This window comes from Mastigoproctus giganteus, chromosome 7 (assembly GCF_048544385.1).
Source record: "Mastigoproctus giganteus isolate SK-2022 chromosome 7, ASM4854438v1, whole genome shotgun sequence".
Lineage (NCBI taxonomy): Eukaryota > Metazoa > Arthropoda > Arachnida > Uropygi > Thelyphonidae > Mastigoproctus > Mastigoproctus giganteus.
The window spans coordinates 232574823-232719001 of record NC_143581.1 but is presented as its reverse complement, the minus strand read 5'-3'; the positions used below and the strand labels follow the sequence as shown (position 1 = coordinate 232719001).

The 144179-nt window shown below is 41.2% G+C and overlaps 1 protein-coding gene across 2 annotated transcripts; it reads right to left on the bottom strand.

The window, feature by feature from the left end:
* Positions 1–37784: 37784 nt before the first annotated feature.
* On the bottom strand, positions 37785–120755 carry LOC150083772 (chondroitin sulfate N-acetylgalactosaminyltransferase 2-like). 2 transcript variants are annotated; one of them, XM_090378212.1, is made up of 3 exons: positions 120386–120755; positions 63001–63262; positions 37785–39507 (listed from the first exon to the last, which is right to left on the bottom strand). In XM_090378212.1, the coding sequence occupies exons 2-3, from the start codon at positions 63235–63237 to the stop codon at positions 38140–38142; spliced, it is 1605 nt and encodes a 534-aa protein (XP_090234338.1). In that variant the 5' UTR covers positions 63238–63262; positions 120386–120755; the 3' UTR covers positions 37785–38139. The 2 variants fall into 2 exon arrangements, with proteins under 2 accessions (XP_090234338.1, XP_090234337.1); XM_090378211.1 differs by lacking the exon at positions 120386–120755 and adding an exon at positions 84747–84917.
* Between the last annotated feature and the right edge of the window lie 23424 nt (positions 120756–144179).

The window sequence follows — 144179 nt, the reverse complement described above, 5'->3', positions numbered from 1 at the left end:
ACTGGATCTACTCTCATCAGTAAAGAGTACCTTAAGTAAAGATTTTGTGGTTGTAACCTTTAGAAATACTTCTGGTCCTTAAGTTTTGCATACCAGTGTGTATGTGTGTGTATATTATGTATATTATATAGTACGTGTGTGTGTGTGTGTGTGTGTGTGTGTGTGTGTGTGTGTGTGTGTGTGTGTGTGTGTCTTATACCCTCTGGAATTCGATTAATAAGCACAGTATTCTCTATGTATACGTAACATTCACAGAGTATACACCCTCTGGTAATTTTACGACTACAGCACTGGTTACACCCCCACCTCTCCTAAGCCTTTCGAATTTACTAGAACGTCATGCTGAACAGGTTGGGCGATAATATCCAGCTGGTACCATTCAGGGACCCATGTTTCCGTAATGCAAATAAGATCGAACTAACTTAAGTGTAAGAGACACTGTAATGTGCTAAGTTTGTTAACAAGGCTTGTGACCTTTTTCATTAACCATTCTAATTGATGTACCACCACCGGCTGTGCTGCCCAGCACCTCTCGTTGTCTAACCACAACACATTCTGTTGTGGAAGCTTGAGGTCTAACACAACATTGTTTGTCAGGGGCGCTTGAAATGATGAGCGAGTTAAGTTGGGTGTCAAATCTTCAAAGCTCTCACTTCCACTTGTACCCCATATTTCAAAGCAAACAGAATTCTATATCCGACCCCTTTGTTGACGAATTGAGTCGGGATGTTGGGTATGGGTGGATTGCAATCTAATCTGAAACTGTTGTGCCGCATCCTTCTCTTCTCAACTTAATGCCGTCAGGGTGAAACTGAACTTTGTCGGTGCCAGGGACAGAAGTTTAGTTTGACCACATTTCCTGATTTCGATTGCTGCTGTGTTCTGAGTCCAGCAACAACTGTTGGCATTACTTTCAGAGAGGTATGGGGGGCAATTTCATTGCTAATTCTTTTTCCAGTTTGGAAACTAGTAGTTTCCACGAGAGGTATTTCATTGTGGTGTAGCAGATGGCAGTGTACTCGTCCACACACTCAGACAGCACAACTGAGCACACACCATACACGTAATAAGATTGCGGTGGTGCCCTCTGGCGGGGAAAAAACTTTCACTTCGTAAATCTGACGGTCGTAATTTAATTAGCTTCTCGCGACACTGCGACACTGGCACGCACACGATGCGCGAGACTGCTAATTAATATTATTAAAAGATTAATATCTGGCAGTTTTAGCGGTGACTTCTGAATCCCCGCTGTTGCCACAGACACGCGCTTCTGGATAACATCCTGCACTCTTAATTACCCGCAACACATCTCCGCATCAGCGCGCCTTTGTGTGTATGCACGAGCCTCGGGCTCTCTCTCTCTCTCACTCACACACACACACACACACACACACACACACACACACACACACACGGTCTAGTTGTTGTTGTAGTTAGATTTTAGGAGCATCAACGACCAAAGCCATTTGTTCCGTGTATACTGTCTAGAAATTGCACGTGTTCTGTGGTCGATTTTCTATTTTACTGCACGAAAAACTTTAGTTTCCTGGAGAAAAAACCATGCTACCCTAGCCTGAGACCGACTAACTCAGCCACGTTGTTAAAAAGGTCCGTAAAAATTCCTCACTTCATCAACTCAGCTCAGGTCTTTTCGACCCCGGTGTGAGACGGACGGCGAGTCTACCAACTGCGCTAACCACGAGGCCCCCCCCACAACCAACCAACTAACCAACCACGATTTCGTAGCTTCTTACTCCGAAAAACAATTTCACTGCTGCTCTGAAGATGTGAGGGACTTGTTTTCAGATAAACAGGAAGTTCATTTATGTGATGTTCCAGTACGACTGACTGCGCGGTATCAGTGCAATTACCAATCGATGTATTTGGGTTTAGTATTTCACAGTAATGTTTTACATAAAGAGAATGGCAATTTCTCTTGAAAGCAAGAAGTGTATTTGGGTTTAGTATTTCACAGTAATGTTTTACATAAAGAGAATGGCAATTTCTCTTGAAAGCAAGAAGTACTGTGGCGAAATCGGATCAAGAGATTGTAGCGGCCATAAAAGTCTTCTGAGATCGCACCTTTTCCAAACACTGAGGCAGTTTTCTCTCCATTGCATCACGGGAATTGCACCATACCGTTGGAAGTAACCCTCCTAACGCGCGAGTTCTCCGAGCTCCTACCTGTTCAATGAATTCGTGAAGAAATCCCTTTTCTGCCCCACTCTAGGTTCACTCGCAATATCACGACTTCGGGGAATTGAAATTGTGCATCCGAAACGCCGAGTTTGAATCATAAACGTAGAACTGTTGAAGGAACTGATTTCGCACCATGTCAGAAACACTGAGAATCATTGCAATGTGAACTATGTCCTTTAAATATAAATTCACTTATAATCGGGAGGGATTTTGGCAGCAGAGGGACCAGCATTCAGTTGTAAATTCGCAGTGATACTAACTTCGTATTTTATGTACAAAGATGTACCTGCATAAATCAAATTAACTTTAGTATTTGACTAATAAATAATTCACATAATAAATAGAGGGCATTGCACCACATGCAGGCCGTATTTTTTGGATCTGAACACAACGAAAAAGATTTGCATAAACATGCCCCGCGTGAATTAAAAAAAGAAAAAAAAAACTGTGCAGTTTACAGGGGTTAAAAATAAAGACAGCCTGATAAAATGTTGATGCATACTAGATACATGTTTGCTTATTTCTTTCTATTTATTATTTTTTGGCCATTGAAAACGCCATGAACTTCTTATTTAAGAGACGATATCACTGAAGAATATCACTGAAGAATGCGTGGTAGAACTTCAGTCAAACTTTTTGTAGAGTGCGTTGGTAGAAAAATATGATATCAGCGTTCTCCTCCTGTCAGTGTTCGCGTGATCACCATGGAAACCAGCCGCTGACATTACATTTAACAATGGCAGAAGAAGTCCATGTCATCTAACGAACATCTTCAGTTTGAAGAGAGGATCGAAGTCGGACACTCGCGAGTTCTTTCTTGCGAGGAAAGCGGTCGCTTCTGGAGTATGCGAACTCCTATATATACGCCTCACGGCCTCGGTTGCCTAGCGCTGATTCGAACAACCCAACCTAAAATAAATTCTCGTCTGGGAGCGAATGAAGTTTGCCGAATGGGCCACTCCAAAACAGACACTTCTTTATCTTCGCAGCCTCTCCTTTAACCATTCTGAAATCAGGGAAGAGGAAGTGAAGCCGTAATTCTCTTTCCCGCTGGAAGATCCCCACTCCAAGGGAACTTCATTGTAGATTATGGTCCCGCCACTCTCAGTGATAGAGGCAATTTCCCCGCCAGCCGCGATGTGGTCGCCAATTACCTTCCAATCAGTCCACTCAATCAAGCCCTTTGCACCCCGCTTTTTCTTATCGCACCCGTCCACAGTCGCTCCTCCCTATGATTTGTCTCCTCTTCCATCCCTCTTTCTTTCGAGCGTTTGTTGTTATGACCGGAAGCAAAGGAAACAAGAAATAACGTGTAGGATTCGGAAAAGGGACTGGTTGCCACGGCAAGTATAATGGACTTTACTTTGGGGAAGTTAGTGGGGGGGGGTGTAAACTTAATAACTGGATTTCGTCATTTTTTTTCGGTATACGGCTTTTTCTGTCGGTGTGGCGGGACGTATGCTTCATTGAAACGTGTGTGGCGTCACAACCTGCTCACTCGCAGTCTATTCATAATAATGACTCAATTTATTACTAATTAGTGTCTGTGCTGTAGCACGGTGATATCGTCATTATTCTCTCCACACCGGGTGGAATAGGTCCGGGTTCGAATCCAGTCGATGACGCGAGGAACTTTAGTGGCCTATTTTCTTTCCGTGGCTGAGTTAGTCGGTCTCAGGTACAGATAGCTTGATTTTTCTTCCCCCAGAAACTGGGGTTTTTTCATCCAGCAAAACAGCCAAATCGACCATAGAGCACACGCGATTTACAGACACAATACACATGGATAGTTGAAAGTTACTTTCCAGGTGACCCTAATGTAATAGTTTTTTTATTATTTTTTTTATTGCTAGAAAGTAGTTATGCCTAGAACAACCAACTGGGATGGTGACTAGCGAAGGGAGTGCTCATTGATTTGTATTTACAGGTAAAGCTGGAGAGAATACAACTACTAATTTGCTATATTACACGTTGAATAAAATGTGTCAGTTCTGAGTGATGTAATTCCACCAGTTCTTGTCGGAACGGTTCGCATAGCTGCTAAAGATTGCTTTTCATCCCACTGAATGATCCTGAAAACTGAGGCCGTCATCCCACCGGAGGCCAAGCCCTTGTGTGGTCTAACATTTTGCATCAATACTTCGACTTCATTTGAAACCCAGAAAACTATCTGGGATCCAGATGCTTTTCATGTAGTTTTCTGGGTTTGGCATTTGCCCTTGCAGTTGTATTCTCAGTTATCACGGGTCATCTGAAAATGCACAATTTCAAGTCATCCGCATATAGAAAATTGGGGCGATTTGATAGAGCGGACTCCTCTTCCTTGGGAGCCATCCCTAGAGACAGATGTGTGCCATTGAAGAATCTGGACATTACGCCTGTCATATGCGGATGTAATGTCGAGCAACACGATGTCTCTAATTGGGACTTGATTCATTATTTTGGCCTGAAGCTGATGTCTAGGAGGTTTAAGATTAACCTCTTTGGAACGACTGTACAGTACTTAGATATTGCCGCCTGCGACTGAGGTAGTGCAAGGCTATAGTCCTCTCAAATATCTTAAGTAGTGCATCCTGTAGATATCGGGCCGAAGTCCTTTGGACATTTGGGATTGCTGCTCTTGGGTATCAGCCTAATCAAGTATTCACTCCAGGATTCCCGTTGCGAGAATCTAATTAAGGATGTACTGTCCACGGTATAAACACTATAAATTTTGACATGAATTGTGGGGAACCGTCCGATCCTATTACAGGTTTGTTCGGTAAGTTGTTAATCAGTTTTATTAAATTCTCTCTTATTATCTTTCTTTGGTTGAGGAGGGAATGCCATGGAAGCAGAGGTATTTTCCGGTTTCTGGAAGAAGAAATTGTTCTCAAAAAATTGAAGGAGTTTATTTTTTACCCTAAATCCGAGCTGTGGAATGAACAATTTTTCGTGCTGTGGAATGAACGAGTGGCTTTCTTCCTTAAACAGAATTCTGAATTATAGAGGAGGGGGGGGGGGAAGCGAAAGAAATGAAAAAAAAAAAAAATCGTTTTCTTTCAACAAGTTAAATGCTGTTTCGTTATTCATTCGCAACATCAGAAGTTTACCTTAAGCTTAGATAGGGAGTTAATAACGAAGCCTATAGATTTGTAATTTGCCGCAATCGACTTCGGAATTAATATTTTGACGTCTACAACCTCCAAATAAAAAAAAAAAAAAAACCCTATTGCCACAAGCGTAATAGAAATATTAATTAATTAATCTTTATTGCATTGGAATAATATGACCCTTCAGGCCAGTAACTACGGGTTTGAGTCTTGTTTCTTGTGTAAATTTGTCAAATATATTAGAGAGAGAGAGAGAGACAATTACGAAATTTTAAAAAAGGTAAAGTTGTTGACACTTCAACTGGACGTTCGGTGATATAAATCCTCTACTATACAATGTTATGCTTCAATGACATGTTTTCTATACTTTTACAGATAAATTGATGAAGATTCCAAGCATCCAAGTTCTGGACATGAATATAATAAATGTCGTATGTTTTATTGTAACTTACAAAATTTAGGATGCAGCAGTGGTACAGAAGTCGCATGCAAAATATTAGAACTTTTAAATGAAGACCCAAGCGTAGAACTTATGCAAAAATTTGACGACGTCCTCAATCGCCTATGCATATATCTTTTATTATTATTTATTTTTTTATTAATAACTGGGGATAATTTGGCATTGTGGAATATTTTCAAGCTTCGATGAATATCTGCTTGATGTACCGTTAGTTTAATCGAGTTCTCCAGTATCTGCACTTGCTTATATATTTAAAAAAAAAGTAACATAAATGGGAAAGTTAAAAAAAAAAAATTAAATTAAAAAAAAAATGGGAAATCGTATTTACGCAAGATAACAACGAAGAAAGAAGTTGTACAGATGAGGTGCAATGAAGATAATTTCGAAAAGGTGCTTTGAATAATGAGGTGATGGCGTCACGTTAGTATGGGAAAAATCGGACATGCGCTGAAAAAAGCAGTGAAAAGTGAAAATGAGGAGGGTTAGGAAATGAATGCTAATGCGCGGGCAAATCCTCTCTTCTGGGTATTCAGCACGAAGCACCACCTGGTGTACGCTGGACTTGGCATCCCCATTCGGCACTTTCGAAATTCAAGCCCGCTCGTATTAAAATCCTAATTTGTGAAAATGCGAGCGGTAGAGGACTCGCGCCGTGTTTACACGCCTTTCGGAAGGGTTTCTTGCGATGACGTAGGACTTCTGCGGAGCCGGAAGCTGTAACGCAATCTTCTTGCGGACCCAGCTGGATTGCCTTCATCTCGGGCTCATCAAATCCGCCGCATAGCAATTACAGGTGAGGCAGCGTAGATGCCCGACTGGGATTTTTCTTTTCCGGCGATGCCTTCTTTGCCCAAATCGCAGCTGTCGGAGGCGCTCTTTGTCCACGCAACAAAGAAGCCGCCCGAATACGTGCGCAAATGGCACGCTTTCGCGTCGGGATACATCTAAGTACGCTCTCTTCCGTTCACTCTTACATGACTTGGACGACCCAAATCCGCCCAACGGGAATTTAGAAATACAGAAGGAAGTAATAAGCCAGAAACACGATTGGAAAACGGATGCCGAAAGTTTATTTTTTCATCTGAATTCTCCGCATTTCTTTTCTGTCGAATGATTCGGAGTACTGTACGCTACGATTTTTTTTTTTTTTATTTCGTCAATACGATGCCCATGTAATGGGGGAAGGGAAGAAGCTGAAGCCCTAGCAGTAGAGACACGGAAGTAAAACGTTTGATGTCAAACGGCACTGGAGATTCCCCTAACTCCGCGTTTGTGTAACACAGAACTCTGTGCAGGCCAGAGAGGTAAAAAGTATTATTTGTGTGTTTGCGTAGTGTAGTGTTGTAACCCTGGCCATTTAGCCGTTGGGCCCCTAGTGGGATCTCCTGTTGCCCATCCACCGCCCCGAGGAGGCAGGCCAGGCATAGGGATCGCAAGAACTCTGGCATGACCTGACACCTAATCGCATAAGCTTTATGTCAGATCCAGTAAAGGGTCCACAATTGAAGAGAGGGAGGGACAAGGTAGAAAAATGGGGACGAAAGAGAGGACATCCCCAGGGTGCAACGGAGAGTGGTGATGAAAGTGTCAGTGCTAGAGCGCATTGCCATGTCGGCAGTCTTGGAAAGTATTAGTCCATTTGTTCCATGTCATGGGATCACGGCAGTGGTTCATGACCGATGAAAAGTCCAATTAGGTAGTCAGTGTCAATCTGGTTGTCAAGTCCAGGAAAGGGTTTCAATTGACCCTTTGGGCAATTGTTTTCTTCATCATATATGTCAAGAAGGCAGATTTTTTCGTCAAATTTGAGAAGTGAGTCACTGGTGAAGATTTGTTATTATGAGATTGTATCCACTTGATATTACGGAGGTAGATATGTTCTGCGCCTCGTAAAGAGATCTCTCGTCCTCCAGGAGATGGTGTTCCTGGTTCTGCGGTGAGTACAGTATGTGCGTGATGAGTTGGCAGCGAAGATCCTTGTAAAGTGCGCATTCAAACAATAGGATGATCCCAAGTTTCGGAGAGTCCACAGTAGCAATGAGGATTGTCTGTAATTGCAAAGAAGGATAATTTTGCATTGGTTGTCCTGTGTCCTGTCAGTAGGTACACATGTGTAAAGGCGGCACCTAGAACGTTTGTTCAACTCCACCTCGTATCTCTGTGAAGAACAGTATCACTACAAATGGGCCAGATATGTGTGTGACGTACGTTTGTGTGTGTGTTCTCTTGTTGTGTCTGGCCGCTTGGCTACTCAGAAGCATCAGTCACCTGGACAGATGATTCTGGGTACTCGTCCACACCACGGGAAGGTGGGCCAGTCCCAGTAAAACACGTACTGTCTCAAAAAAGACGCTGATCCACCTAGTGTTGCCAGAAGGTGGGTCAGGATCCTCTGGGGAGCCCATTCCAGAGGGAGGGAAAGGGGGGGGAGAAAAAAAGGAAAAGTCACCCGTGGTGCAGGTTATGAAAAAAATAAATAAATAAAAACTAAAATAATAATAAAATTAAATAAAGAGAAAAAAATAATAAATAAATAAATAAGAAAAAAAAGTAATTAATAAAAATAAGTAGACAATAAATTTCAATAAGGCCATATCTAAATGGCAAATTAAGCAGGGGAAAAAAAAAAAATAATTTGGTGCGTTTGAGGGAAAAAAAAAAAAAAACAGCTGCACCGGATTAACTAACTCCAGGCAGAACGCGACGAAAAAAAAAATAATAATAATAATTATTATTATTATTTATTATTTATCTATTTATTTCTTTATTATAATAATTATTATTATTATAATAAAGAAATAAATAGATAAATAATAAAAAATAAATAAAAAAAAAGTTTTTCACTGTGGACTTTCAGTTCGTTGCACGAGTATTTATAATGCCTCTTGCTTCAGCATGGGTTTGCCTTTTACGCTCGAAGACTTGTGCAGCATAAGTCTGCAGCACTGAGAGGTTTTCTGGTGTTCGGAGTAGGAGATCCGTTTGATGCTCAGTGATGTTTGGTACTGCCTGTGTAAGAGTTCTTCTGATGTTGTTCATATAGCGGACATTAAAATAGCAGATGCTTCCAGTTCTCCTTTTCTCCACAGAAACAGCCATGTGTTGTAGACAGTCCTAGCTGAAAAAGCTTCTCGTTGAGGGAGCCATGTCCAGTGAATTAAGAAGGAGGATTCCAAGGTCAGCGACAGCCAGGACTTAACAGTTTTCGTTGCAGTAAATGAGACCTCTGGTAGGAATTTTCTAGTGACGGCGCCTGTTACAGAGGTATCCCATCTGGTCTGCCAAATGTTTATTAGTTCATTGTAGCACCTGAGTCTTTCGGCTTTGGGGTTGCTGTTTAGATCCAGTTCAATTTCAAGGATTTTAGTTGGAATTTTCTTCTTGATCCTGAAGTTTAGACCTCGATAGATGACGTACAATTCCAGTGGTAATGTTCCGGCGATCACTTGAATGGCAGCTGTGGACACTGTCCGGCAAATTCTATGAGTAGACAAAAGCATTCTTCGCTGGATGGAGTTAAGTTTGTCTCTCATTTTGACTAGCTTCACTCTGTGAAACCATGCTCCAGCCGCATATGTCACAATAGGCAAAAAGACCGCTCCGTAGTGTAAGGACAGAGTTTTATTTAAGATTCCCCAGTCACATCTGGAAAATCTAATGATGGCCGCTGAAAATCTTTTAGCCTTGGTCCCTAAGTGCATAAGATGTTGGTGGAAGCTCAGCTTGCGATCAATAATCATCCCCAGGACTTTCGTCTGTGTTACGACCGGGAGTTGCTTTCCAGAGATCTTAATTTGTGGTGGGCGTCTGAGATCTAGCTTGGATTTGAAGAGTATCATTTTTGTTTTATCCGAATTGATTCGTAGTTTGTTGAGTACCGTCCAGGAGTTGAGATCGGACAGGATACGATTTGTTTTACGCTCCAGGTCAAAGCGGGATTTTCCAGGAACAACGATAGTGAGATCATCTGCGAAAGCCACTATTTTACATTCATCCAAGGGTTTTGTGAGCCAGCTGTGGAGGACCATATTCCAGACAAGGGGCCCTAGGACAGAACCTTGTGGGCACCTTCGAGAGGTCGGTCTGGTTACCTGCAGGTAGTTGGATTTGACTACTATCTCGCGCTCTGTGGAATAATTTCGAAAGAGCTGATAAAGCTGGAGGGAGCACTGAGTCTTGCTGAGGTGGGCCAATGCACTGTCAAAGGCGCCCTCGAAATCAACGAAGATAGCCAGTTCATATTTGGATGTAGAATTTTCTATGTGGAGGACCAGGTCTAACAGAGCCTCCTCAGAAGAGCGCCCTGGCATAAAGCCATACTGTGCTGCGGTGAAGAGGTTTTGTTCACAGAGTAACTGCATAATTCTTATTGCCATGAGTCTTTCCAGTATTTTCCCGAGATTTGCCAGAAGGGCAATAGGTCTGAGGGAGCGGGGGTCGTCAGGAAGTTTACCAGGTTTCCTGATGAGCCGAAGGAGAGCTACTTTCCAAATTTTGGGGAATACTCCGTCTTGCTGGCATTTATTATACAGTAATTGTAGGTACAGCGGTCTAAGCTTGAAGAAGCGCAGAATAAAAACATTCTATTAGATCTATCCCAGTGCATTTTTTAAGATTGATCCTATTAATCAATGCCGACAGTTCAACAATGGTAAAGGGGTTGGTAGTTGCCTTTTTGTCATAGGTTTTGTTGGCCATTCGTATAGCTGAATGCTCTGGTAGATCCCCTGCGGAATCATCCTCCGGAAACAATTTGTCTATAGTATTTGATTAATTGTGTTAGTCCAGTTCGAGGTCTCTGATGTTTCGGTTGTAACTGTGCCAAAGATATCAGGCATGTATGCTTTCTGCCTCGCTATCTTATAATGAAGGCACCATGGATTGGAATTTCCCGAGTCATTAACAAATGTAGTCCAGGTTTCTCTCTTCTTGGCTGCAATGGCTTTTGTGTATTCATTCTTTTTGGCAATGTAGCTACTGTGTAATCTTGCCCCTTCAGAGGGGGGAACAGTTGCGATGGCGCTGATAAAACCGTCGCGCCCTGTGGGCTTCCTTATGCATCGTTGCTAGCTCATTACACCACCCACCGTCCCACATTACATCCGTCCCACTGTTTGCTCATTACATGAGCAAACAGTAGGACGGATGGACTTTTTCCTTGCCGACTTATACGAGGCCTTCAATAGTGCTTGCTGAAGTATGTTGACCAATTCATTAGCAGCAGATGAGTTAAGGTGGTTAGGATTGCGTGAGGGAAAATCTCTGGTAATCGAGTCATCAAACGTCGGCCAATCCACATCCTTGATTGAGAACCTCAGAAGGGCGAGCTGTCTGGGGGGGGGAGGCCTGGGGGAGCGGCTGAGTGTGTTGCCATGTAGAAGGTAATCACTCAATGATCACTGAGCGTCCAGTCTGGGATTGTTTTCCAGTCAGAGATCCGGGTACTGAGGTCATTAGTCGTTACTGTGACATCGACGTTGGACTCTCCTATAGAGCTACTATATGTGAAATATTTTTGTGGTAGATTATGAACTATGAGGTTATGGGAGACAATGAAGTCCTACAACAAGTGGCCTCGAGCATCAGAGATGGGGCTCTGCCAGATTGATGACTTGGAATTTACATCGGAGACAATGAGAACAGATTTCCCGTTCAGAAAGTTGAGAGCAAACTCCAGATAATTCAGTGAATCATTGAAATCGGTAGGTAGGTTGCTAGCAGGCCAGGGGAGCACCATGTCGGTGATTTAGGGTAGATGCGCTGAATCTGTGAGATGAAGCGGGGGATGATCTCGCCCTTAGTTGAATTGGATCATCGTTGCTGCCAGGCCTGCTGCAGGTAGATGGAAAGTCGCTTCTTCTCTATGCTCCGATTGTTAGCTGGATCTGTTGTAAAGTCCTGGAATGAGGCTGATCTTTCTCTGGATAGTTGGTAAAGAATCCCACGTCGCACCACTTCTAGGTCGAGTAGAAGAACTCCAGCTATGACTTGCAGGGCGTGAGTACTAACGGTGCAGCTGGCTCTTGTGATGGTTAGTAATATTGATTGCTGGATAGTTTCGAGTTTTCTTTGATTTAATGCTGTTGTCGCCTTATGATGCCAGACTGCTGATGCATAAGTAATGGCCGGAATAAACACCGCTTTGTAGAAGAGAGCAAGGGTCCTTTCTTCAGGCCCCAGCTCTTCTTGTGACTCTTGTTACCAGGGCAGAATAATTATTTTATCTTCTGTTGGATATAGCAGAGATGGGGATGGAAGGACAGATTTTATCCCGGCTGATTCCCAGTTATTTAAAAAAAAAAAAAAAAAAAAAAAAAAACCCTTTTTCACCCCAAAAATTATGATCGGACTAATCTCCCTACCTAATCTCTGTATTTATTGAACCGTTCCTGCTCAACGATTGCTAAACAGATTACAGAGCACTGGTGGTGACCAACAAAAAAACTACAGAAGCACCCTACCCAACTCTTCACCCGTGAGAATGTACGAAACAACCGTAGCAAGGGTTGTTTCGTACATTTTAAAGCGAGGCGGAATTTCTCTGCTTCAAAACAGGAGCAGTGTTCCAGTCAGAGATGAGGCAGCAGCTAGTAAATTTACAGCTCGGTTTACTAAAATAACTAAGCATGTTATTTCTAAATTCTTGAGGCACTGTCAGAATGGTGGACTCAGGCCCGGTTCTATGTGCCTGGGGACGGCCATCGGAGGGGATGTCCGGGTACCGGCTGCTCCCCGGTGGCGCAGAGGCCTCTTCCATACAGGTCTTTGCAGAAGTTCTGCGTAAATTCAGCTCTTCAGTGGAGATAGACGGAAGTCTAGGTGCCACCATAGACATGATGATAATAATATACCTATGGGATATTGTGCTAAAGTTTATTTTTATTCATATTGAAGAAATGGGGGTTGTATTGATAAAAGAAATGTACTCAAAGACCTCTATGAAAGAAATGACTATGCCTGTCATCAAACTTCATCATTAATTTTATTTTTATTTATTTTTTTATTTATTTACTATCAGTTTATTAACACAAGGTTCACCCCCTGTACAGCAAGTGGGCTAGAAGGGTATACAGAAATTATAAAATATACATTATACACTTTTGTACAAATTTTCAGCTCTTTACAATATAATTATTGTATAATAAAAACTATTAAATAGATATATACATTTACTAAATGTATTCCCTTTGAATTAACATAGATCTTGACAATTGAAGAGTTAAATACATAGGTTGACTTCTTTATCAGTAACTAACATAACAGATTTATTTATTCATTACATTATTGCATTTTATTTGGTCATATCATCAAATTTCTAATAAAAACTGCTCAATTTTCACAGCAATCCTGGTGATTTAGTCCAGATTTGGTCTATAATTTGGCTTCTGTAGGTTTTGTTGACTTCAAACTTTACCGGATCAATGGAGAAGGTGTTGAAGTGTTCAATGGTGTTACATGGGAACATTCCTTTTAGGGAGCCCAAGTTTGATAGCTTCATCCTAAGTGGGGGATGGCTTCTATTTCTTCCTCTTGTTGGTGCGATGATATCTTTTATTGATGGGGCATCAATATGGCGAGTTAGCAGCTTGGTAAGCGTTGACAGATTTTTTTTTGAGGACAATGAGCTTCCAGGAGGTCATGCCTAGGTTGACTAGGAGAATGGATTTCGAGATTGTGAAGGGGTTCCCTCCCAGACGGTTCAGCCACCGCAGAATCCAATATTCCATTGATAGAAATTTATTACATCGAGAGGTAGATGCAGAGGACCAGATTTCTGAGGCATATAGTGGTATGGGTGTGAGACATCTATTAATGTATTGTCCAATCAGTCTGGTGTTGTGACAGCCTGCGAGCTCTTGGCGGATAGGCCAGAAAGCAGCATAGGTCTTCTTCTTTGCCTTTAGGAAGTGTTTCTCGAAATTTAAGTCTTCATTATTGTTAGGTGTTGATACCGCTTTGACGAAATTGAAACCCGCGCTAGTTTAACATTCCAATACGATCAAGGGTGTTCCAGGATTGCCCTTCCGGTGAAGAAGTCTAATAGGATTGTACGAATATCTTGAATTCTTCGTTGTACAGCGAGGAGGGTTTATTCAGAGGTTTCAGGCATAGTGTTCGAGGAGTGGTTCCATGATTATTTTATGTCTAATGTGAAAAAAATATATTGCATTTAAAGCGTTTCTGGGCAAGCAACACGGCATTCCGTGTATGAACTATTTGAATCACAGTTTTAAAGTGGCGTTTCTTTTCCCGATTTCAAGGCAATGTTCCAGCCACCGGTTCAGTAAGTAATTGAGTTATTCATCTTAAGCAAACTCGTCCGTTTCTTTGATACCCAAGCCATCAGGGAAATCGAGAAGCAAGAAAGTCCAATTCTGAAATAATTTTTCAGGGACTTCAACAGTTTCTATGTAGTGTTTAGATCGGTAAGGATTGGAATGACTTCAAGGAATCAAACCTGGATGGTTTGTGGCGGTGTATATGCCGTGAATTTGCGCTTGATTTTCAAGGCTTCTTAGAGATACTTGAAAAGACCACAGCTGTTGCTGAGATGGCATCGCACTGACTGTTTGGAACCAAGATGTATTACAGACTCCTTTTTTTACTGCTGTAGGAGCTCAAGGATGATCTCTGGGCCCACTTATTTTCCATCTTTTTGAATGACATCTCCCAAGTTGATATGGTTTCTGTCACGCAGCATATGCCCTCAACTTAAAAATTGATGGATCGTTCGGTAAACTCTCTTGCAGATTGTTCATCATCTGTTATAAAACCACTGATATAATATCCATCTCGCTTAATAACTGGCTTAAAGATAAGTACAAAACTTTCATTCTCTGGAAAACAAGCTGCAAGTAAATACTGTATCAATCCTATGACTAGACTCTGAATGCACGGGCATGTCGTTTAGTCATTCTGACTGTTAGTGTTCAGATTGAATCCATTTACAAAAGGGCATGCAGACAATTTGGGCTTGTGTGCTGCCCATGTTGAAAGAATCTGCAGAGTTCTCTGAGCTGGAGTAAATTGATAGAATTTATAAAATGACTGTTCTGCGTTTTAAATTCATTTATAAAATGACTTGTGCTCAAAATTTCAGAACAAACCCAAAAGCGCAAAATCGTTTTATTACATTGTGACAAAACTTGGACATACGTTTTAATGTCTTAATAATGCACAAAGACGTGAGAGATTTCGATTTGAAATTACACTTATGCAAGTTAGTTCATGAGAGACTAAAAATAATGCGTGGGCAATCCACGGAAGCGTACTTTAATAAGGCACGTGATCACAGTGGATAGCAGTACAGGTTAAGTCCCCATAGTGAGTGTTAAACTATTAATTAGTGCTGAAGATGTTGAGTTCCCATTGTATTATAGTTGATTTAAGCACAGCGAAATTTTTGGGAAGGGACCTCGAGACACACCCTTCCCTACCTCTATACCCTACTATGCTATGTCAGTGCATCAGTGAAGATCATTTTTCTACACCGGGTTGCTGTGTGTAGAAAAGACCTCGGTTCGAATTTCGACATGACAAATTTTACAGCTATTTTCACAACGTGGCCGAGTTATTCGGTTTCGGTCTTGGACGATTTCTCCAACAGATTGAGCAAACTCTAAGCAAGTGGCCGAGCTGTGAAGTCTGATACACCTCGCATTTAGGGCTATATAACGGTCATCTTGTATGGAGGTGATACGAGATTGTTTTTAAAGGCCTCTGAGAAACAGTTTGCTTGTTTTGGAATTGGTACCATAGTCTGCTTGCAGTGCTGCGAGTCAGAGCTCTGAATACAGACTTTTACCTGGTTACCTGAATTGCATGCTGGAACCAGGTTTCACATGATTTTGTTTACGGGGTCAGACAGATGTAATTTCGTTTCATGACGAATATTGGATTCCATTTTTATTTGCTCTCAGAAATGTATTCTCTTGTTTCTGTTTGTTCCTTAGCATTTGAACACCAAGCAATCTGGATTACGTCACTAGTGTGGAGTTCCTCAAATAAGTCTTCTAGAGAAAATGCAAAAAAATATAACTAAACTGATATGCTGCAAAAATCCAACCTTAATTACTCTTCAGTTGAGAACGAACAGAGGCGTGAGAGGTTCAAACCAACTGTAATATCAATTAGACGTAAAATCTTGGATTTTGGTTTCCTTCAAAATTCTGAACTCCATATTTATGTGTCCTAACCATCTTGCAAGTGTTGATTTGTACCGATCTGGAAAGCAACTTAAAAACTGATGCCTTTGAAAGTTCACAGGTCATTTCAAAGTGGTCTTTGTTGCAGCAACAAGGTTATTGGTCTCAATGAGCCTCTTGTCCCTTGTTGGAGAAACTGGACTTGACTCAGTTCGTTTGACTCCTTTTGCCTAACTTTCAAAACGACTGAGAACTTTAATATAGATTGAATCTCAAAAATATCTCATTTACAAGTTTACATCATTTTAATTTTCCCCCTTTTTATTTATTTAATTTACTTTTACTAATTAAGTTAGTCGGACTCTTTGACAGTAACAGATCCATCTTTTTCTCCATTCCTTAGGTGTCAGAGACTGTGAAAACTAATTATGGCCTTCAGCGTATTCATAGCCTTAAAGGCGTCAGACCTGTAGGGTGCAACCCCAGCCATAAACTCCAGGTGAGTGTATTAAGCCAGAGCTTTTGATTGACCAATTACTGTACAAATTTCATCTTCAGTTTCAGCATTAGCTTCGCTTCCCCCATTTGTTTTTCAGGTACCTTATCACATATGCATGATATGACTACTGTCTTCACCATTTCTGTCCGCATGTAACAACTCTACTCCGTGTTGTGATATTTTCATGAAATTTTATATTTGGGCCTTTCAGAAAGATTTGCTGACCCATTTCAAATTTCATTAAAATTGAACTAATAAAAATTCGGCAGTTATTTATATATTATTATATATATATATATTTTTTTTTTCATACATATCACATTCTTATATTGTATAATGCAGTGTATTGTAGCTGAAGTACTGAACATTTATTGCCATGCGCTAGTCCAAGGCACATGGAGCCGGGCATAATCTACTATCTGCGCATCAATACTGCGCTAAAATCCCGCATACACTGAAGGTAGTGCAATACCAGTGGATTCCTTCAATCCCGTACTCAGGATGCCCAGTCCTGAGTACTAGCAGAAAGAAAAATAAAAAATAAAGTAATAATAAATAAATAAAAAAAAAAAACACCAGTGGTTGACATCTCTGAACAACCTCAGAGATCAAAAGAATTCAAGTCCAGGATGACGGGTAGGTGACACAGGGAACAGCTCAGCAAAAGCTTGTTGAATTATCCAGTGTGGTGAAATATCTGCATTCTTCTGCTGAAGATATCGTTGGTGAAGACTTCAAGGGCTTGATAGTTAGCCTCATTTAAAATTAAGGTTTTAAGATTGACTTCTGTGATGTTTTGAACCTTATTTTTAAGTGTTGTCCGTTGTTCTTCGTAGTTGAGGCAGGATATAGTTCTAGGATTCCTCTTCCCCACAGGTGCAATGACATTTTGTCGCCAGTCCGAATTGGAACAGTTTCGCTTTAAGATCTTCATGTCCTATTAAGATGTAGGACGTGCTCATGGATGGGTAGAACCAATTACAATGCGGCTTATTCATGGCAAAGGTGACATCCGGGATAAAAAGTCCGGTGACCTCTCCAGCGGGACTTTCATCCCATCTAACCTGCCGGAGGAAGAGGAGTTTATTCTATAGGTTAACGTTTTCCTGTTTGATATTTGTAGCAGGATTGCAGTCTATTCCAAGGAGTGAGGTTTGTAGGCCTTTTTTGTGCTGCTTGTAGATGCAGCCTCTATAAGCTATATATAGGTCCAGGATGGACCTATATATAGCTTATAGAGGCTTAACCTCAACTATTGCACTGCAGGTTCTATCAGGGGAAATGCCCCTGATAGAACCTGCAGTGCAATAGTTGAGGTTGTTCTTGGTACTCGGTGTGTTGCAAGCAGCATGGTTCTTTGCATGGAAAGGAGTTTTCCCCGAATTTTACTTTTAGTGACTCTATGGAACCAGACCACAGCAGCATATGAGGCAATTGGCGAGAACACAGCTTTATAGTAGAGATAGGATTCTTTTGGTGAGTCCCCAGTCCGAACGGGAGATCCTGATGACGGCTGCAGTTGAAAGCTTTGGTTTTTTTGCTAAACTGTTCACGTGTGGCTGGAAACAGCCTGTCGTCCAATATGATGCCAAGGTGTTTAGTTTGTGCCACATATGAAATTTGCTTTCCGTGAATAAGCACTTTAGGGGGTCTGCGGTAATCCAACCTGTTTTTGAAGATTTTTGTTTTGTTTTTGAGCTTTGTTTTTGTGTTTGATATTTTTAATTTATTTGTGAGGGTCCAGCTTACCAGGTCATCCAGGACAATCTTTGCTCGGTCCTCAAGGGTTCTCCTGGATCTTCCTGCAGTGTAAATAACCACGTCATTTGTATAGGCGAAATTGACACAGTTGTAAAAGCTTCTGGTGAGCCACTGATCAAGTACGGAGTTCCAAAGGGGTGGTCTTAGCAGTGACCTCTGTGGGCAGCCTCTGTTTATAAATTTTGAATATGACAGGTGTTGGGCAGTGACTTGAATTGATCTGTTACTGAAGTAAGATATTGATTTCAGTTTGCTAGTCTAAGGGACCTGGGGGAACTCTTCCACCAAAGGGTATCAAAGGCACCCTCAAAATCCACAAAGATGGTCATCTCATAGATTGCTGTGGAATGTGTATACAGTGTTTTTCAAGGGCTGAAATGGAATCTTCCGCGGAAGATTCTTTCTTGAAGCCATACTGCGAGTTGGATGAAAGGTTTTGTGAGTTTAGGATAGTTTGGATTCTGAGACCAATCATTCTTTCAAACAGCTTTCCCAGGTTGGCTAACAGAGAGATTGGGTGGTACGCTCTTGGGTTGGTATTAGGTTTTCCCGGTTTTTGAATAATTTTAAGCAGTGCCTGTTTCCAGAAATTGGGGAATATGCCTTCCAAGAGGCACTTGTAAAGATTTAACAAAATATTAGGGTAGAGCTCATGAAATCTGGTGATGACTATTTTCTACCAGATCAAGGCCTAGACACTTTTTAGGATTCAACTTGGCCACCGCAGAACCAAGTTCAACAGCAGTGAAAAGATCAACGTCCAGGGTACTTTCGTAAGTGGCATTCTCTGTTCGAATCTGAATTTGGTGCATGTTGTCAAGATTGGGATCATCTTCGGGAAAGATGTGTTCAATGATTTTCTGTTGAGTGCCAGTCATATGTTTGACTGTTTTGATATTGCACTGTGTTGTATATATTTGGGCAGATACTCTTGTTCATAAAGATCTTGTATATGAGTCTAGGGATCAGTGTTTCCTGCTTGGGAACCAATTGTCTCCCAAGACCTTAATTTGCTCTCCGCGACGGCTTTATGGGAGATTTTTCGCTTCTCCTAGTACTCTTGCTTGAGAGCATTAACTTCAGGATCAGGCCAGTGCCTGTGTCGTTAAAAACTCGCTTAAGTCCACTGCCTTTCCCATCTGAAGAACAAGAGTAACACTGATTAACGGAGCTCAGTATCAGGTGTTTTTATACAGTGTCCCGACCCGCGCACGCGCCGTAGTTCACCTGCAGTTGCTTCGATTTGCATAACGGCTCGCTGGTCATAATGTTTTGGCTCATCGCTGTAAATGTTTTATATTTATTTTCTTAATTTTCGTATTATACTTTTTTACTATTTTTCTGAGCTGCTTCTTTATTCTAATATATATATATATATATATACACACACACACAGGGTGTCTCAAAAATATTGGTACAAACGTTTAGGGGAGGTAGGTAGCATCTAAAGGAATGTGAATCGCATAGGAACCCATAACCGGAAACGTCACCGTAAGTCGGTAGACGGCGCTGTTCATCAGTTTGCGAGAGGGAAAATTTCTGGTTTCCTCATTCAAGCAGTAGTCTCCGCACGAAGAGCATGCATCGATATACGAATTGTGAGCTGGCAGACATGCACCTAGTGTATGGATTAGCAGAAGGCAATGGACGAGCCGCTCAACGAATTTATGGAGAACGCTTCCGAGACAGACATGTACCGGACCACCGTTTGTTTGCGCGTGTGCATCAAAATTTGCGCGATTATGGGTCATTTAGAGGTAACAGGAATAGTGCGGGCAGACCACGTTCGACGCGAACTCCCGCCATGGAAGAAAGTGTGTTGAATGTCGTCCAGAATAATCCTACTACCAGCACACGTGCCGTTGCCTCTGCCTTAGGAGTGTCTTGTTGCAGTGTACAGCGTGTCTGGCACGACGATTCCATACACCCCTTTCATCTCCAAAGGGTTCAGTTACTGCTCCCCCAAGATCATCCTGCACGTGTGGCTTTTGCGCAGTGGTTTCTCCAAGAAAGTGTTCAAGACTTGAATTTTCCAGCCTATGTTTTGTTTACGGATGAGGCTTATTTCACTCGGGAAGGCTTATTCAATCAGCACAATGCTCATGTGTGGGCTCACGACAACCCACCCCGTGAGCGCCCCCATGCGGCACAACATCGCTTCGCATATGTGTGGGTAAGTATGGTCGGTGACTACTTAGTCGGTCCATACCTGTTACCATCCCGCATGACCTCCGCTAAATATCGGATCTTTCTTGAACAAGTTCTACCAGGATTACTTGACGATGTTCCAGCAAATGTGAGACGCAACAACACGGGGCGCCTGCCCATTATGGAAGGTGTGTTCTTGACCATTTGAACAGGTGTTTTGGGCGTCGATGGATTGGCCGTGGTGGACCCGTTGCCTGGCCTGGTCCCCACGCTCACCTGATTTACCGAGCCTTGATTTCTCTCTGTTGGGGGGGGGCCCTCAAATATATCGTGTATGAATCGCCTGTGAAGACGGAAATGGATCTCGTGGCGAGACTCATCTGCGCTGGTGCTACTGTCAAAGAAACTCCAGGTGTGTCCGACCGTGTCCGCCAATCCATGCTGCGTCGGTGTCACACATGCATCGCGTCTCATGGTGTAACCTTCGAGCATCTGTTGTAACATCATGAAATGCATCCATCTCGTACTCCATTGTTAATATTATGTCAAATAAATGTTTGCCACTAATTACTGTCTTGTGTCATTTCTGCTTCTTGTGCCTCTGCTACTACTTTCCCGTGACGTTTCCGGTTATGGGTCCCTATGCGATAGATGTTACCTACCTCCCCTAAACGTTTGTACCAATATTTTTGAGACACCCTGTATATGCAGTTCCTTATGAGAATTGGCAAGACAAAAGATATAAGTGATACGATAATGGACGGCAGATGCGCTTGCATGATTATGTCGGAAACTGCAACTGTCTCGGGGTTTTCACATTCGACTGTCTCTAATAGATCAAGACTGTTCTAAAACCAAATAGCATTCAGCCAACAGCGATCAAGTGGTTGTAAACAGATAGTTGACGCAAGAGGCCGATGGAAGTTGATAAGATTATAGATGAACATAAAGGTTACAGTCGGCCAAATAACCCAGTTGAATAGTGGTAACCGAACCAAAGAGACATTTCGAAACGCACAAGTTGTCGTATTCCGTGACCAATGGAGTGTCACAGCCAACGACCGAAAGGGTTTCGCTCCTGTCTGTAAAAAAAAAACACCAACGTACAGTTACAGAGGGCTCAAGAATACCGATAAAATTGTCCAGTGTTGTCCACCAATACTAGACAGTATTCTCAATTGTCTAGTACTGTCTAAGCCTGCTGTAACGACACAGACGTCGTTGACAGTGGAATACTAGAAAACGTTTGACTGCTCTAACGAATCCCGGTCCTTGCTATTTCATGCTGAAGGGAGGATAAGAATATGGGGAAAACGGCATGAGTCCATAGACTCATCTTGACAGATGTCAGCAATATAGGCTTCTGGTGACAGCGTAATGGTGGGGGGTATTTTCATGGTGCATATTGTTCCCCTGATAGCAGTACAGCAACATCTTGATACCACATGTTATCTGGCAACTGTTTCCGACCCGGCGCATTACTTCATGGCGAGTGTATCAATCCGCGAATGGGTTCTTCTGACAGGATTATGCGCAGTATTACAGTCGTACAGAAAAGGTTTCAGGAACACGAGAGTGAATTTAGCGTATTGTAGTGGCCTCCTCAGTAATATAGTGGCCATCTCATTCGGCTGAACTATAGAGCACCTGTGTGATCAGGTAGAATGAGCTCTTCGGAGTGTAGACCTGTAAACTGACGTAGCCGAGTGGCCAGGAACGCGAGTGCTACTGCACTCGCGTTCCTGACCACCCATGCTCTTGAGTAGACCGGGGTTCAAGCCCGTGACTACTAAATACGATTAACATTTGTATTCCTTCATTGATTTATTGTAAACTGCACTGACCTGGTGGTCGTGTCGGAGTATAAACAAGAACCATCTAGTTTACAACTGTGAGAAGCAGTTAAGTCAACGTGGACCAGCCTCTCTGTGGTATGCTTTGACACATCGTTGAGGCTATGCACAACGAATCCGTACTATTCTGAGGGGTAAATGGTAAATTACTGACTATTAGGTATGTTTACATAAAACTTTCCTTAATGTGGCTTCCGAGTGTATTAGCAACCTATATTTGATAAGAAATGAGTAATTTAACTGTATTTTAAGTACGAAATAAAATTAAGATAGTGGCAGCCCATTTACACCTCCTACTTGTGGTTAGGGATGGAACCAGATAATGCCTAGGCTAAGCGGCCTGAGTGATAATATTTGAAATTACATTACATTGTTTGCAATTATCATTCAGATGTATATACTTTAATCCACCTCTCTTGTTTATATTTTGTTTGATGTAACTATTACTTTTCTGTTGTCTATATTAATTATATTTATATTATTATTTATATCAAACAAAAAAATTTGTCTATACAAGAAATACTCTGATGATACTCTTCTCATTGCCGAAATGTGCTGATCCAATTACTTCTTAACCTTCGTTAAGGAGCAATTGGACGTCAACCTGACGACATTATACGAGGTACGATGGTTATTGATCGCGTCGTTAACCGTCCTGTTATTTTCTTTATATCAGCAATATCGTTTAAGTAAATTAGATACAACAGTGGTGGGATCTCTCAAGACTGAACCTTGAGGGACTCCGCTTATAACACTGGCCCACCCTGAAAGATGACGATATATAATAGCCCTCTGCTTCCTGTCTTTCAGCCATCCCTCAGTTCATCTCAAGTAATGCGCCAATAAAACCAAAACCAAACCAAACCAAACCAGTTCATCTCAAGATCTTGCCAGCTACTTCAAAAGACTCCAGCTTGTATGGCAGCTTCCTCTTTATGGCCTTGGCCGATGCTTTGTTAAATCCAACTAAATAATGTCAAAATTGTTTCTGTCATTCAACTTCTGTGCAGCTTTTCCTGCAAGCAAGCTTCACGGTACGGTCCCGTTCAGTGATTCTGACCCAATTCCACGTAGTAAAATTATCTGAGTGGTTTCTAATATTTTGGCATCAACGTGTGGGTGCCTTCATGTTCAGGCAAAAATGCATTCTTGTTGGACTCTTTCAGGAACTGGCATACACAATCAAGTTAACATTAATTCTTCAAAGAACTTCCTAACTACACAGATGTTAGAGAACTTTTTATTTATTCATAAAAAATATGTACCTCCTGGTCTGTGCTGTTTATAACTTCTCTGATTTAAAACGTTTACTTAAGTTAGGTGTTACTTGAATGTGCTGGCTCGTAAATTCATTTGCTAACACCAGATGGTGCATTTTTTTTTTTTTTTTTTTTTTTTTTTGTTTTGTTTATACTCCGGGACTGCCACATAAGGTCAGAGGAGCTGTTTGTATTTCAGCTTACGTTTGCGAGTTTTCCAATCTTTTGCAGGTGCATCTCAGGTGACCAGTTTCTGGATTTTATTTTTGGTCCCACTCCTTGTATTTTCTAATGGAGAGATTGAAGAGCTTGTTTTCATTGGAAAAAGTTGCCCCACTCGGCGAATTACACAGTCCAGGGGTTAGAAAAGGGAAGGACGGAGTGACCTTTGTCCTTACCTACTTGATTGCATGTTTCTCTCCCCCCCCCACACACTTCAGAGGGATCTCTCTCTCTCTCTACAGCACACGTGATGTTAATACAGTAAACGGATACTACTTCTGCTAATACATGGAGTGCACAGATTATTCGGAACGCGAACCAGTTTGTGCTAAATTTCTAGGGGTGAAAAGGACACTTAATCTGTGGAGGTGGTACTTTTGATCCAAGAAAGGGTAATTATTCCTCTTATGATTATTCAAAAAACAAAGCGTAGCCGGATGGTCAATTTAAAATTATAGTTACCTAATGTCGCGTGTATTCAAATTCATATGATATTCTTGTAATGTCTATTTTGTAAACTGACTGTTAATAAACTGAAAATTTATTTTGGTTCTGTGTTATCTTCAAATAGTACATGAAATTTTTTCTGTCTCCAAACATGAAGGCTGGAACTGCCCTTGTTTTGACCTCATTCCTCAAACACTTATCGAAAATGCCGATCAGAAAGTAGCAACACCGGTAGTAACCTGTAGAAAGTAGCAGAAAGTGTCTGGAAGGACTGCCTAACGACAAGCCTGATTGCTAGACTCGTTAACCTGCTGAAAGTAGACATTACCGAAAGGCAGAAGAAGAATGCGCTTGGAAAGAAATGCATCATAATAGGATCTACCTGGTGTGGTATGTGGTCCAGAATCCTTCCCTCCTAACAAAATATCCTCCACATCATAACGCTTCTTCCGCGGAGTTGCAATGCCTCCACAAACCAAGATAAACACATCATGCAAATAGCACTTGAACAGAAATGGCATTTCTTGGACTAGAATATCCGTTCGAATTCTGTTATTTCAGTTTTTTTTCCCTCCCCTCTTACTAGGTTCAGCAGTGATGTGAAGTAGAGGTCTTCGCTACCATTATTTCGAATTCAATGTTTTATGCATTGCGCTTTGGGATAACTGTCGTCGGTCCACGCTTGTACGTTTGGATCGATGTGTGGACCATACGTTTTTGACTAGTCCTCATTCGCCCTTGCTAGTGAGGGCTGGTCAAAAACGTATGGTTCATAATTAATACTACTGGGCGTGAACATATCACCGCAACACTATCGCTGTTGTCTGGTGAAATCACACGTGGCGCATCACCCTAACCCTATGATAGGGGCTCCCAGAATTCCTTCTCTGCGATACTTTAAATTATTGAACACATCTCACGACTGTCTACGCGTACCTTCAAGACTTTATTTTAGTATCGGAGAATGCTTTGCACGTGGTGACACATCCAGTCCCTCTGACTTCCCCATAACTGCAAGGCACCACCAATAATATTCAGCTGCGCACATCATAGTGATGGTACACAGTACTGCTATAAATACTGTCACGTGTTACTGCATGTTGCCACAAAATAAAAAGACACAGGAACCCAAAACTCTGTGGGTTTATTTTTGAACACCCAACAAATGAAGCAACACAACACCCATTCAAAATGCCCCCTTTCCTTGTTTTTTTTTTTTTTTTTCATAACACCTGAAACATTCCGGCCATTCATCGATAGAAGTACGCACAACATCCAGGAGGAAATTGGCCACAGCATGCTCCGGTGATCTCTTTCGGCTCTCCAAGTGACATGCCTTTTACCACAGACCATCCCTTCCGAAATAGCCCACAAACGATAATCAAATGGATTAACATCTGGGCTGGCAGGAGGCCATTCGTCATGATTGATGAACTGTGGCACATTCTCAGTCAGCCATGTTTGGATGACCTTTGCCTTGTGGGCAGGCGCTGAGTTCTGTTGGAAGATACAGTGCTGACCACTGAAGAGAATCTGATCGAGGGGTCTCACATGCGGCTCCATAATATCATTCAGGTACACCCTTGCATAGGTTTTCATCCCCTGACGACAAAAATACATCTTTGTTACACCTTCGTAGAAGACTCCCCACCAAACCATCACTGATGCTGGCTGATGACCCCCCCCCCCTAAACTCCTTTAATGGCCTGACATGCCTCTGCAGAGCTATGGGCATACACTTTGACGGTCCTAACTCTCCTCAGTAGTAAAAATCTTTTCATCTGTGAGGAGTATCTGTCGATGCTTACCATTCGCGTACCGACGCTGCAGTGCCTCCGATCTTTTGTGCTTCTTTTCCATCAGAGCTGGAGTTAGGAACTGTCCTATTCTCCTGCGGTAGGCACTCATCCCTAGATCACTTTTGATTAGGCGTGACATCCATCTTGGTGATATTCCCATTTCTCTGGACATGATTTTCTGTTTTCGTAGGGGTTGCTATGAATTTTGTTCTCCACCGCTTTGATAGCTGCAGGGGGTCCTCACAGTTCTTGGGCGATCGGACCAAGGACTATCATCAATTCTGTGTTGTTCATTGTGCCGATCAATTGCCCTGTAGACAAATCTTCGGCTTATTCCAAGTGGTTTCAGAAGTTTGAAAATCGTAGGTGCATCATGTTCCTGCCTTAAGAAGACCTTTTCCAGTAGTCCCGTTTTCTTCATCTCTCCATTCCATTTTCACTGGCTTCCTTTACTAGTTGATGATAGCTGTTAAAGAAAAGCGTACATTTGTACTACACATGATGCAAAACCCACAGCTATCATTTTCTATTTTTACCGGAGTGTTACTTTTGTGACAATATTTATGGCAGTACTGTGTAATTGCAATACCATTGAAATAGCAGGTCATAACCTACCTATCATCACGCAGTTTCTTGCAGGAAAGAATATCTTCACCAGATATCTCGGATGTAGTAGCCACGGCCCATCATGGGAGAAGAATAGCGGAAGTGATCTTCTGCCATTGAGGAGCCAAACGAGCCTAGACTGGATGTTGCCCAGCAGTGTTTTGAAGATCGTTAATGTACTAAAATGTAATGAAGACAAACTCTGTGCAGGCAAAAAGTATTCCAAGCAAATCTTGATGTGGACTTTCGCTTTAGAGATTTGTTCCCTGGAAAGAACTTGTTTGCTAATAACTTTCGTTCAATGTTTTTTTTTTTTTTTTTTTTTTCGTTCACACACTAGCAAGTTCTTTTGCGGATTTATTGGATGATTGTTTTCTACATCAGCATGACTCTTGATCTGATTATCAGTAGTGATTCTTCATGCATTAAGAATCTGGAGATAAAGGAAACACTAGGTGGCAGTGATCACAGTGTGCTGAAGTGGGATTTACTCAAAGAGGTAACTACCATCAGGGGTAAAAAGGCGACTACGATGGTCTGAGACAGTATTTAAATTCTATACAGTGGGACCAACTGATGATGTTACCAACAGCAAATTCAAAATGGGAAGGATTCAAATAACTTATCTTGGAAGCTATTAGGTTTTACATACCAACTAAGAAATATTGTTCAAGGTTTAGGCCTAAATGGATGTCAGATGAACTAATGAGACATATGGCAGAGAAGAAAAATGCATGGGATACATATAAATTAACATGTGACACAGAAGCCTGTGATAGATATAAGCTGTTCTGTAACCAAGTTACAAAGGAGGTTAGGCAGGCGAAGGTAGATTATGAGAAATCTTTGGCAAGGGATGCAAAGAAAAACAGCAAAGAGTTCTTTACTGATGTAAACTCTAGAAGGAAGGGGAGGAATCAGATTGGTCCACTTGATATCGATGGCTCAACTGTTGATGATCCTGCTCAGGTAGCTAACAAACTAAATGAATATTTTGCATTGACATTCACACATGAGGAGGTATTCAGCGAGGGGAATGCCAGAGGTGTATTCAACTCTGGCAGTAAGCTAGAGAATCTTGTAATAACTGAGAGTAAAGTGGAGGAGAAATTGTTGAAGATAAACACAAGAAAGGCACCTGAGGTGGATGGGATCTATCCAGTTATATTAAAGGCGGCAGCAAAGGAAGTAAGCAAACCCTTAGCCATAATTATGAGAGCTTCCTTGAACTCAGAGGAGGTACCCATAGACTGGAGATGTGCAAATGTGACCCCAATTCACAATGGAGGATCAAAGTCTGACGCAAGTAATTATAGACCTGTGAGTTTAACTTCTGTTCCAGGAAAATTAATGGAGGCCCTGGTTAAAGAAGCACTGCAGGATCATCTAGACAAGACTTCAGTTATAGCTCGGACACAGCATGGTTTTGTTAAGGGAAAGTCTTGCCTGACCAATTTGATTGGATACTATGATGCAGTCACAAAAGAACTGGATTCAGGGAATAACTTTGATATTATATATTTGGGTCTTAGAAAGTCTTTTGATACTGTTGCACATGGAAGACTGCTGCACAGATTGGAGCAGTGTGGCATTGGAGGCAAATTGTTGCTATGGATAATGGGATAGTTGAGTGGGAGAAGACAGATTGGTAATCAATGGACACTGCTCATCGTGGACTAATGTTGTTAGTGGAGTCCCTCAGGGTTCAGTGTTGGGTCCATTATTGTTTTCTGTATTTATAAATGATATTAATGATGGTATATCAAGCTTAATGTCCAAGTTTGCAGACGTTAGAAAGGTTGGCAGGGTTGTTAAGGACACTACTGACGCTATGCTGCTGCAACAGGATCTGGAAAGGCTGAGAGGTGGCAAATGAAGTTCAACATTGACAAATGTAAAGTACTACATATGGGGAAACAGCAACCCCAGAGCAACGTATCAACTCTGTGGTACTACGCTGACAGTGGTAGAGAATGAAAGGGACCTGGGGGTGGTTGTGCAGGCAGATATGAAGTTCTCTGAGCAGTGCAGACGGGCTGCAAGAGTAGCTCATGGTGTATTGTCAATGATATATAGGAATTTTTCTAGCAGGGATAAGGAGGTGATTATTCCCTTGTATAAGGCAATGGTCAGGCCACATCTAGAGTACTGTATACAGGTCTGGAGGCCTCATTTCAAGAAGGATGTAGAGCTGCTGGAACGAGTACAGAGAAGGGCAACAAGATTAGTGAATGGAACAAAGGGGTGCTCTTACGAAGAAAGGCTTAAGTTTTGCAAATTACAGTGTCTGGAGACTAGGCACAGGCGAGATGATCTCATAGAGGTCTATAAAGCCTTGAATGGTTTGAGCATGCTGAATGCCAGTGGGATTCTTCCTCTTGCTCAGAATAATCACCTGAGAGGGCATAAATTCAAATTGAGGAAAGACAGATGTAGGATAGATGTGCGGAAATTTGCCTTTAGCCAGCGGGTAGTTGGTTGGTGGAACTGACTTCCATCCCTTGTTGTGAAAGTTGATAGCCTAAATAAATTTAAGACCCAGCTGGACAAGTATTTCGAACGAACGGAGGGGTGAAATGAAAGTGTTTTTTTTTTTTTTTTTTTTTTTGGCTGATGCTGCATAAGCCTGCTTTCTTGCATCATATGCCTCTACTAATGCTAATGATTCTTTTTTTGAATGTACCCTGGTGTTCAAAGTGCATCACCTAGTAATTTCACATTTCTAACTCTTTTTCGCGATGGTATGTTACATTAATGACCAGCATCACAAATAGAAATATAAATAAAAGATATTTTTTAACAGTTAAGGCAAAGCCAAGTAATATTTGACAGGTGCTCTCAAAATATTCCAAAATGCAACCTTTTTACAATAGTTTTGGTAAACATGTCAATTATGGCTGAAATGTTATCAGAAACCTTCAATTTGCTTCAGTTTATCATTTTAAATGGAAAAAAAAATGAAAAGTTCACCAGGTGCAAACTAATATTTAGTTGAACCACCTCTGGTCCTGATGACATCAGCACACCGTCCGTCGAGGCATTGACAATGCCTCGACGGACGGTGTGCTGCTGACAATCCAATGACAATCAACTGATAGTTCATGATTCCAAACACGAATTATGCCTTCCTGAAGTTCACGAAGGGTTTCGGTTTCCTTCTGGCAACTGCAGATTCCACACAATGCCAACAGTTCTCCATAGGATTCAGATCCGGGCTGTTTAACAGTTGTAATGGACCGTTCTTCCAGCCATTTTTTCACCTGTAACAAATGTAAACAAACACATTACTGTCGAATCTCTAATGCAGAAATGAAACTAAAGTAACTACAAAAGTGCCTACTTTCACTTTTCGCCCGATGACAAGGAGCAGTTGTCCTGAAAGATGCAGTTACTTGGCAGGGTTGAAATGGTCGCTAATGGTTGGCAGCAATTTGCCTTCCAATATAGCCAGGCCAGGTATCCATTGGCATTTACGGAACCTTTTATAAACTGCAGGCGACCTACTACGCGATACGAAATGCTCCCCCATATCATTTGGCTGGTAGGGAATGTCACTATAGACACCATACAGTCTGAATGGTATTCTTCGCCACGTCTACGGCGAATCGTTTGTCTCCCATCGGAACCATGAAGGTTGAATTTCTTCTCATCCCAGAAAATAACTCACTTCCACCGCTCGGGGGGTTCCATTTGAAATGCTCCTTACACCAAATTAATTGGGCCTTTTTCATTTTTTGTGTGAGGAGGGGGCTTCATCTTAGGACGACGGGCTACAAGTCCTTTTTTGAAGAGGCGTCTTCTGACTGTTACTGCACTTGTTACACTCCTGTATGTTCTTCCCATTCTCTTTTCTGCTCAGAGAAAGAAGCTTTACGGTTTTTAAGGCATAAGCGCTTCAAAAAGCGGGCCTTCTGTGATGTAGAGACTCGTTTGCGCCCGATTCCTTTTTTTCCTATCAGCAGAACCAGTATTCTTGAGTTTGGAAAGAAATCTACTCACTGTCGACTGATTACAAGACTCTCTATAAGCAATATGACGGGAAGAACATCCTTCCTCACATAAAGCAGCAATAGCACTCTTTCTTCGTGGCGTCAACTGCCTTAACTCGCATCCTGACACGAGCAAGGAATGACTGCAACTCTTGCAGAGCGTGCTTATATAGCTGAAAGTAACAGTTGATGCAATATTACGTCATCGCCTACGCGTGTCAATCTTATCTGATGCAATCTGTGAGAAATATTGCCATATACTTACGTTATTCGGACGACAATTACAATTTTAAGGGGTGATGCACTTTTTTTGAACACCGGTGTATACTAAATTTGACGCTGTTAACGCTGGGAAATCTGTTACCAAGTTTTGTAACTATATATTTTGGATAACTGTTTCGGGGCAGGGTCACTCTTAAAACAATATTGATTTTAAATATAAATAAATAGGTTTCTGCGGACATAAAATGCACGTGCCAGAAAGGAGACACATTTCCGATTGATTCTGTGTGGAGATGACCGCTTAATGATGAGTTAACGGATTGTGCCTCCCAGAGCCATAAACTCTGCTCCTAAATTGATCATTTAAACAAACTCATTGTCGCAGATATCACAACAGCTGGCAAAAGTATAGTTTTGTTATTCTACGATATCTCCGAATTCATTTGTTGTCACCAACTGCTTGCCTAATAAAGTTTTAATTATGAAACAGCTGCTGTGAAGCACAACTATTGAGGTAAACTGTTCTAGAATAATTCTAACACTGGAGTGCGCACTTTAGTATTAGTGTGTATGACAGTTGGCTACAACAAAATTTGGAAAAAAAAAATTCTTCTCCCTTCCTCGTCATAAAAAGTAGCTATCCAGTTCCGCTTTGAACGTTATCAAACTCTTTGCCTTGACCACCGTGTCATTCAATTTAATCCAGTGATCTATAACGCGCTACCGGAAAGTAAACTTCGAGATACATACACTCCTGTCTAAAAGTTTGGAATCACAGCGTAGAAAACAGTTTTCGTTATTTTTTTATTTTTTGAAATTAGCTAGACAATATAAGGTTTAATATAAAAAACAACTCACTACAAAGTATTTTAAGATATTTTCTTGAGCATTGAAACATTTGCCGCAAGCAAAAAAAAAAAGTAAAACTGGAATGATTAATGTTAACATCTATACTGATTTTTCATCAAAATATCCTCCATTAGCTTTTAACACTGCCTTACATGGACGTGGCGTTTTTGCAGTTAATTTTATAATAATGTCTTGACTAACATTATTCCAAGCGATCTGCAAGGTTTCCTATAAATTTTGTGAAGATGGGCAGACTTCACCGATTGGCGGTCTAGAATATATAGGTTGTTGGTATAGATTGTCCTATAAAAGCTCTATTGGATTTAAGACCAGCGAGAGGGGCAGCCACACTATAATTTGCAATATCCCTCCTCTTGTTTAATTCCTAGAAAGTTCCTGCACAGCTTAGAGCTGTGCTTCAGGTCGTTGAAATATAAATATTCTTCCATAAATTCGAAGTCCAGAGATATTGTATTATGTTCAAAATTGTTTTTATAAACTTCTTTTCTTAAAATTCCTTCGATTCTGACACACACACTCCAGAAAAACAGAAGCAACCCCAGATCGTGATGGAACCATTATGGTGTTTGACTGTACGCCCTAGACAGTACATACACTTCAATTGATGATCTCACATAAACTTTACGTTTGGATCCAAAAATTTTTAAAATTTGGAAATTCATCCGTCCATAGTACGTTTTTCAACTCTTAGGTTGCCCTATGTTGATGACCCTTAGCCCAAGCCTTCCGTTGCTTTGAATCTCCGGTTTTAATAAGAATTTTCGGACCGCTACACGGCCATGAAGTCCTGCTTGTTTAAGACCAAGTTTTACAGTGGATGTAGACACGGGAATTGCTCTATTCCAATGGGCTCAGCGCGGATTTCAAGTGTAGTAAGTCGTCGATTGCGTTTAAAAATCAGTGTCATGGTCTTACCTTGTGCTTCCGTTGTTACAAGCGGTCCTCCTGATAGTGAATGGTAGTGTGTACTCCTTTAAATGAAACAACTAGTTTATCGCCATTATTTCTCATGGATTAACTTTCTGTATATGGAGTTATAATATCACTTCTCTTTTCAACACCCAATTCCTTATTTCTTGTCATGTTTATCAAAACATACACCAAATACTCTTCCTGAATGACGGGTATTCGATTTTATAAGTTACAGCTCTTACTCCTCAATTTTCATTATTGCAAAATACTCTGGAATCCATCTACAATATTCTATAATATTAAAACGGTACTCCCACTTTCTAGAATATTCTAGAACCATCTTCGTTCTACCGCATTCAGGAGTCTTCTGCCCCTTCTGGAATTTGTTCCAATATTCTAGGAATTTCTTAAATGTTTCTTAAATATTATTTCAGTTTTTTTTTTTTATACATAATAAAAGTAATTTAATAAAAATTGATTAAAAACAAGTTTGTCTTATTTAATAAAAACTTTGAAAATTAAGAAAAATGAAACGTGATTCCAAACTTTTATGCGGGAATGTACACCCTCTGTTTCTCCCCAAAATTTTGTATTTTAATTTTTATTTGTATATGGGCATTTACCATCCGGGACGAATCTGATTACCTTTCTTTAAACCATTTTAGAAGCACAAATCATTCCTCAAATGTGGTCTCCAGATCTGAACAATATTTTGAATTCCAGTTTCAACATCGTCTTATATAAAGAGACAATGACATCCTTTTCTCTGCTTGCAAAGGTCCTATATATATATACCGTAGACAGGACACCATGTGCATTCCTAGATGCCTGTGTACACTACATGGAAAATTTCATGGACTGAATCAAAACCCCAAAGTTTTTTTTTTTTTTTTTTTTTGGAATTCTTTTTTGGAATGTTGGAATTCTTTGAAAAACCATTTGCACTAATTGTACATTATTGGAATTTGGGCGACTAAGATTGCCTGTCGACTTTGGTACTGAGTGTTAATTCCATATCGGAAAGAAAAACATGTAAAATTTGACTTGACATGAACGGCATTAGTGTTAAGCAACAGCGGACACGCCGCTGTTTATCAATGCTGGGCGTTGTGCGTGTCTTATCCTCTCCACCACTCTCTTCCCAAGGACGAAAGGTGATGCATTGGAGCAAAGTTCACTGATGCGTTCAACTGGACTGAGTCTGTTATCCGGCTATCTTTCAACTCCTGGACCCTTATCAACTCAGCCAGCGCCGCAAGTGTGATGTAAGGTGGGGATTAACAGCCGGTTGTGAACTACGTCTTGTGTTAAAGGTCACGTTCGTTCTATTGCAAAGTTGCATTGTTACAATAAACACGGGATTGTATTCTAGCGGGCACAGAAGTCACCGACAAGTAGGGAACTTATTATCACTTAACTGTAGCTTAACAGCTGCCCTATTGCATATTTTTGTCATGGTACTGCCAACAGCTTGGCGTTGTCATAATGGCATCCTCTGTCTGGCATTGAATACACAATTTCAGATTTATCATTACTTTCCCACGAGACTTCGCGGTGAGTAAGCGATATTTAAACACCTCGATTGGCCATCTGTGATCTGCATGCTTTCGGAAGACTTCGAGGAAGAGGCTTGCTAAAACACGATATATCGCTGATAATATAATCAGACCAATCAAGCGGGAGGTTTGTTTACAGTGGGGGCGGGGTCTTCACATTCTAGTCATGCCACCACGAAAATGAATTCAAGTCATCATTTGATGCAGTGTATGTTATGAGAAAAGGGGTGATAGTAGTGATTAAGGTACTTTGATTTTTAGATTAATTTTAAACAAAAGTGATCGTATATAAATATAATATCTGCATTCATCCTCTCATTTCTGACTTCACCAATCTCTATTTCTTAAATAGGCTGCATTTGAGGTCATTCTCTTGGCAGTACGACTAAGTTTGTGTTGTTCAGTCGCTGACTGATGTGGCTTTGAATGTTTTCAGTACCCTGCCAGTAGTCATAACGTGTGTTTCGTGGTTCCCCAAAGAGATCTCTTCCAAATGTTCCGTTGATTTTTTTCCCCTCGTTTGTACACGTGTATTATTGTTTTTAAAAGATAATGTGGTTCAGTGAATAAGGCAGCCCTTGCACAATTGTTGTTGCCCGCCCCTCGGGAGTATAACCAATAATTACACTACACGGTCTCTGGTTTGTTGTAGTACAGGTGCGATGTATGTAATTTAACTGCGTTTCTTCAAGTAATTTCAAAGTCTTCCGATCAAAGCGCAGCTATGATCGTAAGAATTGTTTGGTTAGTTTTTATACTGTTGACCTCTTTTTGTGAGTAGGGTAGATTCATGCAATCTCAAATCGTTAGCGGGGCTTCCCGGAACCAAAGAACACTCGTTTAATTATGGTTAAAGTGTGTCTTTTAGTCCACAACAGGCCAAAGTGTCATGATCCTTAATTGCACGCGTCATAATGTCATAAGTTGTTAACGGTTTCAAAGTAAAGTGGTCAATAATAGTATCTGAGAGAAATCCGCACCATATTCTAACCGTTAAAGGTTTGCGCGAGTAGCAGAGTTTCATCGTCACCGTCCTACCTACACCTGGTGGAAAAGGCCTGTCAATGACGCGAAGAACTTTTATTTGCTTTTTTTAAATCCGTGATTGAGTTGGTCTCAGGTGTAGATAACGAGGTTTTTTCTCTCAGAAACTCGGGTTTTTCGTCTAGAAAAACAGGAAAATCCACAAGAGAACACATACTGTTTACGTACATAATTCACTTGGGTAGTGGAATTAATATTCCGGCGATCCTGGTGTGACATTTAATTTAATTTAATCTTTAATGGGTGGCTTATCCCTCAACTTGTGCTTGAGGGATTTTTAAGAAACCTAATTCATCAGTTCTGCCTCTCACAGATTTTTAATGTGAAATGTGCTATTTATTAGTACAAACAGCTGTCTAAATTAAATGGTTATTAACACCTTATTTTCTAGCCTGGTGATGCTCAGTATCTAGAATTGCATCCTAAGCAACTTCAGGATCCAATTATACCTTGTCAATGAGGCTTTGATAGTATTGTTGTTCTGATCGATGCAGATATTTGATTTTATCGGGAAACAGGTTGAACCCTACCTTTTGAAGTTTTACGCACCATCAACCCCGGGGGCTCACATCTGGTGAGTATGGGCTTGGCAAACCCAGGGTCCTGAGCTGGATATCATCATTCTTCTCTTTCTTGGTGATTCCTTTCTACTTCTCTCTCTCTCTCTCTCTCTCAGGGGGTAACTTGGGATTTTTTTTTTTTTTTTTTTTTTGGCTGGTGCAGCATAAGCCTTAGGCTTCCTTGTACCATATGGTCAATAATAATAATAATAATAATAATAATAATAATAATAAACATTAATATCAAATAATAAAAATCATAATGTTCAAGTGTACTCCCCTTATTTGGATGATTTAGATATTTATTGTCCCTTATTCACGGATTAAAGACTATCTAAGCCATGGTTTAGATGGCCTCTAACCTCTGGCTCTCTGGCTATATAGCAATAAAGATTTTCCCTACTCGTATATCTATATTTCATGTAATTAACTTTGGAACAGCCTGAACTCCAGATGGAGCCACGCTTATAGTTGGTAGTCCAAAGACCTGATTTGCGCTGCTTGGGTGACTGCGATCTACACAATCGTTAAGTCCACCCCGTTTGCTAAAGGGGTCGACGGATCATCTCATTTGATGTCGATGTAGAGTTTTTGGTGCAAAATTGTCATTTGGCAGAGCTTGGAATTGGCCACGCTCCAGCCAAATGTGCACCTCATGCGGCGGCTTTCGAGTGTTGCGTCATCTCAGCTATTTCCGGTGTTTAGAAATATCAGCAGATGTTCCCCCGTTTCCGAAATTAGTGTTGAAATATCTCGCACAAATCTTAGTGGGGCAGTGATCACGCACTATTTTCTCTTTAAGCAAGAGTGCTCCTTTTTGAATAGGGAATGATTGTGTGAGTGGGAGGGTTCGGATTTCATGCAGGGAAGACAGACTCCATTCACTCGGCCCGAAATAGAAATGACTTCACCGGTAGTGAGTTAGTGATGAACGGTGGCTTTTCCTATAGATCACCATCCCAAGCCAACTTAGATAATTCTCACGGAACAAAAGGATTTCTTTCGAAGTTTATTTAAGGAGTGCTGCATCAGCGGAGTATACGCAGTGTAGTCCTGTTGTTTTGACTTCCCAAGGCCGTTTTACTCATTTTACCCTTCTTTCATTCATTCATCTTTTCCTCTCTTTTGGCTTCTGAGCCAAAATATTAAGATACCCCCCACCTCTAGGTAGAATGAATAACGGCTTGCGACTGATTTTATTATTCTGTATAATGCAATCTGCAGGTAATATAATCTGCAATCTGCTACACGTAATACGCTGGAATTACGTGTTCAATATCCCCCCCCCCTCTTATTGTTATTTTAATTCTAGTTATATATTTTTGATATAATTATCATTGTTGGGGAACACTAATACAAACCCGTGACGTTTCTACTTTCGTTTCATGTGGATGGGTCTCTGTTCGATCATAACCTTAAGCTGAACGTGTACTGACGTACAAGTTTGTGCAATAGCATTATGTTAGTACGCAGCAAACTCTAAAATAGCTGAGAACGGCATCGTTTTAGGTGTATCTCTTATTGAATACCTTCACGAGTTGCCATGATATTGCACTACATCGAATAAGTAACGCTTCATCAATGGAAAACACTATTGTTACTTATTCTCAGCGGATACCACCACTCAGACGGCATCGTTTCAAGGCTATTTAGCCTATCTTCGATGGGTGGGTGGGTACGTACCCTGGTGATGCAATCACCTACCCACCCACCACAAAAAGTTTGCTGCATACTAACATGATGCTATTGCACAAACTTGTACGTCAGTTAAACTTTCACGCAGCCTGAGGCTCAAGCCCTTTAGGCTGAATGTATACATGGTCGCAGAAGGGAAGTGACGCAAAAGGAACCGTGCATAAATTTCCGATGCCATGTACTGCAATATCGAACTTGAAATTCTATAAGAGATGACATAATTTCTGTTAAAAGGATGTTACGTAATAGATTCGGATTTGAGAACGGAACGAGTGTATTTTGTTGTCGGAGATAATAAAATACACTCGTTCCATTCCTCTTGATAAAATCATTTGGGCAGAGACTGCTTAGATCGTGGGGGGAGGGAGCAGGGGCAAGGTGTCACCTGTGAGGTTCGGTCATTTTATGTCACATCACATCGATGTAGTGATAACAAGTTGCGCACAGATTTCTATTTATATACAAATACACATACAGGCACGAAAACCCTCCTGGAAAACAGCTGCTTTAGTCCTGTAATTGACAAAATGGAAGACCTTATTCGTTTGTCGGTGTGGGAGGTCCCTGGAGAAAGAGGCACTTTGAACGGCACTTCCCCTGACTAGAAATCTCCGACACGATTTTGATTCCAATCATAGCAGTGGCGCCTCTAGAGTTTTTCCCTGCGCGGAATTAGGTTGAAGCTGCCAACAGAAGAAAGGCGAATCTCGCTCACTTCAGCAGCCATCTTGTCTTTGGTTGCCATGGTGATTTTTGGCCAGTTTAATCTCAAAGGAATGGGAAAAGTTCGAGATGGCGGTCTCATCGGCTGTCTCTTCCTGTCCCCGTGATGTCTACCTCGTCGATCACGCTCATCCCCACGTTCGCCGCTCCCTGGTGTTTTCTGAGCTCGTCCCCGAAAGCAAGCAAGCCTAGCTGCGCGTGGGACGCTTCTCCAAGAGCTCGGGACCGTAGGCAGGCGCGGTACTGTTCCATAGAGAGGCTGGGGTCGCACATCTTCTCGTGCCACATGTGGAAGATGCCTGGATCGGTAGCCCGGATCACCATCAGAGAACTTCTGACGTACTTTCGGTACAGCATCACGTCCTCGCCGCCCCAGCCGACGATTTCCTCATCGAAGCCTTTCACGTTCATGAAGTCGCTGCGGTACTGGCACGTCATCCCGTAGCCGAAGTCCCTCCAGAAGCCAGAGTCTCGAGAGATGGTGAGCTGCTCTGCCTCCGGGGGGATGTCCTTGCCCTGGAGGGAGTACACGAGCGAGGGGTTGTACAGGCTGAACACGATTGGGTAGTACACCTTTCTGCCGGGAGAGGCGTTTAGCCGACATCGCTCCAAGAACTTGGCCGAGAACACGATATCGACGTCGCACATGAAGAGCAGCACGTTGCCTTTAGTCCAATGTTGGGCCCCCACCTGCAAACCCTTCCCGCGAGAGAATGTTTCATTCAGGGTGAGCAGCTTCATGTTGCGAAATTTGGTGGCGCGAGACATCTGCGTCAGCATTACGCGTACCTCATGCAGGCCCTCCTCCCCGAAATATATGACTGTGAGGAAGACGCGCCGGTCATGCTTGACGGCTACTTTGGCGAACTTGTCCAGGAAGCAGCGGAAGGTGTCCAGTCGTCCAGACAGCGGCAAAATGACGTTGATGAGATCCTTGGAGGTCCGTGTCCTCTCGGCCGACACTGTGAGCACGGAGCTGAATGGCCTCATCAGCGACACTTTGTGGTAGACGCGGGAAACGTTCTTCTCCTTGAAGTATAGCTCGTACTGCGTCCCCGTGGTGGGCTCGCTGCGGAAAACCCCCTCCACGAAGTCGTCCACCGTGTACCGCTGTCGATTTCGCCTATCTTTGTTAATGACTTCGAGAGCTTTGACGAACACCTCGAGCAGGTCCTTCCTCTTGTAGCCGATCGGCTTCTCGACCACTCTCTTGCCGAGTCCGAGACTGACGGGGTAGATGCGGTTGAAGGTAAAGTGGTTAAAGGGCACCACCTCGTACTCGTTGTTCAGCTGCACCCCGTGGCGGATTTCGGCGCCGTTCAACTGCTTGCGGATGTACTCGTTGCACTCGTTACTACCAGGTGGCGTGCTCTCGCCTGACTTTATGGCAACCGGTTGGATGCTGTCGTCGGAGTTGCGTACCTCCGTCAGCTGCCTCCTCAGCTCCTGTAGGAAAAATGGTAATTTTTAGTGAACAAAATCGTAATATTTCATTTTGTTTTAATTTTTATTTTATTAAGATATACAGTGCGTGGCAAAGACCCATTTAATAGTAAGGAAACACAGGCTGTTTCGATTTAAACTGAATGCACAAGTAATTCTGCAACATAATAAATAAATAAAATAAATGAATTGAAAATATGAAGTCTATTCAAATGCTGTTTATCTGTTTTTTGTATTTTAATTTTTCGTTATTTTCATTTTAAATTTTTATTAAAAGTTATCGTTTAATTGATCCCATTTACATTTAGTAATACAGGTAAGAAGTATTTTTTTTATCGAGGAAAAAGAAATGTGGACTAATAGAACTTTTGACGCTTATTCCAAATCAGTACCCGCCTCGGGCTTGGATCAAAGTACTGCAAAAACCTTGGGATGTGCAATATGGCCACAGAAGCCGATGCGCCAACAACTACCAAATCAAAAAAAAAAAAAAAAAAAAAAAACAAATCAGTAATTTTCGGTTTTCCCCGTACCACGGTTTACAAGAAGAGGGCAATTACATGAACATGAAGACACTGGATTCAGCTAACCCACACGAATATAAATATAATTATTTATTATTATTTATACATTCATACTTATTCGGTTATTTGAATACATATCCCTGTTATTTTATAGTTAATTGATTATATATATTTTTTTTCCCGGTGAATTACTGAAACGCAGTCATCGTGCTTCGAAAGTTAAAAATCACCCCAATAAATTCTGCTATGTGTGCTGCCCTTTGTAACTATATCACCACAGATATTCAGAAAATTTACCAGTTATACCTTGGCATCTCTTTGGGCGACCAGACTAAGGCTGGCTTCAAATGGTATTTGTACCAATTGTTCAAATGGATTACGCTGATGGTTGAACAAAAGGGAAAAAACAGTCTATGCCATTTGGAGACAGAGAGGGAGCCAAAAGACCATTCCAATATCGATAAGGAAATTGGGATAACTAGGTTAGTTGTCATTAAAATAATTATGTAGAAATTTGATAACTTCAGCAAAGCCATTGAAATAGAAACTGAAAGCAGCACACTACTGATAATTGATTAATTAGGTGTTTAAAATTAAATTAAATTAAAAATCATCGCACATTTATCACAGGAATTATATTTCTGCATTACATTGGCTTATCCTCCTTTCATTATTCGCTTACATCTTAAGGAGCCCTATTATCTGGACGACCACGGAAAGCCTCTCAAACCACCTGCTTAGTGTCTACTAAGCCATGACTGCATAATTTGTTGATGCGTATACATGCCCCATTGCATTAAGAACCTTTTGAAAATTTATAACAGCAAATATCCTTTGTGATAACTGAAATTAATTTTAATCATCAAAAGAATAAAAAAAGACTGTTCAGATATATAGTAGTTAGTAGTGGCATGTGATGCAAGAAAGCGGGCTTATGAAGCATCAGCAAAAAAAAAAAAAAAAAAATTCAAAACAATCCCCTCTAAATATTTGTCCAGTTCCTCAAGTTTATTTAATCAATCAACTTCCACAATGAAAGATGGCAGTATGTTCCAGCAATTAACCACCCGCTGGCTAAAGGCAAATGTCCGCACATCTATTCTACATCTGTCCTTCCTCAATTTCAATTTATGTCCCCTTAGGTTCGTAATCTGAATAAGTGGAAGAATTCCATCAGAATTCAGCGTGCTCAACCCATTCAAGGCCTTATACACCTCAGTCAGATCACCTCGCAGGTGCATAGTCTCCAGCTGCTGCAATTTGCAGAACTAAAGCCTCTCCTGGTAAGATGATCCCTTCATTCCCCTCACCAATCTTGTTGCCCTTCTCTGTACACGCTCAAGCAAATCTACATCCTTCCTAAAATGAGGCCTCCAGACCTGCACGCAGTACTCAAGGCGTGGCCTGACCATTGCCTTAAACCGAGGGACAATCACCTCCTTTTTCCTGCTAACAAAATTCCTCTGTATCATTGACAACACCCCATGACCTGAGCTGACAGCCTGTCTGGAATTCCTCAGAACACTACATATCTGACTGCACAATTACTCCCAGGTCTTTCATTTTCTATCTCCTTAAGTGTAGTACCACACAGTTGGTACGTTTCTCTGGGGTTACTTCTACCCATATGCAGTACTTTGCATTTTTCAATGATAAACTTCAGTTGCCACTTCTTAGCCCATCTGCTCAAATTTTCTAGATCCTGTGGTAGTAACACACTGCCATTACTGTCATTAACAACCCTGTGAACCTTTGTATCATCTGCAAACTTCGATACTAAGCTTGATATACCTTCATCAATATCATTGATAAATATACAAAACAGCAGTGGACCCAACACCGAACCCTGTGGGACTCCACTAATAACATTAGTCCACAAAGAGCAGCACCCATTGATTACCACCCTCTGTCTTCTCCCACTCAACCATCCTTTTATCCATTGTAGCAACTTACGCTTAATACCATTCTGCTCCAATTTGTACAGTAGTCTTCCATGCGGAACAGTGTCAAAAGCTTTCCTGAAATCCAAGTATATGATATCAAAATTATTTTTTGCATCCAGTTCCTTTGTAACCGCATCATAATAACCAACCAAATTTGTCAGACAAGACTTTCCCTTAACAAATCCATGCAGTGTCTGAATTATTGCTGCAGTCTTGTGTAGATGATCCTGCAATGAATGTTTAACCAGTGACTCCATTATTTTCCTCAGAATTGAAGTTAAACTAACTGGTCTGTAATTACTCGTGTCACCCTTCGATCCCCTTTGTGAATTGGGGACATATTTGTACATCTCCAGTCCCTGAGGACCTCCCATTTTTAACTTCAATTTCTCCTCAACTTTGTTCTCAGTTATTACAAGCACCCTGTTACAATTTGATAACCTTGTGGCATTTTCAAACCTTAACTCCTCATGCGTGAATGTAGATGCAAAATACTCATTCAGTTTGTTTGCTATCTGAGCAAGATCATCAACAGTCGAACCATCGATATCAAGTGGACCAATCAGATTCATCCCCTTCCTTTTAGAGTTTATATAAGTAAAGAAATCCTTGCTGTTTTTCTTACCATCCTTTGCCAAAGATTTCCCGTAATCTGCCTTCGCCTGCCTAACCTCCTTTGTGACGTGATTACAGACTAGCTTATATATATCATAGGCTTCTGTGTCGCCTGATAATTTATATGCATCCCATGCATTTTTCTTCTCTGCCACGAGTCTCATTAGTTCATTTGACAACCATTTAGGCCTAAACCTTGAACAATATTTCTTAATAGGTATGAAGCGTTTAGTAGCTTTTACTATTAATTCCTTAAATGCTTCCCACTTAGAATTTGCTGTTGGTAATATGATCAGTTGGTCCCACTATACAGAATTTAAAAACTGTCTGAGACCACTATAGTCACCTATAGTGGAATGGGATCTATATGATGGATTATACATGCCTTAATTGCCCACTCCGCTCTGTAACATCTTGAGAGTTGGCATATCGATTTTTGATGTTTGAATTCGGAGAGTAATTAAATCTTTTCCTCTTTATATGGAAACCGGTTCCTTTGCACAAGTTCAGCTTAATTGATAAACTGCTTCTGTGTTTAGAAATTTCATAACCAATATCACTGTTTGTTTACCGGTGTTTTTACTGAAGTTGAATGGCAGTTGATCCAGAAAACTAGAGCTGTGGTCAAGTCCAAAAGGAAGGGGCTGCTGGAAAATTCTGTTACCTTCCTCAGTGCACTTTATGAAATCTTTGCCAACTTTGTTGGGATAAGATTAATACTGGAATCCTGTCAGTAGAAACCAGGCTAAATGTGCCCATCTTGTCCCGGAGACAAGCAAGTTGAGAATTATTATTCCAGCAGAACAATTAAGAAAATCAATCCCAAGATTTATTAATAAAAGTAAATTTTCCGTTTATACTCCGGGATGACCACACGGCCAGCGGAATTCACAAGATAGAGAGAATACCAGAAACATCACAGTATTTAACAGTTATTCGCTTGAATCCCGGTCACTCAAGGCACGTGTAGTTATGCTACCTCACGCTGACCACTCGGCTACGCGGCCGTTGAAGTCAATTTTTAAGGAGGCAAAACTTATAAGAATTGAGAATCAGAAAGGACAAAAACTCACTCGATTTAAGAAACTCCTCAGGGAGGAAAAAAAAAAAAAAAAAAAAAAAAAACAAATCCCCACCCTATCTGGGAATAACTGAAGTCACGTAATCGGACAGAGTAGGTGCCACTTGTCTGTTTACAAATTCCACACTTACTTGTTCCTGAAAGCAGTTTACGACTTGGATTCGTCTTTTTCCGAAATTTCTAAAGTCGTTTTGTGCTTCTCGAGGCTTCTTGGTTATGGATTTTATTTCTTATTGCGTCAGTTGCTTGTAAATTCGGTTCTGAAGTCACGTGTTTTGTAATATCGTTGTAATATTTTGTAATAAAGATCACAATACGTAACATCTGCACTCTAGCACAACTTCTCACTGGGAGTTTAGATGCCCCTCAAATTGAAAATCTTGTAGTTAGGCCCCGCCCTGGAGCCCGCCTCCACAACCCTCATAGTCTCCGAAGCGCTCTCCACCACACGGACGGATTAAAGCGGATGTTTCCTGCCAATGACTCTGGAGCTGGTTAGAGACCTCAAAATAGACCCGGACAGGTACTGCCACGAGAAAACTTACAGGAAGCTCATTGCAGCGGATCTGTATACGAAACTACAGATATGATGAAGAACGTAATTGAAGAGAGAGACTAAGTGCCCTCGAACTGATAAAAATCTTAAATGAACGATATATTATATTCCAAAAGATTCTTATAGGACTGAGGGTATTCCTTTTGTTCAGAGAATAAAAAATGAGGACCAATTCATAGTGTAAATGACGATGTCATTTTTCTATGTATGTACATTGTTTTGTAATTTTGTAATTTTTCTATGTACATATATTGTTTTGTAATTTTTCTGTGAATGCATGATGTCTGTATGTAATTCTTCCTCTATGTGTATATATCTTATGTATTTCCTGATATTTAATCCAATGTTACACTCTAATAAGTGATGTATGTATGCGCCACCCTCCTAGGAAATTTCTGTACAGGGGTGTTTGTTAAATAAACTGATAATAATAATATCTTCAAATAGGCTTTATAGAAAAGTATAATTAAAGTGACATAAGCCCACCCATCTTGGAGGGAAAAGCATAAAAAGGTAAACTGCAGCCATTATGAATCCACTACAGGACGGAAGCTTCCTCAACGATTCGTGTTGAGGGAAATGGACTATAATCTGCCACTCTGGTCCAGTGCGGGTTGGTAAATCGACCGTAGTCAGGGGCTTGAACCCCAGCCTGCTCAAAGAGCGTGTACTACTGCACTTCCGCTCCTGGCTGCTCGGCTACTGACACTAATTTTTATTAGTATAAAGAATTATGAAGTGCGCAGGAGCAGGACCGTGCTATCGTTGACAATTCATGTGTTTTGTAAGAATGGGGTTATCATGGCATAGCACTAGGAGTCCTCTGAAAGCGAGGTTAACGTGTTGTGTCCTTCATAGGTTGACGATATGTCAGTGTTGGCCTTCGGCCAAGAGCACACTACTGGTGGCTTGTCCCCAAACAAAAGGGGGGGAGAGTCTGCGAAAGGCGCTTTAATTTCTTGTCGGTAGCAGTCCTGAGACTTTCGGTTTTATTCGCATCGTTCCTTCCCACTGAGTCACCGCATCCACTGCGGAAAGGCGGGTGGCCCAAATAGCGCGCGCACGACTGTCTGGAGCATGTTTAAGCGAGAATCCATTAATTTCCTTTGGGAAATCATGGCAACGACCCCACTATAGCAGAAAGGTGATTAATGCACGACTGCTGCCAGGGATAACGGCGTGCCAACACGGCGCTCGAGCTGCACTTGCAGGATGAAGATGTGCTGCTGCTGCTAGCAATCATGATTATTCGTGTACCGTAAACAGCGAGTTTTAGTCCGTTTGGCCTCGCGGCCACGAGCGAATATTACACCCAGAGATCTATCTGTCTCTCTATCTCTACCTGGCCATCTTTGCAGGAATGAGAGAGAGAGAGAGAGAGAGAGAGAGAGAGCGCTCAAATAGAGCTGAGCAGACGAAAATATGCAGTTTGGAAGATGCGGATTAATATCCTTTGAGTTCCCATTTCAACTTATGGAGGCAGAAAGACATCAATAAATGCGAATAAACTGGGATATATTCATCTTATGATGAATTCTCTCTCTCTCTCTCTCTCTCTCTCTCTCTCTCTCTCTCTCTCTCTATATATATATATATATATATATATATATATATATATATATATATATATATATATATATATATATATATATATATATACACTGTAAACCAAATTCAGAATAGCCGTATTTTTACGAACAGATTATATTCCAAGGACTGCAATGCACTGCGAGATGCTATGCTAGGAGAAAGGTGACTTCATCGTTGTGTTCCTCGCAACTTTCACAAATCATTGAATGCATGTGACTAGTTCTTGGTGTGAGGGTTGAGATTTTTGTTTGCCTAGAGGATACCTTTTTCAATCATGAGTTACACTCGTAATCTGTCGATTTCATAGGCTCATTGGGGAAGCAGAAGAGCTGCCCACTTCGTATTTCTGATGGATGAAATTGCTCGAAAACTCCAAATATCGTGAAGACCACCGACCTATGGACGTTCATTTGCCAGAGGTCCTCTATCATTTCTGGATTATATTCAGTGTTATTTGGCTGCTATATCCGTACACTCGCATTTCTGAACGGCAGTCCGTACCAAAGACCGCCATTAAGGACCCCACCCCTTCTTAGAAATAATTAACTACAGGTTAGATTGACCTTTGTGGTAAACGTAACTAGCTAAAATGCGGAAGACGTTTGATTTGTTGTGGGTTTTTGTGTTTAAAAGTTTAGCAGTCTGACTTCTTGAGAAAAGAACAATCTTAGATATTGTACAAGAAATACTGAAGTGTTTAAACTTGAAATGAAGAGAAGAGATAGAGGCAGATGTGTTTCTTCTGAAACCTTCTCCACTGGCTAACGTGTCTATCTGTTTTGTAATAATCGAGTAGGCTCTGTAGAGGAAGTACTCGTATGGTTAAAGTGACATATGGTTGCTCGTATTGGAAATGCAAAGCATGTGTGTGTGTCCTCAGCGAATCGGCGTAAGAAGAAGGGCGCTGGGGCATTTGATTTCCTTGTCCACTTTTATTCCATCTTGGTAGTTAATTTCTTGTTCGGAATGTGAGGATCAGGTAGAAGCTGTTCCATGTTTGTGCAGATCTTGATTATTTTGATTCTAACAGCGGCGGAGATGCGGTTGGACTGGCGGGCCAGAACCCTTTCACTTCCGAGCTTCTGTTCAAGTATTGCATCTAGTAGACTGGTGTTCTCTTGGTAGTCCGCAGTGGTGAGGTGCTCTTCGTGTGAGAGTTTTGCGCAGAGTGTGTAGACAGTTGATCTCTGACATTTTTAGGTGGTGGAGATTCAGTACCGAAACGGGCAATTACACGTTCCCCCCCCCCTTTTTTTTTGTGGCCGAGCAGGCTCTATGGTATCTTCATCAGGGAACCTCTACATATGTAGGATCAATCCAGTTTGATCTTGTAGGAGAAACTACAGGCAGTGTCTGTATCTTAGTTTCCGAATTTGACATAATAAGAGGATTTTTTTTTTTTTTTTTTTTTTTTTTTTAATCCTGTAATCTCCAATTAAAGTAAATATGTCTAACCAAATTATATGTAATATTAAGATATATCTAATCGCATATCGATCCAAAAATTTATCTTGATAAAAATATTTTGATTCTGATCTAACCCTTTGACTCTAATCCTGACAGATTAGAGAATCTTACGGAAAGTTAAGTTTAGGTTAAGAAAGAGAAGTTTTTAGGCGTTCTTCTGGGCTAGACAGGTCAATTTTAGTGATCGCCGTGTCTCCCGAGGCTTGGAAATAGGACTTAGGGGCAGAGGTTGCGGGGCGAAAAGCACTTAGTAGCAGGAGGAGGAGAAGAAAAAGAATAGTAAGAGCACTTAGGCGATCCAGCAGACCAACGGTCAGCATTGTTTGTGTCTTTGTCTCGGACTTGACGGTAGACATTAAGAGACGCTGTGTGTACGAAGCTGTATATCACTGTGCGTACGAAAGTTATACTAAAATTCAGAATTAGATATACTTAACTCAGGAGTCTTAATTCCATAACACCTTGCTAGCTTTTCCAGACTGAGGACAACTGCTGTGAGGTATTGACAGGTTGGCAGGTTCCAATAAACCACTGTTTTAGGCAATAAGACACAGAGCACAAAACTCACACAATTAACTAGACTCAACTGCTTTCATAGTGCCGAGACGACACTGCATGACGCATTAAGCTAACGTGCCCCCTCGCTTGCGTCTTGCCTGGCTTGAAGTCGTCCAACGGCTCGCCATCTAAGAGAATCATCTAAAGTAAACAACGATGACTTGCCATCCTGAGTACTGGAGATGTGGCTATCCCACTGAGCAAGCAAAAAAAAAAAAACTGGAATGGGAATGACGTGGTCGCAACCCGTGTTTTTATAGGCATGAATAATTTGCATAATGTGCGACTTGTAAGGTGGTAGATCGATGCCTGTTGGATACTCGGAATTTGCATTCGAGGACGCCTATTATATCAAATGTTTGCCTTCGGCGACATTGTTCACAATAAAGTATTCGTGAAAAATATTTTGTTCTGTTAATTTTGTCGAGCAGTGTATTTATTGATATTAAACACATTACGGGGAAAGCTCGACCACAATGTTTTAGGTTTATTTAAAGTACATAAATACAATATTGTGAATTACTAACATAATTTTAAATAACGAATACTGTGGACATTGAAATAAATCTTATAATATTTAAAAATAAATAAAACTACACAACTTTCTAATAATAATTATAAAGTTGTGTAGTTTTGTTTATCTTTAACATTACGCCAGTAAAGATCGAAAGGGACCAATGTTAGTGAGCACACTTAAATATTGTATTTGCGTCAATTTTTAACTGTATTTGACTGATTATGTAATTAAATTGTATATTAGATGTTCTCTGGTTAATTACAGGCTTAACCAATCTTAATTTTTTGTGTAATCTTGTGTAAGCCTCCGCTTACTAATAATAATATTATTATTTTAAGGTAGTTTTAATAAATGTACTAGCCAAATTCTAAATTTGAAAATATTTTAAAATGATTTTGAGAAACACAAGGACATCAAAGAAACAAAAGAGAATACAGTATATACTCGCCCAGCCCCATAGGGAACACGTACCCTGTGGGACTGGGCGAGTCTAATTCTCCAAATCGAGCTTCCTACAAGCCATATTAGAACAAATTAGAGCCGACCGGGCTAGCCGAGTGGGTAAAGTACCTGCCCGGCAACCCAAAGGTCGCGGGTTCGATTCCCGCCTCGGGCTTGGATCAAAGTACTGCAAAAACCTTGGGAGGTGCAATATGGCCACAGAAGCCGATGCGCCAACAACTACCAAATCAAAAAAAAAAAAAAAAAAAAAAGAACAAATTAGCCGCATGAAAACAGAGTTTACTCACTTCTGTAGCCAGAAAATTAGCAGAAGGTATACTCTGTGAATGTTATGTATGCAGAGAGTATACTGTGCTTATTAATCGAATTCCAGAGAGTATACGGCATATACCCATGCATGCACGGGGTGGGTATCAAAAAAGTTCGTACCTGACGTGGATAAAACATCAGTAGGAAGATGGTGTTTTTAATATAAGTTGTCTACATATTCAATAACTAACATGTGAAATTTCATTCATTCGTAGGTGCTCGTACACCAGAGGTGGAGCCCGGAATCTGAGGAAGGACGCTATGGTTGACAAAGTGGAGTATCGAGCAGTGATCAAGTTCCTGCATTTGCAGGGCAAGAAAGCTCAGGAAATTTACGAAGGAATGAAAGCTGTGTGTGGGCAGAATTGTCCATCCTGACACTGTAAAAAAAAGAGTGGAAACGAGAGTTCCAGTGAGGTCGTACAAGTGTCTTTGACGAGCCAAGAGAAGGAAGGCCATCAACATCCACAGATAGTGAGACGGTTGCAAAAGCTGAGCAGCTGGTGCTGAGTGACGGACAATTCATTTCATCGCAAATGCAGTGGGAATAAGTTATGGATCTGCCCACAGCATTTCACATGACTTGTCTATCTGTTCCTCGGTGGTCCCAAGACTCTCATCCAAATCCACCTTGTAATTTGTCTATAATACACTCTGCGTAGAGGCCTGAATGTATGTTGTGTAGTGTACATGTTAATACGTGTGTTTGTGCTACTTTGCCACAAGGAAACAGCGAACGCCAGGCCAGCTACTTCCCAGTGCTCGTCCCTGGCATGCAGAGCCGGACCTGGGTCTACTATAGATCTTACTGTGCGAATTGGCACTAATATCCCGCACCCACCTAAGATAGTGCTATACAGGTGGGTGCCTGCATCCCGCACTCAGGCTGCCCATGCCTGAATGCCAGTTAAAAAAAAAAAAAAAAAAAAAAAAAACCCCTCCCTGCCACCACTTGGGAATAAATACAGGGCAATCCCGCACTACACAAATTGCCTGGTGCCTCCGTCCGGCGAACTTACCAGAACGCCTGCTAAAAAAAAAAAAAATAAATAAACAATAATAATAATAATAAATAATATAAAATAAATAAATTAGGCCCCATCCTGGCTTGGCCAAGACAACAAACAAAAAAAAAAAAAAAAAAACATCCTGGCATAACCAAGCAGGAGAGGGGGAACACACACACACACACACACACACACACACAGTATTTATGAAAAGTAAATGACTAGAGACAAGGCCCTCCTTTCCTTAAACACCAAACTAACAAAATTTTGAAATGCCTGAAAAGCTTCCTTATTATCTACACATTTACTCTCATGCCCTCTGACAAGGTGTGGTATAGCAAACATTAAATTCCTCCTGTAGTCTTTATAAATGGGACAATCAAACATGACATGATCCCACGTCTCAGGCAGTGAACATCTACAGTAAAACAATTTTCGATTTAGTGACCCATGTCCAGTAATTAAAAATGATGTCTCCATATATGGATAAAACCACTTGTTATCTTTAACATTATGATTAAATTTCACATTGGGAATAAAAGTTGTAGTAACTTCTCCAGTAACATTTGTTTCGCATCGATGTTGCCACATTTCCAATAACTTTGAACAGTAAATAAATAATCATTTATTTTTTCTTTTTTAACGTTTTTAACAGAGTACGCATTTATTCCCCCAAAAAACTAACCCTTATCTTCTTTCTCAAGAAATAACCAAATGCTCTATAGACAACTACTAAATCTAACGGCAGTACCCCTCCTATAACCTGTAACGCATTTGTTGACACGGTCTTACATGCTCTAATTGAAGTCAACATCATTACTCTCTGTAAAGATAATAATTTTTGTCTAAACCAGTGTTTCCCAACCTTTTTTTTACCATGCCCCACCTAAGTCTTTCTAAAATTCTGATGCCCCCTATGTAACGTTGGGAAACACCGATATACATATTTTTTATATTCAAAAATTGAATTATTCCCTAAATGAAGCCTAATTACAACTTGTTCAGGACACAAAACTTAGGTTTTAGGAAGAAATCATTAGGAAATTATTAAGAAAAAAACAGTAAGTAAATTTTCAAAACATATAATGGACAACTAAAATTCAAGTACAAAATAATTTATATGAAAGATTTTTTTATAATATTTTAATTTTTAGTAATTATTATTTAATTGTTTAATAATTTCAACATTCCATGTGAAGTCACTTCTAGATGAGTGCACTAAATTTAGTGAGACCCTTGTGCTTGATGCTTGCCGCAGAGAGATTTTATATTGGGCTCCAATTTAGTCAGCTTCAGTCTCAAGTCTCCCCGTTTTGTGATATCCAGTCGATTTCTTTTCTTTAGGAACAAATCATTTATGGCACTAAATCCACATTCAGCTAAATATGAAGATGGAAACGGTAACAATAGCTCTCTTGCAAAGTTGGTTGAATTTGGGTATTTAATTTCTGTTTCATCACAAAGCCATGCCATCGCTCCTTTTATATTGAATAAAGTTTTAACTGACTCATCATTTTGCATTTCTGAGAGTTCTTCTTGGTACTGCATTGATACATCAGACAAATCCACTAACATTGGTTGCATCATCCAGGTTGGAAAATCAATTTGTTTTAAATCAGAAAACCTTTCTTTTAAATCAGCGGACAGAATTTTCAGATGATCGACAATAACAAGTACAGCGGTATCAGTCACTTCACATTTTTGCAGCCAACGAAACTGTTCAAAATTTTTGTTACAAATATATTTTTGACATAATTCAATAAATGTAATGAAACCAAATATCTTCGCTTTTGCATCGACGAGAGTTTTATTTGTTCCTTGAAGTTGTTTATTTAATATATTTAGTTTTTCAAAGATATCGGCTAAATAACTCACAAATGCTTTACCATCGACCGTTAACAGATGCTTCATTTCAGGTTTGTCACTTAAAAAGTCACTAATAGTATCAAATAGTTCCATGAATCTTTTCAAGCAGTTCCCTTTCGAGAGCCACCTTACTTCAGTGTGAAGTAAAAGTCTCACATGGTCTCCATTTTGTTCTTCACAAAAAAGCTTGAAGAGACGCTCACATTTGGCATTAGCTTTAATAGCATTGACACATTTTATAACTGATTTTAGTACTTCATGAAGAACAGGCGAAATATTTTTAGCTACCAAGTTTTCCCTATGAATAACACAATGCACAAGAAGCATCACAATGCACAAGAAGCATTTCTGGATTCTCATCTTTCATCAATTTTAAGCAGCCATTTTTCTTGCCCATCATATTAGGAGCACCATCTGAAGCGCAAGATGTTATATTTTTCATTGGTATATTATTGTCATCTAAGTAATTTTTTAGCTTATTATATATATCTTTGGAGGTAGTGGTGCTCTCTAATGATTTACAGAATAACATTTCTTCAGCAAAATTACCTTTATCAATATATCTCACATAAGTTATCAGTACGGCTTCACTGTCTCTCAAAGTTGATTCATCCATTTGCACTGAGAATTTTCTTGTTTTCAGCTTTCCAACAAGTTGTATTTCAATATCTTCACTCATTTCATCTATTCTTCTGCTAACAGTATTGTTATTGAGTGGCATAGCTTTCACGTCTTTGTCATCTTTTTCCAGAACTGTTTTAAGAAATGCTGATATTGATGGTTTGATTAAATTCTCTCCTATAGTATGATTTTTCCCAGATTTAGCAATGAGTAAAGAAATTTCATAACTAGCCTCAAGAGTACGATTGACAGTTGCAGTATGAGCAATAAACAGAGACTTTAATGTTGCTCTTTTTTCAAAATTCTTCTTTAAAGTTTGAAAGTAATCTAAATCTGAATTTACATGAGCATTATGTTTCGCCTTCAAATGCGCCTCAAGACGACCTCGCTTCATTGATTCGTTGGTCAAGCATTGTTGGCATAAAAGACAAAAAGGTGACCTTTGATCGTGGATAGCGGGTATGAAACCAAATTTTAAGTATTCCTCTGAATACTGACGAACTTTTTTTTTACTTGCACTACTCATTTTACTGCGCAACTGAAAGAAATAAATATAAGATAAATCAAAAACTAAAAATAAACTATGCATTAAAGTTAATTTAATTTTATTTTAATATATCAAAATTAATTATTAGTACGCTTTTTGAATGAATAAATCACACGAATTACTGAATTCGGGCTATTAAATCTGTGGTCTCTGTGAACAAGCAGATAAGTCTAATTTGTCAAAAATGAGATAAGTGCACTATAATAAAGTATTTATTATTTACTATTATGTGACACGCAGCTATCTTCGTTATTGTAGTTTTAGCGTGAGTAATAAATATTTGTATATTCGAATATATGCGTGTTTATATGAGAGTGTGAAGTTTATTTTTCCTCTCCTGCAAATTCGAGTTTTTGGACTTATTTGCTTATTTACTGAGACCACAGAAATACATATATGACAAATACATACCATTGTATATCACGGTTCTTCATTAATAATAATTCTGTGCGTGGACAAAGTAATTTTTATTTTAATCTGAGATCGTCAAACCTATCCAAATGTACAGTCACGATGCCCAAACGAGCGTTTGTATGAAAGGAATTACCTATTTCATATAACATGCTGAGTTTGCGGTAGGCTACAGAAGACAACCACTTTGCTTGCACATTGCATATGCCATAAGCAATCGTCCAATACAGTATGTACTATTCCTTCACTAGGCATAGTAAGCAATACTCTCCGAGCAAACTGTAGTTGATATTACTCCAAACTTTCAAGTGCAGCTCTATAGAAAGTACAACATTTAACGAATGCTTATTTAAAATTGAGATACCAACAATTCTTCTTTTGTACAAGTTAAATCATAGTAGGCGGTTGTTTTAAACTCTAGACGAGCAATTTTTGAATTGCCCCCCTGAACAATCAAATTGCCCCCATGTGGGGCGTGGGACCCACGTTGGGAAACACTGGTCTAAACTGAACGTTGTTAATACGTCTAAACCATACAGATGCTGTATATACTACTATTGGCATAAATACCGTCTTATAATATAACCCTAATACCCTTTTTCCAAGACCCCATTCAGTTTTGGTAACTCTAACAACTGCCGATGTAAATTTCTTGATCTTACTACTAATATAATCAAGGTACGGAAAAAAAATGTTAACTTATCATCAAGTAAAATAAAATACCTCAGTATTTCACTTGTGATTTCAAAGGAATTTGTTTCCCATTAATTTGCCTTTAACAACATCATCACTTGTCTTGCTATCCGAAATCTTAAGTTTGTTTAAAGATACCCACTTAATTAAACTTTGTTCTAAAATGACTCTAGATTTACCATCAACACATATAACCAAATCAGCGGCAGACGCAATTCGTTTACAATATGGAATCTCTATCTCCAACCACTGGTTTAGCACCATATTCCAGAACACTGGACCAAGCACTGAACCTTGCGTACAGCCCCAATTAATAGCCCTACCATATTTTAAACGTTGCGAGAAAACTTGAATTCTCCTTCCACTTAAATAACTTAAAGAAGTTATTTAAGTGGAAGGAGAAAGTTTTATACAATAAATGAGGACAGTTTGTTCTTCTCAGTGAGCATAAAATGCTGTCGTACCACACCTTGTCAAAAGCACCTTCAAAGTCTACAAATAATGCTAGTACATATTTACTTTCTGATTGCATGTCAACCAAAGAATTTATAGCATCTTTAGTTGAGAGGCCTTTTATAAAACTGCATTGACATGGAAATTCCATTTTAACTTTAACAGCAACAGCCTCTCAAAAATCTTACCTAAATTTGCCGAAAGTGATATAGGCCTATAGCCTTTTGGATCACTGACTGATTTACCTGGTTTATGTAAAATTTTTAAAGGGCTATTTTCCAGAACCCTGGAAAACACCCTTCCAATAAACACTTATTGTACATAACCATTAAAATCTCAGGGTAACATTCAAACAACTTAATTATACAGTTATTCTGTATCAAGTCCATACCTGGAGTTTTATTTACATTTAATTTTGAACATATCATTAGTAACTCACTCTTCAATTGTATATCATTTGTCTAAACAATTGTATATAATTATCTTCAATATAACAAGAAGTTTGTAACTTATCTCTCTTTTGCTCATCAGTATCATCATCTAAAGTATCACAAACAAACAACTCATCAGTGATTTTCTTAATAGTTGACACCCAATCAGAAGTTTCCCTATTATCTACCTTAATTTCACACGACCATCTGCACATGTCTGTCTCCTCACGATGTGCTCCAAGATTGCTGACGCCTTTGCAGAAGCAACGTCGAATGCAATGTTCTCGCCAACTGTTGGATTTGTGCTACTCAGCACCCGTCCGATTCTCCTGACAGTCAGACTTCACGTTTTAAGAAATGAAGAAACCATTGCGTGGACGCCGCTTTGATTCGTCTCAGGAAGTCAAATGATGTAGAATCGTGGTTTCAGGCAAAAAGTGCGGACTTCTATGATCAAGGTATTAAACAACTGATTCATAGATGGGAGAAATGTGTATACATGGAGAGTACATAGAAAAGGATTAAAGTTCCTGTGAAGTTTCAGTTTCACCTTTTTAGGGCTGTTATTTCTAGGGAAGGGTACGAACCTTTTGATATCCCCCCCGTGTGTGTGTGTGTCATCATCAGTAATTCAGTCTTGTGACTGATCAGTTCCTCTGATGAGCTGTTGCCGCCTTTATCTCTCCTGTGCCGTTTGTTTTAGTTCCTCAAAATTGCAAAGTCCTGCTTCATCCAGCAACATCCCGGTGGTCTTTTTATGGTCTACACTTAGGGCGTTTTACCTCAGAATCATCTCCATATCCAGAAGCAAACCACCATGTCGAATCACGTGACCCACCCATTTGGCTCTAGTTGATCCTATTCTACCTAGAATTTCCTGTTCTTGGACATGTCTTAATACTTCCACATTTGACACTTTTTCAGTCCATTTAAATTTTTCCATCTTGCTCCAGCACTACATCTTGAAGGCCTCAAGACTCTTTTTGGCTTTCTTTGTTAGAAGCTACTGTATATAGTGCACTGACCAGATATGTCTTTATCTTCTTCCTAATTTCTCGTGACAACTGTGTAATCAACGACAGTTTATCCTTGAAAGATTGTTTTGCCATTGCAATTCTGGATTGAGTCTCATTTATAATAAAACTATAAATATTGCCTAAGAATCAAATTCTAATAAATTTACTTTTTAGTAAATATTTAAATAATATTTGTGTTTTCAAATCTTTCAAAAACCAGAAAGTATACGCTATTCACTTAAAAAATCCAGACGGTATACGGCGTATACCGTCCACTACAGCCCTGAGTTTAATTCGAATGTGTATGGGAAGGCCAGGGAAAGCTAAACCCTGGGAAAGACGAAGGGAATCCGGTCAATAAGGGATTAGCCAGGTGGACGCGGCAACGCGATCATCTTATAAAAGGGTGTCCGAGGCAGCGCAGAGATATATTTTGGAGGGTGTCGAAGTTTGTCGTGAAGTGTGTCGTGTTTTTCGGTCGGGAAATATTTTTGTTTATTTATTTTATTTTTTTGAAGTGTTGGGTGTCGGGCTGGGGCCTTGATAACAAAAAAATATAGGGAGGAAGTTAAGGAAAGCACTCCAGAAAAGCTGATAGAGAAAGAAATACGAAAATCAGTTGAGCAGCAAGGAGCCAGAAAAATTCCAAAAAATGCCAGGAATTGGAGAAATTTCCAATTTGATTATAGAGGCGCGAACCTGAAAGGAACGTCCCCGAGAAGAAGGAAGGAAGGAACGTGTAAAGGGAGGGAACTGTAAATAGAATTTTGCTTTATCCAGTATCACCACCGATATTTGATAGTCAATTAGAAAGGGTTTCCCAATGGCATTCAGTGTTTCTGGAAAATTAATACGTTACATGTATGGAAATTCGCTGAACTCCCGAGTCACCGCGTTCCGGGCGTGGCCGAAGAATGGATAGATACTTTTTGATTGTCGATTTCGGTGATTGGCCGATTACTGGAAATGCGTAATTTACCTCTTTGCCTTTTTGATTGTTTGTTTGGATGAAAATTCGCTTCTGATTTTAGTGGGAAATGCGAAATTATCATTTGTTTTGTTTAGTCGTTATTGTGCTCTCGGCTATTGTTTAGTCGTCGTTTTCGTGTTTTTATTTATTTATTTGTTTTATTTGTTTTCCGTGTTCAACCCTAATGGGATACAGTTGTTTTCAGTGTGGATGTTTGATGAAATTGGTCACGCGAAAGGAGATTGAGTTTTGAGTGGGTCTGTAGAAAGAAAGAACATTTCTATTGATGTGCATCAGCAATTCTCATTGTTAATGTACGCGAAAACGTCTAGTAAAGTTCGGGCGCGAACTATCAATGGTTGTCTGGATGTTAATTTTTGTTACTTGTTTTTAAAAAAAATTGCACTTCCGTTCACCTATTTCTTGCTCCGTATTGCCCTTTCTTTTTCTTAATTTCAATTCTGACATACTGCGATGTCACGTGACATCCACTAGCAACGTGCGGGAGAGGGGGGAAATCAGTGGCGGCTTCACCGGCCGATCACTTCCTTCTTTCTCGCCGAAGTATACGGAGGTGCACCCATGTTCTGGGGTGTAACCGTAACTGCAGAGACTTAACTGTGTAAAAAATGTTACATAAAGAAATTTTTATATATATATGAGTTTTTACTTGAAGGGAATACCTACCTCATATGGATGTAATTATAAGTTATATGTGTTGGCCATGTTTTTTTTTTTCTTTTTTCAATTCAACTTTTTCCTTTCCCAAACACAAGTATCCTGAGTAGACAGTTTTACTTCACACTATACAGCTCTCTCCGAACATGGCATTTGTGAAAGCCAGAGGCCCTAAAGGCCCTTTATATATACATGTATATATAAATTTAAGATAACAGTAATATTTTTTTTTACCTAAAAGGATATGAGAATAACAACAGTAGAGACTCTTTTGCTTACGACAAGAAGGGTAGCTTTCACAATATTAATTAATTGAGTCCCTCATAATGAGGGTAACCTTTATTGTTATAGTTAGCCCACTTAACACACAAATTAAAATAAGGAAGAACCAAAACCCCTACACTTGCTATTAGGAATAAATATTCTTCAGAATAATTTGCCTGTAGTCTGTATAGGGGACTGACAGGTGATGGTTATCCAGTGGAGTAGCTGATTTTGCGATCTAATTCGTTTCCCTGATCCAAGTGTGGCTTGGGATTGAGCAATACCGGATGTCAAATTGAGATTTGAAAAGAGAATAGAGCATCTGTTGAATTGGGGGCAGAACTGAATGAGGATATTAATAATAAAGCACTGTTAACAAAGCGCTTGACGAATCAGTGTATATCTCATATTAGCATTAGCATTAGTAGAGGCATTTGATGCAAGAAAGCAAGCTTATTCAGCATCAGCCAAAAAAAAAAAAAAAAAAAAAAAAAGTAACATAAATAAATAAAAATAACCACTTCCACTTCACCCCTCTGTCCGTTCGAAATACCTGTCCAGCTGAGCCTTAAACTTATTTAGGCTATCAACTTCCACGACAAGGGATGGAAGTCTGTTCCACCCACCAACCACCCGCTGGCTAAAGGCAAATTTCCGCACATCTATCCTACATCTGTCTTTCCTCAATTTGAATTTATGCCCTCTCAGGTGATTATTCTGAGCAAGAGGAAGAATCCCATCAGCATTGAGCATGCTCAAACCATTCAAGGCTTTGTACACCTCTATCAGATCACCTCGCTGGTGCCTAGTTTCCAGACACTGTAATTCGCAAAACTTAAGCCTTTCTCCGTAAGAGCACCCCTTTGTCCCATTCACCAATCTAGTTGCCCTTCTCTGTACTCGTTCCAGCAGCTCTACATCCTTCTTGAAATGAGGCCTCCAGGCCTGTATACAGTACTCTAGGTGTGGCCTGACCATTGCCTTATACAAGGGAATAATCACCTCCTTATCCCTGCTAGAAAAATTCCTATATATCATTGACAATACACCATGAGCTACTCTTGCAGCCCGTCTGCACTGCTCAGAGAACTTCATATCTGCCTGCACAACCACCCCCAGGTCCCTTTCATTCTCTACCACTGTCAGTGTAGTACCACAGAGTTGATACGTTGCTCTGGGGTTGCTGTTTCCCATATGTAGTACTTTACATTTGTCAATGTTAAACTTCATTTGCCACCTCGAAGCCCATCTGCTCAACCTTTCCAAATCCTGTTGCAGCAGCATAGTGTCAGTAGTGTCCTTGACAACCCTGCCAACCTTCGTATCGTCTGCAAACTGGACATTAAGCCTGATATACCATCATCAATATCATTTATAAATACAGAAAACAATAAAGGACCCAACACTGAACCCTGAGGGACTCCACTAATAACATTAGTCCACGATGAGCAGTGTCCATTGATTACCACTCTCTGTCTTCTCCCCCTCAACCACCCCTTTATCCATAGCAGCAATTTGCCTCCAATACCACACTGCTCCAATTTGTGCAGCAGTCTTCCATGTGCAGGTCTATAATTACTCACAAGTAATTATAGACTCACAGGTCTATAATTACTTGTGTCAGCCTTTGATCCCCCTTTGTGAATTGGGGTCACATTTGCACATCTCCAGTCCATGGGTACCTCCCCTGAGTCCAAGGAAGCTCTCATAATTATGGCTAAGGGTTTGCTTACCTCCTTTGCTGCCTCCTTTAATATAACTGGATAGATCCCATCCACCCCAGGTGCCTTTCTTGTGTTTATCTTCAACAATTTCTCCTCCACTTTGCTCTCAGTTATTACAAGATTCTCTAGCTTACTGCTAGAGTTGAATACACCTCTGGCATTCCCCTCGCTGAATAACTCCTCACGTGTGAATGTCGATGCAAAATATTCATTTAGTTTGTTAGCTACCTGAGCAGGGTTATCAACAGTTGACCCATCGATCTCAAGTGGACCAATCTGATTCATCCCCTTCCTTCTAGAGTTTACATAAGTAAAGAACTCTTTGCTGTTTTTCTTCGCATCCCTTGCCAAGGATCTCTCGTAATCTGCCTTCGCCTGCCTAACCTCCTTTGTAACTTGGTTACAGATCAACTTGTATCTATCATAGGCGTCTGTGTCACGTGTTAATTTGTATGTATCCCATGCATTTTTCTTCTCTGCCATATGCCTCATTAGTTCATCTGACAACCATTTAGGCCTAAACCTTGAACAATATTTCTTAGTTGGTATGTAAAGCCTAGTAGCTTCCACGATAAGTTCTTTGAATGCTTCCCATTTTGAATTTGCTGTTGGCAATATCATCAGTTGATCCCACTGTATAGAATTTAAATACTGTCTCAGTCCATTGTAGTCGCCTTTACGAAAGCAATACCCCTTCCCTTTACCCCTAATGGTAGTTACCTCTTTGAGTAACTCCCACTTCAGCACACTGTGATCACTGCCACCTAGTGGTTCATTTATCTGCAGATTCTTAATGCATGAAGAATCACTACTGATAATCAAATCCAGAGTATTACTCCCTCTAGTTGCCTCCCGAACATGCTGATGTAGAAAACAATCATCCAATAAATCCACAAAAGCCTTGCTACTGTGTGAGTGACCAGCCCCCAAATTCCAGTCAATATCTGGGAAATTAAAATCCCCCATTATAAGACTCTCTGATTTACTGGCCCACTCTATTTCTCCGAACAGTTTCTTATTATACTCATCAGAGTCATTAGGCCTATAGCACACTCCTACTCTCAATTTTGATCTCCCAATGCTTATGTCACACCAAACTGACTCGACACTGCACTGTCCAGCGATGTCGACTGGCTTCACTTCCTTGGATTTTATGTGTTTTTTAACTAATAGCATAACCCCTCCTCCCTTCCTATCCTGTCTATCCTTTCTGTAGACATTGTACTCCCCAAATTGCAGTTCTGCATTCCTTATATCTGTGTGACACCACGTCTCTGAAATCCCCACAATATCTGCCTTTGATGTTTTGAGCAATACCTCAAATTCATCAAATTTATTTACTAAACTCCTAGCATTGGTGTACACACAAGTATACATGCACCTGTTCTTTTTCTTAGCTACCCTAACACAACCCATGTGTTTACTTGTACCCCAATGATTCCCAGCAGTCTCTGAAATATCCTGCATCTTATTTTCCAGGCTGCGGCTCATTCCAATAGAAGCAGTGCAAGAATCACTTTCACCTCTGCCAGTGGCTACTGTTAATCTATTAGTCCTTGTATCCCCCCAATCTAGCAGTTTTCCGACCCACCTAACATTGCCTCGATAGCATCAGCAAACATTCTTGCACCCTTCCTATTTAAGTGTATCCCATCCCTGTAGAAGCAGTCTCTCCTGTTAACAAGTACAGACCAGGCTGAAAAAAATTCTACCCCTTGAGCCCTGCACAATCTTTCCAGGGCCGAATTGATTGACAGGGCTCTCATCATATACTCCCTCCTATCGTGTCTGGGCAGAATTGCAGACACTTTCAATTTCAACCCTAATTCACGGCTTTTTTTCATCAGTGACCTGTACTTGTCAAGTAATTCCGCCGGTCTCCTACTCTTAATGTCATTAGTGCCAGCGTGTACAACTATATCACCTTTTGTGCCCTTAAAAGATGATATCCGCTCTACAACGTCATCAACTTTTGCCCCTGGCAGACATACCCTGGTCCTGTTCCACCTATCGTTCCACATATATTTGGTATCTGTTCCACATATATTTGGTAATGGCTTTGTTTGATGTTATTAAGAGCTAGTTCTGTTGCGTGAAACTTTGCTGTATATGTGCTAGTTTCTGTGGAATCTTGTTGGATACTATTTTTTGTGTGGGAGGACAGCAGCTGATCCTTCATATGATTCTGACTTCAGCCATCTATATAGACGGGAAGGAAATCATAAGATTTTATCCTTATGCTGCAATGGGTTGCTGAAAATAGAGGGTGGTGTTGCAGCCTTCCCTTAAGTCTTATGGGAGAAGTCGCAGGTTGAGAGCGTAGCATACCAGGATGGGAGGAAGGTGGTTCGGCAACGTTATCTGCTGTCATGTTTATTTCATTTAACAGCTCATGAATCCGAATACCAAAGGGTTGGTTTGCAGTCCAATGAATGTTGTGCCCTTGTGGGTAACACAAGCGATACTATCCTCTCCACGTCTGGTGGAAAAGATCTGAGTTGATCTTTGCGATTTCGGAAACCATCACTAACGTAATACAGCCCCTCTCCTCTGTTTTCCCATAGGATTGATACTATATAGAAAAGAACACGCAAAAAAAGCTGCCAGCAGAACTGTTCTACACAGCCATCAAGCAAGCTAGCCACTCGCTTTATTTTTTGTGCATGCTTATGTATTATTACGGAAGATAATTTTTTTTTTTTTGGCTTTCTGTCTTTTTCACAAGTTCGCTTTGTAAAAGTTATAAATGTTTGTAATAAGTAATAACCAAATAGCGAATGAAGACGAAATACATACGATCTTTTCATTAAAAGTTTTGAATTTTTTATGGCTTAGTTTGTATTGATAATTAATTTTTTGTACGTTAACTTCTCTTTACATGGGAGTAGGGTTTCAATATGACGTCAGTGATCGTCACATTGTTTATCTGGCTTCGGCGAATTCGCATTAATGCTACTAAAAGTTAATTGGAAAAATATAAATTTTCTTGGTATCATTTGGAGCGTGGCCACAACGTTTTTGAGCTTTTTAAAGTGGCTCGCGTGCGAAAAGTCTCACCAGTCGATTAAACGAATGAGTTGTACTTTCTCAATTCTCTGAACAACCGCAGATATTGGGGAACTTCACTGCAAAAAGCTGCCTTCAGTAATTCTCTCTCTCTCTCTAACATGCACGCACAGACTTCGCGACCTACCTTAATCTCGTTCTGCAGCCTCTCCGTCTCCCGTCTGTGTTCGTCTTCTTTCTGTCGTAGCAACTCCACATAGTAACTCTCGTGGGGCGCCGTCGCCTCGGGCGGTTGGATTCCGGACACCGACCCCTCCCCAGCACGCAGTTCTTCCTCGAGTTTCAGCCCACAACGTCCAATGAAGATGAGGAAAGCGAGGGACACCGAGAAAAGCAGGACAAGTGCTCGCGACAGCAGTCTCATGCTCTGCACATCGTCAGCTGGTCATCTGCAAGAACAGGACAAAAAGTTATGGTTACCATGGTTACGATCACAAAGTCAAGCCAGAACTGCTGTACCGGACCAGTTTTGTCATTCTTAATTACTTCGTGTTATATTTCATTTGTTTAACTTTGTACTTGATATTTAATGCGCAGTTTGTAAAGGGTGTTCGAACAACTTTGCAGATATTTTTAATTGAAAATAGGTATGAATACCCATCAGTGCTCTCCTCTGTTTAATCTCTCATTACACCAGTGCATGTAGAAACTCAATCGTGAATAGACTTTGTTTTCAGATGCCCTTCCGGTTCGTTATGGACGTAAACTAGGTTAAGAAATCGCCGAAGAATCTTAGACGTTCCGAGGAGCTTCAGGTGAAGCAGTATCGTTAGTACATTGCTTTTCCAAGGAGATTTTTTAATCGTTCGAGCACGAATCTTAAAACGGGGAAATTGATGAACACAGAAGCAGTGGTGAACAAAGTCTGACGGATGGCAGTTGGCCGATATACGTATCACGCCTGTGGATTCTTAATGAAAATAGTACCAAACTTTTTAAGGCAGACGGTGCAGCGGGATTCACGTCAATCTGTGTTAGAAAGATAAGTTGTGGCTTTTTTTTATGATTAGATTTAAAAAACAAATAAGGGGGAACTTCTTCTTACTATACTCATAAGTTTCAGAGGCTAGCTGTTAGGACTGAGGTTTATAAAACTTGCATGACATTACTCAGAAACCAAGCTTATATAGCAACAGTCACAAAAAAAAAAAAAAAAAAACACCTCCCATTTCACCCATCCAGTCACTCCAAACGTTTGTCTAGTTCCTCCTTAAATTTATTTAACCTATCAACTTCCACAACGACAGATGGAAGTCTGTTCCAGTAATGAACCACCCGCTGGCTAAAGGCGAATGTCTGCACATCTGTTCTACAATTGTCTTTCCTCATTTTGAATTTTTACCCTCAGGTGAATAATCTGAGCAAGAGGAAGAATCCTCAAACCATTCAAGGCCTTATACACCTCAAATAGATCACTTCGCAGGTGCATAGTCTCCAGAAGCTGAAATTTGCAGAACTTTAAGCCTTTTTTGGTAACACCAACCCTTTGTTCCACTCACCAGTCTCGTTGCTCTTCTCTGTACTCGTTCCAGCAGCTCTACATCTTTCCTAAAATGAGGCCTCCAACTTATGTACATTACTCAAGGTGTGGCCTGACCATTGCCTTATACAAGGGGACAATCACCCCCTTATCCCTGCTAGCAAAATTCCTGTATGTCATTGACAAGGCACCATGAGCTACTCTTGCAGCCTGTCTGCACTCTCAGAACACTTCATATCTGACTGCCCAATTACCCCAGGTCATTTTAATTCTCCGCTACCCTGAATGTAGTACCACCCAGTTGATACTTTACTCTGGGATTACTGCTACCCATATGCAGCACTTTGCATTTGTCAATGTTAAACTTCAGTTACTACCTCTCGGCGCATCTGCTCAACTTTTCCAGATCCTTTTGCAGTAGCGAACTATCATTACTATCATTAACAACCCTGTCATCCTTCGTATCGTCTGCTAACTTAGGCATTAATCCTGATATACCTTCATCAGTATCATTGGTGAATACCGAAAACAACAATGGGCCCAACACCGAACCCTGGTGACTCCACTAATAACATTAGTCCACGAAGATCAATGTCCATTGATAACCAACCTCAGTCTTCTACCACTCCACCATCCTTTTATCCAATGTAGCAACTTGCTCTTAATGCCATACTATTCCAATTTGTACAGAAGTCTTCCTTGTGCCACAGTATCGAAAGCTTTCATAAAATCCAAGTATATGATATCAAAATTATTTTTTGCATCCAGTTCCTTTGCGACCATATCATAGTATCCAATAAAATTTTTCAGACAAAATTTCCCCTAACAAACCCATGCTGTGTCTGAATTATAACTGCAGTCTTGTCTAGATGATCCTGCATCACTTCCTTAACCAGTGCCTCCATTAATTTCCCTGGAACAGAAGTTAGAATAACAGGTCTGTAATTACTCATGTTACACTTTAATCCCCCTTTGTAAATTAGGGACACATTTGCACATCTCCGGTCTATGGAAGCTTTCATAATTATGGATAAGGGTTTGCTTGGTTCCTTTAATATAACCAGATAGATCCCATGCACCCCAGGTGCCTTTCTTATGTTCAATGTCAATAATTCCTCCTCCATTTTACTCTCAGTTATTACAAAATCATATAGCTCCGTGCCAGAGTTTGATAAGCTTCTGGCCTCCATTTCCCTACAGACCTCGTGTGTGAATGTAGATGCAGAATACTCATTTAATTTGTCAGCTCCCTCGGCAGGTTCATCAACAATCGAACCTTCGATGTCAAGTGAAGCAATCTGATTCATCTCCTTCCTTCTAGAATTTGCATAAGTAAAGAAGTCCTTGTTGTTTTTCTTTGCATCCTTTGCCAAAGATTTCTCATAATCTGCCTTTGTTTGCCTAACTTCCTTTGTTACTTGATTATAGACTAGCTGATATCTACCATAGGCATTTGTGTCTTCTGATAATAATGCATCCGATGCATTTTTCTTCTCTACCACGAGCGCATTTGGTCATCTGTCGTCCATTTAGGCCTAAACCTTGAACAGTATTTCTTAGTTGGTATGAAAAGTGTGGTGTTAGTAGTAAACAATAAACATGTTTTTCCTACTGGTAAATGGAGCAGACAGTTGAAGTTAAGCATCAAGATTAGACTGAACTGCTTCAGGAGATTATTGAGAATGTAACAAATTACAATACCTTCTGCTAAGATTTCTTTATTTCGCTTTACTGTGAGTGGGCATAAACAGTTAACTGCATTCTAGGTTATAATCGTTTGTGTGTAAGATTACATAATAGTAAAATCTGAAGAACACTCTCTGTATCTCATCTTATAATTTCATATTTCAGCTATCCCTGTATTCCACTGGTGAATTGGTGGTAAATAAGACTGTCAACAAACTGTACATCTGGCCCTTAACATCCAATCTCAGAAACTGGACCTTGAGGATAGGAACTGAAAATTTATTGATATTCGCAGTTTCTTGGAGAACTGTTTGAGTAAAGCATTCTTAAGGAAGAAATAGTAGCCTGCGTCTACTATTCGAAATATTGAAATTCCTACGCCTTTCTTCTCAAAGGGACCTTAACAATAACTTAATAAAATCGTCGTTCCATCTTTTTCTTCGTCTTTGAAGTCTTTCTGTGTTCTTAAGAAAAAAAACACCAATTTGACAAGAGTTTGTTCACTGAACAATTAATAAAGGAATCAGGATTAAATAAATTCTGTTTCTCAGAAATATTAGAAACATTTACAAAAATGTTGCCTCCAGGTGGAAATGTATAGCCATTTTCCTTAACAGTAATCCAAGCAAGAAAAATCCTATCGACTGAAGCCATGAAAAATGTAATTGTGTGTGTTTGTTCCTTAAGTGTCCAGCTGTTTTGGTGTATCTGTTACTACATTACTTTCCAAATTTTCCATGCATAAAACCTGTTCAAACAACTCGTTTTCATATACACTGTCTCGGACCTGACTACTCGGATACAATTTGCATTTAACAGAAAAGGGCAAATATACATTTTGCATCAATATATTTACATTCAGATAAAACAAAGTGCATGGTTGAAACTACTCATTCGGAATCCAACTGCTTCTGCAAAAACGATATCTGTAATAATTAAAAGTTACTGTGGCCACCGTAAAATAACAGATTCACGTTATACTTTAACAGTAGAATGTCTTTAGCAAAATAAGAAACATTAAAGTCCTGAAACAGTTTAATTTTCAACAACGATAATTTCTTTGAAGTCTGTTTTTCTTTGATGTGGTCCGCCTACAGCCATCTACAAAGGGGTGTCCGATGACGAAAACGCAGATTCTCGAGCGAGCAGATGTTTTTAAAAGCATAAAGGCCTTCTAACGACATAACACTCTAACTTAAACTGTAAACAAGGGCCAAGAATTAATTACTTTTAGGGAGGAAATTTTAATGCAGATATATAGGAATCGTTTCCGCATCCTTCCAGAGAAGAGACGTTGAGATTTGACAAGGATCGCAGCAACTGACCTTGAAAGAGGACAAATTTCTTGGGGAGTGTGTAGCAATACTTCGTCTTCCCTGACAGTTTAGTTGGCACGATATATTGTTTGTCACTCGATCCGAGAGGTCTGCGTTCCTTGCTGTAGATGAAGGAATTTCTGAAGTCCTCTTCAATCGGAAGTGAGTTAAAACGCATTTCCACTGGCAAAAACAAAATACGGTTATCCGTGGCATGCTCCGGTGGTGTTGAACAATACTTCGAATTGTACAAGTGCAGTATTTATATTTATTGACTGATTGCTCAATGTTATGTTTCTTTTATAACTGTAAGTCCGCAAGGAACTCTTTAACCTGACAAATGAATTCGAAATGATGCGGGAAGGAATTCTGAACAATAGCACTGATTGATGCATTGACATACAACTTGATTAAGGCAATCGAATTGTACGTTAACCGTGATCTGGCTAAAGGAAAAATTCTATACAAGAAAGTGAACCTTCACTTTCCTCTGCAACTTGATTCTGAATTCTGGCTCGATTTCGTTACAAGATTTAACCGTAATCCTGTGCCAAACTCATATCTGGCTCTACCACCAGAGCCCACCGAGAAAAAGTGTTGACTATCATTCCGATCACAAAACAACAGGTGATCGTAGCCATCAATTCTCTACTTGCCTCGTCAACCACCGGTGATGATTGAGTTCCTGAATTCATGCTCAAATGCCTAAGTCCGTACATTATTCAGCCACTTTTAATTATCTTCAACCAAGTTACTCTAGAACCAGATTTTCCCACAGCAGTGGAAAAACTATCTTATCAAACCTTTAGCTAAAGTTCAGTCACCATCGCAACCTAAACACTACCGACCCATCTCCAACTCCTCCCTGCTGAAGCTCCTGGAGAAGGCCTTATTCCCCATCCTCACTAAGCAGATCTTGCCCAGTAATCCAACCCAAATTCACTACTCCTTTCAAACAGATGAACGATCACCAATCTGCTACCGACCACGAGTACTATCTTGTCAGCATTTGAGAAAAGGCAAGAACTAGCTGTTATTTAGACACTGATGCCGCCTCAATGTCTAAGTAACAGTCCAATTAAACCAACTTCTCACTCTCCTGGAATGTCACTTCCAGATCACTGGGAACATACTATACTTTCTCTCCTCTCTTCTGCATGAACAGAGTTATAAAGCTTCATACAGGAGATTGCACCCTTACTAGATCCGTCACTGCAGGAGTCCCACAAGGAGGGGGTGCTTTCGGGCCTTCTGTTTTCATCTATTACTGGCTGCACATTCTCGGTGTCTACTGAGCTATGCGGGTGATATCAAGATACTCACTCCCATCATCCCCAGTCAAGACCTAGATCTGGTAAAAGCGGAAATTAACAACACACTCACTGCAGTCACATCTTACCCCTGCCACTTTGGGCTCAAGGTCAATACTGCCAAGTCCGAATTCCTGGTATATTCACTGAAGCAAACTCCTTCAGTCGGCAACACCCTCATCCCAATTGTGTGCAGCCATCGTGATTTAGGCGTTGTTCGATTCCAAACTTCGATTTAACGCCCACTTAGACATGCTCCTCACACGTGCTTCATGACTCCGGTGGATAGCAAAACATCTACATATCACCGATAAAAAGACAACCGTGACGTACATAAGAACAGTTATCTTTCCACCTTTACTCTATGCTGCTGAGATTTGGGCCTCAGCGGCACCACCAATAAAGAAACCACTCTTTGCAACAGAATTCTGGCTCCTAAAGTGGGCCAACAGGAAGCACAACCTTCCAACTCTTATTCGCACCACGCAGCTTGCCGACTCTCTCGAGATTCCACGGCTTCCCACCTTAATCGACGACCAATGCCTCCTAGTAACAGTCAAGATGATAACAGTCATAATTGCAACACCTTCATGCCGGGATACCTGTGATTGGAGGATTCCCCCTGCTGCCCTTAGGGCCAATCCCGAGCTCTACCCGCGTTCAGCACGACTCCATCTCTCGGACAGGTTCCTCACTCAGCAGATGCTCAAGCAAACCCAGGCACTTGACGTCGACTTGAACAAATTCGCCGTTGACCGGACATACCAGAGAAAAATCGACTAGCAGGACTAATCAACATATGACTGATCTGTACCTTGGATCTGCTTCTGCCTGATTGAGCTGGTGCTCTTATCTCGATGTTTAGCCAGCTCGATCAGAACTGACTCTCGTGAGAAGTTCTCTCCTTTGTATTGAAATATGTTTTCATTTGTATAATTACCTTTTTTCATTTTGTAAATAATTGTTCGAGTATCCCGGAAGTATCGGGAGGCTATAAACCCCTGGGTTTATGGCCGTTAAGGGCAATAAAGATTATCTTTCTCTCTCTGATGGGCATTAGAGAAGCATAACAAAACGATGGCACAGATTTCGGTGTTCTTTGCCGTGTTTTGGTGGTGTCGGCGAGAAAGGCTTTAAATTATTGTGCAAAATATTTTCAAGTTGCTTCTTGTGCAGAAGTTTTTCGTTAGTTTTCTTTACCTTACGTAAGTCACGAAAACTCGGAAAGTTGAGCTTGCGGACGGAAGAGGTCTGTTTGAAAAATCCACCCGAAGCGGTGCCTTTCTTGAGGGGTGGATTTAACCGCGAGCAATTGTGTGCTTTATCATTTCAGTGAGAAGTTTTCCAAACCGTGCTCGGGTCGTTCAGTGTTGTCAGGGTTTCAGCAGTGACGTGGAGTTGATGTATCAAGTTTCGAAGGAATTTGAAACTTTCTCAGTCGTGATTCCTTTCTCGTTTGGTGCGGAGAGGGAGGACACAATTCATCAACGGAAAATTCATCGCGGGTCTTCCAGGAGCTATACTGAGGTGGGGTGGGGGGAATTCTCTATGAATGAGGGCCGAGGTAGCAACTGCACGTGACGATTATTGTGTGTGATGTCCTTGCCCAACTGTTAAGAGTGGAACACAGAGCATACACACGAACACCTTTTGTTCGCTACTCCTTATCTTGTGGGGGGTGGGAGGTTATTTTTGGTCCGCTTCACCTTCCACTTGTTCCATTAAGGCTTCGGGACAGACGATTAGCAGCTATCTGCTCGTTCCGGGTGGCCCGAGGTTAGCGCAATTAGTCTCTGCCACACTCCGCTAATCTCGCACGTGGAGGCAGGCAACAGGCTCGCGGGATGACGTTGGAGCGAGAAGAGGAAGCAGTTTTTCTGTGCGAGAAAGTTATTTGTTGGTGTCGAGCGTTGGTGTAATCACTTTGAACTCGTAAATTCTCCTAAGAATTTTTTCCTCCCTATTTTTTCACAGACATCAGAAGAACACTAGTTTATAGTTGCGATAAACCGTTGCGGACGCTGTTGTTGGGGTAATAATCTAATCATCTTTGGGATGGAAGGTTGTGGTTTACAGCAACACATTAATTTTCCAACTAGGAAGTATTTCTTCTTGCAGCTTCGATATTGGATGAAACAAGATGGGCAGAAAACTTCTCAAAAAGTGTCACGATGAAAAGAAATTGTAAAATATGAGCGTGGCAGCCTACAATAAAATCCGAGTAGAAGAGATGTGTGCCATATGCAAGAATGCAATACAAATATTTTTTTAATGAAGTGATTCTTTCCTTTGATCACTTTAGACAGTAATTTATATAAAAAAAGTAATAATAAAATAAAATGCCTGTTTAGATTCTGAAAGGTTACACAGGATCAAAGGAGTTTAATAATGTCTGATACTAATATTCGTGGTGTTTGTATTATTAGTTTAGTTTTGTAATTGTGAACATTTTGTCATTCATCAAATATCGTAATTAATTAATTTTGTGTTATTAATATAACAGTTAATATTTAGAAATAATGAATTACGAATAAACACACTCTCTGTGTATTAGATTGTTTACAGACTAATTAAAATGGTCGTTGGCACGTGTATGTCAGATGTAGTCTTCTATCTTTTTTTTTTTTAACTGGACAGTGGAAAAACCCTGGTCTATCATAGATTTAAATTAAATTAATCTATATTTTTGTAAATTAAATCAAACTAAATTAATCTGTATAAAAAATGTTCTCATCCAGCTTTCAGAACCTCCTCAGTAGCCGAGTGGTTAAGGACGAGGGTATAGAAGTACACGCGTTTCAGTGACTATAGTTCATGTGTGATTCACGTAACGACTTAATACAGTGATGTTCGTGTATTGTCTCTATAATGTGAAATCCTCTGATCTTTCGCTGTCTTTTCGGAGTATAAACAGAAAGTTTGTTTATTTCAACCTCTCTTTTTAGCAAGGCAATTCCAGGACAACACCATCGGTAACACTACATTTGGTAGTTAACCCCCAAATAGCCGCTTCTTCTGGTGAACACTCTCGAGCTCTTCACTCGAGTAAGGATTGAACTGGAAAGGCTCTGTGACGACAAGATCCACACGATACAAGGAGAGATTAACAGGTTTGGAACAGTAGTAGCAGATGAATATGCAACTAGTTGAGGACTTTCAGGAGGAGAGCAAATTTAACAAAGAGTTATACAGTACTGCTATGGTAAGAGCAGAAAGCAGAAGTTAAGGATAAGATAATGGATATGGAAGAGAAATTGAACGAATATAAGCAAAAGGTCAAAGCGAAAAAGACAAAAGATGGTGATACGGCCAAGTTTTACAGAATGATCTTGCAGGAGAGGAGTCAGATACTTCACCCTTTCATCACTATTATTATAATAGTGATGAAAATCAGGTTGTATATTGATGGAGGCATCTTGGGTAGGCGCCTCCGTAGCCAGGTGGGAAGGAGCAGCAGTGCGTAGCACATGCTTCTTGATTAGACCGGAGTTCGAGCCCGTCACCACCAAATACGGAGGATGCGGAAAAGTTCAGAGAATGACCACCGCATATTCCCGGAGCAATATGGCCTTAGTTGCTAATGCTCCTAAAAATCAAAATAACAAACAACATAACAACAAACATCTTGGGTATCCAAAAGCACTGGCTTCCTTGCGTAGAGTCCATTGGAATTGAGCAGCATTAACAATCCGGTTCGAAATGTTTTCATCCGTGGTCACAGATTAAACCATTACAAGAAGACCGTGGCCAGCTCTTCTTTTAATGGTTTCTGTCTCCTGAAACTGCTTCCATAAAAGAAAGAAAGAAAGGAGAAAAAAAAAAAAAAAACCCCCAAAACTATTATATTAGGGTCACCTGTAAAATCACTTTCAACTATCCATTCGTATTGTTTCTGTAAATTGCGCGTGTTCTCTGGTCGATTTGCCTGCTTTGCTGGACGAAAAACCCCGGGTTCCGGGGTTTTTCGTCCAGCAAAGCGAAAAAGACAAAAGATGTCTTTTTCGCTTTGCTGTCTTCTGTCTTTTTCGCTTCAACCCGGTTTGTCAACCGGGGTTTGGTTGAAGCTGGATTCAGTTACGTGAATGCACTTTTATGTAAAGAGAAAAAGACTTAATATCGACGAATATGGTGATCTAATAAGACTCACTCACAAATTTTCAGCGTAGTCATGCTCATGACTACGCTGAAAGCACTTACCTTGATGAGCATTAACTAATTATATTTTTCCGAATGCTGTTGGAATACATAACCTTTCCATTATTTATAAAATAGAGGAAAAGGCTTAGGAGAAAAGTAGGTTGGTTCCCCAGTGAATTTAGGATTTGCCTCTCCTCCAGGGCACTTTAGAACCAGTGATTTAGTGCTGACCATGTATGCGTGTAATGTGTGTCGTGCTTTACTTGTGAATATAGAGAACAAGGCACTGTACCTGTAACACATTCTCATCATGACACCCCTTGTGATAAAGTTGCACTCGCTAAAGTCCAGAGGAAACTTTTACCATTTTACTACGTTTTGGCTCATAAGACCAAAGCACTTGAGGGTTGAAGAGTCATCACGCTTCTGCTCTTGCCGATACCTCGCATTTCCTGTAACGTCGTCATTAAAATACAAACGGTGCCACAATCGACCTCTTATGATGACCTCTGACACCACTTCAGATGTTCGTAGTAGACGTGCGTTCACGTCTACTTCGGAATTATTTCGGGTGGCTCCGTTTTTATTCTCTGTCTAGAAACAAAAATTCCACTGAGTGATGGCAGACTGGAATGCTATGAGGCGAAAGACCTCAAAAGATTCGCATGCGACATTTCCAAAAATGTTCTCAGTCTGAATGTGTGAAAAAAACACGTGTTCATGAGACAGGTTCGCCCACCACTTGCTTTGGCTGATCAGCGAGTGGCATCTGGTTGTGTTCACTTGAAGTTTGTGCTGGGAGAGTGGGTCGGTTATACCAGTGACAATAATAACATTTTCTGGGATGCCGTCCCGCATGCATTCTCTCTCATACCACGCTTGGCTCAATGCTGTCTTTTGTCGACCAAATAGAGATGAGCCACGGGATGATCCTTAAATGTGTGCCCCCTACTGCGGTGCCCTGTGCGATTGCACAGGGCACCGCAGTAGCTGTTCACTGAGTTCTCCAAAAATACTAGTACTGTAGTAGCAACATTTGGATGCAATAGGTTATCTGGAAATTGTTTGCCACTTAGCGCCTCCCTTCATGGCTGCAGTGTATCCATCTACGAATTGTATAAGTCGACCTGAAGATTTTAGACAATTTTTTACTGCTTCAAATACTAGAATATACTGTTAATATATAATACTGTAGAATAATACATTGCTAATGATTAAAAATTAAATATTTCTTGTTTTGATGTAATCAAATAAGTGTGCATCAGTTTCCAGCATACAAATATACTAATTATTATTAATGGTAGAATCTCAAGACGGTATGAAAATTCACATAATTTTACATATGTTTTAAAATAGTCGTCGATCATATAAGGATTGTAAAATGGAATTTTTATTCTCTTATAGAGTGCTGTTTTTTCAAAATTTCTTTACATCAAGATGACCCCTATTATGATAATTTTAGTGGAAAGATATAATTTTTGAAGTACAGTAATAAATTTATAATCGGAAAGTGGTCGATATTCAGAGCGAAAGAATTCACTCGTAATATTAGGAATGCGAGGTCATTCGTATCAAAAGTAATTCTTCCATTAATTGGACTATTGTGCTGCGGTTTGTTCAATCACGTGTCATTCCACTCCTCATAAAGATTAAGTAATTAAGAATATTTGAACATTAGATGGATTTATCAAACGTCAAGCCCACATGTTTCTGAAATTAATTACATCACGTAATGCACTACAGAGTTATTCGGCATTTGATCGCTGCAAATTTTAACATGGAACTGGGCGCACAAGGATCAAACGCAGTATTTGGACCGTGTTCGAAATTCTTACAGAGAGGACTGCGAAGTGAAGTAGAATTAATTGGTCGATGGTAAATTTCGTTCAGTGGTGTAGAAAGAGTTCGGTTTTGGGTTTTCAAAAGAAATTTCAGAAAAAATGTATATATTATATTATCCGTTCCAAAGGTAACAACTGATTGTGGTACGCATGGTTTGGCAAATAGTTTTTTATTTACTCAAATTTAAGTGAACCATTTCACCCTATTGGGGTAGATTATTCTCGTGTTACAAGAAGTAAGAAGTTGTAAGAAGTTTTTGTCCATTACAAATATAGGTGGTCTCAGTTGCAGCGTCAGTGATGTCCATATCCACTTAGTCTGCTAAATCTCACATACCTTTTTCTGACAGAATCTCAGTTATCGGTTGATTCAATGTCGGAGTGATGGGTGCCCTCGTTGACAAGGAGGCTATCCAAGAGAACTGTGGTTATTTTATTCTTTTCATTCGAAAAGTGATAAGGCCAGACTTTCTGGGATTTTACTCTAAGCCAGTATCTTTGAGTTATGTCTCAAGGTCCGAAATGTGTCACATGGCAGTTTGCAAGATTATGTACAGCGTTTTGACTGTCTTGTCAAGTGACGAACATCTGGGGTTGTTTGGATACGAAATGAAATTATGTAGCGACATGAAGGGGTCGACGGCTACCGCAGAAAGAGATGTAGACAGAACACCTCTTTGAAGCAATTGTTCTCATGCATCACGAGGATTTCTTTTTCAGTAATTCTCTGTCTGCACAGTGGTTATAATCACTGTTCTTCCACACCGAGTGCAGAAAGGCTCGGTTCGAACTCCGTCGATGACGCAAAGAACTTTCATGGGCTTTTTTTTCACTAAGTGGCTTAGGTAGTTGGTCTCAGCTTGGACAGTGTGGTTGCCTTCTCTCCCTCCCCAAATCTCGGGTTTTTCGACCCAGCAAAACAGGTAAATTGACCATAGAACACGCAATTTATGGATATATTAAATTGGACAGAAGAGTTAGTTCTCGGGTGGCTCTAATGACATTTTTTTTTCAGTAATTTTCTAAAAAGCTTGAGAATGGGGCTTGATCTTTCAAGAATTATAAGTAGGGAATTGATGGAGATCTGCCATATACTGCGCTGAAGTCCTTTTGTCCTCGCTTGTTTAGAGTGCATTCGTTTCTACGAAAGGTCTCGAGGAGGTTTGTGGTGGTTGTAATTTTATGTAGTTTTATAGTGGTCTCGTTTTGGTTCTGCGCAGAGGCATCACTATTGTCTGTGAATTACGTGTATTCTATGCTTAGTTAGCCTTTTTTTTTTTTTGTGGATAAAAAACCCAACTCGTTTAGGTTCACATTTAGCAAAAAATCTGTTTCCAAAATGGAAACCCAGTGTTCGCCCGAGACCGAAGACTAAATTTAAAATGCATTGCTGCTGAAGGAAAATGATTTAATAAGTTGCTTAAAAGCACTCACATCCAGCTATTTTTGGCAAGAAAATAATAAAAAATAAGTAAAATAAAATCATCCCGAGAGGTTTTCGAATGTCCAGTACCTTTCTGTGCACAATACCGATTTATTTACTGATATACGTTACTAATCAACAATATTTTTCTTATTTATGGATACCAAGATGGCGTTGTTGGCAGCGTATTCCAGAGAATCGCCACCCGAAGTTAATATCGCCTGCTCCATGCTCTGACCCAGACTAATGTGGAATTATTAAAAGGCGCGCATCTCTGGTGAGAGAGTAGAGCCGTGTGTGAACTCTCGCTAACACGAATACTACATTAATTCTAGTATCGGGAGTGCTGGAGCGTGGCTGTTTCGTGCGGTGCAAACATGCATCACGTGGGATGGTCTGCCGGCCAACGAACTTTGACGATGGCAAACTGTGTTCGCCAAGTTACTGCGAACACTCGCAGCCGTTGCTACTTCGCCTAAAATTTCCTTTATGCCATTAAACAACTCACTTTGTAGTCGAGCACGCCACTTCGCGAAGGATGTCTTTGCTATAATGGTAAACCCTAAAATTGTCGCGTGGAAAAAGTTAGGGTTTTGCCTTTTTGAGTGAGACCTTCCATCCCTCAGTAGAGGGGTTACAGATATGCCAAACAATACCCATTCGATTTTCAAAACATTTCAGTTGTATCCAATTCCTGTTAGCATGACAATAGGAAGCCATTACGAAAGCGAATTAACTTTCGGTGAAGTGTGTTAAGCTCTTACACTGGTTTGTGCATCAGGAAATGTTTGCATTTTTCGCGGTTTGCATTTTGCATTCCGCCCATAATGCACTGCTGTTAACATTAGTGCGCGTGTTGACACACCACGCCGACGGTTTACTTAAAGAGAATTAATCAAATAAAACAAAGAGGAACTTCCACGCAAATTCAGACAAGGTCGTGGAGTATTGACACAAAATGCAAAAACTTTCGATTGCTGCAACGAACAGGAGGCGGTGGTGTTGCCACGGCAACTGCAGCCATCCACTTCGGTAATGGGATTTCGTTTGAGAACTGGAAACTTCGCAATAAGGCATACTTGATTTAGGTAGAGCCACTAGATGGCGCTTACAGTGTCTCCAACAGCTTCAAACTGAGTTCAGATCCGTGTGTGAGGGTGGGGGGGGTTAAAAGTCTGAATGACATCCGAAATTGTGGTTAGGACGATGGGAAGGCAGCGCCACGACCGTCAATGCCCTTGAAGTTTGGTGGTGAAAAAGGAAAGTAGAATATTTATCTCTTGCGCATGACCATTTGAAAAATAGAATAAAAAACTCGGGAAGTACGAGATTAATACAGCCACTGGCATGATGGGGGGATAGAGGAGAGGGGATCAAACGTTAGGCACCAAATAGGAAGGAAGGAAGATAAACGTCACTTATCAAACTCTGTCAGCGTCCTGTGATTGATGACTTCATCACCGCGAGACACATTGGCACATTTAAATAAATACGTGAGCACACGCAAGGTCCTCTTCAGTGTAGGAAGTTTAAAGCAGTTCCTCACCTTGGTGGATTTGAAAGGGCGGCAGCAGAGGGCACTGTTTTCAGTGATCTGGGTCTTGGGTAAAATACAAAAGCCTAACGGGGTTTATGTACTCTGAGGTTGCTTCGTTTGTTGTTAGATAAATTTGAAAAGAGGATACCATACCTTACTAGATCTACCTCAGATTAAGAAAATTTAATAATACAAGCTTCTGGCGATGAAAATATTCCATTGAAAGGATGAAAATTGTTTAAATTTGCAGAGTGTGGAGCTATTGGTGTAGCATTTCAGAGAAATTTACAGTGGTTGAAAAAATTATTCAATTGTTTTGGAAGTAACAAACTTGAATCCGAGACGTTGTTTACTATATGATTTACTAAAAGTTCCTTTTTAGGGACTGGGTAATCGTAGAGGACCACAGGGTGGGATTAACAACGGTAATTTATGGCGCTTGCCTGATTGTGAGACGTCAGCTCCGCCAGGTGTTTAGTGAAACACCTGCTTGCCACAAAACAGGTGAAATTTTGGTGAACCCCATTGCGCGTGCAGTCACGAAACCCGATTAGGCTGTCACGACTTTTGCTCCATTCTCAGCCCCGATCGGACGATAAAGCAAAATAGCTCCACGGCATTCACTTGCCACATCCGGACCTATGACATCATGCAGGATTGTGTGGGGGGAGGAAAGAAATTGCGGGATTACTATTAGTCTATTTATGACTTGTAAGGTGCGCCCCTCATACAGCTAACAGCTATCTGACAAGACTACAAATATTAGTCATAATTTCATAGATGCAGATACATTGGATTAAAACTATATCCTCTGGGATTTGCACTCGGTACTTGTATATTGTCACAGAATCCATCGAGGTAAATTTTTTTGTAAAATTGAGTGTGTTCTGTAGTCAGTTTGTCTGTTTTTCCAGACAAAAATATTCCTTGCGTTATGAGCGGGTTCGAACCAGGGCCTTTTCTAATCGGTGTGGGGTGACGGTGCTTATATGCACTGTGCTATCGTGAGGGCAACCTGTTGATGTTGCTGCTCAGATAGCTCCGAGTCTGGTTTATTCCAGCAATTTATGGTATTATAATATCTCCAGTCATTGGAGCGTCTAATCGGCCTGTGTCAATATATGCTTTGCAAGGGTTTGCAAGTCCTGCAGTTATTTGATGTTTCCGCGGGATTCGAAAAGCGGATCGCTGTAGATAATGTAAACGCCTTGCACGCGACTCGGTTCATCCACTTTGTTAATAAATCCCATAAATTTCTTTTGGTACGTTGAATCTACAGACGACTAAATTAGTGAAACATGTATTGGGGAAAGACCATTTTGGGCGTACAGTACGGACAATGAAGACACTTGACACCAGTCAGTTCCTTCTTTATCTCCCACGTAGCAGCATATGTTTTCGATTTGTGAATGGTCCTGAAACGTCAATCTATCATCCCAGGTGAGATCGAGGTCAATGTGCGATCTGACTTTGTTCACCTTCTTCCCACCTACATAGAGATCAAAGGAGGTCACTGCATTTCCCATTCTTCTTGGTTATCGACATTTGAATAGTTTTTCGCTGGATTGACTTCCAATCTGTGTTTATGAAATATTTTTCAGGTGGTCGTATTTGCGTGTTTCAATGCACATTTATCTCGGGCTTGAGGTGCAGATCTTCAGACGTTATGCAATACTTTGAAATGGGAAAAATTTGGAATGGGAAAACATGAGCGGCTCTAGGGCAGCCTCCAATTGGGTTGCAGGTAGAAAAACGTCACGTTACTAAACGCTTCTGTCTACGACATTCGTCCTCGTGGGTAGCACAATTGGTAGGATCACCCTTCTCTCCGCACCGGGTGGAAAAGACCGAGTTCGAATCCCGTCGATGATGGAATTTTTATAGGTCTTTTTCAAACGTGGCTGAGTTAGCCGGTCTCAGGCGAGGTAGCGTAGTTTTTACTCCCGGAAACTCGGGTTTTTCGTCCAACAACAAAAAAAAATCAACCTCAGAACACACGCAATTTACAGATAATATACACGGAGCAACATGGCTTTAGTTGCCATTGCTCCTAAAACCAAACAACAACATTCAGAGTGCAAATTACTGGGGACAACTAACAGGTGTCTGGGTCCAAGAAGTGGTTTTTCTTCTTGACAGAGTCTAACGACAAATAACGTGCTTAGTAAAATGAACAAGAGTGAAATTTTCACTGTTGTATAGGATTCCAGAACTGGGGGTTATAAATTCACAGTGCGGGGAAAGAGCTTTAGACTAGATTGTAGGAAGTTTTCTTTTAGCCTTTTAGTTTTCTTTAGCATATTGTATCAACAACAAGGCAATCAAAAAAGTTAGTACAGCCAAAAATTTAGGTATCTTTATTAAAGAATCATTTTCCTTTGATGTCCATGTCTCTAACATTGTGAAGGCAGCTAGCAAAAAAACTAGGTTTCCTGAAAAGAATTAACCGAGACTTCAATCAGTTGGCACTTTTCATCTTTCTTTACAAAATCTATGTTAGGCCAGCCCTAACATTGCTAAAGAGAGCAATCCAGTACGTTTGCTTTAAAAGTGGCCTTGAATACTATGAGAAATCTTACCAAGAGTGGTGTGTATTCTTTGGACTCGAAACGTTGGAAAAAAGAAGAGATAAAGCCGACTTACTCCTTCTTAACCAGCTGTTAAATGGTACCCTGAATTGCCCTCATCTCGTCTCACAAATAAACTTCAACGCTTCGACAAGAGCGTTAAGAAACCATCCACCTGCTGAAAACCATCCTATGCGAGAACAAATTACGGATACTACAACTTCTACAACAGGACTGCAAGATCAATGAACAAAGCAAATATTGAGATATTTTATGCCCCCGGACACTTCAAGAGGCAACTGAAATTGCTAACCTCGTCCGGTACCTGACTTAAAATAGACTCTTCTTTTAAGGTCTAAGACGCTGATTGGGTAATGTGTGTGAAGAAATACCAGTGCTCTGCCTGTTCACTTAAATAGGACGGATGAGTCCTACTTTTATTTATTTAGTTTATTTTATCTGTACATTTACTTTTTTCTTTACTTTGGGAAATGTATACTCCAAGCTTCTGCTTTGAAGCTATGTAATAATTCTTTGTAACTGCACCCTCAGGCACGTTGTTTGCTGTTTTTGTAGCTGTTAATAATATAATAATATAAAATGTAAGCGTGTTGTTGATTACTGGAATAAGTTTCCTCCTGGGTGATTGAGGCTGACAGCTTGAGGAAATTCAGAGATCAACTGGATGGTTATCTATCTGCGGTGGGAATCAAACAGATAGATTTTATTTTTTTATTTTTTATTTATTTTATTTTATTTTTTTGGCTGGTGCAGGAAAAGCCACGGCTTCCTTTGCACCATATGGCTAACATTTAATGTAGTAAAATTAAACAGATTTTGCTAAACTCTATGGAACAAGAGAAATCACGAATTCACTCCATTACTGGAGCTTAAAGGACTAACTACATTGATCTGTACCATGAGAATTCTAGAATGTGTTATCTGTGATATCTCTGATTATTACATTTATCTGCTTTGCAGTCATTACAGGAAATTACTGTATTTCTGTACTGACTTTTTAAAAAAAAAATCTGTATGATATAATGTTAATACAAGGCTGAATAATACAAGGTTGGTTGGAACCGCCTAATACAATAAATAAATAAATGTTCTTTGATCGTCTTCTCAGGTTCTGTAGAGAATAATTCCATACTTCTTTTGAAACGTTTCACGTCATTCCGGGTTTCATGTCCTTGGTAAAATAGTTCGTCAGCTATTCTGTTATATGCGTTGTCAATGCAAATTAAGACCATGTAAACTTATTTACTGAGATTAAGATAATCTACTGGAACAAAGGGGGAGATGTGAGAAAAGATTAGTTTATTTTTGTACAGTTGTAAAGCTTACATCATCTCACATCTAATACAGTAATACCCCGACTTACGCTACCCCGACTTACGCGAACTCGGAGTTACGCGGTTCTTGATTTTTTCGTTTGGCAACGCTGCCGCCCACTATCTTCAAGGTCGTTTTTCATATGTTATCGATATCCGGTGCGACGGCGGAGATTGAGAGCGAAAGATGAACAAAATTCAACTTTGCTGCTTTTATGTTTTTTATATCAGTGAAGGGGAAACACATTTCACCATAATAACGTAAAAACCAATACAATTCCAGCTATCGGTATAATCGCAAATGCAATTAGATCGAGTTTACTACCAGTTTATAACAGATTTCACTAGCAGAAACGCAACTGGATTTTTATTGTTTTATGGTAGTAACCCCTAGAAATGTGAGGTGTTAATAGTGTATCTCTGCCTTTATGGTGTTGTTTATTGAGTTGCTACATGCGCGCAGCTTTGTTTATGCGTATCAAGCGTGCTCCTCGTTTTGTAATTGTGCTTTATTCCCTAAAAATTAGTAAAATTTAAAAGGTGTGAAAAGGAAGCGTCCTGGTGAAGACACTGCAGATTCAGAGAGAAAAAGAAAAGCAATTATCGATAAACAGAGGCGGACTGGATCAAAAATTCTTACCCGGGAAAATTTATAGTGGCCTCACACTATGGTTTATGGCCAAAATCACACTGGCCCACCGGGGTTTCCCCGGTAAGGCTTATGGCCAGTCCGCCTCTGTCGATAGAGAAAAAATATGAAATTGTGAAACGCTTTGAGCGAAATGAAAGACCATGTGATATTGCACGTGCTACAGGCCTAAATGAAGCAACGGCGAAAAGCACATGACAATTGCAAACTTGACAGGTTGAAAATTGAAAAGATCTCAATTGTAAAGGGCTTAAAAATTTTAGAAAACATAGACTCCAACGAAGAACGCGTTATAGCTACAAAGCAAGGAATAAAAAAATTATTAGCTTGCTACGAAGAAATTCTGCGTGAAAAAAAGGAACGCGCTGTGTCGTCAGACGAATTTGTTAGATTTTATGAAGCCATCGACATCGAAATAACTTTTTAACGTAAGTCATTTGTTTTTTAATACATATTTTGTATTAATATGTATAAAGAACTGCAATTTTATTAATATTTTTCTTCTAAACTAGTGTTTTTGTTAGTCCTTGGTCCCAATTAAGCAAAATTTATATGTATTTATATGCAAAGTTGTACCCCGACTTACGCGAATTCGACTTACGCGATTTTCGTCGGACCCACCTATCGCGTAACTTCGGGGTATTACTGTACAATTATTTGCTAAAGTAATATGCTATAGGCCACGTTTCTGGATAAACTGCATGACCCAGTCATCAGGCCAAAATTGGAATTTAGTTTTTCAGATAGAACTAAACACGAATTCACTCTGTTGTCATAGAGACTGAACAGTTAAATAATTTCAGTTTCATAAGTGTCTCATATTGTCCATTCATTCCTTCAATCGGCGCACTGTCTCTTTGCGCCAGTATGCCGATTGAAGGAATGAATGGACAGTATGGTGGATGCGCAGGATAAAAAAAATATTGCGTATTAAGCACTGCGCATTCGGCAATGGTTGCTTTTCGAACAGCTTTTTTTTTTTTTTTTTGTTATCAGCATGTTAAATATATAGATAATGAAATATCAGTATTCTTTATTTTTATTAACAAAAAATTGGTGAAATTTTATTTCATTTTAATTTTTGTTTAAATACAGGAGAGAAAATTAGCAAAGTACATTTAAAAGACTTAAGTAAATATTACGTAGTAAAGTAGTTATTGCAGGGAAGTGAAAGTTAATTAATTATTTAATTTAATTTTCACTTATATTTATCAAAGAAAATTGAAATGTTTAATTAATTTAAGGAGAAACCAAATGCGTCTGAAATTTATCGCAATGCGTACAGTACCTAACTTATCTATTTTTTTTTTTTTTTTTTTTCCTCATCTTGTGAAGTTTCTTCATCTAACCCGTTTGTATAAACTGTAAGCAATGATTCAGGCTAATTTTTTATCACACAATCGTGTTTCATTAAAAAAAAAAAAAAAAAAAAAAATCCATCCGTTAGTTCCCTAGATTTATTTTTTACTTTTATTAAAAAATGCATTCCAGGAAAGATCCACTTGCAGTACCAATTAACGAGAAAGCGTGTAAAGTGGATAAGTTCCTTTGTACCTTGCATGTCCTATAAATTAAGAAATGTGATCGTTTGCATTTAAATCCTTCAAGAGCAGGGTTCTCAGCACGATGTTAGAGGGCGTACAGCAATAACTTTAGTTGAAATGAAAGTAGTACGGTTCGTTGTCACAGGCTCAAGTTATTTAATCTTAGTATTATGGATTACGTAATATGAAGACATTAAATAATTTCGTCACAAAAAAAAAATATTGTTGCCTAAGCTTTAGCAGATTTTCTGCTCACTGGATCCGGCATTCAAAAGGCTTGTTGTTGTTAGGTTTTTGAAGCATTAGTGACTAAAGCCATATGATATATATATATATATATATATATATATATATATATATTACTGTATGTAAATTGCGTGTGTTATGTCGTCGATTTTCTGTTTTCTGGACGAAAAACCAGAGTTTCTGGGAGAAAAAACCATGTTACCCTCGCCTGACGCCGAATAACTCAGCCACGTTGTGAAAAAGGCCCATAAAAATTCCTCTCGTCATCGACGGGAATCGAACCAGTCTTTTTTTCACCTGGTGTGGGGAGAACGGCGAATCTACCAATTGTGCTACCCACGAAGGGCCGAAAATCCTCTGAACGCGACACTGTGTTCAGTCTAACGCAAAGATGTCACGAAATCACTCATGCTACCTTGTAGTTAGCACATTTGGTATAATTAGCGTCCTCTCGACACAGGATAAAAAGATTTGAGTTCGAATCACATCAATGACGCGAGGAATTTTTATGGGTCTTTTTCACAACGTGGCCGAGTTATTCGGTCTCATTCGAGGGTAGCATGAATTTTTCTCCTGGAAACTCAGGTTTTTTTGTCCAGCAAACAGCAAATCGACCACAAAACACATGCAATTTACAGACATATTATATATGGCCAGTTGCTGATGCGCTTAAAACCCTACAACAACCAACTTGTGCAAAATGAATGCCTGGATGAAATGAGCAATAAACATGGTAATGAAATATGCGCACATCTTAGCCTTTAAGAGATAAAGATACATTACGGTGCAGTGGGGATGCTTACCTTCACGAGGGCTATGTGACTTCCCCCCACCACCACGCTCTCTTTATGCGAGGAAGTGTCTTTGATCAAGGATTTCTTACTCGGCTCCGCTCCGTCGCAGATGTGGGACTCCCTTTCACCCATCGCATTCGAAAGCCCAAGAAACTTCCTCCCGCTTGTAGGCTATACACGCGTGCTATTTGCCGAAGACGGAAGAATTAATTCGCTGTACTGTTGCGGGCCGAGATTCAAGGATAACCAGGAAACAGCCCGCGCAGGGCGGCAGTTGCCAAGGTCACGGCAGTTCGAGTGACGCATGAGGAGGGGGCCGACGAGGTCATGTATTGATTGTCCGAAGAAGGCAAACCTTTGCATTTTTTTTAAAAATTTAATCTTTATTATTATTGGTAGTAGTAATAGCAAATGATGCAAGAAAGCAAACTGATACAGCATCGGCCAAAAAAAAAGCCAACACTACATTTCACCTCTCTATCCCCTCTCCCCTCTAACAGTTTATGTAATTTTTCCCTGAATTTATTGAAACTACCCAAGTTCACAACACCAGATGGGAGTTTGTTCCAACAGTCCACCACTCGCTGGCCTTCAGCCAGCAGATGGTGGATTTTTGAGAGCATTATGGACATTCGGCAGGGATAGCTGGGAAATGGTGCATGTTGTGTAGCGAATTCAGACTCCTTTACAGAACTTTAAATGCGTACAATTAAGCGACTGTGCACTCGGTCCCCGAAAATACGTCCTCCGCTACACCCTAACTGGAGACCACCAACCTTTGCTGATATCCGTACAGTCTCTCGCAAATATGAAACTCAGGTTATTGCTTTGAATTTATCACTCTTTTATTATTATTATTATTACAGTAACTCCCCGACTTACGTAAGGGTTGCTTCCGCGGAAAGCACGTAAGTCGGGGAATTTCCCCCATGCTTGTGCAGCACTCGCAACTGTGCTCGCTGAATTGATTGAATCAAAAAAAGAAATGTTCGACGACCATGTAAATAGAATTATTTATTGTATTTATTCAATTTTTTTTATCTCATGTGCAGGAAAAATTATCAAAGCATGCAATTTAAAAAAAATTTCAAAATCATAAAATTACAAAAAAAAAAAAAAAAAAACAGATGGGAGAGAGGCCTAACGTCAGTAAGTTTTACCTCTCGAGCATCGTTGCCAGAATCGACCTCTTCAGTTGATAAGTACGCCACTGAGGAGGTTGAAGGCTGTGGAGATTTAGAAGGGGTCGGCCGCTTAACCTTACGAAAGAACATATTAGTGGATGACTGAACGGTGGCTTTTTTCTTTTCATCGTAGATTTCTTTGTAGCAAGCAAGCATATCATTCACCCCTCTTAACTTTTAAGAATCGTTCGCTGTCAGGATCCATCACCTCAAACCTCACCATTGCCGATGCAATTTCACGAAATTCCATTGCCATCTCTCTGGTGATGAAGCGTATCGGCTCCTCATTTGGTTCATCTTGAGCTTCGTCAGCATTTTCTTCTTTCACTATCGCTGCCTGTCAATAAGTTCTTCGTTAGATAATTCCTTCTCTTCTTCCTCTATTAACACCACCTCTTTGGCATCAACCTCCAACTGAAGTAGCTCTTCAACCATTACCTATTTTCTGTGGGCATATTTTCTTCCATGCGCCATTTAAACAACTTGGCGCCTCCGTAGCCAGGTGGGCAGGAGCAGCAGTGCGTAGCACACGCTTCTTGATTAGACCGAGGTTCGAGCCCGTGACCACAAATACGGAGGATGCGGAAAGGTCAGGGAATGACCACCGCATATCCCCGGAGCAATATGGCCTTAGTTGCTAATGTTCTTAAAAACCAAATAACAAACAAACAACAATTTAAACAACTTTTAGTAATTTCCGCTCTGGCCTTATTAATGTTTAAGATGGCATGGTAAATATTATAAGATTTCCAAAAGTCTCTTAACGTAAAATTTTTCTCACCGTCTACTGCAAATAATGCCTGAGCAAATGTTGTGCGTAACTAGTTTGCTTTTAAATTCGAAATAACACCCTGATCCATAGGTTGGATGAGTGAAGTCGTGTTTGGCGGTAGAAATATGACTCACGTTCGAATTGAAATTATCTAGATGTGTAGGATGTCCAGGAGCATTATCTAATAGAAACAAAATCTTGAAAAGAACGTCGTTGTCTTTACAATATTTTTAAACCTCGGGAATGAAGCAGCATTTAAACCAATCCTCAAAGAGAGATACTGTTATCCGTGCTCTCTGGTTCGATCGGAAATGCACGGGTAGGGTGACTTTATTGGTGCCCTTAAATGCACGAAGATTTCCAGAATGGTAAACAAGCGGTGGCATTAATCTGTAATCTCCCGCTGTATTAGCTCCAAGCAAGAGCGTGGCTATTGAAGCCACGCTCTTGCGTGGTTTCAATCTTTGATCAATTTTCAATCTTCCCATCTTTTGAAGCCTTGAAACATGGCATTGTCGTTTCCTCTTTGGCAATGTATGTTCGATCCGGCATTTTTTTCAAATACATAGCAGTCTCGTCAACGTTAAAAATTTGCTGCTTGAATAGCCGCCTTCATCAATAATTTTTTCCAACACATCAGAAAATTTCTCTGCAGCTGCAGAATCGGCACTGGCGACTTCACCGCATACTCTAACGTTGTGGAAACCAGCGCGATGCTTGAACCTATTAAACCACCCGTTGCTTGACACGAACTTTGGTTTGGGCTCGCCGTACTTATCCTTAATATCATTATAAATACTTGTTGCTTTTGCTTGAATGGTCATTAGACTTAGGGGCACTCGCTTCTGAACCTGATTTTCCATCCGTATTATTAACAGCTGTTCCATTTTCGATATAGCACCCGAACGCTGTTTTGTGATCACTGTTGATCTTAAGTGCGTTGATCCTTTGACATGTTCTTTTATACGCGCACTGTCTTTTAAAATAGTATTCACTGTTGAAGCAGCGAGACCTAATTCCCTTGCAATAGATGACAAACTTTGTCCTGCTTCGTACTGCTTAATCATTTTCGTCTTCACTTCCAGGCACTGCCACCACTTGCACTTTCCGTTGGTCGCTTTCCCTTCGTGATTGTAAGATGTAAATAGGAATGAAGAGAAGCTTCTGAAAATTTGTTTTTTATATGATTGAAGATTTCAGTGAAGGGGAACACATTTCACCATAATAGCTTAAAACCCACACAATTGCAGTTATCGGGATTATCGCAAATGCAATAAGATCGAGTTTACTACCCGTTTATAATTAGATGCACTAACTTTTCTGTTAGTGCATCTAATTATAAACGGGTAGTATTATTGGGCTTTTCTGCCCAATAAACCGGAAAGTGCAAATTGTTTTTTGGTCGCGACCTCCAGAAACGTGCTTTAGAAAAATAACACAAAGGCGATCAAAATTGATTCTTATAACGGGAAAATATGATAACGATGAAAGGGTTGTGCAATTTCCATTATAAATATGACCTTTTAGAGAAATAAATAATTTAGTAATATAGCGAAATTTTCAATTTCCAAGGACTTGGAACAAATTACAAGAGGGAAAAAAAAAATAATAAATAATGTGTTATTGGGTTCACGATACCTCCATTTATTCCTATGGAATGCAAAATACGTTTCCCCGATTTTTTTGTTTGTACCGGCCGGCAAAAACTTACGTAAAGTCGAATTTCCGTAAGTCGGGGAGTTCCTGTATCAATTTATTACCCCAGGAAACTGTGGGCAACCCTGGAACAGCAATGTGCCAGAAGGGTGTGAAATTTACATACTAAGGTGCGAGGGACCACACGTACAATGTACAAGAGTACTTGCGTGTTCGACTTGACATATTTACAGAGATGTTCTTGTTTATACTCCGGCACGACCACCAGGTCAGTAGCGTTTACAATAAGTCAATCAATACAAATTGTTAATCGTATTTAGCAGTCACGGGCTCTAACCCCGGTCCACTTAAAGAGCGTGTGCTACCGCACTCGCGTTTCTGACCACTCAGCTACGTCAGGCCTTACAAGAGCTCGAAATAAAAGCAAAGTTTTTAATAAACAGCAAGATAAATGCAGCAGGCAAAAAAATCCAAGTGTAGGTGGACGTCATAGATTCAATAGCTGGTAACAGTTAAGTGTTTCCTTTCTGTAGAGCTTGTCCTCACAGAACTGATCAGGGTGGATGTCTAATTTATTGTAGATCTGAAGGCAGTTGACTGGGAACATGTCCCTAAGGGAATGTTTGTAAGGTTAAGCCACAGAGGGAGGCATGAACCGGGGTGTTCTCCTCTTGTCTTCTTTGGCCCAGAGGTTAATGGAGATATAGACGGAGCATCAATTCGACCTGTCATAAGCCGAGCCAGCGTGACTGTATTTCTTTTCGCGATGAGAAGTCTCCAGGGAGTAGTGCCTAGATTAGCTTGGAGGATGGATCTGGAGATAGTAAAAGGGTGGCCCACTACTCTGTTCATCCAACTGAGCAACCAATATTCCAGACTTTTTTAGGTGGGAGGCAGGAGCAGATGACCAAATTTCAGATGAATAGAGAGGGATAGGAGTAATGCACCTCGGGATGTGCCGAACATGCAGCGCTGACTGATGCACACCAACGAGCTCCTGAGCACTGCCCAAAGTGCCGCGAACGTCTTCTGTCACATCTTGGCAAAGTGAAGCTGGAAGGTGAGTCCAACATCCCAGGTAAGGCTTAGGTCTTTATGGGAAGTTATCCTTTGCACCCTTCCACCGCTAACGAAGATTTGAACATCATTTTTTACTTTTTTTTTTTTTTTTTGTTATCAGTAGTTGAGCAGATTTGGAAAGGTTCAGCTGCAGCCCAATTGTGGCTAGATAGTTTTCTAGTTTCGTTATCTGTGTGGATGCATGTTGGTTAATATCAAAAATCTGATGAGGATGATTTGAACTCACGTAGAACTTCAGATCGTCGGCATAAGAAACAAAATTAGAGTTACATGCTAAGAAAAGTTCCAAAACAGCTACGAAGAGGATAGTTGAAAGCACACTCCCCTGAGGGATGCCTCTTGTGACGTCGAAAGTTACTTGGATTTCGTTGACGGTAACAGACAGATGTCTGGGAAGTAGAATTGACTTCAAGATTTGTAGCAAGGTATCTGCCAGACCGAAGTAGTGCTTAAGTATGGTAAACAGAACTGGAAGGAATATTCTGCCATATGCCTATTTAATGTCCAGGAAGATGTCGATCTGGGATTTGCTGTTGAGGGCTTGTTGAATTCTGAAGAGAGTATCTAGAAGATTGGTGGTTGTGCAAACCGGTATGAAGGTACTCGGGCCTGTGACCAAAGCAGTGCTGGGCAATTGCTGGCTGAATCGCTTTTTCAAAGATTTTAAGTAAAGAGCAACTGATGGAGATTGGTCGCAGATCTTTCGGAGATTTGGGTTTCCTAATCTTTGGAATGGGCTTGACAGAATAGGATCTCCAAATTGATAGAACGATTCCAGATTGTAGGATTCGTTTGAAAATGTGAAGTATAAGGTCAACTATATATGTGCTGCATATTTTTACTATGACTAATGGGAAACCGTCTGGTCCTACAGTAGTTTTATTGGGCAATTTGTTAATGACATCAATCAGGGTCTCTCTAGATATTTCTATGCCATTCATCCGCGCCCTAGGTAACCAGTGAGAGAGAGAGAGAGAGAGAGAGAGAGAGAGAGAGAGCTGGATCGGGACAATCTGCCTGCAGGAAGCTACACTGTGTCCATTCCTGTACGAGCTTTTGATCAATGACATGATGATTTGTATGATGTGAAAGAATCCTTTTACCCCTATTCAACCGATCGAGAACAACTTGGTTTCGAACTTTCCTTTTCTTTTTCAGGAAATAAGCTCTTTCTTTTTTAAAGATGGTAAGGTCTGAGGAAAGTTGTGATTTCTGTAATTTCCGGTAGGACTTCTACTTTCTGAGGAAGGCCAGCTTGGTCTCCTTATTAAACCACCGATTCGATCTGTTACAAATCCTGACCTTGGCTGAATCACGGGGTGCAATTAACTCCAATTGTTCGGACAAAACCGTGATGGCATCCCCTGTGGACTCAGAATATTGGCGTCCCCAGTCAAATTCGTTCAGGCACTGCAAAAAGATATCTGGCTTCAGGCATTTAATAGAGGAGGCAAACCTAGGCAATTCGGCGGCGTACTCATCCGGTAACTCAGGGGAATTGCCCTGTATGGATAATTGACATACAGTTGGTAGGTAGTAGTAGTAGTAGTGGCATGTGATGCAAGAAAGCAAGTGTATGAGCTTATGCAGCATCAGCCAAAAAGAAAAAAAAAATCACACCATTCCCTCCAAATGCCTGTCCAGTTCCTCCTTAAATTTATTCAACCTATCAACTTCCACAACGACAGATGGAAGTTTGTTCCAGCAATTAACCACCCGCTGGCTAAAGGCAAATATCCGCACATCTATTCTACATCTGTATTTTCTTAATTTGAATTTATGCCCCCTTAGGTTCGTAATCTGAACAAGTGGAAGGATCCCATCAGAATTCACCGTGCTTAACCCATTCAAGACCTTATACACCTCAATCAGATCACCGCGCAGGTGCCTAGTCTCCAGCCACTGCAATTTGCAGAACTTAAGCCTCTATTGGTAAGAGGATCCCTTCATTCCCCTCACCAATCTTGTTGCCCTTCTCTGTACACGCTCAAGTAAATCTACATCCTTCCTAAAATGAGGCCTCCAGACCTGTACGCAGTACTTAAGGCGTGGTCTGACCATTGCCCTATACAGAGGGACAATCACCTCCTTCTCCCTGCTAGCAAAATTCCTATATATCATTGAGAAAACCCCATGACCTGCCTTGGCAGCCTCTCTGCATTGCTCAGAAAACTTCATATCTGACTGCACAATTACTCCCAGGTCTTTTTCATTTTCTACCACCTTACGTGTAGTACCACACAGTTGGTACATTTCTCTGGGGTTACTTCTACCCATATGCAGCACCTTGCATTTGTCAAGGTTAAACCTCAGTTGCCACTTCTTAGCCCATCTGCCCAAATTACCTAGACCCTGTTGCGGTAGCACGCTGCCATTACTGTCATTAACAACCCTGCCAACCTTTGTATCATCTGCAAACTTCGACATTAAGCCTGATATACCTTCATCAATATCATTGATAAATATAGAAAACAACAGCGGACCTAACACCGAACCCTGTGGGACTCCACTAATAACATTAGTCCACGAAGAGCAGCACCCATTGATTACCACCCTCTGTCTTCTCCCACTTAACCACCCTTTTATCCATTGTAGCAACTTACCCTTAATACCATTCTGCTCCAATTTGTACAGATTCTTCCATGCGGAACAGTGTCAAAAGCTTTCCTGAAATCCAAATATATGATATCAAAATTATTTTTTGCATCCAGTTCCTTTGTAACCACTTCATAATATCCTATCAAATTTGTCAGACAAGACTTTCCCTTAACAAACCCATGCTGTGTCTGAATTATTTCTGCAGTCTTGTCTAGATGATCCTGCAATGCATCTTTAATCAGTGACTCCATTATTTTACCCGGAACAGAAGTTAAACTAACTGGTCTGTAATTACTCGTGTCAGGCTTCGATCCCCCTTTGTGAATTGGGGATACATTTGCACATCTTCAGTCCGTGGGAACCTCCCCTGAGTCCAAGGATGCTCTCATAATTATGGCAAAGGGTTTGCTTAGTTGCTTTGCCGCCTCCTTTAATATAACTGGATAGATTCCATCCACCCCCAGGTGCTTTTCTTATGTTTAACTTCAACAATTTCTCCTCCACTTTGCTTTCAGTTGATCCGATTGGAATTGGAAATTGCTAAGCAGGAGCTGGACGCTTGGTAGGTTAGGGAATATTAGGTCAAGTGCTTGACCTCCTCTAGTAGCCGGCGCCAAGAACCGTGTAAGATCAAAGGTTCGAAGGGTGACCTGAAGGCCCACAAGAGCATCTTAATGCTTAGGCATCGGCAAGTTGAAATCACCCGCGACTACAGTTGGAGTTCTAGGCACTAAATTTATTGCCAGCCAGGTGAGCAGCTCAGATCTAGTCTTCATCATGATCTGGGGGGGGGGGGTGTAAACTAGGCAGCATTGTTTTGGATAAGGTGGCTCCTTAGCGTTGTACAGATTGCATCAAAGTTGTTCCACTGACTTACTCTTGTCCTTATTGGCTGGAAACGACTGCTAAAAAAAGATTTCTACATCACCACCCTGTCTGGTGTTCCTAGGATTTCCAGTGTGCTTGTAGGGGGTGTTAAGAGGCACAAGGTCGAACTGTCTATCTGCCGATAGTCATGATTCAGTAAGACAAATGTTATCAAACTCGTCAAGAAGAAGGAGGGTCTGGAGGGAGTGAAGGTTATTTTTATGCTACGTAATTCTAGTTGTCTCCCCTCTCCCTCGTGTGGCGTCACAGTATTTACAAACGAAATGACCGCATGACTTCTGTTACTTTCTTCCATGGATGAAATATGTTTCCAACCTCTTGATCCTGACACTAAGATACGGTGCCGAATGTTGCTATAGCAACACTCCAGTCTCGATAGTTGGAAGCTTTCAAATATTAACGCCAGATGTCCCTCGAGTGGCCGTGAACGCTTCCCATCTTCAATTTCACTCGGGCAAATTTCTCAAGTGCGTTCGAGAGGTCGTTACTCAGCGGCCCTGTCACATGGTCCGTGAGAGTTCACCGATGAAGAGCGAAATTAGCGGCACTTAAGAGGAAAGAGAGACAATGATCAGCTTCCCCATTTAGATAATGACACAACATCCTCATCGCTCCATCCTGCCTCTATAATGGCTAGCCAACCTCCTCCTTCCCTTCCCGCTTCTCACAAGTGCTTCTTCCTACTCGAAGATTAAGAGCCGACATCGTGTCAAATCACTGCCGAGGATATGAGTGTGGGACTCGGGCTGTGAATGGAGATAAGGAGAGGCACGCGGGGTACCTTCGGGTCCCTTTTGCAGTCAGAACGCAGTCACGTGTCAGGACTTATCAAACGATGTCATACACGCCTGACCTGACCATGGGCTGCGCTACGAATCCACTCGAAAGTAGTGCCTGCCCACTCGGAGAATACAGTCAGAGAACCCCGGTTACTGCACACCAGGAGGGAATTAACTGGGCACGCCGGGACTGTTATCATGTAGGTCTAACTAATAAAATCGGTCGGCTCATTGATGATAATCTCCGTTGGGTTCTTTATGCACACATCCCCCTTGAAGATAATTCACTGTTTTCATTTTTTTCCTCTTTTAGCTGGGAGAGTAAAATAACGCAGCCCTTGAATGCAGTCGTGCAGAGAACAACTTAGAAAAACTAAGATCCTTGTGCCAAATACTATCGCATGGTCATACTTTTCGCGTGGACCGACCCGGTACTTGCCGGGGACCTCCAGATTATAGTTGGCAGTTGAAGCGGGCTAGCTAGGGAAAAAAAAAAAGTATTTACTGTTATGTATGCTGTTTTTATTTATTTTTTTATGGCGCATCAGCAGCTAGACCATACTGCGCCATCGTATGTTGGCGCAGTATGGCTACATACTGCGCCAACATCGTATGGTCTAGGGAAAAATTCAAAATAACTGGAGCATCCCAAAGATGCTCCACAGTTATTTCGGGTTTTTCGGCCCGCACAACGACCGATTTCGATGTTGTGCAGGCTGAAAAACCCGAATTAACTTAACTTCTTCCACTCGAGATGGTTTTAGTTGTCCTGTGTGTCCCAGCTCTGTTTACTGCAACTATTTTGGGTTGCTTTTTTTTTTGTAGTCTTTGTTTGGTACTTGAAAGTTGTTAGAATTACATAATTTGAGTGGTTTGGCTGCATGATCCTCTAATTCATTACAGGTAATCCCAACGTGTCCGGTATATTCCAGCATAAGCGAGTACCTTTCCTTTGTTTGGCGAGTGTGATCACAAGTGGATTGAACTTGACTGAGAACTGGGTAGGATGAGTCAAAAGGATTCTATAAAACCGGTAGTGTGTTTGTAATAATTCACAATGTTGGTGATTTTACACACACACACACACACACACACACACACACACACACACACACACACACACACACTGAGTGAACAGAAATCATGGGATACCAACCTAGTAACGGGTAGGCCCATCTTTCGCCCGGATAAGGGCAGTCACACGGCGAGGCATTGAGTCCACTAGTTCACGAAAGCTTCCCACCGGTATTTCCATCCATCCATGCTTGCTGCACCACTGTCCATAATTCCGTCGCATTCCTGGGTGGAGGATGGATAGCTCGAACGGACCTTTCCACAGCATCCCAAAGTTGCTCCACAGGGTTCATGTACGATGAACGGAGAGGCCATTACATGGTGGTAAAATCTGCCGATGCTCTTCGAACTATGTTTTAGTCACCACGACTCTGTGCTTGTCCTGCTGGAAGAGTCCATTGCCCTGTGGGTTCACGACGGCCATGAAGGGATGCAGATGGTCTGCAGGGATGGATATTTAACCTGGACCATTCAGAGATACGTCTAGACGTACCAGAGACCCCAACGTGTGCCAGTTGAACATGCCGCAGATCATTACCGACCGTCCACTTGCCTGAACAGTTCCTTGTTGACATGACGGGTGCATAGCTTCGTGCGGTTTCCGCTAGATACGCACCCTCCCGTCCGCTCGAAATAACTGGAAACGGGACTCATCGGACCGAGAGACCCGTCTCCAATCATCCAAGGTCCAGTGCCGATGTTCTTTTGCCCAGATGAGGCGTAGAGTCCTGTGTCGTCGTGTTAGCAATGGCACTCTGGTGGGTCGGTGGTGATTTGTTCCACTCTCGCTCTTTGGTTGCTGAAACAATGCGAGACAGACGTCGACGGCCACGTTAATCCACTACCTCACTCCCCGCCCACAGCGCTGTCCACGACGAGGTGTTATTCCTAAAATGGCACATTCCCGATACACTCTTGACACTGTCGAACGGGAATAGTAAAATTTCTGTAACACCTCCGCTATAGAGTGACCCATGCGTTGGGCACCCGCTATCATCCCTCTTTCAAAGTCTGTTAACTCACGACGTTTATCCATACTGACATCGAATTACCGTCTGCGTGAATGCAGTGTATCTGTATACCTGCCAAGCGGTGGGTTTGTCCACTGGCGAGAGGGGTGAAAGCGTCGCTTTGCTCAGGAACCAGGTATCCCATGAATTCTGTCAACGTACACACCTCAGGCCACACCTCGAATACTGCGTACAGGTCTGGAGGTCTCATTTTAGGAAGGATGTAGAGTTGCTAGAACGAGTAGAGAAGGGCAACAAGATTTGTGAGGGGAACAAAGGGATCTTCTCACCAAGAAAGGCTTAAGTTCTACAAATTGCACGGCTGGAGACTAGGCATCTGCGAGGTGATCTGATTGAGGTGTATAAGACCTTGAATCGTTTGAGGTGTATAAGGCCTCGAATGGAAGGATCCCATCAGTGCTGATGGGATTCTTCCTCTTGCTCAGATTACAGACCTAAATGAGCTCATTTCCAAACTCAAATTCAGGAAAACTGTTGTAGAATAGATGTGTGGAAATTTGCGTTTAGCCAATGGGGTAGTTGATAGGTAGAACGAATCTGTTGTGGAAGTTTATAGCTTAAATAAATTGAAGGAAGAAGTGGACAAACGTTTGGAACGAATGGGTGGGTGAAATAGATTTATTTTTTTGACGATGCTGTATAAGCTTGCTTTCTTGCATCATATGCCTCCATCACGACCAGACTGATACCCATCAGAAGAGGAATGTTACAGGGAGATGCCCGGAGCCCACAATGTTCTGTCTACCACTCAACCCACTATCCCCATGCTCAATAACAGCAAGCACGGATATACCCTGAAAGAAGGGAATAAGAACCTGTACATCCTCTGTCACCTGATGTAAATGGATGACATTAAACTCTATGCCGCAACCGAGAAACAACTCCAAAAGCTACTCCAGATCATGGAAGAGATCAACACCTGATCTCAATTTGGCTTAGATAAATGCACGCTCCATGGATTACATGAAGGATATCAAGTCAGACGAAACCACAAGTAGTAGACCAGTGAAGAGATTGAAGCCATGGGGGGACAGACATACAAATATCTGGGGGTTGATGCAGGCCCATCAGTTAAAACACAAGTCAATCAAGGGCCGCCTATCTGAGAAATACCATCAGAGACTGAGAAGCTGGCAAAAATCAAAGCTGAATGGTGGGAAAATGGTTACAGCCACAAACACTTATGCAATGCCACTATTAACGTACTCCTTCGGCATCGCAGCTTGGTCCAACACCGAGCTTGAGGAGATTGTGAGCTCGAACAGGATCAAAAGGTGCCAACACTACCCGAAGTCGACCATAGCCCGTAAAGAAGGAGGGAGGGGATTGACTGACCTCACTGAAGAAGAAAAGAAGGCGATTGAGAACATGCGGGATTATTTCCAGGAAAACACAGCACCAAATTACCAAGCAACAAAAAAGATAAACAAACGGCACATAACACTCAAGCTCAATAAGGAAGCCAAACTCACACAGAAGAAGCAAAGACTGAAGGATGGGCGGAGAAGACGCTCCAGACACTACAGTGACTTCCACCAAGACTACACAGTTAAGATGGCTTCCAACGCTTGGCTCATGAACGGAAGGCTCGTCCCCGAAACCGAAGGATTCAGGCTTGCCATCTGACACTAGGAACTACAGGAATTTCATCGCCAGACCCCCGAGTAACAGATGACACATGTCGACGATGCCACCTGGTCCCCAGAAACAATACAGCACATCACCGCAAGATGCAGGGTGATTACCCTGAAGGGTTACACTCACAGACATGACCAGGTCACCAGATTAATATATCAGAAGCTAGCGCAAAAATATCAGCTGATCAAAGAAAGTTTACTGTAATACAAGTATGAGCCTCAGGCCGTACTAGAGGCCTCTACTCACAGATGATAATGGCACCGTGCCATCATAACCGACAACGATGCACCACAACAGACCAGACATAACCCTCACTGACAAGAATGAAATGGCTACCTATCTGATCGACATAGCGTGCCCAACACCTGCAGCCTCCAGTAAACATCCGAGGAAAAGATCAGGAAGTACTCAGACCTAAGACAAGAAGTTAAAGATATGTGGAAGTAGCAATGACCATTCCGATCATCGCGTCACCCACCGGCATGGTGCCAAAGAGCCTCCACAAGAACCTAGCAGCAATAGGTTTCCCAGAGAACAGTTACATGGAACTCCAGATACCCGCGATCCTGAACAGCTGTACAATAGTAAGAGATTTCCTCGACCAATAGTAACAATAATAACAGTAACCGGACACATCCAACCACCCCAACCACCGGTCCCCGTTAAATGGCGGAAAAATTCCCATAAGAAAAGAGAAATGTTTTTATATAAAAAATGGAGGGCTTTCCCCTAAGAAATAAGAGAGCGAACTGTTAGTCTGGTTGCTGACTATCAGTCTGCGATCACACAAACAGTTTGCTGGTCTGATCACGACCAGACCGATAGCTATCACAAGAGGAATCCTCCAGGGAGATGCCCTGAGCCCACAAATTTCTTGAAGTGACCACCGAGCAAGGCCATAATACTCTTTATTCGGAATAATTTTCTGTTACATAAAGGTTCATCCTCGAACCTTTTATTCGTTTTAATGAACTAGAACAGTTTGGTTTTTAGGAGCATTAGCAATCCGTCCTTGGGATCGAGTACTGGTTCTTGCGATGGCTTAACAGAGTTGCTGGCCACCCTTTTACTATCTCAAGGGCCATTCTCTACTCAAACCTTAACATCACACCCTGGATGCAGCGGACAATTAACAGGAACATACACACTCTCGCACAAATGCTCACAGGCAGAGTGGATGCTCCAGTCCTGGATAATATTCTAGTTAAACCGCGTGCCACTGCTAGACGTTGCGGAGAACTAAATAATCCACTGCGTTCAGTCCTGAACAATCTTAGTAGCCTGCAAAGATTCTTCCCATCAAATGCAGCGAGAATATTTAACTCACTACAGATAGATGCCGAAAAACTGTGTGAGGATGCAGCATACCGGAAAGAGATCTTCCAGGATTCGTACAGACTTACCGAAATATGAATCGGCCGCAAAGTACTAAAGAATTGTGAATAAAAGTGAAGCTTTCTGCTTTAAGAACAATAATAATCTGTTGACTGTAAAAATATACCTTCTGTAACAGTTATGTTAATATGTAAGTTATATGTGGAATTATTAATGAATTGTAAATATATGAGCTGTATAATGTTTGTACACAATCATAAATGTGTAAATACTGTATGTATTAAACATAAAATGTGTATATAATATTTCGGGACGAGACTACGTGTTCAGTATATGTAACCCACTGCACGTAGTATCTCGTACCCTGATATGTACTTAGCACCCTCCTGGCACTTTGCCGTCCCGGGGTGGTTTCCTTATGGAAATAAACAGATAATAATAATAAAAAAAATAATAAGGCCATTTTGCTCAGGAGATATGCGGTCGTCTTTCCCTGACCTTTCCGCATCCTCCGTATTTGGTGCTGATGGGCTGAACCCTGATTTAATCAAGAAGCGTGTGCTACGCACTGCTGCTCCTGTTCACCTGGCTACGGAGGCCCCCTTTTAAAGCTTATCTTACAATTTATTATTTAAGAAACCAAAGAGTTCATCTTCACAGTGCGAGATTGCCACGACATTATTTTAGCATTACTTGCACGTGAGATTTTTTTGAGACTAATATTAAATGAATTACTACGATAATTTTAATAATCCCTGAATCAGAAGGGTGGTCTTTAACCACTCTTCTGATTTTTATGTCATCTGTAAATTTTGACGTCCTGCCCTGTGTTCTTCGTCGATGTCTTTAAGAAAGCCAAAACAATAGGGTCCCAGCGGTGACTTGAGAACTCCACTGTAACACCAATTTGTAAAGCACTTCAGCTTAAAAACAAGCGATCAATTGGTTGAGTGAAGAACTTATCAAGAAGTATCGGAATCTTGGGAAATCTGATCAACCTTTTAAATAGTTTCTCGAAATTTTGTTTTGGCAGCAGATATATTTTACGGTAAAGAAATCTGAATAAGTACATTTAGTGGGAGAACTCATGCTAGATCAATGGTACTCAAAACGTTTATATACATCGAGCACGCAACAACCAGACGCAACATTTAATATTGAATTTAAAGGTGAGTTAACGGTGGAAATTATATTGAATAAAGTTAATTATTAATCGATCTGTGTGCTTACTCGGTGTTGGCAAATTAAAAACCTGTGATATCTCGCTTCAATGCAAAGAATGCCTCTATACGTTCTTGGGTGGGATACCTTGACAGGTTTCGCCTTGAGAACTCGTGCGCTAGACGATGCGATTCTGTGGAGCATTAAGGGCAATTATCCAGCGACGTATTTAATACACAGCTATTATATGATTAACCGAAGACAAGTTTGGCAGTCGAACCCAGCCAACGTTCACAAAATAAATAAAATAAGAATTTTAACAAATTGGACTTCACCTTTCAAGCCAAAACTGAACCCTGTACTCCATCTTACGTCCCATATCACTGAACACAGTTCTAAAAACAGGTCTTTTGTGGGGTTGAAGTGATGATATCAGAGATTTTGAATTATTAAAATTATAGGCTAACCTTGAAAAATATCTCGAAATCCTATTTATCTTTAAAAGCAGGGATTTCCCTTTCCCCCCCCTCCCCCCCAACTTTTGTATGAACCCTCTTTAATTAGAATCGAAAGAGTCCCGAGCACTGGAACTAGCATGGAGATTTTAAGTGTTACTGCAGAATGTGAGCAAGAAGGACCATTGTTTTTTTCTTAAAATCATTTCAAAAATTTTAAGGAAAAGCTAATTAAAAAAAAAAAGAAAAAACTCTCGTGTACTCCCACAGTCAGAAAGTGCCCACCACAGTGACTTCTCCAGATAATCTCCAAACAGTTCACTGACAGATTAGAAATACGCATCTAGCAAGTTGATCCCTCGTGGATAGCACAGTTGGTATAATCACCATCCTCACCACACCGCGTGGGAAAAGACCAGAGTTCGAATCCCGTCAATGACGCCAGAAATTTTTATGGGTCTTTTTCACAACATGGCTGAGATAGTCAGTGTCAGGCGAGAGTTTTTCTCCCGGAAACTAAGGTTTTTCGTCCAGCAAACAGCAAATTGCTGATGCCTCTAAAACCCTACAACAAAAACTAGCAAGTTGAAAGCGGAAGAATCTCCAACCCCGCATCCCCAAGCAGCTAATTCGAGCCTTCATCACTTCAGGTGTTCGAACGCCCCTCGTGGAAAGAAAGAAAGAAAATCAAATCGCAATTTTACTTAGAAATAATGAGATGGAAAGCAGCGTTCATCGGTATAAGAGGGAGCACGCAAAACACCGCGACTGATAAGCACACCACCCACCACAACCTGGGCCGGAGATTATGCTTTCTACGAAATGATTGCCTGGGTGGGAGAGTAGCGCATTTCGAAAATGAACGCTTACACACACAGAGAGAGAGAGAGAGAGAGAGAGAGAGAGAGAGATCCGTTTATCGGAATTTCTTCTGGCAGACGCATTTCTGCTGTTCTCACGTGTGGGACGAAATGGGGAGTGTTGAACTGCACGTGCAGCCTCCCACTAAGTGAAATCGATGTGGCGGAGCTGTTCCAAGAAGGGCGGATTGATGGGGCTCGAGACAAGCGTTTAAGAAATCAGTTCTGCAAACACATGCGGCTAACGAAGGGAGTTCCAAGGACACGGATAACGACGGGGGGGGGCGGCGGAAGGGAACCAGACGACACGCAGTCAAGTAGTGGCATCCTTAGGTGGCGATCAAGCCAGTGGAAGCACGCACGTGCATTCTGGGAACACAGCGGAACCCCCTGTATGTTTTTCAGGGAATCCGAGGGGTGCGATGGAAGTTCATACCAGGGGGAGGGCGCCGTATTTACACCAAGTCGGCAGAATCGCCAGTGGAACAAGCGTTGCCACGCAATCAGCGATAAATAAAGTGAGCGATGACGTCATTCCGATTAATAATTCGGTGGCTGGCGAGTGAGACATTTAGCGTGCGGCAACAGCGCGTTGAATGGTGCTGCTTAAATTGGGTTCAAGTTGAGCACAGCGGGATCTGGAGAACGTTGTTCGAGCGACTTGGTCAGCAGGAAACTCCCGTCGATTTGAGGATGTCGTAAAACAGATTGAAGAGACGTTTACGAGTGTGCCGACTATGCACGGTTATCCTTTTGTACGGAAGCACCAGGTAGCTGCGTGGAAGCGATAAAGAAACGGGTCTGTGACGTCACCACTCCCTCCGATACAAAAAGTAAACGGGGCCACTTCGTCATTCCACCGTCGGTGATGTTTTTGTATCCGAAATAAATTTCCTTCGCTTGATCATCCGACAATGAGGTTTCCAACAATGGGCAACAATAACCGGCAATTGCGGCCTGAAATCCGCTGCAACGAACGGCGCTTAAGCAATCGTTTTCGGCATTTTCCTCCTGGTGAGGTCGCCGGAGCTGCTTCCACTAAAAGATCCACCACTAAGAAAGCCTTCTTTAGCGGCGATCAGTCTAACGAGCAACTTTATGGCCGTTCGGAGTGAAGCATCAACCCGATCGGCACCTGAGGCGCCCGCAATGGATGCTTCATTTACCGCTGTGGCGATGGGGGTTGGAAGGCGACACGCGACGCGGCTATTTCTCAAAGTAATGGGCTGAGAGAGAGAAAGTAATTGGTTTCTTGGCGCACTTCATCGATTCGCGATGTCCTGCGTACGTCTTAATAGGTCTCGACGGAAACTATACGTGCTCCTCAACTTCCCCGACAACAACAGTGTCGGAGGGAACGACGCAAAAAAAAAACAACAGTTCTTTCGTATTTCCGTTACTCGCACAGCATCTTCCCGCCCGATGACCATCCCACTTTCCACCCCAAGTGGGTTCTTAAATCGCACTTGCTGTTGGATGCCTCCGCAGCACGCTACGGTATTGCTGCGATGGGGAAATGAATACGAAACTGAGTGAACAGCGAAGGCCACCGGGTGACGTCATCTAGTAAGAAAAGTGGCGTGTTCAAAGATTTCTTCCTCGTATTTTTACGTCGCTTCTGCTTTTTTATCTTGGGAGGAAATACGCCGAACACGCGATCCGAGAATATCCTGGTACGAAATGGTGTTTGCGAGTTCGTAATTCCTCCTCTTATTGTTTTACGCTCATGTTTTTGTCATGGTTACACTGCTCTGATTATGGTAATCATCTTCCAGTAATGTGGCAGTCCTGGTGATTCTTAAAGAATCAAAATGTGCATACCGCACCTTGTAAATGTCATTCTAGATCATACAAGGAGAAATGGATATCCTCGTCAGTTTAAATTTGAAAGACACGCGCAGTGATGAATCTCAATGGACCGAATTACTAATTCCACAAATTTTCGATTTGGCGTTTAGCTTAAAATGTAGAGCTGAAACCGCTCGCGATAAACGCCAGTTAGTGTGTTGCAGCTGCATGTTGAAGACTGCGCTGGGATTATCGAAACGTCACGACGATTTCGGTTCGTGTGACCTCTATTCGTGGTGTTGAAGCGTTCGATGTCGACCCCGCGACCTTCCTTGTTGACTCAGACTGCGAAAGAAGCGTCTTTGATAGAAACCTCATTGGTTGGAGACGTGTCGCTTACCAGCACGTGCCTACTAAAGCGACTGCTGCGTTAATTCTTTGTCGCGAGTGTCAACCCGTTAGCGAGAAGCCGCTTCCGACTTGTCGCGATCAAAGAACCCATTCAGCCTGATGGAATGGAGCAGCGGCGGCGCGAAGGTCAAAATCTTATCGCGGCTGCTTCTACAGTCGTGTCGACTTTCAGGAAGTCCCTGCTCTGTAATTAGTGGAGAGGTTCGCTCAAGGCACTGCAATGAAGATCAGCACGCGTTGCTAATATGACAACGAACGTTGTTGCATGGCAGATGCCTTCAATGTGTGTAAAGGAATCGGGGTAGCCATTTCCGATGGGGGAGGAGGGCACGATTTTAGGTGAACTTCATCAGAAATTAAAAATGATGCTGATGATTTCAGCGATGACTTTATCAGGCTTTATTGTACGAAGTAAATATGCACTGCAGGCCACGTGGTCCGAGGCATCAGGATCCTGCGTTATCGGTAGACCCAACGCTGTCGATGAGACTATCTGCTGCCGCAGGACCGAACCGCTGATTAAATCAGTTCGATTTGGCATCTCAATCTGTGCCGCTCACAACGCTCTCTCAATCGGCACAGTGCAGTCGCATGTAACTCCTCGAGCATCTTCACAATTGGAATATATGCGATCCAACTGTGGCAATGGTTGAGAGAGCAGCCATCGGACACAGGATGCACAGATGTAATTATATTTCAAGACCAGTAATACTTAAACTCATAGCAGCAAGTATGATAAGCGGAAGGTAACCCTTCACCCCGGGGCTCCTTGTAGACGACACTACATACGTGGCACATCATCCCACTGGGACTTCATCCATTTCCTAAAAATGCTGCGTTCGGGAAATCACAAGCAATCTGACAATCGTTGACATTGAGAAATCTTTCTCAATTGGGTGATTATTTTAACCCCACCTTTATAAAATAGTTCTCAGTTTAGATGGATTATTTATCGGCTGGACACTTATATAAGTGTAAGCCATTTACCATGGCTACGCATTGTTTTGTCTGTTTAGGGTATGGACATATGTTCCAGTTTTGTGTGCAAGGAGCACCATCCTGTGGTCATCCTTGGCCACTTTTCACGGACTGTCCAAACAGGGAACAGCAACCTCAGTGTAGTAATTGAAAACGTAAAAAACGCGATTTTAAACAACTTAGGGACATTAACTCCCTGAATATAAACGCGTTCTTTGAATATTCTACAAATTTAAGTACCTTTTAAATATTCTACAATTAATCGGAAAAAAGTCCCGAAGAGTTTTGGATGAGCTCAGACATATTTCTTATGATAAACATTTAGACATTCTAATCCAGAAACATTATTATTATCATCATGCACTTTTCTCTTAATTCTAAAGTTGTATATTCTAATCATCAACATCTGCGTTCTGGAATTTTCATTCTGAATGATAGACCATTATTCTCTGCTTTTCTAACCAGTACTTGTGATTTTGGTAACATTTATTTCTTTTCCATTTATTGGCCTCCTTACGATGATTTCGAACCACCTTTATTGTTTTTGGATAATGCTATTCGTCAAATTAATTAATCGAAATATATTATTGCCGGCGATTTTAATGCAGAATCTGTGTCTTGGTTCAGCTTGCTTACTGATTCTAGAGGTTGTAGATGTTGTAGAAGATTTCCTTCTACAACCTGAACTTATTCTTCTAAATCAATCAGATATGCTACACACGTATTCTTGCGCTTCGGGGCAATCGAATATCGATTTGACTTTAGTCGCTCCCTCGATATTCCCTTCTATTGCCTCTTGGTGCGTATGCGTTGACTGGACTCAGTCCGACCACCGTGCTATCCATTTTAAGATTTCTCATCTCACTGTCTTTTATATTCAACTACCTTCTACCCTAAAACGTTTTAGTAAAACAGAGTACCATTTTTGAAACATTAAATTCTGAATTTTTAAATTCTGGTTCACATAATGCTTTATCTCCTTTTGAACTTGCTTTTCTCGTTCAAAACATTATTTTCAAGGCAGATTCAGCTTCTGCTAAAAAGAAATTCGGAAAGAAAAGCACTACTCCTTGGTGGAATTCCGAACTCTTTGCTGCACGCAAAGCTGTTTTCAGAGCACGCAAACAATTTCAAAATAGCCGTAGGACTCGCTCTCCTGAGGAACCACAATAATTAAGATCCATTTATCTCAACTTAAAAACTCAACGTGATAAGTTAATCTGTAAAAGTTAACGAAGCACATGGCGCAAACTTGTATTTGAAACCTGAAGCAAATCCATGGAGCATAATCTGTAAGATTTCTCGTGAAAAGTTACATTCTCCTATCATTTATAACTCTGTTATTTAAAATGAATCTGAATCTATTTCTTGGTCTTCCAGCGTAAAAGCTTTTATTAATTCATGTTCCACAACTTAAGTTTGACTATTAATTCTGCAGTTGCAGGGACCAAACATTCGTTGTCCTGGAACTGATTTGAAAGAAGGTGAATTCATTACAATCTAAATTCCCCAATAATTTACATCACTTTTTAATAAAGTGCTTACATTCTCAATTTCCCCATCTATATGGAAAGCAATGTTGTTAAAAATTCTTCTCAAGCCTGACAAGTTAATACAGCACCCTCGGTGGTGTTAACCAATTGCTGTCCTCGCTAATCTCGGGAAGGTTCACGAAAGGTTAATTTCTTATTGCATTGATGCTCTTTTGGTTGATAATAATTGTTTCTCATCCAGTCTTGTTCTGGCAAATACGTCCTTGCTTTTGTGAACTTCGAGAGAGCTTTTGACTCCCTTTTGTGGTACAGGGAGTCATAATTTCCTCCACTGTCGGCTAAATCTTTTCAAATTAATTCATGATTACTTTTCCGAATTTTTCATTAAAATTGCCTCGCGATATCAATCCCTTACTATACAAGTGTCGTAGATATCCTCAAGTCCATCCTTGGACCTTTGATTTCGAATTTAGTATTCAATCAATGGCTATTGTGCGAATTCAACAGTTACTCTTCCTTTGCATATGTAGGTGATCTTATCCTTTTCGTTTTTAGCGATTCCAGACTTCAGATGCTGTGTCCATAAGAATTCTTCAATTGGTCTCTTTTAAAGAAACTGACAATTCCACATTCAAAGACGCAATGTCTTCCTTCCGTTCCCTCCTCTAGTTAAAATTAACGGCTGTTCGATTCCTTTTGTTTATATATGCTATAAAGTAGTTAGGTTAAATTATTGATAATACATTGACATTCTTCTCACATTTAAGTAATTTAAATTATATCTTAAGAAGGTCACTTCCCAGATTGTTCATATAACTCGACTAGACTCTGGACTTAAACATGGAACTCTCAGAGTCCTCTTTAAGACTGTGGTTGTTCATATTGTCACTCATGCTTCTGTAGCTTGGTTTCATCGTTAAAGGGTGCTTACTGTTTAAGAAATGCTTGTATCAATACCTATCAGACAGCTGCTTTGCAGGTTTCATCAGGATTCATCCAACTGGATCTCCATTTAATTTTCCGTGGTGTTACATCCGTTTTACATCCGCAAAGTGTTACCTTGTTAGATTTTGAAGGTTTTCAACTTGATCCATTTGCACCTCCAAAATCTGTAAAACTCCGATACTGGCAAATTCTTTATGGAAAAATGGCAATCACGTCGGAACAGTTCCATTAAAGGTCTTACAACCAAAAGTTTTATTCCCGATATTACTTTTATATATATAAAAAACATAATAAATGGTTTATCCACAGTTCATATACCAGTTTTTCTCTTAACCGGTTGAGGCTCGTTTAATCAGAAATTTTTGTCCCACTAACTTATGTCTCTGTGGCGATTCTGAAGATTCGGCTCATGTTCATTTTCATTGCTCCTTTTATTCTGACTTCCGATCACAACTCTTTAACACTACTGGAATTGTTCGACTTGGTCAGGTTAAACTTCTGGCTACTAATTTCCAAGAATTTCGAACCTTCTCTGCTCTTGTTTTTCAACACCATGAAATAATAAATTCTTCACCTGCTCAATATAAAAATCAGTTATAGTTTTTACCCTTCTATTCTTGCAATGACTTTCTTGATATTTCACTACATTTCAAATCTCATACCCTTTCGATTTTGCAATTATAAAGTATCTTAATATTCTTAAAATGTATATATGTTAGATTGTTGCTTTTATGAAACTTGGTTTTTCTTGCTTTAAGAACTTTTATGGGCTTTTTTCTTCCGTGGCTGAGTTAGTCGCTCTCAGGAGTAGATAGTAAGGTTCCCCCCCCCCCTCTTCCCGGAAACTCGGGTTATTCTCCAGAAAAACAGGCAAATCGACCAGAGAATACACGCAATTTATCGAAATCATACACATCGGCTTATAAGAAATATGAAGCGAGACATATTTCTTATATTAGCCAGGGGATGAGGTCCTGGAGATTATGCAAAGAAATTTGAAGTATCACGGAATATGCTGATTGAATATGAAAGAATTACAGTTGGAAATTAGCATTAGATAAGTATAGAGATGATTAGAAGCGAAATTAAAAGTTTGAGAGAAGAAATAAAGAGTAAGTGGCAATTAAGGTGGCGAGGAAGTGACAAAGGAAGGACTGCATATCAGTTTCTTCCTAAGGTGGGCGTTGTAAAAAATACAAAAGAAAATGTGGATAGATTTTGGCTCTAGTGAAGCTGTTCAGGCTGACTCAATCAGAAACCAGTTCTCGTGTCATGGTACACTGGCAATTAAATAGATTTAGGAGAGAACGTCCCAGTTTATGGTATGTTACAAAATTACCATTCATATTTTTTGACAGAGAGAACTTAGGGAGTTTAAAAGTTATGCTAAGACGAAGAGTTTCATGAACCCAAGTTAAGAAACGTGGTTTTATTTAATTGTATTAAAATGTTTGCAATTATGACTGCCAGATAGGATGGGTAGCTGTCTCCACGGTGCCAGAGATGGAACCAGGATGGGGGAGTTGTACTTCGTTGTTCCTGCATCTGGACTTAAATGGCTATGGTACTAAAATTAGAGTGAAAATAAATGTCACTGGGGAAATGATTTTATTTGAATTAAAATGTTTAAATGTAATATAACATAACGTTTATCCTGGTCATACACTGGTGTGCAAAATTTAAGGACCAGTCAGGTTTTCACCTGTAGCTTCTCATAGGAGTGGCCTGGATATGGGTTAAGCATACCAAAGGAACCTTGCAAGGTACAGAAATGATGAAGGAAACAACACCGATACGACAACGGAAACAAAACGGTACAGAGGTGTAAGAGGTAAAATCTTACATGGTTAATATTAAAAAAAAAAAAAAAAAAGTGAGATTTATGTAAAATAAAGATTAGGATATGGCAATATTTGGGAGCGAACCTTACAAGCCAAGGGATTAAATTAGACAACGTCTGTACAAGGGGAGCGGTAAGTGGAAAGCTATTAGCAACCTGGGTACACTCGATTCCCAGCTCACACAGACAAACCAAAACAATAGAAGCGCGTAACTACTGCTATTAGCAGAAGGTGGCAAATGTGGTAAACAATAGCGCCGTGGAACATGCTACTGTCGGGACGATTTCTTTAATCGTGACACCTGGAGAAGAGAAGATAGTATATACGGAACGAAATGCTGGGAATTAGATTTAAGGCTGGCGGCTGGCTGTCGTGATGGCAAAGTTGTTAGATCGTGGGAAACTAGTCTACCACAGTGTAACTATAAGCGGCTGACTTCAAAGGTACTGACAGCCTGAGAAACTTTGACAAAGTTCTCAAAATAAGAAGGGATAGGGCACTAAACGGACACCGTGAGAAAGATTAAAATTAGCTCTGAAGATACATACAGCTTGAGAAATTTTAAAGGACGAATAGGAAATAATGAAAGTTGAACAAAATGAGAACATTGGCTATTCTGAGAAAATAGGCAGACCCGACATAAGGAAGCTGTACGTAATTGAGAGGGACAAAAAGTGAGTGAAGAGGGGGAGAGAGGTGAGACCCCGCAGTTGAGCATTAGGTGGATGGTTACGAAAATGAGTTAGGGGAAGACAAAGTGAGATTCTTGTGGGTGTTTGGGGAAACGAGTTAAGAATGACAAAGTCGAGATTCTTGTCAGAGTTGTAAAAATGAGTTAGAACAGACAGTTGGGTTTTTCGTCGATATAGGTAAAAATGTGTTAGTAACATGTACAGTTGAGAGTTCTGTTGTAGTAGAAAATATGTGTCAGTTAACATTTGAGCGTTCGGTCGTGTTGGAAAAATGAGAAGGGTAGCGCCCTGGGAAGTTTTCTTCTGGAAAGAGTTTTAATAGGTGGAGCGGAAAAAGCGAGGGTAGCCCCTATGAGCTTTCTCCTTGTGAAAGGTTTTAATAAGGTGGAGAAAAAAGAGCGAAAACTGCAGAATTAGTAGCTCGATGGAGGAGCGAAACTGCAGAATTAGTAAAACCTTTCACAAGGAGAAAGCTCATAGGGGCTACCCTCGCTTTTTCCGCTCCACCTATTAAAACTCTTTCCAGAAGAAAACTTCCCAGGGCGCTACCCTTCTCATTTTTCCAACACGACCGAACGCTCAAATGTTAACTGACACATATTTTCTACTACAACAGAACTCTCAACTGTACATGTTACTAACACATTTTTACCTATATCGACGAAAAACCCAACTGTCTGTTCTAACTCATTTTTACAACTCTGACAAGAATCTCGACTTTGTCATTCTTAACTCGTTTCCCCAAACACCCACAAGAATCTCACTTTGTCTTCCCCTAACTCATTTTCGTAACCATCCACCTAATGCTCAACTGCGGGGTCTCACCTCTCTCCCCCTCTTCACTCACTTTTTGTCCCTCTCAATTACGTACCGCTTCCTTATGTCGGGTCTGCATATTTTCTCAGAATAGCCAATGTTCTCATTTTGTTCAACTTTCATTATTTCCTATTCGTCCTTTAAAATTTCTCAAGCTGTATGTATCTTCAGAGCTAATTTTAATCTTTCTCACGGTGTCCGTTTAGTGCCCTATCCCTTCTTATTTTGAGAACTTTGTCAAAGTTTCTCAGGCTGTCAGTACCTTTGAAGTCAGCCGCTTATAGTTACACTGTGGTAGACTAGTTTCCCACGATCTAACAACTTTGCCATCACGACAGCCAGCCGCCAGCCTTAAATCTAATTCCCAGCATTTCGTTCCGTATATACTATCTTCTCTTCTCCAGGTGTCACGATTAAAGAAATCGTCCCGACAGTAGCATGTTCCACGGCGCTATTGTTTACCACATTTGCCACCTTCTGCTAATAGCAGTAGTTACGCGCTTCTATTGTTTTGGTTTGTCTGTGTGAGCTGGGAATCGAGTGTACCCAGGTTGCTAATAGCTTTCCACTTACCGCTCCCCTTGTACAGACGTTGTCTAATTTAATCCCTTGGCTTGTAAGGTTCGCTCCCAAATATTGCCATATCCTAATCTTTATTTTACATAAATCTCACTTTTTTTTTTTTTTTTTTTTTAATATTAACCATGTAAGATTTTACCTCTTACAGAGGACTTTATTCAAAAATGGCAACGTAGCACTGGCTGCCATGATATAGATGCATCACTGTCAAAGATAGAACAAAGGGAAGAGGTGGTCCTCAGTAGGAGATATGGCCACCCCTAATGTCGATGCAGGCTTTGCACCGCATGTCCATACTTAGAACAATGTTGTTGATAAGTTCTTGCGGTAACATCGTCCATTCCTCTGTCAGCGCCATCTTCAGCTGGTGAACATTTTCTGGTGGGTGTGGACGTGCCGCTAGGCATCTCCCCAGGACGTCCCATATGTGTTCGATGGGATTTAGAACGGGCAGGCCAATCCATACGAACAATGTCCTCACTTTCCAAAAGCATATCAACAGCTGCAGTGCAATAGGGTGTGACGTTATCATCCATAAAGACGAACTCGGGGCCACTCGCACCTCGGAACAGACGCACATGGGGAAAGATTACCTCAGTACAGTAGCGTGCACCGGTTACAGTACCGCCTTCCAGTATCTGGAGTTGTGTACGTCCATCCAAGATAATGCCTCACCAGACGAGAACACCTCGACAGCCATATCAATCTGGCGAGAGGTTATCTCGCCAGATCAGGTGATGTCCAGAATCGCTGCTGAGACTGAATCTACTCTTATCAGTAAAGAGTACTTTAAGTAAAGATTTTGTGGTTGTAACCTTTAGAAATAGTGTTGGTCCTTAAGTTTTTGCACACCAGTGTATGATCAAGTCACCGGTTGCACTTACCATAAAATAAATATTAACTGAAATTTATTTTATGTCTAAAATAAATATTAACTGAAAGTCCTTAAGATTTATATTTCTTAAAAAAAAAAAAAAAAAAAAAAAAAGGGTGGTAAAATAAAGAGATGATGGTTTAGTTTATCTTCTTTATTAAACTCTTTGGATTCTTCAGATTTTCCAACTCCAGTCGGAAATGTGTTTCTTCGCTGTAGGATCAGAAAACTGTCGTACGCCTACCGAAGGGAAATTTTGTTAAATGTCTTTTCGAGTTAAAATCGAATATTTGAAATAAGAAAGTAATGAATTTGGACGTGGGGAAGGATGATTTGAAGCATCAGACGAGAAGAGAACGATTCGAGATTTTCGGGTCATCATTTAGGGAGGTCAAGGTTTACTGCTTGACCTTCGTTCGATGTGTTAAATGTTTGAATTGCTTTCGGAGCTTGATAGGAAACTCACGTGGGGCTTATTAGCTGTAAACACAGAGGGGTGAGCTGGAATTCGACCCCCCCGCCATATTTGTTGTATGCGGGTGGAGGAATCTATTCTCTCCGTTGTTTGTTCCTGGAAGCTCAGAAACTGGTTCGTTCTGAAACAGAACCCTGGAGAGCGTTGAAATCAGCCCACGCTTGGAGCAAAAGGGAAGACGGATTACTACGTTAGAAAGATGAATGCGTATAAATATAGGAAGCGGACTAAGGCAGCGTTAGCTACGTTGGCGCCAACTTACAGCCACTTCTTGGCATCAACCCATAATTTCTCTTAATGTATCACTCAAAATGTTATCTGGTGTGGGGGAGGCGATACGAAGGCACGATTGGAACGAAGACAAAAGGAAGGCCATCCCTGAATAGGAGAAGAGAGTTTGAAGAAGTTCCTTCGGGGGAGGAGGGAATTGAATTGGACAAGACGCCTTCACTCCAAATATTTTCCTGTTCTTTTCAGTGGCACAGGTCCACTTAGTCGTTGGCTTCTCAGAGTTGAAATGAAATAAACGGAATGGGTTGCACGTATGCAGACTTGACTAACAACACCTGATCGAGGCCGCCTTTATCTGCAAAGTCCACTTCCGCGTTGTTCGTCACCTGTTCCGCTACCGTTGAAGAAGAGAGGTCGCTATGACTGTTGGCAGGTTTCCCCCTTGGGTACCCAGACTGATCGCTGCATTCTTGGTAAAAGTGGACCGCGTGCCGCTGCGAAGTGCGGCCAGTTACCGTCACTGAGCCCGAGGCCAGCAGATCCGAGAGTACCTTTCGTCCCCCTCGCGGGAGCCCAGCGGAAACCGAAAGGTCATTTGTGTCTTAGGAGGAGATTGATGTCTTTTAATCAGGGGCTGGCACGAGCTGTGATCATCGGGCGATGCGCAGTTACGAAGTGGTCACGTCTCACCTCGCGCCACGGCTAATTAAAGCCGTTTGCCGGTGTCTCTCTCCAGCAGTGCGATGAGTACCGAACACAGATCTGATAGGAAGTTGGAGCACTGGGCCGGTGCTTGCGCCTTCTCTGTCTACTTTCCTTCATACCCTGAATTCCGATTTAAATTCCACCTCCATTTTTCAGTGAAGGCAGAATTAAGATCCACAAGCCTTTCGGAAATGTTAAACTAGAGATGACCATTCTTCATTAATCGCCAGATGCGCTAATGTTTTTCGAATGGTTTCTGCAACTTTATAGCAAGGTCTAAAACAGGCCTAAAACTTGAATCATTCACACGATGATTCAGATGTCCATCGCTGAACTTTGCAAAGCGTCCACAGTACACACAGCAGCAAAACTTTTCAACTAATAAAAATTACTGAAAAATGAAATTAAATTATTTCCTCGTACACCATTGCAAGTAGTACTGAGGTGATACCATGATTAGCAACTCTACTGCTAAGGAACATCACTCAACGTCCCTTGGCGCTGCGGAGGAAGTTAAAAATATGAACCATTCCAGAGTATTTCGGATACGGTAAATCGGCCAAATTGATTGGACAAAACCATTATGAAACTATTTTCAGTGTTTAAGGGAAAAGCTGTACTTGACTGTCCACGCCTTTTTTTTTTTTTTTGTTGCGTAGGTTTAGAAGCGCGCTAGTCGCTGATTACAGTATTGTCAAGGCAACTGAAAAATGGAGGCAAAATAACGATGATCAGCGAGAGGGACGGAAAACTGATTGAGTTCTTCTTGAGGTGATATTTCTGTTGTTTACGCGTTCTCCACAGATCCTGTTCAGTCTTCGTTGCGCGTAACGTCTTTTGCTGGCAGAGATTTGTTTACTGAATTGAAGTTTGTTTCTAATAAGCTTCAGGTGAATGATTCAAAGTGCTTGTGTTGTGTATTTGAATTCCTCATTTTGCTACCGACTTTTTATTGATTGAGTTATTCTTTAGTTTTACGTTCAAAGTTAGATGGTAAATACTGCCTGTTGCTAGATTTGTGTAACAGTTACGATGAAGCACTTCGGATATAAACTCCATTACAGGTGCTCTGATCATCTTGCCATCCCAGAAATCATTCAGTAACAAAGTTATCAAAGAGCAGAGTGATAGACTTCCATTTTATGTTTCTTCTGATTCTCAGAACGATATCGCCTCTCTAAGAGTAATATGCCATCACCTTATGAATTTCCGAATTCAGAGACCTTGTCTGATATAAAATCGCTACTTGAGGATTTCAGGGAGACTAGAAACACAGGGAATGTTTTTTGAAGTTGAGCAAATGAAAATTGTGACTGACGAGAGACATATAATCAAAATGCCTTGCTCTTAAATACCAATTTTATCTCGGTAAAAGAAAACTTCATAAATGCCAGAAGAACTTGCTGCATGCAGAAATTGCCAAATTCCAGAGTTTAAAATTGAAAAATAACATAAATATATAAACTTAATTTCTTACTCTTGTTTTATTTACTTTTCCTTTAATTGTGGAAAAAATGACTTCCGAAAAAACCGCATTAATTTCTTGGGAATATGAACGCCCCCAAGAAATGTTGCATACATAACTCAAAAGCCCTGCCCTCGTGGGTAACACAGTATGGTATACTCGTTGTGCCCCGCACACCAGGTGAGTTCGAGTCCCGTGATGATGTGGCTGAGTTAGTCGTTCTCAGGAGAGGGCAGCATGGTTTTTCGTTCAGCAAACAGAAAATCGCCCACAGAACACATGCAAGAACCCTGCAACAACTCAAACCAATCTGTATACAAAAATCGTAGATCATTTTTATTAATTCCCCTTTTACTACAATTTTAAAGGAACTGGAGGATTATCCACCCTCCCAAAATTCAAATTTTGTAATGGTGGTAGTAGTAATGAAAGTAAGGAAATACCATCCTTCAGAATCCATTCAGAAACCAGTATAATCTATGGAGTTCTGAAACTTCCTCTTTCCCTCAAATCCTGCAATATTTCCAACAAACCACCTGTTCAGCATGATACGTTCAAAAATACTGCATTATTAAATATGTATAACTTTTATGAAAACTTAATTATTTCATTAAAATTAAATCATTCGTAGATTAAAATGTTTGGCTAATTTTCCGGAGTATTTGTCAAGTTGGCTGACTGCACCGGCAAACAAATTTAAACTTTTTTTTTCTTTCTCATAATGATATCTGTTATTCTGCTGTATTTTGTAGGGCTAACCACGAATACTTGCGTGCCCTTGAATTTTTGCTATGACGTCTGTTGTGGTGAAAAATTTTTTGTTCTACTAATTAATTAATAAAATGGAAATTTTTATGAGCATTGAATGTTTTGAGCCCTGATTTTCGCTTGTATATAACCTGCTTTCTCACAAGTCTGTAAAACGCCTACAAGGTTATGTATGACCCAGGACATTCCTAAAGTCAACAGCAACACTGCAAAAGCGAGATCTCTTCTCATAAAGAAAAACTGTACTGAATCCTTCTGGGGGCAAGTTCCATCCCTGTAATCGAGACCCCAAGAATTCAGCTGGAATCTTAGAAAGATTTGTCCAGAATGAGGTCATTTAGTTCCACTTGAGTAATCAAGTGAGCTTGACTCTCTTGGGTTTGCTTGTGTTCCTCGTCCTTGTCAGACACTTCCATTTGTTCGTCATCTTCACAAGATGCCGTATCTTCATCTAAATGGTTGAGGAATTGTCACGCGATCAGAACTGAGCTACTGGTCACACTGTGGAAGGGTGCAGTTACTTTTAGATGAAAAACAAACATTTCTTGTTAAACTCGGTAGTCCTTAAAAATATATAAATAAAAAATAAAAAAATCTTTTTCGTTTCTGCCATCTTACTTGGTACTGCAGATGGCATACGTTTAAATTTTCCATTCCATTCTCGAAGTGTCACTGCACAACAGACAAGTGGGATCAAGGTTTATTTTGATCTTCTTTTTGAGCCAAAATAACGTATCGTAAGCTGTCTTGATCATAGAAGAACTAGTTTGTTTTTGCTTGACCGGTTGTACTTACCGCAAACATAACAGAAATTGTTGGATTTATTAACGCACTTCATTTCAATTTAACGCAGGAGCGCAAGTTTTTTTTATTTTTTGTCAGTTTTTGTACTGAGGAAGAATATTTTTAATTAAATTGAAAACGCTTAGGATTGTTTTGCAACAGCTGCTAAGAAAATATGGTTTCACTCGCTAAACAATTATAAACCTTTATTCATTATCTAGTAGGACCACCTTTTGCCCGAATTTCAGCCGGTACACGTTGGGGTATGTATTCCAATGGGTGTCTGAGGAGAATATTCTGATGGAAGTATGATGAACTCATTCTTCCATCAGAATATTTAACAGCTGCTGTAACGTGGTCGGTACAGAACTGCGAATCCGAATTTTCCTTTCTAACAGATACAATTTTTGCAGGGCGGATAGTTGCGTTGTCGTCTTAAAAAAAATCCATCGCAATCCGGGTAAAAATGAAGCATTGCAGGGTGAATTTGGTCCGATACGACAGAAAGGTATTCACTGGAGGTAACACGATCTTCTAATGGAGTGGAGCTAGTCTCTACCCAATACCATGATACCACCTTGAGTGGTTGACATTAGACAGTCCGGATGCATGGCTTCATCAGCCACAGTGTGACACTACCGCTGGGTGCAAAAAAAAAGTGCAAATCGAGACTCGTCTAACCACAAAATCTTTTCCCGTTATTCCGAAGTCCAGTCTTGGAGTTGGCGGCACCACTCCAGTCGAGTCTCGATTTTTCTCAAATCCCTGATTCTTCAACTCTCGTCGCAGAGATCGGTTGGAATTGGGAACTGGAATACCGACCATCTCCTTTACTTTTTATTTTCTCTGTTGGGCTCCTGTTAAACGCGCTCCTACAATAACACCTTTTTGAAGAACGGAAAGATCACTTGTCTTCCCCAACAGTGGTGTAACCAGAAAATACACTCGGGGGGAGGGCTGCATATCCTGAGAAAAATTGTACGTGGGTTTTTACTAGTCCTTAAATTATTTCGAAATTTTACAGATACCCCCCCCCCCACCGGACCATTATCCCTTTACTATATTTCGATCCGATTTAAGAAATTATCTAAAAACGGCACAAAAGTCGAGATCCGATAATAGTCCTTTGTCAGCATCTGATCTCATTTCTTGTAGTACTATTTTTAACAAATTAGCCCGATCAATTGCTTTCTTTAGATCGATATTAATGGTTTGTAAGTTTTTACTGAAGCCAGTACAATTGCTGAATACTTTTTTAATAATATATAAAGCAACCAAACCAAAAAATTACCGTTCTGGATGGAATTGAGAAGTAATTGTGTCTCTTACATGCAGTTTGCTAGATCCCCCATGTTTAGCACAAAGTTTGGGATCGTAACTGTATGTACGAAGGAAAAAATGAAATATAATGTGGAACATTTACTTTTAATGGAAAAAAACTTATCTTTTATATTGAGTAATTTAGTCAATAAACGTACGCTGGTAAATTAAAACCCAACAACAGCAACTGTGAGAATCAACGAAATGGAATCTATTTTTTTACAAACACTCAATATAAACTTTATACACCAACAAAAGCCGTGAAAGTCAGATTATCTGTTAACACCAATTTCAAAAAGGTCCTAATTTTTTAGCCAATGAGTGTAGGATTGAATCGTTATTTTTACAGTCAGGGGTTGTTGAAAAGGAAAAAAAGACGTTGGAACTTCTAATGAACAGTTTATAAAATTCCTGGAAATGGTTTCTGTTTTATGTGCAAGTGGTAAATGATTAAAAAGTAATCCCTTTGTGGTCTCATTTATTTCGTTCATCTCACGATGGTACAAGTTCAAAGAAAAACGTGGAAAGATATCCTGCTTTTTCTTTTTCATCGATTTTTACCCTACATTTGGCCAAAGGTCATTTACCCACTGAACACGTTGCTGCGATTTTATGATCCAAAATCTCGTCTCTTACCCTCACCTACTTCCCCTCTCTGAAGAGGAGATGAGAGCGAGACAATTTCCAAAAGCCCATTCAGACTAGCACATAGGACGCTGCTGGAACGTAAAAATGTGTTTGCCAGTAAGGCGCGATGAATGATCAGACAAGATTTGTGCAAAGAAGGTAAAGCGTAGTTCAGCACTTAAAAAACTGGACATCTCACCCCTGCAGTGGCTCTGTCAGTTTGTACGCAGATGGGCGTTTGTTAACAAGGGAACTGATAGTGGCAACGGTATCCAGCAGGTGGCAGAGACTGTTGTGCATTGCTTGCGCACAAAGAGCGTTTTAAGAGTATTGCTGCGATTAGGCATGTTCGTGTGTATGGAGGGTGTATTTGTCTCTTCAGTTGTGTGTACAGTACGTACCAAAATGAAGTGGTAGCAAGTCCAATAAGTATTCCAGTACTCAGAATACTCTGGAGGCAAGAAAACTCAATGTTTCTTTCAGCAGGGGTGCGCGGAAGTAGGCTTCAAGTTCCGCTTTTTGTTTCACTCTGACGAAGATTAATTTAGTTTTCTTCGTGTATTGTATGCAGAACATAAATCTCTGAGCTGTCTGCTCTGGAGTCTGGAATAACCGAAGTTTCCTTTTTTTTACCAGAAGGTTCTATGTAATTTATGATGTGAAAAGATTATTTCTTGGCTACCATTGGGGAGCCTAAGTTCAAGTTTTCCGACAAAAAACCTTTTCAAATTATTAAAGTGATAAAGTTTTCCACCCCCCCCCTACTTTCATCTCTGAAGAGCTTTTGAGAATCTGGATTCCGTGCTAGTTGAGTGTTCCTCTTTAGCATCGTGGCAGAAGTGGATGATTCCTACTTAATCACCGAAATCTCTGAGAACTCTGCCAGCATCTCACCGGAGACCCAAACCAAACTGAAATGCGCCCGGATCGCCGATGTCTATTTTCATTTCGTTGCGAACAAACCAACGTCGTGTTCGAATTCAAAGGGACTTTCGCCATCCCCGGTTTCACTTCTGAAACAGATGGAGGATCATCATCCTTTTGAGGATGATGCTCCTTCATTCATAAATGGATCGATTGCTCAGAAAGGGGAGAGCGTTGATCCTACGAGCTTGTCGAGTTCACGTCTGGGTGTTGCGCGCCAATTTCCCACTCCGGCACTTGACATTGTGCGTGTGAATGGGGTGCAGCCGAGGAATTTAGTTTGGTCTAAGTGCCCCTAAGGGTATCTAAGTAGCGCAATATGAAGAGAACAGTCCGTTATCTGACAGCCCCCTAATATACTACAAAGGAAATTTAAACTCATTTCACCCAGTGGTCAAAGGTGCTTTCCAGCTTGTAGCTGGTCCTAAGGTCAACTGACTACGCATTCACTCTGGCCGAGGAAGTCTAACCATAAGCTGTCCTTGCACTAATCCCCTTGCATTACACTCCCCGATGTTACACCCCCCTCCATATTTCACCGTGATTTCCCATGCTTCCGTTCACTGCATTCCGACGTGTTCAGTCGGTGTTACGGTGATTAGCGAGATTAATTACTCCGCCGTTATCCTTCGAGTGGAGAGCGGGCCACTTTAGCTTCTACTTCAGCGCCACCTACCTGACGGGAATGAGAGAGATTTGGCATCGCGGCGGTCAGTCAAGAAAGGGTCGGAAGCCAGCCCTCTTCTAGTCTATGTTTCATTTGCAGCCACTTTGAGGATTGTTGATATCCCCTAGCGACTTGACACTTTCGGTGACGTCATTGTTACAGTTGTTTTGATGATGATGTTGGGATATCATAATTCAACAACTTCCCCATAACCATTGTAAGAAATCCCGCTTCCTGCAGCCATGCCACTTTAATATTTTTTTTTCTCCTAATAGATCCCCTCCCCCCATCTGCCAACGAAGAAAATACCCCGCATCTGTTTCTCCAATTAATTTCGTCCGTCGCTTCTTCCTCTGGCTGTTTCCAAGTGCCGTGCTCAAAATCCTCGCGCATAAAATGAGCAACGTGTCTCGTGCCAGTACTCCGGTAAAAAAATAGACCGGTTGCTAGGCTACACACTCGTCTTCGACCAATAAAAGGCCTCTTAAAGTTTATAGTCGAAATGCGTCGAAATTTCGCTCGTGCCGCTCGTTCACCAGCCTCGGTAACAGTTCACAACGGCATTGTCGTGTAACAATGCTTTGCACACGCACTCTCTGAAATTAGTACGGAGCCCTTAGCACTTGCGGCGGACTTAATCGCCAAAAGCGGCTGAAAAATGAAAATAACCGTGTACAGCGGGTGACAAAGTAAAAATCGCAGAAATATTTCACGTAAACGAGTAGAAAAGATGCCATTAAAGGCGTTCTGCTTACCTCAAACTCCGGAGTGAATGCCTGTTTGAATGGGCGATCGCCGAGGGTCTGGAGAAAAAAGAGAGAGAGAGAGAAAGAGAGCACTTGTTGGCTTTTCTCGCGCGCCGACTGTATCGCGGCTAACGTCAGCAGCAGACTGTCGGCATGGCGACCTGCGATGATCACAGGGCGGAGGACTTGGAAGGTGCGATACTGTCCGCAGTTACCGATGGGGACGCCCCATCAAGGAGCTCCTCGCGTTCCTGAGGTCCGTTCAAAGATCGTCTGTCACTTCTGCCGTGGCCGTCATTCCGCCACTCGCATCACCTGATGCCACAGTCGCTCCCTCTAGCGGACAGATCTCGTCGGCCTCCGTCAAGTTCGAGGCTGAGAGAGGATGGCAGCACTGATCGCGCTGCTCTGCCGACTCCCGGAAAAGTACAGGATAACTGCACGTGATGCCGCTGGCTCATCACGTGAGCTGTCAGCCGAAGAGTAGAATCTTAGCGGGGATTCACTTGTTTCTGAGAGGACCCCAACGCCATCTGCTGGTACTAAATAACGTGATCTAATGAGGATAGGTAATGTTCCAACCGATTCGCTGTTTATCCACCCTTTTTACCTCTTCAAAGTTTGTGGAAAGCTAAACTATTTGTTTTTAAGGAGAAACAATAACATTAGGAGACCGACTCCTTCCCATTCGCCCAACAGATTTTTATTTATGACGTGTAGGCCGGTCTGAGCCAAACTACTTCGTTTTATCGTACAGATAAAGGCCAGTCGGTGCAGGATCGTCGTTTGTCTTTCGTGTTGGATGACTGTCCACATGTTCACAAGGAGTTCCCGGTTTCTATCTCTGACACGAAGATTCGGCCAGGACGTACTGTCTCCAGCGGATAGAAAAATATTTCGTTACACACTCGGGGGAAAAAAAATATTTATATTAGGTCACCTGGAAGGTTATTTCATTTACCCATGCGTATTGTCTCTGTAAATTGAGTGTGTAGATGAAATAAATAACTTTGCGGTTTTGCTGAACGAAACATCCCACTTTCCGGGGGGGGGGGGGGGAAGGGACCTTGCTATCTACGCCGGAGACCGACTAACTCAGCCATAGAGCGAAAAAGTCCATAAAAGTTCCTCGCGTCATTGATGGGATTCGAACCCGGGCCTTTTCCACCAGTGTGGGGAGGACGGTGACGATACCACTGTGCAACCCGCGCAGACGTTAACACTTGAAAGATCTTTTTGACCCTCTCAACGAGATCTTGCTCGGTGTGTGTGTGTGTGTGTGACGCCGCCACCAACGTGTCATCCGCCAGTATTTATACGTTCATCTTCCATTCTTTGGCAGATGAAAATGCGGCATCGGGCGCAGTCTCTGCAAGATCACAGTTAGATTTTCAACGAACCCAAATGAGATGCACGCAACGCATATTAGATCGGCAGATGCAGATCCTTTTCATGAGGATGCCACATATTCTGGGAGGGGGGTTGTCAAAGGACGGAGGCATAACTGGAAATCTTTGGCTCACGAAGTGGCTACCAACATCGGCCACATGTGCGGAGTACCCTATCTCCTCGTGGTGTGAGCTGGGCAGGCGAGGCCTGGCTGAAGTGGTACACGCTTCGACAGCTACTCAGGCTACTACCCTTGTGTTGTAGCTTTTCCTGGATCATTGTTTCAAGAAATATATTGTTATAGAGGTTGATTCTGTGTCGCGTACATGGAATTTTCCTGGATCCCCCTTCCCCATATGGGCCGGGCTTCCTCTGTCGAGGTTGATAGTTCGTCCTCGTATGTAGTTCCGTCTGTTGGGCAGCTTGAGGAATCTTTTATGTCAATCGGTATAGCGCTTTCTCCGATGGACGTCTTATTGGTGCGCTGTGCACTTGGCGGTGGCCTGAAACATCACAACACAAACATACACTTACACTGCCAGTGGCCTATCCAGACATCATCGTAAGGGGGGCGCATGGCGACCAGGCTTTTGGGTTTTTCTTTAGAACGCCTCCTGCATTCTTTTTCTTTAATTTCAAATTTTGGTTAAGGGGGGCATATGCTCTCTCTGCCCACCCCCGAATACGCCACTGCACACAAACGTACACAAAACTACACTATCAGGCTTGTAGACAGTAGTACTGTTGCAATGCAGAATTCTCAAGGTGGAGTGTGGGACTTGTCTAGGGGCCACCCAAAACAAGAACACATACATACATACATACATATTGAATGGATTTGTGAAGTTTGTCATAGGTCTTTTACTAACAAAACTGGTCGTGGTTTACATTTTAGTCGTGCTCATCTTGTTGAGTTTAATATGAAAATTAATGTTTCTCGTTCTAAGGCTCGTTAGTCCGAGGAAGAGGTTTTGTGCCTGGTTCACGCTGGGATTCAACTCAGACGGAGTTTGAATCCCCTTGACATCAACCAACACTTATATTGGTTGTTTCCTCACCATTCCGTTGAAGCGATTAAGTTTTTGATCCTCCCATTATTAATGTTGACACTGCCCCTAGGCAGTCGGACTTGGGACAAAATTCTTCATTCACTGATGGTCTGGACCTTGCAGGTTCATTGGATGCATCTGTTGTTTTTGCCATAGTGGCTAAAATCAGAGAGGCTTTGGGTGAGTTCTTATCTAAGGACTCTAGTAAAATAACGAGGGCTGCCTCCAATCATATCCATAGCTTGTGGGCGGATCTGGAGGCGGTTACTACCGCAAATTTGATTGAAAATGAGCGGTTAAAAACAATCAGTAGAATTGGAGATTCGAGCCAGTCTTATTGATTAAATGAGAGAAAAACGACAGATGGCTCCCCAAAAATCTTTTGCAGATGCTGTTCCAGGTGGTTCATGGTTGATTAACAGACCCCCACTTTGCCTTCCTCTTCTGAGGTGGCTCCTTCATTGGGAAGTCAAGTTTGTATCGAGATTAGAAAAGAAATGAGACAGACTTTTTTCCGATCCTCAAAATATATCGATACTTAGACCTTCAGAGGAATAGTCCCAGTCAGGATGTTAGAAATGCCGTCATTGAGGCAATTAAGAAAGATTACAGGGATATAAAGTCAAGGGTATACGTCTACTGAGGAATAAAGGAGTCTTGCTTGAGACTACAAATTCTGAGGATGCTAGTAAAATTTCAGCTGCTCCAGCCTTGAGGGAGGCAAGATTGTCAATGGAGAAGCCAAGATTTGTCTGACCCAACAGTTTTAATTTATGGTGTCCCAAAAGAATAAAAGAAGGAGGAAATTCTGGATGACTTACATAATAAGAACTTTAAAGATTTTGCTTTTACTCAAGAGGACGTTAAAAACGAGACCACATTCGGGTTCAGTTCTGCAATTGCATTTCCGTGGATGCCTTCAGAGGTAAGTGTTGGGACTTTCCTTCTGGAATGCAATTTTAGACCAGTGGCTTACTAAAGACCATGAATATAGCATTAGAGCGGCTTATGCTAACGATTTGGTGATTTCAATTGAGGAAAAATTTGGAAGAAAAAATACAGCCAATCCTTGATGAACTATCTCGATTAACAAGCTCAAGATTTCTGTTAGCAACACAAATTTTATGATATTTAAAGCGCATCTTAATTATGGCAGACCACCAAGAGTGTTAATTTGACGGATCACAGATTCCATATGTTTCTAGTAACAAATATCTGGGTATTTTGTTAGACGATAAATTGAGGTTTTTATTGCTTGTGACTAATTTAGCAATAAGATGAGGAACTTTACTGCATCTGTTATGCGAATCTCCAGGAGAGAATGGGGTCTTAACAAAAGAACCATGATATTGTATTATAAAACTATTTTCTTGCAGAATAAATCTGGGGTATGGTTTCACACGGTAAATAAAGTTAAAGTACAATCTAAGTTATTGTGTCTGCAACGAACTAGGTTAATGACTGTCTTTAATGTCTCTCGCACAGTTTCTAATATAGCTCTCTAGGTTCTTGGAGGTAGGATTCTTTTGGATTTGTACATGGTATACAGAGGAACGTTGTATAGGCTTAGGAAGGGTTTACCTACAGAGTTGCATCATACATTGTTAACGATATTAAGAGTGAGAAGAGGAGATTCTGGAATGAGCCTACATCAATCTGGCAGGATTGTTGGAATAATAGTGAGTTTGGTCAGGTTACAGGCGTTTCATTTCTACAGTGGATTTTTTGGAAAGTAATACATAGTTAATTCCATCTATGACATCCTCGTATCTTCTTACTTGGCACGGATCTCTTAGAGCCAAGTTGTTTGGAGCCGGATCCGAATTGCACTTCTGGATGTCTAGAAACGGTTTCATGTGTTGCTCGACTGTGATCTTTATCATGAAGCTAGAGTGGAGCTATTAAACGGAGTGTCTTGTGTTTTAAGAGAGGATAATGTAGATAGATGTACTACATTCATTATAGAAAGGGAGATGAGGGCCTTAGTGCAGTCTAGTTAGTTTCTAGTGTCGGACCTTTTTTTTTTTTTTTTTTTTTTTTATGAATGACTCATTGTGTTGGGTCTGGCTCCATGACGTCCTTGTGCCTTCTGACTTCGCTTCGAGGGAATTTGATGTTGTTTGCTTGACTAACTTCCTAGAGGTTACAAGCTCTTTAGGAGTATTGTTTGCTTCTGGACATCAATCTTGATTTTGGGTGCTGGACCCGGCTCAGGTGTTGGGTCTGGTTTTATTTTTTTGAGGAGTACAGGGCTTACAACTGGAGTTTGACTATTACAGACTGTGTTTTGAAGACTGTGAAGAGTGCAAACTTCTGCACCTACTTTTTGTGTACTGCATTCTAATTTTCCGGACCACGCTCATTGTGCGGGGTCTGGCTTTGAATTGCAGGTTTAAAGCAGTCTGAATTTTGATAACTATTTTGATAACTCTGAGGAGTACAGGGCTTACAACTGGATTTACATTACTATTTGGTACCTAGCTCATTGTGCTGGGCTTGACTCTCTGCACTGGTCTTCGTCTTGTAATTTGAAGAGGCCAGATATTTCAGGTTATAAAATAGACTATGACAGTTTGTGAGTTGATGATGATTTGAAGATACCAGATCACCTTTAATAATTCCCAGAGTAGCTGAGTCTTTTTGAATTGAGATACACAACCACTAGTGGTTAAGTTTTGTTTTTCTTTTCTTTTGCGCTGCTCCCAGATTTGGGCACCCGTGGAGCGGGATTGATGGCACTACACTACCTCCGGTGGGTGCGGGATTTCTGAGTGCTGAATGCGCTCGACAGTTGATAGTAGACTCAAGTCTGGCTCCTCGCGCCTAGGACGGACACACAACAGAACACACACTCAGACTTCCATCTTTTTATGATTATATTTTTGCAGGCCCGTTATGGAGATTTTCTGTACCATAGCAGGAGTTAAAGGTGGAGATGGGCAACTGCCTGGGAGCCACACACACACGTTCGAAGGCCTTGGTAAAGGTAAGAAAACTAAAGTTGCTTTCAAGAAAAGTGATTTTGGGTCAAAGTCTACTGATAAATCTAAAAATACAGTCATGGATGGTAATAATAGTAATGTCTTGATTAACTTACATACAGGTGTTGAAGCGAACCCGATGCACGCGGCTGAAACTGTGCACAATGTCTCTTTCACAGAAGGTCTTGACCTGAGTGAATCTTTGGAGGCATCGGGTTGATAATGAGAGATTAAAATCTAAGTCAGCAGAATTACAGATTAGAGCCGAACTGTTTGATCAGTTTAATAGAGAGCCACCTTTTGGAAGGTTGCTCTCTCATTAGATGACGTAGCTTTTGCTGACCTAGTCAGAAATGGTATCGATGATCCTGGTGCTTCGCTGGATAATCCTGGGACTGTGTCTGCTCCTATTCTTGGCAGAGTTACTTCTGGTGATACTGCTGAGAATCGTTCTGATGCCTCACTTAAAAGAGTTTCTCAGGGCCTTGGGGACCCCAACAATATTTTAATTTTTAGACCACAAATAGATTCAAATATTGCATCAAGTCAGGAAATTAGGAAAATTATAACTAATACCTGAAAAAAGAGTGTAAAGGTATAAGAGCCAAGGGAATTCGTCTCCTTAGAAATGAAGGTCTCTTAGTCGAGACCACCAATCAGGCAGATGCTAATAAAATATGTAATTTTGCCTCACTGAAAGAGGCGGGACTGACTTGAAAAACCAAATTTTACTGGTGCTACTTTACTCGTGTATAGTGTTCCACGTGAATACACTAAAGAAGAAATTCTGGAGGATCTTTTTGCTAAGAATTTTAAGGACCACGCATTTTCTCAGAAGGAAGTAGTCGAACGTGAGACTACATTCAGATTTAATTTCGGTTCAGGTAATAAGGTTATGAAGTGGGTTATAGGTTTTAGTCCTCATTTGATCAGGTGCCTTTTGCAGAGTGATAGAATATATCTGAGATTTAACTCCCACATATTTAGAAGATTTACAGTGGTCAACAACGACTGTAAATCTTACAGTGGTCAACAATTTGGCATGCGGACATTCTGCTCAAAATTGTTCGCATAAAACAATCATGTCGGCACTGTGCTAACGGGAAGTCAAGTTTTTGCTGATTGTACCCATAAGGAGGACCCTCCATAATGTGTAAATTGTAAGCGTCCTAATTGAGATTGTAACCACTCAGTTCGGGATGGTAAGTGTCCTGAATGTATCAGAGTTGAATTTTCTAAGGTGCGAACGAATAATGGATAATACTTCTTTTAGAGACATTACAGGTGTTTATCATATTAATAAAGATTTGAAAATTTCACAGATAAATGGTCAAAGATCTAGAGTGGTTGTGGTCCTGGAACATAACTATGATATTGTATGTATTCAGGAACCTTTATTTTCTTCTCAGATTGGTGGTGGGGTCACAAGATTATGTAGTTTCCTTCTTCTTTCAGAGTTGTAGCGTTTGAAGATGCTCCTCCTAAGACTGCTATAGTGATTTTTAATAATGATTTAGCGGTCACATTGATGTCTGGGTTATATTCTTCTTGTATGACTACAGTTCTTATATCGTGTCAGAGAGTCATTTTGTTTGGCATCTTTGTACTTCTCCCTACTGAGGATATTCAAGTTTCTCTCCATCACTTGGAGAATATGGGTTTGAAACTTGCGTATAATAACCTGATTCTGACAGCAGACTTAAATGCGAAGTCTCATTTTTGGAACAGCGGTTTTACTGATGCACGAGGAAGTCAACAGGAGGAGTTCATTTTGCTATACAATCTTGTGGTTCAGAATATGTCAAATAAGCGTATACTTTCTCTACTGTGAATGGTGAATCTAACATTGATGTGACTGTTACTTCTTTTCGATTATCTAATTCTATCCTTGATTGTGATGTTAGACCATATCTTGACCATCGTCCAATTACTTTTGAGGTAAGTTCGGTTGGAGAACATAATTTTGTGATGAGGGATTTGACTAGATTCTGTATGGATAGGGTCAAGTGGAATAACTTCCGAGATTATCTCTTTACAGTGTTTAATGATGATTGTAGGAGTGAGTTCAGGGCTATGGCAGCACTAGAATATGTGAATTATACTCCCTGTCAGGCATCCTGTTTGGAACAGACATCTTTCTGATGTAGAGTGCAAATTTTAAAATATGATTATAAGGATAAGCGTAAGAAATTTCACAAATTTATTGCTGAAAGCAAGAGGGATTGCTGGCAGAACCAGGTACGTGATGTATGAAACGCTGATCCTTGGGGATTAGTGTATAAAACCTCTAGGAATAAAATGCTGTGTTGGGATATTTATAGCACTGTCATTAGTGCTAGGAAACTTCAGATTGGCTTTCTACTGTAAACGTAATTGTTGGCAATTTGTTTCCTCAGGATCTTCCTTCATGATTCTCCGGAGCAGGTTGAAATATGCAAGAAAATTTGGAATACATTGGCACTAGGGATGTGGAGTTGTTTACTCTGGTTGAGCTTGGGATTGCTTTGGCAAGATTGAATGTCAAAAAATGTCCTGGTGTGGATTTAATAGAAAATCAGGTCATGATAGTTTGAGTTTGTTCCGCTAATACTTTTGGATTTATATAACAAATGCTTGCTTGAGGGTATTTTCCCTAGACCATGGAAGATTTCACTGTTGAAAATATTACATAAACCGGGCAAACCTAGAACAAGTCCACGTGCGTATAGACCAGTTTCTTTGGCTAATTGTCCCCTAGAATAACAAAAATGTTAAGAGGATAAAAATTTGTTCTGAGTGTAAGCATGGTTTTAAGAAAGGGCATTCCACTGAGGATGCTATTACAACTCTTATTAATTATATTGCAGATTCTTCTAGTAAGTATATAGTAATGGTGTTTATTGACTTTGAGGGAGCATTTGATTCGGTGTGGTGGGAGAGTGCTCTCCAGGTCTGACTTTTGCTGGATGCGATTGCTATACTTACTAGATTATGAAGTCTTATTTTCAGGATAGATATATTCAAGTGTGTGCTCGTCATTTGTTGTATAGTAATTCAGTTACAAGAAGAGGTTGTCCGCAGGGCCTGTGCTTGGGCCTCTTCTTTGGAATGCAGTGTTGGACCAGTGGCTTGTTAAAGAAAACTCAGAATACTGTAAAATAGCTTATGTTGATGATTTGGTAATTGAATCTCTAGTCGTTCTAGAGTTATCATGGAGGAGAAAATCCAGTTGGATGATTTGGTGAGTTGGGCTAAGATTAATAAACTGAAGATTTCTCCCAGCAAGACTTGCTTTATGGTCTTTAAAATCATTATTATTATGATTGACCACCTAGAGTTCTAGTGGAGGGTATTCAGATTCCTACGTTTCCCAAACAAAATAATTAGGACTTATTCTTGATGACAGACTTTCTTTCCTACTTCATGTTAAAAAGTTAGATGAAAAAGATTTTACTTCGTCCATTGTCAGGATTTCTCGAAAGGAATGGGGTCTGAACAAGAAAACCCTCTTACTTTATTATAAATCGATCTTTTTACCGATTGTGTCTTATGCAGCGCGCACTTGGTTTTCTGCGGTGAACAAGGTCAAAGTTTGTACAAAGCTATCATCTCTTCAGCTATCTATGCTACTGACGGTGCCCAGAACTGTCTACAAATGCCCTTCAAGTGATTGCAGGGACACTGCCGATAGATTTCTTTATTGTGTATCGAGGGTTGTTGTATAAACTTAAGAAACAAAATCAAGCATCATTTTTTGATACTATCATTGATTTGGCTAAGGAAGAGAAACATCGTATATGGGAGAAAGAGGACATTTGACAGAACATATGGAATTTCAGTGAACATGGTATCATTACCAGGAATTATATATCCAAGGTTAGTTATGCATCTTTGCCTGCTGCATCATTATGGTTTGCTCCATCTATGCATACCTCATTCTTGCTTACAGGGCATGGCTCTTTAAGGGCCAAGCTATATGAAAGGGGCTTAGAATTGGATCCTTTTTGTTCCCACCGCGAAGAGGAAAGCTGGTTGCATGTTCTTTTCCACTGCAGGGTTTATGACACTTCCAGAGGAGTGCTGATGAACAGCGTGGAATTTGACACTGCATCTTCTTGTCGACAGTGCTGATAGATTTGTGTTTTCCAGGAAAGCACAAATCTATCAGCACCGAGGTTCCAGCTTTAATTTATCTGCAGTGATAGTGACCTTTTGAGAGTCGGACCTGATTCATGGTGTCGGGTCGGGTCTGGTCTGGTTGTTCATGGAGATTATATGCTTTAGGATTGTGTTTTTATAGGCTGGGCCTGATTCATTGTGTCGGGCCTAATCTGTGTTCACGACGCCGCTATGATGATGTTTCGTCTTGGTCTGGACCCAATTCATTGTGTTGGGTGTCTCCAACAGTAATCTAGCAGTTCTGAACAGACCCAATCAACCATCAACTTTCTCCAGCACACTATGGGAGTCAAATATAGATGTAACTCTGGCCACTCGGTCGATTGTTGGGCATCTCTCCCCCTGGGTGGTACAAGAACACTGGACTACCTCAGACCACAGAGTCCTAACCTTTGACCTCCACCACTCCCTCGTAGCACAGTATCCATCTAGATTCCTCTCGCCAAGATACGCCATCCAAAAAGCAGACTGGAACTTATTCCAACAAACATTGATGGAAAAAGCCAGAAATTTCGACCCAAAATATCTCAATCCTGACCAACACCAACAAAAAGTAACGCAGCTTATAACTGAAGCAGCAAACATAGCCATCAGGAAGAAGAAGCCCGTTCCCAAAGTGGTCCACTGGTGGTCACCAGAACTCCAGGCATTAAGACAGCGAGTGAATAATGCCCGAAAAAGGTTCCAAAGGGTACGCAGATCTTGGCCCCAAGCAGAGGTTGACATACTGAGACAGCAATACCGGGAGGTCAGGAACCAATATACGGCTCAAATTAAAACAAGAAAGAGACACTCCTGGGAAGACTTTGTCTCCACAGTGGGAAATGCAGAACCCTGGGGATTGGTATATAAAATCACCACCAGTAAATTACCCAGGGGAGAAGTCGTTGCTGCCACCTTAACACCTCAAGGGACATACACTAGATCCTGGCACTCTTCTATTAATAATATATTGGACCATATCCTCCTACCTTCAACAATTCCACACACGCATGAACATTCCATTTTGGATCTCCTTTGAGGCCTCCATTCCCTGGGCATAAGCCCATCCATGGTTAGGTCTAAAAGGGTATTAATATCAGAGTCTGAAGTCAATTATTATTAAGAATAAATATAAATTAATTTAACACAACACAACACAACACATAACGCTTGGCCACTTAGCCTCTCCTTAGATAAATCTATTTCAAGTTTGAACTTCACAGATCTTATTAAGAAGAGTTCCCGCCCCTGCCGCTGGGAGGCGGGCCTCTACTATCTAGATACTGTCTCCGTTTAAATACATTCCGCACATAATCATTAAAATAATGAAACGTCTGTTCATCAACAAACAGGACCCAGAGGACATCCCTCTCCAGGCTGCCTATGGACAATCTTAAACATTTCTTAGATCTTCATATATCACACAATTCAACATAATATGTTCTGATGACTCTGGATACCCACAATAACAGCACTCACGGTCTCGTAGCCCCAACTGGTATAATCTCATGGCAAGTCCGTGTCCAGTTAACAAAAAAGTGGCGTGCAACCCAAATTGCAACCACTCTTTTTTCTTATCAACCAAATCTACCTTCGGTAAAAACATATATGTCTGACGTCCCTTGTCCGATCCATCCCATTCATCTTGCCACTTCAACATTATTTCCTGTTTAATTAATTCGTATCTTCTCTTGTTTCACATCATCTCGATTATAGTTCCTCCCTTCTTCTGGACAAGATAATATTCCCATAATTTCTTTCCTTATATTTCTCTTTGTATAATAAATTAGACCAGCCAGCAGGACGTTATACTGGACAGGGATCCTCCCAGAGATCACCTGCAAGGCCACTGTCGAGACAGTTCGACATGCTCGGGTAATGGCTAGCAAGGCAAATCGCTGTGCCTGTAACAAGTACTTTTGTATTTTCACTAGAGGAACTCTATGTACCCAAGCTCCAGAGGCATAAGTTACGATAGGAACAAATAAACATTCATATAACATATTTATAGAGCGGCCTTTTATTCCCCAATCGACCCTCATAATCCTCCGGAGCTTCGCATAAAGTGTTCTTATTTTTTCTTTCAGATACATTACATGCTTTGTAAAAAACAATCTTTCCTCTAGCAGCAAGCCCAAATATTTTACTTCCTTCGCATATCGAACTGAATCATCCAGTAGCCTCACAACAGGGGCACGATTCCGACTCAATCTACCTTTTAGTAGCATTTGGACAGTTTTTTTCTCTTGATACTTCTAACTTATACCTTCTTGTCCATAACGCCAATTCACTCAACACTTGTGCTGACCTTTCTTCTATTTGCAATCTAGCATCACCTTCAACCAGGATTACCAGGTCAACTGCAAATGCTATCTTAATCACACCTAAAATTTCAGAACTTAAAAATTCATCGAAGACCAGGTTCCAAGCAAAGGGCCCAATCACCGAACCTTGTGGACACCCTCTATAGACATTCCTGTCTATTTGTACATATTTATTTCTAATAATAACTTTCCTATTTATAAAATACTCCCTAAACACCTTATATAATCTATCTGAACAACCTGAATATCTTATTCTATACATAATTCCATCCCACCATAGCCGGTCGAATGCACCCTTAAAGTCTACAAATATACCAAGGGCATATCTCCTTTCACTACCTTCCACTGTCTGCACCAGTCTATAGGCTGCATCTTCTGTCGAACTATCTTTTTTAAACCCATACTGGTTATTCGACATTAAGCCTTTTCCTTCATACATAATCATCAATCGGTTAACCACTAACCGTTCATATATTTTCCCTAGTACAGACAGAAGAGCGATCGGACGATATGCCCCAGTCTCATTTAACAATTTATCCACATTTTTAACTAATAACTTTACCCGTGCAATCTTCCAGCTATGGGGGAAAATACCCTCTTCTAAGCACTTTTTATACATGTTTTCTATTATCCCAGGTAATATTTTATACACTCTCTTTATCACATCAACTTCTAGTTTGTCCAAGCCCGGTGACTTTCCACCCTTTGCTCGATCCACGGCCTCCATCACTTCATCAGAAGAAAATTCTTCTTCAATTTCTTCACTTTGATATTCATCCACTTGCACCTTCATCCGTATCTGTTCTTCATCAAGATCATCCATATCCACCGGAAGGAGTCCATCCAATATCCTGCTCATCGACTCACTCCAAGACAAAGTTTCATCCCTTCTGAACCAATAGAGTACGAAATTTCAGAGAGGCTTCTTTTATTGTTTAAAACCTTATAAATTGAATTCCAAGGGTCTCTAGATCCCTGCTCATTTACAAACTTTTTCCACTTTAAAATTTTTGCATCATTGACGGCACAACTAAAGGTACCGTCTGGATGTCCTATATTGTTCTTTTATCACTTCAGCCAAGTCAACATCACCTCTTCGTCGCAATCTCTGTAACAATCTTCTCTTCTGGAAAACTTCCTTTCTCATTCGACCCAATTCACTTGTCCACCACAGAACAGGACGATTCACACTTCTTCTTATTTTAAAGTACTTCTGACACAATTATTGTAATAATTCAGTCAACTTATCAACATATTGAACAGCTGAATAACTTGTCCAGTTTATCAAACCTACTCTGTCTCGATAATCGCGTTCAAAATTCGACCACGTGGCATCACTAACATTTTTTACATTAAATCTCTCAGTATCACAATACATTCTTTTATCATCCTTCCACTCTATCTCAAAGAGAATGGTGTTGTGGTCACTTGTGGTGTAATCTTCATATACATTCCATTTCCTAATTTTTCTAATTATAGATGTTGTTGCAACCGTAATATCAATAAAAGACTGTCCATGTATAGTCGAATAAGTCGGGCAATGACCTTGTATGTTAACCACCTCAACCCCATTAATGGCGAGGCACTCTTCAAGTATTAACCCTCTCTCATCAGAGTAATCCCCGCCCCAAAGGGGTGAATTGGCATTAGAGTCCATGGCCACAATCAAGCCACAAGAACCCACCACTCTGCACAGTCTTTCTAAGTATTCAACAAAGGACTCTATTTCTAATGAAGGAGGACAATATATTGTGGCTACGTAAAACCTGCCACTTCCACATATAATTTCACAACAAAGATACATTTCGCTACACATTGACAAAATTTTTGTTACAACTATATCAGAATCCCTAACAACAATAGCTGTCATAGGATTCCTTCCTTCTGAAACTACTCTATATCTTTGAAGATAACCCCTAATAGAAGACTGTACTGAATAAGGCTCCTGCAGCAAGGCTATGGACACCGACTTCTCTTCCATGATCTTATTTACTTGAGCTGCTACCGACTTTGATCTCTGAGCATTCAATTGTAAAACTTTAATTTTACTATCCATAATTAATTCTTTTCTTGTAATTTTCTAACGCTTTTAAATACTCAGGACACTTTTTATCAATCGCAACATGGGCAGCCTCTACACTCTTCCTACTACATAAACAACATCTCGGATCTTTATCTCTATTCTTACAATCCTTAAAGGAATGATCCCTCTCACCACAGTAGCCACACACCACCTCTCTTTTACAAAACTTTGCCACATGGCCAAAAGTTAAACAACGAAAACATTGTACGACAGAGAATACCTCCTTAAATTTGCAAGCTGTCCATCTAATATATAACCTGGTCTTCCCACTTAGTTTATTCCAGATATCAGAGCTTAACTGAATCACCCAATTATTCAATTGTGTTTCTCTATGTTTTGTCACTGTGAGCACTTCCACATTTTCTTTAAATCTCTTTTCATCCATCCCACAGTCTTTTAAGTTTCTTTGCCATATCTGTTGAATCAGTTCCTCCCGTTCTATACCATCTTCCACATCAAAGATTACGATTCTCGGCGATATTGGCTTTGGTATTACATATCTCATTCCCAATTCCTGAATCTTCGCACACTCCTTTAATTTCGCAATATCTTTCTCTGCCTCGACGAGTACTCCTTTATCCCTAATTGATCTTATACCTCTAACATTGACTGAAGACAACAATGGTCTTACTTCTTTCAACACCTTCATCTTAACCTCTTCACTAGTCTTATATCTATCAGATGTTGCCCTAATTATCATCACCTTTGGCACACTCATTTCCTTATTATTCTTAACTTTTGCTGCATAATTTTCCTTTTCCACTTTATGTTCATTTCTCAATCTGTCTTTTAATAACATATTCTCTACATGTATCTCTTGAGCCTTTTTCTCCATAGTGTCCCACATCTCCATAATAATTCTAATTGCAGCTGTCGGTATTTTACTTTGTGCATCCCGCAAAAAGGAACGCAGCCTCTCTTTAGTTTTATAGACATAGTCAAATCCTTTATCTTCAGTCAATGTATTTACACTTTTCTTCTTCCTTTTCTTCTTTTCTTTCACACTTCCACCACCATCCGATGTAACATCACCCTGCTTACGCTTTTTCTTCCTTTTAGAATCCTTTTGGGTACCCTGTATCTCAGGTAACGAATTTGATCTAGTTTTAACAGGAGTTCTCTGTGAAGCACGACCAGAAGACACCTCGATTTCTGTTAAGTCCTGCGCCTGACTCAGTACTTCCTTTGCTATCTCCATTCTCTCCTCCTCCGTAACCTCACTTGATGCCGCCAACAACTCTTCCTGGCTAAGCTCATCCGATGATGACATAATTTATAAATAATATATATAAAATCCAAATATACAATTAAAATTGACAGTCAAAATTGGCTATCAAACTATTTACAAACTGCAATATGAGCAGGGAGCCAGAACCAACCAACTCAATCCAAAATAGAACACTAAAAGACACGAGAAAACTGTTCTCAGTGTATTAAAATTACACGCTACCCAAGTGAAACGGATAGCGGTCCCGGGGACAACTCGTGTCGCCTCGGCTAATCTTTGAAAGGGCACGGAAATGCTCCAACAACTCAGGAGAGATTTTGAAATCTCCCTCCTGAAAATTTTTAATTTATAAACGGTTAACAAGTCCTCGTCCCCCTACGCAACCGCTCAATTTAGCCAGGCAAGGGGTTTCCCCCCTACCTGCCCACCCCGGACCACGCGGAGGTATGAGCAGTAACGCTAGCCGTCGGCTTTGGGCAACTAAGGAAAACAATAATACCTCTGTGTCTCGCACAGGATAAATGGCACTCTTACAATTTGCAAGAATATAGCTCTCCAATTGCCCCAGCGTCACCCCCGGGGCACACGCATGAACAGAGAACTCTCTGCGAGGGGAATGATAAATACTCCACCCAGACAGTGGAGCCTCCTTTCATGATAATGGAACTCAACATAGCTGCAGCCAAAATGCAAAACAGGAAAACTCCCGGTGAAGATCAAATAGAGCCGGAAATACTAAAAAAGGCAGTGGAAATTATACCGGATACTATATTAAACCTAGCAAATCAATTCCTCACAGAGGGTTTCTTTCCAACTTCGTGGAAGACAGCCCGAGTCAGACTTATCCTGAAAAACCCCACTAAACCCCAGGACATGCCAGGCTCATACAGGCCTATCGCTCTGCTGTCGATGCTGAGCAAGCTCGTTGAGCGACTCAGCTACCACAGAATTGAAAACCGTTACCGGAATGCTCAATTGATGTCTAGAAACCAATTTGGTTTCAGGAGGGGATGCTCCACCACTGATGCCTTCGAGAGGATCATTGATGCAGTCAGAAACTGTAATAGGAAATATTTCCTCCTCATCTCAATTGACTTCGCTGAAGCCTTTGACTCCCTCTGGTGGCCCAGCGTTCTGGCCAGGCTCCGACAGGCTGAAATCCCATCAAATCTATTTCGCTGCATGAAATCTTACCTGGAAAACCGAAGAATCACTGTCAGCACTCCCTTTACTTCTGTATCCAGACCGGTTTACAGGGGCTGCCCCCAGGGATCCGTCCTGGGGCCGCTCCTCTGGAACCTGGTGCTTGATGAGTTTTTAAACCTGGATGTTCCAAATGTCATTACACAGGCATACGCTGATGATCTGATTATGATGCTTCAAGCAGACAGCAGGGCTCAACTGGAGGCCATAGGCAATCATGCCACACAGATGCTACAGGATTGGGCCAAGAGGAATCTTCTAACAATCTCAACCGAAAAAACAAACTCAATACTCCTCAGGGGTGCCCTTGACCCTGGTAGACCTCCACTAATCAAAATAAATGGAGCGACCATCAAACTCAAACAGGAACTAAAATACTTAGGAATAACACTAGACCGAAACTTGAACTTCACATCTCATCTCTGTTATCTCAGAACGAAAACAAGAAGGCTCTCGGCCCTGATAACCAAAATCACCAGGAGGGACTGGGGACTAAAGAAGAGGGCCCTCTCTCTTCTATACAAAGCCCTCTTCATCCCTATCCTTTCCTATGGTGCAGGTGCCTGGTATCAGAAAGCAAACACAGCAGTCAACAAGAAAAAGCTGGAGTAGATCCACCGATCCATACTTTTGACAACTAGATCCTGCTGCACGGTGAGCACCCATGCGCTCCAGGTCCTGGCGGGCTTCCTTCCCTTGGACCTGGAGATTGTGCGCTGTGGGCTGCTACACCCAGCATTCGAAAGGAAGAACCACAACTTATCTAGGTTACACAACAGATTCACAAAAAAGCAAATCCTCAGAAAATAAGAGGTTAACGGAACACCTGCAATCTATCTGGCAAAATAGATGGAATCTTACCACAAAAGGACAAGTCACCAAAAAATTTATACCCGATGTCAGCAGGGTATATCCTATTTTCCCGTCCTGGTTTTCCCCTGGCTTGCACACCACCTTCCTTCTTACAGGACATGGCTCCTTCAGAGGAAAACTCCACGAGCTGGGAATCTCTGACAACCCGAGCTGTAACTGCGGTCAGGAGGAAACATGGGAACATCTTATCCATGACTGTGACAACTACGAGGACCTCAGATGTCAGCTATATACACGCATCAACTCCTTGGTAAAAAACCGAGAAGAAATAATATTGCAAGAAGAAGATAATTACCGGGCTTTCACCGTCTTTGCCCGCGAACTCTTTGAAAGACAAAGATCCCTGCCACATATCACTAACCTATGAAAGACTGCGAAACTCTGAACTAGTGACCACCTGAGGCAGATACAACACATGAGCGTGACGAACTGGACCTGACTTCTGGACTTGGACCACCACTGAACCAATGCAAAGACAAAGATTGCAACTTGGACTTGGACCTTGAAGATTACATCTTATGATGCCATACAGCCATATAGTGCCCTGGCTCTGTCTAGCCTGCTTTTTACTCCTCTTTCCCTAGAAAGGGGGGGAGGGGACGGCCTGCTGTCTCCTCCCCCTCCTGCCACCCCTCTTTCTCCTCTGGTGGGGCATGGGCATGCCCCACTATTTCAACAGGGGTGATCTTCCCTATAGACCCCTTACTTCCAATTTCCAACCCCCCAGTCTTCCACCTCCCCTCCCATCTCTTTCTCTTTACAACAGCGCTTGCCCCACACGTACAAATTTAAAACACCAAAATTCATGCCCGACCCATTAGGAAATATTATTACCTCCAGCGCTTATCCCGTATAGCCCCTCTAAGTTGCGTATAATGTACCATCTGTGCCCAAAAGAAAAGAAGAATTATTATTTTAATGATTTTTTTTTTTTTTTTTTTTTTTTTTTTAGGTCCTAGCCACTGAAATCTCAGGAAAATAGGTGGTAGGACCTGCCAGAGCAAACTATAAGGGAACACCTGGCTGGCCTCCACGTGGCGGAGTACGTAAACGACAGGTCCCATCTGGGGCCTGGCGGCTAACAAGCCAGAGGAACAAGGGGCACAACATATTACACAATACATGATCCACACACTTTTAAACCTCTGGCCTTGACAGCGTACTGTCCTCGATACAAAGAACATACGCGGAGATGGGGTAAATCCCTGGTGCCGTTAGACCCAAAAAATACTCTATACTCTCTGTACTCTGTGTTGGGTGTAGCCTTTGTTTTTCTACGCTGGGCTAGCTTCATTGTGTCGGGCCCAGTTTCACTTCAGCAGATTGCTCATCGGATAGGTAAGAATTAGATTGTGGTTCGGTTTTGACTACTGGAATAGCAACCTTGGACTGAGCTGTGATAAGTGATCCTCATATAAACTTTGTTTGGAAATGATTTGTATTGTTCAGGATGCTGCGAAGATGTTTCACCGTGTGGTGCTTCCTTGGAGGTCACCAATAGTTTCATCTCCGTATCTTGGTTTGACCCAATTCATTGTGTTGGGTCTCGCCTTTGTTTCTCTATGCTGGACTTGACTCATTGTGTCGGGCCCAGTTTCACTTCAGTAGATCTACTCATTGGATAGACAAGAATTAGGACAGCTGTCATAAGCGATCCTCATATGAACTCTGTCTGGAAATGGTTTATTGATATTAAAATGGCTGTGACTTCTCCGGGAGGCTAGACTCATGATTAGTAATTTGTCTTATTTCTCGGAGTAATAACCACTTTTTTTTTTTTTTTTTTTTTTTGCTTCTTCCTGGTAGGGGCAACCAGGGAGTGGGACTGCAGGCACCCTCTGGTATCGTACTACATCCAGCGGGTGCGAGATTTTTGAGCGCTGAAAGCGTTCAACAGAGATAGTAATCCCAGGTGTGGCTCCTCGTGCCTAGGGACAGACATCAAAAAGCAGTCGCCCAGGTGTTGGCTGCTCCCTTGTGGAAAAGAAGCCTGACAAACAGCACAGCAGAGCACACTCAGATTTCCATCTTTTATAATTATATTTTTGCAGGGGCCCGTTATGCAGATTTTCTGTCCGATCACAGGATTTAAAGGTGGAGATGGGCAATTGCTTAGGAGCCACCCACTATATTAACACACACACACACACACAGAACGTTCAAAGGGTTTGCCTCATTTATCAGATTTCTTTCTTACAGGATTATACTTTCAGTGATCTCCGGGCTTTTGGTCGTAGTTCTCGCATTCATAGTTCCCGCAGCGTCCGTCAGAGGGACCCGTTGTCCCTCAAGTCCCACTGGTCTCATTCATCTTTTAAATTTATCCAATTCTTACTTGAGTTCTCGTGGTTTACAAACTAATCGTTCAAAATGTTGGACTCTGTCTTTAGTTCCATCCAGTAGGGACAAGAAGGTTAAGGTTGTAAGTCTTGACGGGTTTGATTTGACTTGTCAGGATGTCTGTACATTCTGGAAATATTTGGAAGGTCAGTTCTCACCTGATGGTCGGTGTTCTGTGGGTAGTAATCTCCAGTCTAACTTCGATAGTTTGCGTAAGGCGCCGTTGAAGCGACAACAACGCTTTTTCATTTTAAAATCTTTACTTCTCCCTCGTCAATATACCATCGTCTTATTTTAGGGATTTTGTTTGTTTGTTATTTGGTGTTTTGGAGCATTAGCAACTAAGGCCATATTGCTCCGGGGATATGCGGTGGTCATCCCTGACCTTTCCGTATCTTCCGTATTTGGTGGTCACGGGCTCGAACCCCGGTCTAATCAAGAAGCATGTGCTACGCACTGCTGCTCCTTCCCACCTGGCTACGGAGGCGCCAATTTTAGGGAGAACTACTGGTGGGGTCCCCAGTCGTCTCAACATTCAAGTTCTTTCCACCGTTTGTCTCTGGTTAGGGCTTCCCCACGATGTCCCGACCGCTTACTTCCATGCCGATGTTATCGACGGAGTGTTAGGGATTCCTTCCCTCCGTTGGTCGATTCCACTCTTCAAGAGACTTCGTATGGAAAAATTTTCTAAGTCACTATTGTCCGTCTTCTAGTCCAAGTACCTCCTTGAAACAGGAGCTCACGGTCAGTTTTCCTTTTCGAGGATAGTGCTCTCTCTATTCTGTTTCTGGTCTTAAGGATCAGTGGTCGTCTCTTCTGTATGCTTCAATCGATGATTCAGTCCTCCAGGGTCCGCGCAAAGTGCGTTCTCAGCATAGGTAGATTAGTGATGGTACTCATATCTTCTTGGGTCACGATTTAATTGACCTCGTTCATACTAGGATCAGTGCCTTACCAACTCTGTCCCGAATCTCCCGGGGCTGCTCTGGGTCTCGTCGCTGTCGGGTTGGATGTCTGGCAGTCGAGTCGTTGGCTCACATAGCATAGTGATGTTATCGAACCCATGGCGCTAAAGTTAAGCGTCATAACGCATCGTGAAGATCGTAGCTAACCGCCTTCAGAATCGTGGATGGTCAGTTTTCATGGCCTGACATCGTTTGCCATCGTGGAGCGGAAGTTGTGCTTGATGCTCAGGTGGTCGGCCATGGTTATCCACTTGATATTTCTTACAGGAGTAGAATACGGTGTCGTGCCTCTAACAAGAGTTATGGATTCTACTCAGTGAGTTTGAGAACCGTCATACAGTCTCCTGTATCACAGTTTCTTTCCGTGGCGCTTGGAGTCCTACTTCGCTTCCTTCTTTCTGAAGTTAGGTCTCTCGTCGTCGGACTTCAAAATTCTTGCAGTTCGCGCTCTTCGAGGCACTCATACTTGTTGGCGGATTCATCAGAAAGGCCTGATAAAACAATATTCTCCGTCCGAGCTGCAGTGTTATCTCTATTTTGAAGCTCTCCTAAATCAAGTAGATCTCGATCGCTGCCTTCGAACTTCGCTCTCCAGTCTCGACCGGGGATCGTGTTGCTCCAGCCGCCACTGTTCGACCTGGGCCCGGCCCCGAGAAGAAGAAACGCCGCAAGAAAGGATACAGTCCCCTATACGCTAAAAATCGTCGTAGATGCGCCCTCTCCGTTCTGGATGATGTCTGTGATTCTACCTCTTCTCTTGCCTTTGAAGATATCGTGAACTACTGGTCTTCGGTCTTCTTCGCGGCCTTTGATGACGTGTCCGTCATTTCCCCGGCCTTTCTTGAATGACCCGAACTCAGCAGTTGCCTTCTACAAGCCTAACTCACCTATGGAGCTTCTAGTTTCATTTCCAGTCATCTTGACTAGCACTGGACCCGACGGCATCTCTGCTCCCACAGTTAGGAACTACCCCGCAGCTGTCTTGATCGACCTTCTCCACCTTCTGCTTTGGCTGGACCGTCTTCTGGACTCTCTCCTTTCTCGTCTTCTTTCCGCCCACGAGTTTCTCGACTTATAATTCAAACGTATATTAGCGTACTTCCCACGCTATCGAGAACTTCCCGAAGCCGTTCCTGCCCTCGCACCTGTCGTGGGCTGCTTTGCCGTTCCTGTCCTCGCAGCTGTCGTGTAGGCTGCTTTTCTGTTGAATCTTTGGCCCATGTTTCCCAGCGTTGCCATCGTACTCATAGCATCAGAATAAAATGCCACGACAGCATTCTTAACATCGTCGCCAACTGGCTACATCAACGTGGGTGGATTGTTCTAAATGAACCCTTTTAACATCACGGAAGGCCTTCGTAAGCATGGAGACCAGGTTGTCGTTTTGGATGCTCACGGCTTCCGTCCCGACTCGTCTCATCGTTCTAAGGTGCGATACTACAATTCCAATAAACCTTGAAAAACGTAATAGAAAATCAGTTTGGGTCACCTCCATCTGTCTCATCAATAACAGTTTCATTTAGGGGAGTCTGGGGTCCCGCTTCAGCTGCCTTTCTACAAAAACTTGGCTTCGTCTCTTTTGGGATTTCAAGAACCTTTCTGTCCGTGCCTGCAAGGAACTGATACGTGCTGGCGAGTTCACCAGCATACGACCTAAAGGTGGTGTCCTTGTCATGTTCCCTGTCTAACTGCATTGTTGGGCTACCATGGCCATTATAATAATGAGAATTGTAAAAAATAAATAAAAATGAGCTAAACCCAGCCTCGTATATCAAATGGAAGACCAAACCTGTGCAATCACACGAGATTTATTATTATTTTTTTTTTACACAACAAGAAAAACTGCGATTACAATGTGTAATATAACAAATGGGACAAATTAATAATTATTCATTGTGAAGTAGTTTTTTGAAAAATTAAAAAAAAATTCAATTAAAAAACGCAGGATATAAAAGCAAGAAATCCCGATTAACCCATTTCACCGAAATTGGGATTGATACAATTCCAGTGAACGTTGGTGGAACCAATTCTCCAGAAGTGGTGAAACACTCAGCTACTCATTGCTTTGGGTGTGGCTCCCTTTTCTGACTCGGTGTACCTCAACGCTGACGTGGGCACTGATGTAGGAAATTCGTGAAGTCTTGAACCCCCACACATCCCCCGCCGTTCTCAGAGTCGCGTTTTTCTATTTATTTTATTTTGTGTGGTAATTACGAGCTTTTACAACGACCTCGGGTGTCAAGGACGCGTGACCCATACACATGGAGATGACGAGGAACGCTCCCTGTTATCTGCCGACACTCCGAGGTGTTTGTACACGCCTGTGGCGTAAAGCATCCCAAGGAAGATGACGAGGACCCTTGGTGAAGTCTGTACTCGATCATTTTTTAACCACCTTCCCGAGGAGTGCATTGTTTCCATGGTAACTGTGACGCAACAATGGAAAGGCGCAGTCTATTCTGTTCTTTATTCCCCCTACCCACCCTATCCGGAAGAAAAAAAAAAAAAAAGCAGGAGCATTCTAAGCACGTCGCAGCAACATTGGGAGGTGTAGATGTGCGTGATACTTGATCATAGTTAGGAAGGGGTTGTCAAAAACCCCCTCGCTCTCTTGTCTCTTCCGTATCGCTAATGATCCATCTTAACCACCCTTCGTCGTGTTTTCTTCATTCGACCTTCGTAGCGTCCCCCCCCCCCTTTTTTTACGGCCAGTGTTGTTCCCGCATCATGCAATTCCAATCAGTCGTGACGTCAAAGCACACGTCCCATGCACGTGAAACTCTAGGAGAAGGATCTTGCGAGACACTCCCCTACACACTCTCGCCAAACCGCAAACAACCGTAAAAGTTAAGGAAAAAAAATTAGGAAAGAAAAAGAAAGGTAAATTCACTGTACATAACGGCAAGGCATTTCTGTTCCAGTTTGTACAAAAGCGCCACCTACATGAATAGTGGAGATCAGACCTCATGATCTGCATGAAATTCTGCTCAAATGGGATGGAATCATGTCGAATCTTTTGTTGCCATTCGTGTATGTTGGACGGAGCTTATAAACCGGCGCGGATAATCGAAAAGCAACATTTACGGGTTGCGAAAGTCGAACAACGAGATCTTTGTCACAAGAATACCTCCCAAGAAATTATAATTTTTTTCGTTGGTATTGCTTGCGTGCTTATGACCAATCCGCTGACCTTCAAGTTGACACCGGGGTCTCCGATATCACGAGATG

What these genes read in the sequence shown, in the direction of transcription:
- LOC150083772 (XM_090378212.1), bottom strand. Translation starts at nt 63,237, where the DNA reads ATGAGACTGCTGTCGCGAGCACTTGTCCTGCTTTTCTCGGTGTCCCTC. An exon ending in GGCTGCAGAACGAGATTAAG is followed by an intron (nt 39,508 to 63,000) that starts GTAGGTCGCGAA and finishes TTTTTCCTACAG; the next exon opens with GAGCTGAGGAGGCAGCTGAC.